This window comes from Pagrus pagrus (assembly GCF_965226575.1).
Source record: "Pagrus pagrus genome assembly, chromosome: 24".
Taxonomy (NCBI): Eukaryota; Metazoa; Chordata; class Actinopteri; order Spariformes; family Sparidae; genus Pagrus; species Pagrus pagrus.
This window is the reverse complement of record NC_140206.1, coordinates 16,145,142-16,267,037: the sequence shown is the minus strand read 5'-3', so window position 1 is coordinate 16,267,037 and position 121,896 is coordinate 16,145,142. Positions and strand designations below refer to the sequence as shown.

The window sequence follows — 121,896 nt, the reverse complement described above, 5'->3', positions numbered from 1 at the left end:
CCCCGGGTTGATGTCCTTTATGCGTGTTGACGATAAAGTAGGAGGGTAATGCAAAGGAGTGAGTCAGTGAGGGTAGCTGGTCAGAGGCCCATACACCGCAGAAAACATCCCCCAACACCCTTTGCAGAAGCTTCTCTAACTGATGATTATTCATTTCTTTCATCAGTAATAATCCACCAGCACTTGTCGTTTGGAATCAATTTCCAAAATAGAGTCGTAGCATGCGTAAACCACAAGAGTGACTGTGTTGGGCAAAGGTTGTCTGAATCTCATCTCGCCTTTTGGAGGGGCTTTCTGTCAAAATCAGACTCAGAAAAATTAACCCACGCATTTATAACAAGTAGACTAGATTACTGTAATGGTTTATTCACTGGACTCTCAAAATCAAGTATTCAGAGGTTACAACTAATTCAAAATGCAGCTGCACGTATTCTCACTGGTACCAAGAAATATCAACACATCACACCTGTTCTTAAATCTTTGCACTCGTTACCTGTTAGTACAAGAATTGATTTCAAAATACTACTCCTGGTTTACAAAGCACTACATGGCCTTGCACCTCAGTACATCACAGACATGCTCATCACCTACACCCCAACAAGAACACTTCGGTCAACAAGCAGTGGCAACTTACTCATTCCTCACACCAGATCCAAAGAAGGGGAGGCAGCTTTTGGTGTATATGCCCCACGAAAATGGAACACCCTGCCTGACACAGTTAGACATGCCACATCAGTAGCCATCTTTAAAAACAGATTAAAAACACATCTTTTCTCAGCAGCATTCTGTTGAACTGTGTGTGTGTATGTGTGTGTGTGCATGTGTCCATATGTGATTGTGTGAGTGGGTGCGCATGTGTTTTTCTAAGTGTGTATGTGCTGAAAATGACATATATGATTGTTTACTTGCACTAGCACTCATCTTGTTTTCTATTCGATTTCTTATTGATTTTTATAGAACTATGTATACCTGTTGTGAAGCACATTGAGTCTGCCTTGTGCATGAAATGCGCTTTATAAATAAAGCTGAATTGAATTGAATTGAATTAAAGCCCCGCTAGAAACCGTGGACAATGCATCGCTGTCCTCTCCCGGATTGAGATTAAACACAAACAGTGAATATCCCCATTCAAAATCATATCTGTCGATGCACAGAGGCAAATCTTTCAGATGCCTCCCTGTAGCGGTAAACATGTTGTAAAATTCTCTGACCGCAACCCCCTGATTAAATTGAGGCTGGAAAGCTTTAGAGGGGATTTGTTTTCCCCCCTGACAGAGAGTAATATATTCTGCATCAAAATGTTAAAGGGGGAGAGATCTCTTCTTCCTGTGAAGGCTTTGTGATGCACCATGCCCAAAACAATGTATTTAGGCATCGTTCCCAAAAACAGATTTTCTTGGGTGCAAACTCTGGAATTTTCAGGGATGTAGTACATTTTAATGCTGACGCGTGACAAAGGGTAGAACGTGTAGGCCGAAGTGTGTCGCAACTGCACAGCCGGTGAAACGGTGACTTTTTTGGTGAATAGAGAGGCACCCGTTATTTTCAGATGAAAAAGTGCCATCCCTAGCCCCCATGAGACAGAAGGCGAGTGGAGAAGGAGTCTCTCGCAAAAAAGTATGTTGGCGTGTATAGGTCCCAGTATGTGAACTTCTCTAGAGTCGGCCGTGTAACCAGCTCTTTTGTTCAACCCTCTGTTAGGTCCGTTCTGGGTTACTCTAGAGTCTATAAAGCCGGCCGTGTCTTTGTTAAATAACCCGGCGCTAAACTGACTTTTGAGGGGGGCTTCAGAATAGTTCAGCAGCGTTTCAATTATTGCCCTGTAGGGGTGAGTGGCGCTGGATTGAGAAATCAGTCTATCCCCAAGAACAATGTCGCATTGGCTAAACATGGTATTCTGATGTTAATTGATGAGACCCACGTTTGCGTCGACCGCAAGATCTGTTCCATCCTCCTTTTGACCCGCAGGTGAAGTAAGGTGTCGTTCAGATCCAAATACTTCACCTTCTCCCGGAATGAAAAATTCAATAGGACCCCCGTCGGTGATGGCGGACAAAGGCAGGACTTCTGTGTAGACTTTATCTTCGATAGACATCTGAGTCATAGGAGCTGAAAATAAATCCAGCTCGGCCATTGTGCATTCGGTCGATTTTTGATGTAAAAGAGCCATTTTTAAAAGATATCGTAGGAGAACGTTGAATCACGTTGCCCCGGGGGTCTCTTTCTGGGTTTTCTAGCCAGGACCATTATTCCACCCGATCCCTCTTGCGCCCCCTGGCCCATGAACCCGTTCTCTTTTCCAACTGCTTGTTTGAATACGTCGGTAGCAATACTTTTTGCCGCTGTTTTAAGATGAGGTCTGGCAATGGCAAAACCTTTTTTCACAAGAAGGGAAATAAAACGAAACAGCCTCGAGAACACGGAGCCTATCCCACACCCGTACATCACAGGTGAACCTGCGAACCCGGGGAGGGAACCCCCCACCTGGCTTTCATAATAACTCACTAAGCGTAGAGGGTCGTGCACGGCTCGACTCATTCTCGCTTCGGATTTAACCTTCTGACGGGTTTAAAGTGGAGCTTCACAATATTCTTACCGTAGGTAAAATCGATGTGTTCGTTCTGATCAGATTTAATCTCCACCCGGATGTTTTCAATGTGATTTTTTGATACAGGTAAATAGTAGGCGGGGTTAAAATACTTGGTGACAATGTCTTGCATTTCCTCCTCAGTTTGTCCGTCTTGGGGTTTCTTTCTCCATTCAAAAAATACCCCCTCGGCAGGAACATTAAACCACGTGTGAGGGAATGAAATCTCTGTTAAGGCCACCTCCCAAGCCCCTTCTAAATCTATATGCTGAGTCAAATCTACCTGGTAGTGGGAACTTTTGTTATTTTTAAAAACATTGAGGCTGACGTTGGATGGTAGGGTGATGTAAAAACCATCGCTGGAGAAATGATCCATGATGCTTGTTGGTTTTTTGTCCTCGAGACTAGAGGATCTATATTGCATCTTGTTGTTTTATACATCTTTTAGACATGCGGCATCGACCCAACTGTTGAATTTTTCGGGCCAGTTTTTTCAGCGCACTAGAACCTGTTTTTTACCCCGAACCGTACGTCATTTTAGAATTTCCTCCACATGATAGAGCTTGTCCGTGACCGCTTTTACTTTTTGCAGCTCGGGTTCGTAAAACGATCCCTCTATTTTCTCTCCATCAAAATCTTCCAGTCTGTACACTGGGGGAGAGCGGGGGAGACGTTGAGTAATCGTAAACACTTCGTCTGTAAAACTCTGTTCATATTTTTTATCAAACACTCCTCTCACTTTGGATATTCTCACCGTGTCTCCCGCCTTGAATTTGTATTTGTATTTGCTTGCGGTTGTTGCACCGTAGAGGTTCTGAAACACTTGGGGGGTATTTTCCAAAGTCACCTCCGCAGGCCTCATTTTAATACTGCTGTGATAACTATGGTTATAGCTTTTCACCAAGTCTTGTAAGACATCTAGGTAACGCATAGTGTTGTTGGCTGTAAAGTATCTCCACATTCTACCTTTCAAAGTGCGATTAAATCTTTCAACCACCGAGGCTTTGAGATCACTGGCTGTAGCAAAATGTATAATATTGTGTTTCTTCATCAATGCCTGAAAACTTTTGTTAAAAAATTCTTTCCCCACATCGGTTTGTAGTTTGAGAGGGGTCTGGCTTTCCTCCAACACTGATTTAAACGCTTTGACCACTTTGTCGGCGGTCTTTCTCTTCAAAACCCTCACATAGGCCTTCTTGGAAAGCACATCGATGAGCGTTAATAAATAATTTAAACCGTTGTTATATTCAACCAAGGCTTGCATGTCACAGAGATCGGCTTGAAACTGGTTTAAAGGCCGAGGTACAAAGACACTGTTTCTTTGAAAATGGATGCGGGCCGGTTTATGGAGTGTATAGGCATCCTGCTCCGTTAAAAATTCTTGAACATTTTCTCTCTTGACATATTTCACCGTTTCATCCTGTATGGCTCTATGGAGTCGCTCTACCCCACCGAAACTACCAGGGTGTGCGGGTGTATAGTATGCTTTTTCCATAGCTTTATTCATTGTGAAATGATGATGGAGGGTTACATGCTGCTGTTCTGACATGCCACTATTTCGACATTGACTTCTAATTGCCGGAATAGCGGCATTAACATTATTTTGCAGGCGTCCCACTATTCCGACATTTTTTTTTTCATTGTCGGAGTAGCGGCACTTTACTATTTTTCAAACATTCCACTTTTCCGACATTGATTGATTACGTTGTTGTCAGACGTGTCCTCCTGATTTTTTTTTATATAGCGCTCGTGGAGAGCTCTCCCTGGTGCTGATTGCCCGCGGCGGATGCATTTCCTACACGACAGTCGCGACCGGCTCTGGGTCAGCTGGGAAAGGCCCGAGGCGAAGGAGACTCACTGCTTATGTGTTTGCCTCTTTATTTTCTTTTTGCCACCGACTTTCCTGTTTGTGTACATTTTGTGGAGCAGTAGCCTAAATGTCTGCTGCTCTGATCATGTCGCTCTCACGCTCTCTCCCTCTGCCGCCGAGCAAAACTTACTTCCCTGCCTGCCACTTATTTCTGTAATTTTGATACACGTTTGTTTTTTACCAGTTTCCATCCCGTTTGTCACAATCCTAAGCAAATGTGTATTATAGCAGCAAAGAGAAATGCGCAATAGTAACCACAGTTATGCATTAGGCCCACTAATTCTCAAGTCCGATGCCACTCTGCCACTCTCATAAACGGAGGACTAAACTGTACACAAACAGGAAAGCTGGTGGCAAAAGAAAATAAAGAGGCAAACACATAAACCTTGAGTCAACGATCTTTTTTTTTTTTGTACCACAACATAGGGTTCACGTCATAACGTCTGTATTTCGACCATTAAAACCTCCATAAAGACCATAGTTCTGTTTGTTTATTATGTGAAGCCCCCCCCCCAAACAAATACGAAGCAAACAACAACAAACAAAAACGAATATTTCTGATTATGATTAATAAATAAAAATTGTCTACATTTGTCATTATGAAGTTGGCTACTGTGTGTGTGTGTGTGCGTGTGTGCGTGTGACTTGATTAGTTGTCAAGATTAAGAACATCACTCCCTCATCAAACCGGTGATAGGCATGCTGAAGCGAGAGACACGCTTGGCCTGGGTATGGCAACTATATATAAAAAAAAAAAAGGATGACGTGTCGGAACAGCGGTACTAAAAAGTGTCTGAAAACCGGCATGTCTAAATAGAGACATGTCTGAATACCGGCATGTCTACATAGAGGGATGTCGGAACAGCGGGATGTCGGAATAGCGGGCGGACCCCATGATGGAGAAATGACTTCAGATTTTGTTGGTACACATTTTTTATTCAAAGAAAACTGAAAAAACATTTTTAAAACATCAAAGCAGTTTAATATTTCTAAAAATATCTGAGAAAATATTTCTAAAAACACAAATGATACAAAGCAGTTTAGTATTTCTAAAAAAACAGTGTATCTAAGAAAATATTTCTAAAAAAAACACTTCTAATACATCATCATCAAGGTTTAATGTAAAACCAGGATACCGTAGGTGTATTTAATCATATCATGTAGCTTTTGTAGTTCAAGCAAAATATTTACGGGGATGTTGCGTTACATACGATACAATGTCATATCAACAAACAAAGCGTACAAAATGATTACGTGGTAAGGCGTTGGTTGAAAAGACTTTTGTTTAGACCATTCTGACAAAATTCCTTCAAAAGTTTCGGACATGGGTGAAAAACTTTGATACAGAACAAGAGAGACGGCCGCTTCCCAGGTAGGCTGAGAGCGGATTTGATGAAGAAGGTTTTTAGTCTTGTTGAGTCTCGCTCATCTCGTTTTAGAATTACCAACTCTATCACTTCTATCAACGGGTGAATAACAGCGTGGTTCTCGACAAAGCTTACAAGTTTTCTGCAATAATTACCCATCCTTTTTTCGGAGAGGGCAGGCCAACTTCAGCTTGGCACAAAGTCTTAATGTCGTTGCAAACCGTTCGCACGGTTTGTTGAAGCAGACAGTTAGGCACTGCACGTCTTGATTAACGGTGGTCTTAATAAAGACGTCTTCTCCTCGCACTGAGTGGTGGCTCTTAACTTCTGATTCAGCTAATTCAACTTTCTTGACGAGGATAACGAAAGAATAACGCTGGCCTGGCGCGTCCTCAGTTATTTCTCAATACAAGAATAATTAAATCAAATTCTGTTCCACTGAATAAAATAGTGATACTTAACAAAAACTTGTCAGAGCAGAACTTCCTTCTGTTAGCATCTAACAAAATAAAAGCACTTAAAGAAAATGCATCCGCACCTCAAATTAAAGATTGAGGAAAAATTTTGCGGAGATTTCTGCTTAGGAGCGTGTCGCAAAAAGGAGAGTAAAGTAAAGGGTTGAAAAATTTAGAAAAAAGAAAATGAGAGATCGCTGTCTCTCGGTTTTGTAGTCCTGAGTGGCAGGCGGACCCGAGGGGCGGGCTGACGACGTCCACGCTGTGGATGATATCCTAAGCCTACACTTTTGAAACTTAATTAATTTCAAACTATTAAGTTAACGTTTCGAGATCGCGCCTAGCCTTTCTCAGAACTTTACCATGGCAAAATAGATGGATTTTGTCAAACAATTAAATAATATGACCTGATTAAAATCATTAAACATTTAAAAGAAATCAACACTGGATCAAAACATAAGAACACACTTGAAGATAAAGTAGACCTGGTCACTTAACCACATTTCTTCTAGTGCTTAATGCTTGTGAATAGAAACATATTAGAGATTTTTACTTGTAATCAATAAAGACATATTAGATAAAAAGATCTCCGGAGAGTCTAATCCAATCGTACCAGAACTCACCACTAGATGGCACTGTGACTCCACCAAACACAAGATACAATTAAACATTAAATTTGATTTCAATCAAATTTCATCCCAGAGAAATGGGAGAAAGTTCAGCTTTATGAGTTTATCTTACTGAGTCACCAATTATAAGACTTAAGAAGGTGAGATTCCGATTTAATGGTTAATTAGAAATGGTCTAAAATCTGGAGGAATACAAAGACCATTTGTGTGGAATGTCCCATAGATAGTGGTGCCAGATGCATTGTAAATTAATAAAGATAGAGCAAGAGCTTAGAACAACAAGTCAGAAGGTTTCTGGTGTCCTTTCACTCTAAAAAGTGTTTTGGGGATTAAAAGTTAGAGAGACAGAGAGAGAGAGAGACATAATTTGCAATTGTAAGGACATATATATTAACGCATTGTATTAACACATCTTGACCACCAAACAGTTCCTGTCACTGCGGTTAAACTGGAGAGAGAAGGTGGCTCCATGTTCACTCAGCTTGACCTGTGTGGGAAGAATTTATCTGTTTGGAGGGGAAAGAAAGTTCAAAAATGGGAGTTTGAGTCCATAAATTGATCAGAGATGTTCTCAACTGAGGGCTTTATGGCAAGAGAAAACACTGTCCTTTCTGCCAGGAGATAAGGTGGCAGACAATAAGGCGCCTTGTTCCTGTGAAAGTCTTCTTGCATATGGAAAGAGTTAACAAGGATAAGCAGGCCTCAACACCAAAAGTCAGAGGCGATAGGCATGTGTTCCTACAGGGCCGTTCACACAGTGTTGACGAAAAACAATGGCACCAACCCGTCGGCTTCCTCGAGGGGTGACGTCCAGTGTGACCTTTGCCGCGATTTGTAAAAGAGTATGTCTCTCATTCGAATCAGCAGATAAGCGGCTATCACTTTCATTTTGATTCTACTGCACAGAAAGCTCTCGTCAATGATTCCAAGAACATTTCCATCTACCTCCTGTGCATGAAGCTTTTCTGTCCGCCTCTCCCACACCGATGGATCACAGCCACACGCTTACTTGAGACTTGGTCCATTTCTCAGGGTGTAAGGTAGAGGGTGGGGATGGAAAGGGTGTGCGTGGCGGAGATGACCGTGGCGTTATCATACAACATCCTTCATCCTCCTCCTCAACCTCCACAGCCTCCTCCATATTCTCATCCTCTTCCCGCTCATTCTCCTTCTCCTTCTCCTTCTCCTCCTCCTCCTCCTCCTCCTCCTTCTCCTTCTCCACCTCCATATTCTCCTTCTCCTCCTCCATATTCTCTTCCTCCTCCTCCTTCTCATCATCCTCCTCCATATTCTCCTTGTCCTCCCGCTCATTCTCCTTCTCCTCCTTCTCCTCCTCTTTCTCCACCTCCATATTCTCCTGGGCCTCCCGCTCATTCTTCTTCTCCTTCAACTCCTCCAGATCCTCGGCTCTCACAGTCTGAGTACCCCAGCTGATTTTCAACGCCCGTCTGGTGAGTCAATAGCATGACGAGTCTGCCTCTTCCGGCAAAGACGACAACTCAGGGGCGCTGAAACACCTCCTCACGGGTGGTAAAAGTTCGTCAAAAAGCGGTATAAGGGTGGTCTTTACGCGTCTTGTTGTCTTGTCTGCCATCTTGCTTATCGTGCCAAAAACAAAAGTTATTTTTTCCTGTGAAAATCCGGGCACTGATATAGTGATGGGTGAGTTTAGGGGGTGTGTGTTCTCAAAGACAGAGGCGGTGTGTGTCCTCAAAGGGGGAGTCGACGGATTGGTCCAACTGAAACAGGGGGTGTGTCCTCAAAGGGGATTGGATGAAGCTGTAGCAGGGGGAGTGTTCTCAGTGTCAGGCTGGGGTGTGTCCTCAAAGGACAGCCTTCTTTTCACCACAAGCATATTCTTCCAGTTTCGGCAGCTACGGAAGAGATTGTCAACTTTCTCCTTCATTTTCACCATATGCTCTCTCCACGCAGCTATGGGCAGGACCAGCACCGGTGTAAACACCCCACAATCGGAGTTGAAAGTCTCCAAGACAAAGACATCCGGGACGGTCCACCGGTTGGAGTAGTTAAAGTTTACTAGCCCGGAGATTTTAGAAGCACAGAGACTGGCACGGTAAAACCAATGACATGAAGCCGCAGACTTTGTCTCCCACGTAGCGCTGAAAAGAATTCTTCTATCCTTCAGCTCAGCCATGGTCGGGAAAATACCCAATCCTCCTGCGGACTTTACATGCTTACAGTCTGGAGAAGAATTGCACCACAGGAAATCAGGCACCACCATACTCAACACAGCCCAATCGACGGAGGATAAAGGTGTAGCATCATAGATGGGGTTTGACTCCCCACTCTCTTTCAGCTGGTATAACCAGAGTTCACCCATCTCATATTTGAAAAAGTACCCAAAGGATCCTTCCATACCATAATCTTCCAAGACCCATTTCTCAGCCAAGGACTCAGCCGGGGGCATCTGAGTGCGGCTCAGAAACACTACACTATTACGCGGAGCATCCATTCGAATATCCAAAGCCGATGAATCACCTCTATAGAGGGAAACAGGAGTTTCACTAATCAAGGACGGTTTGAAGGCTTTTTCCATCCTCAAACAGTCCTGATTTCTCCATCCAATGTGTCAGACCCAAGTTTCCCGCTCGAAAAATCAGGTTTTCCCCGGTTATTGAACTCAGACATGGTAACTACTACAAGTATATTCTACAAGTATTGTGATTCACTTCATCCTGCACTCCCGCTTTTTTTATTCCTACACAACCCCCCACAACATGACATCATCCCCCTTTTTCCCACACCCCCCAACCCTCCACCCTTTTCCCACGACACCCTCCCTCTCCCCCCACAGACACGCCCCCTCATCCATCAATCAAAAGAGAACAATAGCTGTCAAATTTGACATGAGGTGGGGTCTTACACTCTCTAATAAGCTACCTTTTCACCCTTTGCTTTGTCGGCACTCACCACACTGGAGAAGCACGTTTTTAACGTCGGATCCACCCTTTGCGCAGGGCACAAACCTTCTTGTGTCACCGGCAGAGACAGGCCATCTGGGAATGACATGGCTGTGCTGGAGGAGCGCACCGGCTTGGCGGCACTCCCGCTGGGAGACACGGTGGCAATCTCCGTCTCAGCCTCTCCTGAAAACTCTTGCATAATCACACTGTCAGATAGAGAAATATCATTATTTTTAAGGGATTGTGCACGAGTGACTGCACATGATGGAAACAGATCGGAATATGGGGGTGCCTCCGTGCGCTGAGGGAAATCCAATACTTACAGCGCCGGAGTCACATTACCGCCAGCTACATCATTTCCCATTAACAAAGCGATACCCCTTATTGGCAACACGGGACAAACTGCGACGGGAAAATATCCGGTAATTAGTTTTGATTGTATATGTATGCGATGCACAGGCTGAGGAGTGTATCCCATCTCGATGCCAAGCAACACAGCTCTGTAACACATGCGGAGCGCTCGGAAAACGGCAACGTTCCTGATAGAATCACTGACTGAGAGCCACCGGTGTCTCGCAAAATACGCACCGGGCGTTGATCGCCAGCTTCACCTGTTAGTGACCTTAGCCCGTCAAATGTGAACGGTTCGAAACAAGCATCAATTTCTTTATCGCCAGAATCAAGGTTAATGCGCTGCTCAGTTTTAATTAACCCCACACCTTTGGGCTGTGGAGCACTCGAAGGTGATTGCTGTTGCTATTTGTGTGGCAGGGTCAAACAATTGGCAATGACATGTCCGGGTTTGTGACAGTAAAAGCACTCTCTTTCCTCTCTCTTGGAGCTGGGTAACTTGGGAGACGTACTGGGTGAAGCTGGAGTATAACGAGGCTTTTCAACAGAGACTGATGGGAAAACAGCCTTGTGAGTCAGCACATACTCGTCGGCTAGCACAGCAGTAGGAGAGAGCGAATTTACTTTTTGCTCATTTAAGTATACCACAGTACGATCAGGCAAACATTTCTTAAACTCCTCCAACAGCACTAACTCTCGCAGAGAATTAAAGTCATTTGCTTTGCATGCAGTGCTCCACTTATCAAATAACATTCCCTTTTCCATGGCGAAATCGGCATAAGTTTGGTTGTGGGCTTTCTTATGATTCCTAAATTTCTGCCTGTAGGCTTCAGTGACCAATTCATATGCGCATAAGATTGCGGACTTAACAGCGTCATATTTTAGACTGTCCTCCAAGGGAAGAACAGCTACAGCTTCTTGGGCTTTCCGGTGAATTTTGCACTGTAAAAGCAGAGGCCAGACTTCAGGCGGCCACTGAAGAGCTGAAGCCAGGCGCTCAAATGCACCAAAATAGGAATCAACTTCAGTCTCCCGAAATGTCGGTACTAAAGCAATGTGCTTGCTAATGTCAAATGCATTATGTGGTAAAGGGGTGGGAGGAAAAGACGTACCCGCAGCATCAGCGGACGTACTCGGCGCACGATGAGCCTCCCGCTGTGACTCAAGCTCCAGCTGGTGCAGTCTTACGGCTTTGTCCGCTTCAATTTCCAAGTTTTTACTTGTATTTTCTTTTTTCATGAAAATCCAAGAAACAAGTGAAGAAACAACAGTGTTGTTTTTGAGTCTTTGAGTCGACCGTCACTGTGAAAACAACCAAAGTTAAAACTGAACTGGTGCCAACAAACCAAGTCGACCTGTTTGTTCAGATGAAGGTTTGTCAACTTGTTGTCAGTTGTGAAACGCAGGAAAGCGAGTTTTCAGTCTCGGCTCTGATGCAGCATGTAATCTGTAATGTAACTAAAGTTACAAAACAAGTGTAGTTGAGTAAAAAGTAAAATATTTGTCTCCAAAATGTAGTGAAGGCAAATATTGAATCAATAGTTAATGTCAATGCATTGATTCCCATCCTGCATCAGTCCAGAGCTGTAACCAAACCTTCACTGAGGAGTGACATCACAGACATATATTAGCTCCACATATCGTGGCTCAGGAGGTAGAGCGGTCGTCCACCGGTCAGAGGTTCGATTCCCGGCCCTTGCAGTCTACATGTTGAAGTATCCTTGAGCAAGAGCTCGGTTGTAGCTCGGCTGTTTAATCGTACTGAAACAGTAAAGTTATGAAGCTCAGCTCACAGAGCAGCAGGACCTCTAACTGACATCTGTGTAAGATTAACCCTGTTGTCTGACTTCAGCAGGGAGCCACGATGACAGAAGTGGGCCTTTTGAAAACTTTAGATGATTTAACAAAAAAAGAATTTAAGAAGTTTAAATGGTATCTGAAGCAGTCTGGCATCCTGGACCGCCACCAACCAATCAGTGCCTCTGACCTGATGGATGCAGAAACATGGGATACAGTGGACCTGATGGTGAAAGCCTATGAACCCCATGGAGCTCTGAAGATGACCATGAAGGTTTTAGAGATGATACCCAGGATGGACCTGCTGCAGAGTCTGTCAGGACCAGAAGGTCAGTCACACAGCAGGTTGACAACAATGACACAACACTTTTAAAGAACTTTCGCAGTCTTCACTGCTTCATGAATGTTGAATGGGGTTGAGGGTTGAGTTCAGGTTACAGCGGAGGACAGTCCATGAAGGTCAGGACTCGTTGGTCTTGGGTCTTCAGTAGTTGTGTTAAAGCTTTGAGGTGTGTTTGAGCTCATTGTTCTGCTGCAGTATCATGTCTAGACTAAAGGTTTGTACGGGGGCGGTGCTGGAACTCTAAAACACTTCACGGAAACTAGATCAGTTGTATCCAAAGCACAATCAGGCAGAGCCAAAGTGAGCACACCACCAGAAGATCGATACATCAGTACAATACAATACACCAGCCACACTGAAGAAGCACACCTCAAAGCTTTGACACAACTACTGAAGACCAGAGAAGACCAACGAGTCCTGACTTTGTTTCAGTGGACGTCAAAGATGTTGGAGGGCGTATAGAAAGACACCAGCTGGATGGTTGTACTGAGGCCCTCCAATATTGACTGTCACTCTGAAACATTGAAAAACAGTATAGATGAATGAAACCACTCTGAGACTGATAGGAATTTCTTCTGGGTTGGGCCCTTTTTTGGTTAGATTAAGTGGACTAGAAGTGATCATCCATATTAAACTATAACACATAATCTGTCTCTTTCTCTCTCAGGGTCAGTAAATGTCAAAGGTGCTGGAGGAGCTTCAGCGAACAGAGGAGCGTCCTTCTCTCAGACTGAAGGTGAAGCTGCTGTTATCTCTGGTTTGTATGGAAGCCCTGAAAGACCAAGTGTAGTTTTTAAGGTTGAAAAAATGTAGTTTTACTGTCTGTGAGGCCCAGAAATGTGTTTGATGTGTGCATCAAAGCAGAGGATTTAAAGGTCCCATATTATACTGTTTTCATCAATTTCACACAGCTGTCAGAGGTCCAACGACACTGTATTCGAAATGTATTGCCCCAAACCCATCTGTGGTCCTGAATTTCAGCTGTCTGAAAGTGGCTCAGGTGAGCTCTACTGAGAGCAGGCTGTTTCTGTGCCTGCAGCTTTAATGCTAATGAGCTCCGTCCTGCTACACGCCCCTCTCAGGGACAGGACGCGGCTGATGCTAGCGGTAGCATGCGCTAATGTTTACAGTGGTTGTGTCACTATGGCTCGCCGAGATGCTGTCGTACAACCACACCAGTTTGACCCAGAATCGGACCCAGAAGGAGAGGCTCAGAAAAATACAGACTCTGCGGCTGCAGCAGGACGTTTCAGAGTGGTTAGTGTGTCTGAGTATGTTACTTTGTTTGTTGTACGTGTTGTTACAGTTACTACCATGTAGCTAATGCTAGCTCCTGCTAACAGTAAAGGTAACTTGTAGCTCTGACTTCACCATACTCATAGCCAACTGTAAATACTATTAAAACGTGGCAACACTTGCCTGTGGCTTGGGTGCAGTTGATGGGTCCCGTATGGTTGGGACTGATCCTTTTACGAGGGTCAGTGTCGAGGCAAAGCCAGCTTTGTACTGACCCTCGTTACTGAATCAGTCCGATGTGAAGTGGTTAGCACACACAAACAAGCTTACACGAACCGTAGCCGGCACGTTGTCGTTAAAAATGAAACGCAACCACTGTCTCTTCTGTTCTTCTGTAGCTGGGACAGAATCTAGGCACTTACGTTGATTTTCACAACCAACAACAGAGCAATTTGCGTGTCTAGCTCACTGCTAACACTGCTATCTTACCGCTGGACATACCGGGCTTCACCTTGGGGATGAACGCCCCCTTCTCGTATATCTCCGGGGAGATGGGGAGTGTTTTCGTGCAGAGGAGGCCGGCCTATGAAAACCACTCCTGTCGATACGTAACGACAGGAGCTGAATCTGAACAGCCTGTAGGAGCCCCGTTTTTTACCAGCGGGTGGGCTGCAGAGACGATGTAGCACTCCTTTGCTTTCTTCATATTTTGAGTTGGTAGGCTGAGGGAGGACCAGTTTATATATGTAGACACCAGAGAAAACGTGTTGTTCATAATATGGGACCTTTAAATGTAAATCATTACATTCAGAAGTCTGAATATTTGGTCTTGGCTGCCACAGACGGGCACAGAAGTTATAGATGTCCTGCAGCAAACACCATCACTGCTGCAGTTACAGCAGCCAGGAAGTCATCAGCTCATGATGAATGGGTGAATGAAGTGATTACTGAAGCTGTGCTTCTCTGACCTCAGCTCTGAGCTCCAATCATCTGAGAGAGCTGAACCTGACCAATTATCAGACGCCTGCTGGAGTCCAATGGTCCAGAGAAGATCTGAGGAAGTGTGAGTGTGTTTTTACTTTGATTCAGCTTCACACTGTGACATCACTCAGTCACATCTGTGATGTCATCACCACACTGATGATACATTAATAACTGCAGCTGTGTTGTGTCTTTTTCTCTCCATCAGATTCCTGTGAGCTCACAGTCGACACAAACACAGTCAACAGACTCATCAAACTGTCTGACAACAACAGGAAGATGACACTTGTGAATGAGGATCAGTCATATCCTGATCATCCAGAGAGGTTTGAGTCCTGGTATCCTCAGCTGCTGTGTAGAACTGGTCTAACTGGTCGCTGTTACTGGGAGGTCGAGTGGAGAGGAAGAGTTTCTATATCAGTGAGTTACAGAAGAATCAGAAGGAGCGGAGACAGAGATGACTGTGTGTTTGGAGACAATGATCAGTCCTGGAGTCTGAGGTGCTTTAATGACGATGGTCGTTACTCTGTCTGTCACAATAACAGAGAAACAAACATCTCCTCCTCCTCCTCCTCCTCCTCCTCCTCTGGTAGAGTAGCAGTGTATGTGGATTGTCCTGCTGGCACTCTGTCCTTCTACAGAGTCTCCTCTGACTCACTGATCCACCTCCACACCTTCAGCACCACATTCACTGAACCTCTTTATCCTGGATTTGGGCTCTGGTTCTGGTACAGTTCTGGTTCCTCAGTGTGTCTGTGTGGTGTTTAGTCTGCAGAGTCTCCTCCTGTCACAGAAACATCGTCAGTGCTGAACAGTTGAGTCTGTACAGGATCACAGTCACATCAATCTTTCAGCTTCTTGCAATAAATTCATCAGTGAACTTTGTACAAAATGATTCAAACTGATTGTAAAGATTGATGGTTTCCTCGTCATCAATGATTCTGTTCTGCACATTAAAACTGAGACATCACTTCACTTTGTTCTGCACTTGTTGTATTTGACAGTCGTCAGCATAAAGCTGGTGACTCACGGAAGGACTTTAACAGGCAGCCGCTGTAAAGACTTTAAAACAGGCGTAACGTGCGTCTCCTTCTGGTCTGAGTCAGCAGTCGTGCAGCAGGATGTTGAATTAGCTGCTTTCATAATGTTTCTGTGTGAGTGTTACGGCCTCCGTTCATAAAAGTCCGAGCTGAGGCTCAGAAGGGGCTGGAGGATGCAACATGTGAAGGACACCAGACACAAGGTGCATAGTTAACTCACAGCTTTTATTACATCATTCAAATTATTCCCAAAAGAAACCACGGGAACAAACAAAAAGGGGCTGAAAGGAACAAAAGATGGGAAGACGCTGGACCAACCAGGCAGTGGGCCGTCGTTCCCCACGTCTCCCCCTGAACCACCTCGATGAAGACTGATCCTAAAACAAAGAAAAGGAAGAACTGAACCAGCAGAAACCTCCGGCCCAAACTAACACGGTAAACTAAAATAACACAACCCCAGCACCTAAACTATGGAGGCTGACAAACCAACCTGTTGGAGGAGGGGAGGAAACACTCTGCTCATGTGTGTGTGTCTCCTTAGCTAGCTACAGACTGCGGGGTTACACCCCACTTTTCCAAAACCCTGCTGTTCCGAAAATAGACTTCCCTTCATCGTAATGGCGTGGTTCCCATTTTTTCAAAAGACCCCGCTATTCCAAAAAGGCTATTGTGGTACCCCTGACCCTAACCATGTTGGGAAGTAATTGAGTGTTGAAAGTCAGATTCGGAACGGTGTGAAGCGGTGTTGGAGTGGGGTGTGTCGGGATGGAGGGGTTTCGCAATGGAGGTGTTTCGGAACATCAGGGTGTTCCCAGACTGTGGTGACAGGTCACCATTCCGAAGGTCTGCCATTCCGAACGTTCACTTTCATGTTTCAGAATGCCGAACCCGAACCTGAAACCCTAACCCTAACCCGATCGGAATGGTGGTCCGTCTGAATGGCGGACCTTCGGAATTGGGTCGCCCCCCACAGACTGCAGTTAATGTTAGCTAGCTACACACTGAATGTTGGCTAGCTACACACTGTAAGCTATGTGTAAAGTAGAGACACTGTTAGCTAGATGTAGAGTAGCATTTCTGTTAGCTAGGTGAAAAATGATTCAAACTGATTGAAAAGATTCTTCATTTACATTTTAAACTTCTTCCATTAAATTGTGGAAATTGCGTTGACTTGTACTTTCTGTCGTGTTGTTTTGAATTCTGGCTCTTGTTCCAATAAAATCCAGAAATATTAGTGAAATCTCAGAAACAGGAAACATTGACTCGTCTGTAGCTTTAATTGTAAAGAGTCATTGTGAACAAAGTTGTACATGGACAGTAAAATATGATCAGATGTACTCGACACTCCACCTGAAACACTCTGACTTGTTTCATGTGTTTCTAATGATGAAACAAAAAGTTTGATCATGTTGGTTAACACATGTAATTATGTCCTTAGTGACGTCATAAACTGTCAACATCTGTTCATTTCTGTGTGATTATTATATGAGAAGAAAACACATGTTAATGACAATCATTGTGTTTCTCTCAGTGTTTTGTGGCTGTTGAAGTCCGGCTGTATTTTGTGGATGTTTGTTGGATTTGAATCTGTAAATATGAATCATCACTGACGTCCATTTGTTTGAGACGGTTCATTGCATTATTAGTTGAATCACACTGGTGCTGAGTTCTGTATGTGTAATAATAATAATAATAAACTTTATTCATACAGCAGTTTTCACAGTTAAAAAGGGCTTTACGAGGTTGAAACGGGATTAAAACATGTCAATTGAGTTGAGGCCAATAACAGCAGACATGTATAAATAATACAATAAATAAAGAGCAGAGAAAACTCAGAAAGTACTGAGAAATGCTTCAAGCTGAGGCTTCACACAAATATATGAGTTTTACTGTAACACACTTTATTTATACAGCAGCTTTAAACACACAGTTTACAAACTGCTCTGACAATCAAGCAAAATCAAGAACGTTACAGAATAAACAGTTAAAGCAAACACAGTCAGTCACAAGCAAAAGGAATAAAAGATAAAACAGGAAACATCACAGAAAAAGAAAGAAAGAAAGAAAGAAAGAAAAAAGTGATGCAAATAAAGAGATAAATCAAATAAAGGAGAATAAGAAGACGACATCAGATCACAGGAAGTAAGAGCAGAGTAAAAGATTCAGAGCAGTAAAAAGAATAAAGATGATCAATAGATTAGAAACCAAGTCATTAAAGAAGCTCATCTATAAAAGTGGGTTTTAAAAGAACTTTCCTGGTTCTGACACTTTGTTCATGTGTGCTTGAATGAAAGATCTGAATCAATGGTGACACACAGATTTCTGCAGCAGACTTTATATCTGTTATCTTTCATTGTCCTTCAACAGTGTTGCAGGTTTAAAGCTGCTGAGGCCGGTCGACTGATTCCTGCAGTAAAATGTGTTTAAAGTGCAGTTTTCTGTCTCTTGTGTTTCACATCACCTAGTTTACATGTTTCACAATAAAGGCTCAGTCACTCTCTGACGTCACTCCAGAACCTGACAACTACACTGTTGCTGTTTGTTCAAACATCAGCACAGAAACATGTGAAGGAGTTTGAGTTGGACCCAGATGCAGAGTTCAGAGACAGAAGTTCGGTCCAACAAACTGCTTCATTCAGAACATTACTATGAAGCAGGGGGCCACATTTTTAACGGCTCTTCAGAACTTTTCATTCATCTTTTATCGAGTCTCTTTGAACTTGAACTCGACTGAGACGTTGGATCACAGTTGAGCTGGGCGACGGGACTCGGCCCAACTGGATGAGGCTGCCTGACCTGAGTCAACACAATTGGACACCAAATTTGGACTAAGGGTCAGTTTGAAGACAGGTGATGCAGTACAGAGGTGATTTACAGCAGCTCTGACCAGGACTATGACTCCGTGGACGAGAAGACACAGCAGACGGGGACAGGAGAGGACAGAGAGAGAGAGTCGGATATCAGCCGTGGGTGAAAACAGACCATGTTCACATCTCACTCTGTGAACATATGATTTATTTGGACCAAACCAGAACTGATTGTGTAGACAAACCAACACTGTTCTGGTGAGTTTGACTCAGTTTGTGTCCAGTTTGAATGACGCGTGTTTTACGACATGTTTAAACTTGAATTCAGACGGTGTGCGGTTGTATTTTTCTGTTTATTAAGGAAAACAGGTGTCAGAATGTTTCCTTTCTTGATGTTATGGGAGTTTAGTTTCAGCAGGCATAAATCTCCCAGCTGAAACTACGGGGGCTTTCCCCCCTTGAGCTACAAAGTGCTATTAGGAGACAGGATGGGCCGGGTCTAGCTGGTTAGCATGCTAACTTCAGTAGACACTGTTCATAATGTGAGTTGATTGTTTGAATGTTTTAAAGCAGAATTCTCTGCATGTTGTACAAATTGCTCCATTAAACTAGTGTTTAAAATAAAAGGCCAGATCAGAGTTGGTGAGAGGGAGGGAAAGGTCTTTCATTGAGTCACTTTGACAATCAACCAGGAGCTTTCCAATTCTGCATAAAATACTTAATACTGTTAATTTACCTGCAGACGTATAACGTCAGACTTCCATCTGTTATTACAGAAGAGGCTGCTCACATGAAATCACTGGAGAGGAGGCGTCAGGAGCAGAAAGCTGCTGCAAACAATCAGAGACAAAAAGCTCCCAAAAAGGTAATTGTTTGGACTGATTCTGTGATTTATGTGATTTATTCCTGCTGTAGGACTACTGGTGCTGTGTACAGGTACACACCTGACCTGCACTGATGTATTCTGATCAACAGTGCAGCTCGCCCTTCATGGTTTTCAACTTCAGTCTCAATGTCCCTGAACAGCCTTATGTGCAGAAAATGTCTCCACACTCAGCCCCTAAAAAGTGCCACTGTTCTGCTGTGGGTAATAAACATGAATAGTATTATAAATATAGTTATTGAAAAGAGCACACAGAGGGTCAGTTGGCTAACCTTACGCTGCTGACAAAGGAGAACTCTGAGCTGGCTGCAGACGCACTGAAACAGGAACTGCTGAGTGAATGTTGTCATGACGAGCAGGAATCATGTATAACGTGGTAATTAACATGTTTGTGTCAGACTACAGTAGGAAATATAAAGATTAATTATAAATGAAGATTGAATAACAGGATTTCTTTCACTTCCCAGTACTTTTCAGTTCATAGTGATTCCAGTTGTGTCTCACTGGTTAAACTGGTGTTCAGAGCAGCAGACTCACTTCCAGTCCGTCAGTCTGATGTGGTTTTTCTCTGGACTCTTTCACAAACTACTGAACTGATGACAAGAGCTGAACACTAATAAACCATCAATACCACATACAATTAAACTTTTTTAAAAATTCTGTAAAATGAAAATTATTTTGAAAATCTACTTCCTCCCTGGCTTGGCCTGCTTCCATTACAGGTGGAGCTCTGACTCGTTCCAGGAAACAGCTCACCTTTACTGTTGGCGTCGAGGGAGAGTCTTCTGACTGTAAGCTGACTTTGTTTGATAGTTTAACAATGAGTTTGTCTTTGGTCACGTCAGGGTTTGTTCCTGTTTGATGTTCAGGTCTCATTTCATGATGAAGTTTGACGAGAAGATAAATCTACATGTTGTTGGATTGTTGATGTACTGAAATCAAACAATAGTCAGTTTGTATGATTATTATTGTATCTATAGACATGGGACATAATGTTTCTTATTATCTGACTGCACTCATGATTTGTGATGGACTCAGAGCAAAGCAGAACGTCGTGTCATTTTTAAAATCACACGACGACTCCCTGTCCTACCTGTCCTGCTTCCATCACAGGTACAGCTCTGACTCGTTCCAGGAAACAGCTCACCTTTTTTCTGTCGAGGCGTCGAGTGAGAGTCTTTTTCAATTCTTTGGACTGTTTGGAGAAACTGTAAGTTGACTTCTTTTGACAGCTTAACAATGACTTTGTCTTTGGTCACTTCAGGGTTTGTTTCTTGCTGTATTCAGGATGTTTCTCTGAGAAACTGGATCAGCTTCATGAGCTGTGTGTCTCAGCCACTGCTGCAGCTCTGCTGCTGACAGTCTTGGTGAGCGGCTCATTCATGTCAAACTGAAATGTTCAGTGAAAAGTTACTCAGATATTAATGACAAATTCAATCGCTGTGTGTGAGTGAATGTAATGTGTGTGTGCTGGGCTGCTCTTCACTGCAGCTGCATGAAGCCATCTAGTGGACTGACAGTAGAAGTGCAGCATTCATGTGACACTGATATGAAGCAGCCAATCAGTGGAGGAGCAGCTGATGTTCTGACAGGAGACATGATGGAAAGGCTGATTTCAGTTGATGTGCAGATGAATGATTTGTGTTTCCTCTCCAGATGAAAGTGTGTGTGAGTTGAGCAGCATGAATCAGTGTGAGGACAGAGAGGAGGGAGGCCCTCCCTCTAAAACCCCTGTACCTGGACCTGGACCTGAACCTGGACCTGGACCTGGAGTTGGACCTGGGCCTGGGCCCAGCTGTATGTCCTTCAGGAGTGACGGGTCAATAGATCATTTCATTGATTTTAAAGAAGAAAAACCTCCTGTTGTAAAGAGGTGAGCTAATTAATATGTGACTGATTCGTGCTTTAACTGTGGAGAAAGATGTTTTTTGAAACCTGATGTTTATTTTCAGCTTCGTTCTTCTTCACTTAAATTTATATTGTCACTTTAGAAAGCGGCCCAATAGAACCAGTCTTCAACTCTTCATTTCACATTATTGAATTAGTTTGGTCCAATATTCTCTGAGGTTTATTCCACATGTTCTCCACTATTTTATGGACAGAAGCTTCTGTGTCTGAAGACTAGAGAGTCAATTTCCTTCATTGGTCATTTCCTCTCTGTCTAACAGGATCTATGGGAGAGCAGCATCATCTGGACCTGGACCTGAACATGGACCTGAGCCGAGCTGTGTGTCCTTCAAGAGTGACCAGTCAATAAGTCGTTTCATTGAGTTTAAAGGACAACAACCTCCTGCTGTAAAGAGGTAAGCTGTAAATAACATGAAAATATGACTGATTCATGTTTTATGTTGTTTATTCAGGGAAATTTGTTTAAACTTTTTTTTTTTTTCAGCATCGTTCTTCTTTACGTACATTTATATTGTCACATGTGAAGCTGCCCAGTAGAACCAGTCTTCAGCTGCTCTCCAGTACAACATTTTCTCCACACATGTTCTGACTGTTGTCTGATAAAGCGCTCTCACCACATATAAGAAATGTTATTCAGCACTTGTCAGAAGGGGCACCACCTCCAAATACAACTTAATTCAAGATATTTATTGAACCACTACGGGAAAACTGATGATGAATGAGGACCACTCAACATATATTCATATGTACGATAGCCTCTGGATCTACGGTATACCGAGAAGGAGGAGGAGGAACATATTTGTACTTTTCTGGAGAAACTATTTAGAGGTTTCAGAGGACACTGAGCTCAGGATTGAGCGAGCACACTGGGTTCAGGCAGCTAATGCTAAACCAGGGAATCACAGGCAACATCCAGGACTACTATGCTAACTCCGTGAGCTACAGAGTGAAAGAGGAAGTAAAGTAAACTGCAGGAATTAAAATTAAATAAACACCCATCCAAGTAAATATTTGGATATTTATCTGAACTATATGGTTCCAGATAATAACCCTTTTCCACTGGTCAAAAACCCACTTAAACCTGCTAAGATCAGCTTTTGTGTGCAATGGGAATGTGCACACTTTGCATTTACACCCGGTTCAATTGACTCTGCAGTAGACCCGGTTTTCATCACCTGGGTCAGCTTTGATCTAAACGTAAGACCCGGGTGAACACAATAAATTCCACCGCGTGAAGCCAGATGCCTAAATAAAGAAGGAATCTGTGATGCGGTTTATGAAGGACGTTTCATTACTGGACACAGTGTTGGAGGTGGAGCCACGTTCATTCCTATGAAAGCTGCTCAGTGGTGTTTTGAAGCCAAAAAAGCTCAACGTCCCGGCTGTGAAAACACCTGGATCACCAACCGAGCCGGCTAACTTCCAGTTAAGCACCAGGCTAACATGAAGGGAGAAAAAATAATTTACTCGTGTGGCTCTTCTAGACTTTCTAAATATTATTAAATCCCTAATAAATAAAAGTCAGGTTATTTGTGCTGAGTCATGCAAACGTGAGAATACAGGTGGACTGTGTTGGTGCTGATGCAGCTGACAGTTTATCCTGGTTTGGTCTATTTGATGAGAAGTGAGGATCCACAGACTGAAATCATTCAGCTTCATGTTTATTGAACTCTGGTGTGTTGATCCTTTTCTTGTTGATAGCTGCTAGTTTCTCCAGCAGCTTCTGTGTCTGAAAAAGAAAACATTCATTTCTGTCCCTTGTGGTCTTCTTCTCTGTCCAACAGGAGACCAGCCTCTGCTGAGCCTGAAGCTGAACCTGAGCCCAGCTGTGTTTCCTTCAACAGTGACCGGTCAAAGGGTTTTGTTACTGATTTTAAACGACAGCGTTTAGCTGACAAAAGGTAAGTTGTTGTGAGCATTAAAACATTTTGGACAGTCTGATCTAAAATGTTCATGTTTCCTCCTCATGTTGCTCACTGCAGATGGCAAGCAAAATTGAACCCTAGCAAATTGAACCCTTTTTTCAGATTAGCCTCACTGATAAGTGGTTTTCTTAAGGCTACACATTTGTTTAGTCCCAATCCCTTGAGTTCTCTTCACACACTAAAAAGGTTCAGTGTGTCTTTCACTATCAGTGAAGTCTTTCACTATTAAACCTAGCCGTGAGTTTTACTGTTGATTTTTTAACATTTGGTTTCACCAAACACCTCCCCAGAAATGTAACTACATGTCACAGAGACATGGACCAGAATGACTGATTGGTCCACTTGGTAGATTCCAGCTTGTTCTCCAGTACTTAGCAGTGGTGCTAATACTGGGGATTGTGACCTGTACTTTCCCCAGTAAACACACTGCACTCTTTGGCTGTTGCAGTCTGCAACTAGTGGAGTAAATGCTGCAACAAGAGCCAGCATCTTGTTATCGGAAGGTCGCTGGTTCGATTCCCCTGGTCTGCATGTCGAAGTATCCTTGGGCAAGATACTGAAACCCAAACTGCTCCTGATTTGCTGATCAGCACCTTGCATGGCAGCCACCACCATCAGTGTATGAATGTATGAATTACTGTAAGTCGCTTTGGACACAAGCGTCTGCTAAATACCCTAAGTATAAATAACGGCAGTCAACAAGACCTTGAGACTTTTCTTGTGGCAGGAAATCAATCCCAACCCAGAGGGAACAAAGAACCTTGCCCACATCTGGCCAACAACCGAAGCGTTCATCTGGCCCAAATACCACGTGGAATGATGGCACTTAGGCAGTCAGTTCCTGGCCAGCATAGCCAGATGTCAGGCAAGAGCAAACAAAATGAACCAGAACTGGCCCAAATCTGGGCCACAACTCATTCTATTCTGGTGGGCTGTTTCTGGCCCAGACTCGGAGCAGTTCTGGTTTATTTTGTTTGCTCTTGGCTGACATCTGGCCGTGCTTCTTGCTGTAACTGTTTTAACTGATTTTCATTTGTGTGGTGTTGTCCTTTTTAGTCTTTCTTTTGTTTTTTAAACTTGTTTGAAACTTGAGATCATTGTAAATGAGGGCAACCTCAGTGGTTCTTTCGAGTTTAAATAAGGGTCAATCAAAGCTATCAACCCAAAGCGTATTCGATGGTCTGGTCTGAGACTCATTCAACTAACTTTCTCCAGAACCTCTTAACAGTACAATGTGGTGCTTTAATGTCAGGGGAAACCATCTGATTTAATGATGTCATATGCCATAGAAGTGGACAGACATAATGTGGCTGATTCTTCATGATTCCTCCACAGAGTCGACCAGGAGAGCTCAGAGGTTCCCAGAGGTCCGTTTGCCCAGCAGCATCAAACACACCTGGACTCCATATTTATGGTCTGTACATGAACAACAACTACTTTTACATCCAGTCACAATAAACTCCATGCTGCACTTGACAGACCAGTGGTGAATCTGTCAAACATGGATCTGATGTTTGGCTCCATGATGTTAAATGTTCTCATTCACATAATATTCTGTTTCAGCTGCTGGAGGAGAACATTGTGACTTTTGTGAAGAACGAGCTGAAGAAGATCCAGAAGGTTCTGAGTTCAGATCGCTCAGAATGCTTAGAGAGTCAGAGGGAGGATGAGGAGGTGTTGGATGGTGAGGATGAAAAGCAGAGGAGGAGCAGCAGAGAGGCATTTCTGAAGATCACGCTTCACTACCTTAGGAGACTGAAGCAGGAGGAGCTGGCTGACTGTCTGCAGAGCAGTAAGAGGATTTCTCTGAAGATTTAACATGATCGATCAATGAGATGTTTACTGAAGTCTGATGATGATGATGATGATGATGATGATGATGGAAAATCTGTTTATATATGCAATCTTTAGAGGAAGGAAATTGTCTTATTGTCTTTATAAATGACTTAATGAACTTTTTTGTTGTGTGTTTATTCAGGAAGTCATTCTGGAGTTTGTCAGCGTAAACATAAATCTAACCTGAAGAAGAAGTTCCAGTGTGTGTTTGAAGGGATCGCTAAAGCAGGAAACCCAACCCTTCTGAATCAGATCTACACAGAGCTCTACATCACAGAGGGAGGGACCGCAGAGGTCAATGATGAACATGAGGTCAGACAGATTGAAGCAGCATCCAGGAAACCAGACAGACCAGAAACAACAGTCAGACAAGAAGACATCTTTAAAGCCTCACCTGGAAGAGATGAACCAATCAGAACAGTGATGACAAAGGGAGTGGCTGGTATCGGGAAAACAGTCTTAACACAGAAGGTCACTCTGGACTGGGCTGAAGACAAAGCCAACCAGGACATACAGTTCACATTTCCATTCACTTTCAGAGAGCTGAATGTGCTGAAAGAGAAAAAGTTCAGCTTGGTGGAACTTGTTCATCACTTCTTCACTGAAACCAAAGAAATCTGCAGCTTTGAAGAGTTCCAGGTTGTGTTCATCTTTGACGGTCTGGATGAGTGTCGACTTCCTCTGGAATTCCACAACACTGAGATCCTGACTGATGTTACAGAGTCCACCTCAGTGGATGTGCTGCTGACAAACCTCATCAGGGGAAATCTCCTTCCCTCTGCTCGCCTCTGGATAACGACACGACCTGCAGCAGCCAATCAGATTCCTCCTGGGTGTGTTGACATGGTGACAGAGGTCAGAGGGTTCACTGACCCACAGAAGGAGGAGTACTTCAAGAAGAGATTCAGAGATGAGGAGCAGGCCAGCAGAATCATCTCCCACACCAAGACTTCACGAAACCTCCACATCATGTGCCACATCCCAGTCTTCTGCTGGATCACTGCTACAGTTCTGGAGGATGTGTTGAAGACCAAAGAGAGAGGAGAGTTGCCCAAGACCCTGACTGAGATGTACATCCACTTCTTGGTGGTTCAGTGCAAAATGAAGAACACCAAGTATGATGGAGGAGCTGAGACGGATTCACACTGGACTCCAGAGAGCATGAAGATGATTGAGTCTTTGGGAAAACTGGCTTTGGAGCAGCTGCATAGTGGCAACCTGATCTTCTATGAATCAGACCTGACAGAGTGTGACATTGATATCAGAGAAGCTTCAGTGTACTCAGGAGTGTTCACACAGATCTTTAAAGAGGAGAGTGGACTGTACCAGGACAAGGTGTTCTGCTTCGTCCATCTGAGTGTTCAGGAGTTTCTGGCTGCTCTTCATGTCCATCTGACGTTCATCAACTATGGTGTCAATCTCATGTCCGAAGAACAGTCAATCTACCATGAATCAGCAGTGACACAGTACCTCCAGAGTGCTGTGGACAAGGCCTTAAAGAGTCCCAATGGACACCTGGACTTGTTCCTCCGCTTCCTCCTGGGTCTTTCACTTCATACCAATCGGACACTTCTACGAGGTCTGCTGACAGAGACGGGTAGAAGCTCAAAAAACAATCACTTGATCATTGAGTACATGAAGAAGAAGATCAGTGAGAATCTTTCTCCAGAGAGAAGCATCAATCTGTTCCACTGCCTGAATGAACTGAACGATCGTTCTCTAGTGAAGGAGATCCAGCAGTACCTGAGTTCAGGAAGTCTCTCCACAGATAAACTGTTTCCTGCTCAGTGGTCAGCTCTGGTCTTCATCTTACTGACATCAGAAGAAGATCTGGACGTGTTTGACCTGAAGAAATACTCTGCTTCAGAGGAGGCTCTTCTGAGGCTGCTTCCAGTGGTCAAAGCCTCCAAGAAAGTTCTGTAAGTGTGGAGAAGTTTCTTCAGAATGCGGTAAATGTGCTGTTATTGACCCAAATAGAAATAATTTTCTTGTTCTGCTCATTATTCTTTATCCAGACTAAGTGGCTGTAACCTCTCAGAGAGAAGCTGTGAAGCTCTGTCCTCAGTTCTCAGCTCCCAGTCCTCTAGTCTGAGAGAGCTGGACCTGAGTAACAACGACCTGCAGGATTCAGGAGTGAAGCAGCTGTCAGCTGGACTGAAGATTCCACACTGCAATCTGGAAAGTTTGAGGTCAGATCATGTTACTGTTTGTTGTGAAATCATTTATGTATCTCTGGTAGATTGTTTTGCTATCAAACTTTTCTTTCAATGTACCTTTCATTAATTCAGCTCCTGCACAACATGAACAATGAGGATGGAGAACCTCATTTATGTTTGACATCATATGACTTTGATACCTGGATGTCTGTTTATTCTTGATTCAATTTTCATTTATTGTCATGGTGACAACATACTTAGAACTGAACAGCACTGGAGCAAGAGATTATATATATCAGTCCTTCCCAGAGAGGATTTTATTTGGGTTGCCAAATATATTTGCAGACGTTCGTTCATAGTCTTTAATTTAAGATTTCTATCTGCAGTACACCTTTGAGCCACATGGGGGAGCTTGTTGGTGTCCACTGCTTGATTTGTATATCGGGAGGTCTCGAGCACAGAGACGGTCCTACTCTGGTGGGTCCATCCTGTGGACTGCTACAATGGTGGGGAGAAATTGACTTTAGGCCCAATGTTTTATTTGCAGCCACAAAAAGCAGCAGGTCAAGAAACCCTATGAAGTGACATGTTCCATCTGTCTGTCTATCAGTCCATCTCTGCTCCATTTCAGTGCTATGGACAGCATCACACTTAGACACACATCCTGATTGAGTTTATCATTTCACTGATTCACAGCAGAATGCCCACTTGCTTGTAGGACTTACAGTGATCATGTGCCAAAAATATTTAGACATATAGACATATTTAGATTTATCTCTTTGAAATGGCTGGTGTATTGAAGACAATATAAGTGGACGTGGATAAATAGTTTGGAATGTCATTTATGCACAGATCTGCTCTTTTCAAGTTTATTAGACCTATTGTGAATTGGGTCGCAATGTTACCATTTTTAAAAAGTGGGACCCCCTGGTGCTCCTGTAGCTCAGTTGGTAGAGCATGTGTCCCATGTACAGAGGCTTTGTCCTCACTGCAGCGGCCCAGGTTTCTGTGAGCTGTCCTATATAAATAATCCTCCTAATACAAAGCCATGAAAAGGCTGATAAATACTTTTTTCTTTTTCTTTTTAATGGGTCAATGCAAGAAAAGTTTTGGAAAACTTGATACTGCATCACCAAAACTCAACATTTACCCTGTAATCTGTCTTCTTTTTTTTCTCTCCAGACTGAGTGGCTGTCACCTCGCAGAGAGAAGTTGTGAAGATCTGTCCTCAGTTCTCAGCTCCCAGTCCTCTAGTCTGAGAGAACTGGACCTGAGTATCAACAACCTGCAGGATTCAGGAATGAAGCAGCTGTCTGTTGGACTGGAGAGTCCACAATGTGGACTGGAAACTCTCAGGTTAGATAGTTTATAGTTTGTCTCAAATTATTTCAGTTATTTCTTTTACGTCGCGGAGCCTCACATACTGTGGTCTGTTTCTGAGGTAGTTGGTGGTCCATGCAGCCAGGTGGCAGTTGACTCCAGCTCCTTCCAGCTCCTTCCAGCTTCCCCCTTCCATTCAATTTAGACAGTGTCTCTCATGTCAGAACTCTTATGTTTTGAAACAATGCCACTTATTATTCTTGTTCTGCTCATTATTCTTTATCCAGACTGAGTGGCTGTAACCTCTCAGAGAGAAGCTGTGAAGCTCTGTCCTCAGTTCTCAGCTCCCAGTCCTCTAGTCTGAGAGAGCTGGACCTGAGTAACAACAACCTGCAGGATTCAGGAGTGAAGCAGCTGTCTGTTGGACTGAAGAGTTCACAATGTGTCCTTGAAACTCTCAGGTCAGGATTCATTATTTTATTTCATTATTTCATGTAACTTTACCTCCTCACCACCCGCTGCAGGTCCTTCCTGTCCTGTGTTGTGAACCACACCGTTCAGCAGTAGGTCAGGAGGCTTTCTATTGCTGACCGATAGAAGTTGGTCAGCAGGTGGTGAGGGAGGTGAGCGTGCTATAGCTTCCTGTAGGTGTGAAAGTTACAAAGGTGGAATGGGGGGACAGCTTCATTCCACCTCTGATCCTCCAACAGAGGTAGTAACACAGCCAAAACACAGGTGAGACGACCTGTGTGGACAGGAGTGTGATGTTCTGATAAGTCTGACAACTTAACAGATCCTTCACTCATCAAAGTAACAATACAAAACTAATGACACCACTAATCTATTTGTACATAAAATGTGCGTCTGTCATCTATTCTGCACTTTGGTCCCAACTTACTAATCTCAACAACCATTGGATGAATTGCCATGAGGTTTGGTTCAGACATTCATGCTCCCCTCAGGATGAACTGCAATTACTTTGGTGATTCTCCATCATCAAGTCATCATTTTAATCTGTACAATATGTTGGTTCATGACCAAATATTTGCAAAACTGATGGCATTTCCATCAGCTTCAGTTAGACTCTGTGTTTAGTGCTGATTAGTAAATTAGTAAAAACTAAGATGATGAATATAATCAACGTTAGAGCCTTAAACACAGATGTGCACTGAATCATCAGGACCCCCAGCTGATCTGCGATGTGTGTTGTTTTGTGTGTCTGCAGGCTGTCAGGCTGTCTGATCACAGAGGAAGGCTGTACTTCTATGGCCTCAGCTCTGGACTCCAACCCCTCCCATCTGAGAGAGCTGGACCTGAGCTACAATCATCCAGGAGACTCAGGAGTGAAGCTGCTGTCTGCTCGACTGGAGGATCCAGGCTGGAGACTGGACACTCTCAGGTATGAAGAGTCCTGCTGCAGCCACAGACAGTCAGTGTGAGACTCTGTATCTCGATTGTAGATGGTTCAGTGTCGGGAGGTCTGCTTCGTTTACTCCACCTCCAGTTGTTCGGTTCAGTTCAGGAGAAAAGGCAGCATGGCACGAAGCCAAGAGTTACAAGTGAAGAGAGGAAGATGAGGAGAAGAAGAGATGAAGATCAGTGACCAGGAGAGTCTTGGCACAAACACTAAAGTTATACCTCTTTTTTCAGACTAGTTTAGTGCCTGATCAAAATGTGCCTGTTTGATTTGATGGCCTGTTTTGATTTGAAGCTCAAATTCAAAAGAATTCTGTGACACATAAACGAATTTAATCACTGAATGCCATAGAAACTCTTTCCCTGAACTGGAGAATCAGTGTTTCTGCCAAAGTGCTTGACTTTGAACTTAAAATGGTTCTGACATGGATCGTTATCGACACTGGAGTAACTCCATCCTAGATCATCACTGACAAGTGTATCTGTGCCTCAGTGTGAAACATTTACAGACTGTAACAACTGTCTATGGCATCAGTTTAAAGTGAACAGAAGATACAAAACAGTCCAATAACAACGTTAGATGACACAAGGTGGAACATTCCCGTCACATCACCATAACAGCGGCAGTGCATAGATTAATTTAAGATGGGTCAGTGGTGCCGTCTTGGCTCCTGTCATGAGGAAACTGCTGGGCTGTTTTGGGTAGTTCACATTATAACAGCCTGCATGGGCAGGAAAGTTTCAGTGTTTTGCACTGTCAGCAAAATCAAAAGACAAAAGAAAAGAAAACATTCAGTGATCAATCATCTGCTCCATTGATTAACATGATATGTGACCTGTGCAGAGCCTATGTAGGAGGGAGGCAGATATCATCTGAGAGTGTTAAAAAAGAGAGTCGTTTTTTTTAAACGGACATCTCCGGACACATGTTGATTTATTACTTGAAATTATATTTGTTTATTTGCACAGTAAAACAAAGCAGCAGAAACACAGCGAGAACAAAAAGCAGACTGTGCAGGTGAGATTCAGAAAAGCCCTGGAAGCTTCAAACAGGAATCTGACCTCAAAAGTTCTGACATCCAAATACAAAAGTCCTGTAATATACAAACATGAGCACAAGCTGACATTGGATCAGACAGCAAGCGTAAGGTAGCCCACAGGAAACAGCACCAACATCCAATAAAATAAAGATGAAGTCATGAATCCAAAAAGAGGTTTCTGTGTGTCCTCACATGTTGTCGTACTCTTTCACACACACCAACATCCTGTGGCTCTCTCAGTGTGTGAGGAGAGTGGCAGAGGTGAAGAGGTTCAGGAGAACAGGGAGAAGCAGGCCTGATGGACATATTGTGTTTCTGTGTATGAGAGTCATGTCATGTCCATGTTTGCATGCTGAAAGAGGATGTGCTGCTCTGACCCCCCTCCTCCTTTCAGGGTGGAGCCTGCTGGAGTCCGATGGTTGACACCAGGTTTGAGGAAGTGTGAGTGTGTTTTTACTTTGATTCAGCTTCACACTGTGACATCACTCAGTCACATCTGTGATGTCATCGCCACACTGATGATACATTAATAATTGCAGCTGTGTTGTGTCTTTTTCTCTCCATCAGATTCCTGTGAGCTCACAGTCGACACAAACACAGTCCAAAGAAACATCAAACTGTCTGACAACAACAGGAAGATGAGACATGTGAAGGAGGATCAGTCATATCCTGATCATCCAGAGAGGTTTGAGACCAGGTTTCCTCAGCTGCTGTGTAGAACTGGTCTGACTGGTCGCTGTTACTGGGAGGTCGAGTGGAGAGGAGGAGTTTCTATATCAGTGAGTTACAGAAGAATCAGAAGTAGAGGAGTCAGAGACTCTGTGTTTGGATGGAATGATCAGTCCTGGAGTCTGTGGTGCTTTAATGGTGGTCGTTACTCTGTCAGTCACAATGACAGAAGAACATTCATCTCCTCCTCCTCCTCCTCCTCCTCCTCCTCCTCTGATAGAGTAGCAGTGTATGTGGACTGTCCTGCTGGCACTCTGTCCTTCTACAGAGTCTCCTCTGACTCACTGATCCACCTACACACCTTCAACAGCACATTCACTGAACCTCTTTATCCTGGATTTGGGCTCTTGCGGTCCAGTTCTGATTCCTCAGTGTGTCTGTGTGGTGTTTAGTCTGCAGAGTCTCCTCCTGTCACAGAAACATTGTCAGTGCTGAACAGTTGAGTCTGTACAGGATCAGTCACATCAATCTTTCAGCTTATTACATCATTCAAATTATTCCCAAAAGAAACCCAGGAACAAACAAAAAGGGGCTGAAAGGAACAAAAGATGGGAAGACGCTGGACCAACCAGGCAGTGGGCCGTCGTTCCCCGCGTCTCCCCCTGAACCACCTCAATGAAGACTGATCCTAAAACACAGAAAAGGAAGAACTGAACCAGCGGTAACCTCCGGCCCAAACTAACACAGTAATCTTAAATAACAACAACCCCAGCACCTAAACTATGGAGGACTAAAAGTGCCATAATTAAATAAATAAATACACCATTAAATAATTAATTAAATGTGTCATTAATTCATTAAAATAACAATTCATTTGATGTAAAAAAACACAATTATTTCACTATGTAATTAATTATTTCATGGTCCTGTGTTGCAGTGCTTCATGAATTTATTTCATCCGTCAAACTCGCCCATCAAAGTCAGTGGGCGGGACTAACTGAATCTAGTCTAATCCTACATTGATGGAGGATCCCCATGAACTTTGTAGTGATCTGCTGAGAGATATGTTAGAGCTTGCAGAGTATGTGAAAGCAGGACCCTCTGACTCAGAGCATGTAGCATGTAGAGCAGAGGAACTTATTGAAGTTGTTGAGTTATTTCCGCACTTTCCGACCAAGATATTGACCGTACAGTGACTGCAAATGTAGAAGAAGTACTCCGGGCGCAACAGGCCCGACACACACAGGGACCAACACACACAGGGACCAACACACACAGGACCAACACACACAGGGCCCAACACACACAGGGACCAACACACACAGGGACCAACACACACAGGGACCAGGGCGTTTGGCTTTGACAGACCGAGTGCAGTTCTGGACCATCAAGTTGTTTGTGGATTACCAGCTTGTCAAATTGCAGCGATGTTCGAGTGTCAAAGAGGACCATCAGGAGACGCATGAAACAAAGCGCTTTAAGGTATTTACACTAAATTCATGTGTTTTCACTTTATGAACTGCTCTCATCCACTCAGAAAGGATGTTACGTTTAGTGTAACATTACTCCATGTTGATGTTTGTTGTTTGTGCACAAAGACTGACCTCTGTTCAGCTGTGAATGATGAGGAATTGGACCGTATTATATAAATATTATATATATAAGTGAAGTCCACAGAAGACATCCAAACACCGGCTACAAGCTAATGCGTGCTCATCTGAATGCAGGAGGCGTGCGTGTTCCCAGTGAGTATCATGATATGGGCATTATTTAAATGTATTTTAATGTATTTATTATTTAAATATGAACTATAAATTAGTGAGCCGAGCTAATGTTAAGATAATGTTCCTGTACGTTTCCATTTGCAATGCATCAGTCATTTTATTTGCAGTTTACTTGAAGCCAGCAGCCGTGCATCAAAATATCCGATCCTGAAGTTTGGTTAAGCAACTTGTTTATTCTCTTTCAGAAAATGAAGTGAACTCTGGTTATTGTTGAGGCTGTGCTGGTTCTGCAGTGTTGTAGTTTGACACACTTCACTATATTGTCTTTTATTATGACACCACTCTTTCCTCACAATAAGTGACTCTGCAGGTATTTTTGTTCCAGTACTGGTCAAGTAGATTGAACAGGTGTTTGTAATGAAGTTGCCAGTGAGTGTTTGGTTGTTTATTTTATTTTCCTCCCCTCAGTCTCTAGACTGCAAGAGTCTTTACGCAGAGTGGCAGTCTTCTGTTTCTGGCCCAAACTCTTTATGGCATATAGATGGCAGCCATAAGCTCATCAGCTCAGTGATATTAGCAGATAAACAATGATCTTTCTATAGATGTCATCAGAGTTGTTTTAGAATAAAGTTGGGCTTTTTTGTGTGTTCACAATCGCCTGACAGGTGGAGATGTGTTGTCCATGGTGGGATGGATGGACTCAGTCGTTTAGTGGTCTACCTGACTGTGGCTGCAATAATAGAGCTGGTACGGTCTTACAGAGCTTTATCACTGCTGAAGCGTAAGAGAGAAGAAGCGTCCACAATCAGCTGTAAATAAATGTTTGGCAACTACGCTCACACAACAAACAGACCAGTTGAATGTACTTCTTTAGCAGATTTCACACATAAATTAACACCTTGTCAATTTGATCCTAAACACAGAATAGAGAGGATGTGGAGAGATGTTGATGAACATGCCCTGGACCTCTTCTATCAGATCTTCACTTCACTGGAAGATCAGGGAACACTGACTCCAGACAATGAAGTCCATCTGTTGGCACTGCACCGATCTTCCTTCCACAAATCCAGCAAAGCCTCGACTCTTTCAGAGATGCTTGGAGCGTTCATGGTCTCAGAACTGAAAGGAGTCAGTCAGCACAGCAGCTCTGGAGAAGATACAGAGAGCGGGGCCCTATGGAGGATCCTACTGAGGTTAGAGAAAGATCGACTTTAACACATTGTTAAACTGTCTGTTTCCCCAAAGGAATTATGGGAGAAAACAATGTGCTGCTTTAAATGAAGCTTCAAAGTGTCCTGAGCTTTCAAAGATCAACCTCTGAGCTGTAGTTTCTGTGGTGCATACGATGCATAACTGTACGATTTTACCAAACTGAACAGGCAACATTAGTTTCTCATCGACTTGGTGACCAACAATAACAATCTTAAATACCTTGTGTAATGACATGTCAGACTAGTTTTAAGTACAAGATTGATCATGCTCGTGATCCACTCAGGTTTATGAAGACTATGGGATGGACTGGAACGGACCTCCCAGTCTTCATGGAGGCACTGTGTCAGTCCCCGAGTGTTGTGTTCCCTGATTAATTATTGCTACTTTATAACACTAGGTGGCAGTGTCGTAGAGCAGTGACAGTGAGACGTCGTAAGAGCGTAGAAGGAGAAGTTCTAAGATGGCGATTTGTAAACAACAGAGCAAACCTGTACTGTACCTGTGTTACCTGACCGTTAAGTAAAGAGTGTTCCAGTCTAAACTCCGGCCTTATTATTCGTGTGTGCCAACACTACATTTTTGGCGACGAGAAGGGATCCTAACGTACGTGTTTTTTTTGCTTTTTGCTGACTCAACATGGCTGGAAACGTACCTGCGCCTCCGATGTTTTTGCCGTGCCCGGGAGAGCCGTCGACACCCTTCAACATGTGGATGCGGATTTTCAATAATTACATGCTGGTAATAAATGCAACGGGAGATGCTTGGCCTGAAGCTCGCAGGAGAGCCACATTACTTCACTGTCTCGGAGCTGAGGGACAACGGTCATTTTACTCGTTACCAAACACAGGTGACACCTTTAACTCTGCTGTCGCTGCTCTAGAGAAACATTATACGCCCAAAGTAAATGTTGTTGTTGAACGACATGCCTTCAGACAGCGAAGATAAGCACCTCATGAGACTATTGCACAGTATGTGGCCGTGCTGCGTGATCTTGCTTCAAAATGCGGATTTGATGATAAAAAAGATGAGATGATCCGTGATCAGTTGATTGAACATGTGTCTAACCCAAACATAAGAGAGAGGCTCCTGCTCGAACCAGATCTGACACTGGACAAAGCCTTAACAATTGCATCACAAGTAGAATCAGCTGTTCAACAAGCCAAAGCAATTGCAGCAAATGACAGTGTTCCAGTGCAAGCTGTGCAGCCCCGTTCACAGTTCACTAAAAAGAAATACAAACAGCACACTCACCCAAATAAGCCATCCGATGCCACTACTACATCTCCCCGCAGCTTTTTCAGGTGTGGATCTGACAAACATCTGGCTAATTCTTCTCAGTGCCCTGCAGCCAAAGCAACTTGCAAATCTTGCCATAAAGTTGGACATTTTGCTCGTGTTTGTCGTTCATCCAAGACAAGTGATGTAGGTGAGATCCAGCTACCTAAACTGACTGTGTTATATTTAAACAACCCTTGTCATGCACCAGACACACTTAAGTGCAAAATCAATATCAGCACACCTGCTTCTCTTACTACAGAGCATGAACTGGTTGTTGACACAGGATCTGCAGTATCTATTTTGCCACACTACATCTATGCTCAGTACTTCAATGACACACCACTGCTTCCACCTGTTAGTCGACTGGTGACCTACACAAAGAGGAGAATTCCTGTGCTTGGCTGTCTACAAGTCAAAGTGAGTAGAGGAATTCTCACAGCTCCAGTCACATTCTACGTGGTGAAGAAGGGCACTTCTCTCTTAGGAAGAGATCTTATGAAAGCCTTAAACATCTGCATCGACGGTAACAGTGTCCTCCCTCCTGTGTCTACAACAAGCTCATCATCTACTCCCTGCATGTCTGCTGCTCCTGCCATCAGCTGTGTGACTGCTTCACCTGCTCCTGTGCTGACCACAAACCCTGCACCTGCTTCCGGCATCCCTGCCACTCCAGACATCGGCTGTGCACAAAATTTTGTGCATAAGGTAAAAATTGACCTTACTGTTAAACCAGTACGCCAGAAACTAAGACGCCTGCCTTTTGCTGTGAGAGCTTCTGTCTCAGCTGAACTGGACCGCTTGCGTGATTGAAAAAATTGATGCATCACCCTGGGTTTCGCCTATTGTGGTCACAGGACCGAAAACTGGTGGAATACGGATGTGCACAGATCTCCGTGAACCCAATAAGGCTGTGATTACAGACTGTTACCCCCTACCTCATGTGGATGAACTGTTTGCAAACTTACAAGGTGCAAAGATGTTTTCTACAATTGATCTGGCCAATGCATATTACCAGTTGCCTTTACATGAAGATAGTAGGGACCTCACAGCATTTATTACACATGATGGCCTGTTCAGATTCCGCAGAGTTCCTTACGGCCTTGCGTCTGCACCCTCAGCCTTCCAGAAAATGATGGCTGACATCCTCAACGGCCTCCCAGGTGTTCAAAATTATCTGGATGACCTCATCGTCTATGGCAACACCCTTGTTGAGCATGACCAGAACCTTAACACTGTCCTCCAAAAGCTGAAGGAGGCTGGACTGGTCCTCAATGAGAACAAGTGTCACTTCAGGAAGACCTCCCTACGCTTCCTAGGTCATACCATTACAGCAGATGGCATCCTTCCTGACCAAGAGCATATTAATGCCATCTTGAAAGCCCCTCCCCCATCTGATGCTGTTGCACTGAGATCATTTCTGGGCCTAGTATCCTGGTACTCAAAGTTTCTGCCTAATTTTGCAACAGTTGTGGCTCCTATGCGTTCCTGTGCCAGTGATAAAGAGAAATTCACATGGACCCCTGCAGCACAAAGCAGCTTTGAGGAAGTCAAGCATCTTCTCATGAACAGTCCTGCACTTGCTCTTTTCGACCCTTCTCTGCGGCCTGTGATTTCCACAGATGCAAGCAACTATGGACTTGGAGCTGTCTTTGCACAAGTACAGCCTGATGGCACAGAAAAGCCAGTGGCTTTTGCTTCACGCACACTGACTGAAACAGAGAGAAAATATTCGATTGTTGAAAAAGAAGCACTTGCCTGTGTGTGGGCTACGGAGAAATGGAGAACGTACCTGTGGGGGCGTCGTTTTACTCTCCGCACAGACCACCAGGCATTGACAACACTGCTCAGCACAAAAGGAATCGGTCGGGCTGGCATGCGGGTTGCCCGTTGGTCTGCAAGACTGCTCTGTTTTGACTATGATATTGTCTATTGACCTGGCTCCCAGAACTACACGGCTGACTGCCTCTCACGTCTTCCCTTGCCTGTGCCTTCCGACTCTATTCCAGATGCAGAACCTGAGATGGTGGCACAGATTTCTGCTACCCTGAGCTCCCTTCCAGTGGCTGACTTTGACTCTGCCTGCTCTGCTTGTCCTGAACTGTCAGCCCTGCGCTCACAAATTGAGAGTGGTTGGCCTCCCTCTGTTAAATCAGTAAGTGGTGTACTGGCCCCATACTACACAATCAGAGATGAGCTCTCAGTCAAGGATAACTACATCCTCAGAGGCTCAAGACTCATCGCACCACTCTCCTTACGACACACACTCATCACGCTTGCACATGAGAGTCATCAAGGGATAGTCCGCACAAAACAACGCCTGCGCAACCTCTACTGGTGGCCAAAAATGGACTCACAAGTACAGTCTTGCATCGCTTCATGTATACTCTGCCAGGCTAATGATAAGACAGCCTCTACTCGCCCTGCCCCTTTGCAACCAGTTCCCCTGCCTGATGGACCATGGAAGAAACTTGGCGTTGATATTGTTGGCCCCTTTGACACAGCAGTTTCTGCCTGCAGGTATGCCATCACATTGACAGACTATTATTCTAAGTGGCCTGAGCTGGCCTTTTCATTTGCTGCCACTACTGCAGATGTTATTCACTTCCTGACATCTGTCTTTTGTCGTCATGGTAACCCAGAGAGCATAGTCACAGATAATGGGCCACAGTTCACTTCTGCAGCTTTTGCCTCATTCCTGCACACCCAAGGTATCTCCCACAGTAGAACATCAGTCTACTATCCGGCTGCTAACGGAGCAATCGAGAGATTCCATCGTGCTCTGAGAAGCTGCATTCAAACCGCCATTCAACAGTCACAACCATGGAACGAGACCGTTATGAACTGGCTCCAGGTGTATCGTGCAACGCCACATGCTGCAACTTCCACCTCACCATATGAACTCCTTTATGGCGAAGATGCGCACCAAATTAGATGTTCTTCCCCTGCCGTCTGCCATGTCTATGCTGGATGTTTCAGCTCGTCATGCAGTTCAGAAACATCAGAACAAAATGCAGCGTTACACTGATGCTAAACGTGGCGCACGCATGCCTTCTTTCCGAGAAGGAGACAGAGTGAGGATAAGGAAGCCTCATCACGTCCCTAAAGCTCATCCCAGATTCACATCCCCTGCAACTGTGAGGAAGAGAATAGGTCAAAACTCTTTCTTACTGAGTGATGGGAAGACTTGGAATGCCTCACATCTTGCCCACACTCCTCCATTGGCTGGACAAGACTGTGACACATCTGGACTGCTACACACAGGTGTTAGTCAGTCCCCCTCCCACAAACAGCCACGTGTTAAACACAAGCCCAAGTGGCATGAGGACTATGTCACGTCATAGATTGACCAAAGAAAGCTGAGATGATTGTAGTAACTTGATTATTACAGCTAAGACAGTTACAAGTATTACTGTTATGCACTAGATACTAATGAAGTTGAAGTTAAGAGTAATTCCTTTATTGACAATAATGTGCACTGTTACATGTTTAATGTGCCTTATGTAAAGCTACCTTATTCATGACATCCTATGCTAATGGTACACAAGAGTAATTGGTTATTTGTGTTTAGTTCATGGCAGAGCTACAGCCTTATTGCAGAAGGATTTACTTATTACGTTTTGTTTTTCATACTGACATTCACTTTAAATTGAGAGTGTATTCTTTTTCACAGAGACGAGATGTTGTGTTCCCTGATTAATTATTGCTACTTTATAACACTAGGTGGCAGTGTCGTAGAGCAGTGACAGTGAGACGTCGTAAGAGCGTAGAAGGAGAAGTTCTAAGATGGCGATTTGTAAACAACAGAGCAAACCTGTACTGTACCTGTACCTGTGTTACCTGACCGTTAAGTAAAGAGTGTTCCAGTCTAAACTCCGGCCTTATTATTCGTGTGTGCCAACACTACACCGAGGTTCAGTTGGCCCGTGAGCTCTCAGATGAAGAGGTTGCCATGTTGCCAGCTCCAGGAGTTTCTGTAACTGATGCACTTAGATTATATGTAGACTAAAAAGTTTGCTTTCCTTAAAAAATAAAAGAAGCTGTTTTACTCTGAAGCTCTACAATAATCACTGTTATGATCTGGTAAATGGAGTTTCTGCACAGCTCAACTACTTCCTGAACTTAAACACACTCCTTTTCTTCCCGTCTCATTATCGGCCACAGGATGAAAAACATGAATGCTGTTCTGTTCACACTGAAAGCTGAAGATGCACAACTGTTTGGTTTCAGTCAATGGAAAACATATGTTGAATAAAACAATTGTAAACTACTGCACAGTATGTTAAATGTGTTCAAAGACACTGGACTTGTGTCAGCTGACCTCACCTACTGAACAGTGCATTCAATGACATCTGTCTGAAAAACACTGAAGCAAGTCCAGATCCAGTCTGTGCACTATTCATGGCAGAGACAAGCGCTTTCTGGAAGTCCATTTAGGTTTTGAAATGAGCTGGCAGCGTCAGTGTTTCAGAGCATGTGGAGGACGTAGGAAGTTTTCCACCAGACATCTCCACGTTCAGGTCAGGAGGAAGCCTCTCCCAGCCAACCCAGAGTGTCAGCAGCTGGGCCAGTGTACCTGATGAAGCTAAAAGTCAGAACATGGATTCAAGACAACATTTAGTTCAACTTCAGTTGATCATATCTATCCATGAGACATGGAAGCATTTGTAAAGAGAGCAATACATGAGCCAAATAAGGTGTTTATACCTGTTTCAGTGAACATCCTTAGAAAGCCAGTGATGCGGCACGTGGACTCTACGTCAAAGTCTTCATCATCACTGTCCTCAACTGGCCATGTGATGTTTTCTAGGAGCATCTTAAAGACACATCAATGTAATTATTCTGGTGAAGGAATATGCAGTTCACATTGCTGGTAAATGGAAAAATAACCAGCTCAGTCATTGAAAATACATTAAATTCATTAAATAAAGTCACAAATATACTAAATGACTGACTTACCTGGGTTGTGAACTGCATTTCAGCCATTTTGGGGAAAAGAAGTGGGACAACATGTGGCCTAGATGTCAGCAGGGGCCTCACCATCACATCCTTCAGTCCATTTCTCAACTGTTTAATTTGGGGCATGGTCCAATGACCCAAGAGACAGACCCGACCCATATTACAGACCAAATCCTGTTCATAAAAGCACAATGAAGTGCTTTATAAAACCCATTCAAACTCTAGTACAGAATATATCAACCCTTAATAAGACATTTACACATTGTAGAATAATGTATGCTGCTATTTAGATGTGTCTTTTCCTGGGACGTCCCTTCATTTGACAACATCCACATTCTGCCTAGATTACAAGTTAAAGGAGAGCTAGTTGTCCTGTCTGCAGGCCCAGTCTGCCTGTGATTGAGAATATGTGGTGCTTCATGCACACTTGTCATAACTGTTCTGCTTAAGACGTAATTGATGGATGAATGGGGAAACTCCACTTTCTAAACTTCAGCAGCTGGAAGTTAACAGTGGTGAACTGTATCAGCTTTTTAAAGTATATTATCAAAAGGCACATTCACTAAAGCAGATGTGTGTTGTTGAGCTGCTCTCAGTGTACTGTAGATTCTTTAGTAAAGATTACATTTTGTTTTTATAATAATTCTTCCTACTGTGTCAACATTTGTGAAATTGGGGTTTTGTTAAATCTGCCACTGTTCTGTCAACACTTGCAGGAGTGAGAAATATTGTAGTATTTAAACTGTATATGCATTAAACGCTGGTTCTGAAGAACTTTTACACGACTATGGGCAAAGACTAAATATTATTTTTAATGTTTTCCATGTTTTCCATCTCTGTCAGTGTCGACATAACAAGCCAGGGTTCACAACATTTTCTATCATTTCATCACTTACAGCGATGAATTCTGTCACTTAACCAGCAGGAACTCCCTGCGTGGAGCAGAAGTTTGTTATGTGGCCATCTCCAATTTGTTTTGGTGACTGCCGGGAGATCCCAAGACATGCAAAGATCTGAAACTGTGTCCTTCTGTTCTGGTGTAAGTTCTTCATGTTCAAGCTCAAATCAGGACCATAAAATTTATTACATTTGCCCAAACAATCATTTAGCAAGGCAAAGGTTTTTTTATGTTACAGAGCAGTTTTATGATGCTCCTGATGTGCAGGTCAGGACAGTCATCTGTAACAACAGTTGGCGTTTCAGGGTCCCATTGAACAGCACATAAATTACAGCAGGACTTCATCCTGTGACACGGGGGCCGTCGTGCAGAAAGCTGTGGGCCGACATCCTTCCTGCAACCCGGAAGAGGTCGCTTTCAATAAGCAGCTGTGATGCTGCTGGATCAAGATGGTCAGCTTCACCCTCAAACAGCAGTGTTGGGCCCATTCCTCCTGTAAAGTACCAAGAGAGCAGCGGATAAAGTCACAACAATTAACCACTGAAATACGTTTAAAGATGACATCATATTAACCTTCAACATGGTCAAAGACTCACCAACATCTAGACTGTATCCAACCTGGAGTTTGTAGCGCATCACTCCCTCTCCGATTGCAACGTCACCTGAAATACGATATTGATAATAACAGTGGAAAAAAGGGTGCCTGACTAATGCAGGTAACTGGATCAGGTAACATTTAACAAGCAAGGGGAAAATAGTCAATATTCTAGAAGAGCATCCTTAATATTGACTATTCCAGATAACAGCAGGATATTGTGCATTTCATTTGTGCTCATCAGTTATATAATTGTTTGGATCCCATTCTCCCATTTAACAACTCCATATAAGATACTTGAGTGGTCTAAACTTCACTGATACATTCATATTACACACTTTATATTACTGACCAACAAGGGCACAATGAAGTGGACATGCCCATTCTTGCTGCTGTTTGTAGAAGAAGAGAAGATCCCGTTCCCTGTCCTCCTCAGAGTCCCTGACATCCATCTTCATCCTCAGTGGTTTCCCAGATGCAGATTGTCTTTGAAACCTTTGGCAGCTTGAGCTGGTTCTTTAAGAAGCGTCCATTCTAGACAACAACAGCAATAATAAAGTCATCTGCTCCAGAGAGACGTGTTGTGAGCTGGCATGTTACCTGCAGATCTCCTCTCAGTCTACAGAAGAGGAGGAAAGTTACGTCCATGTCACTGACAGACATGAGACCCAACATCTCCACAATCTGTTACAAAGCTGAGTCGACATAAAAACAGCCAAACAGCCTTCTGAACAAGAAGGAAATATTTCTCACAGTTAGAATATATAACCCAGCTGCATGTTATTGTGTGTCATTATATTATCTCATCTCTCTAATTATATCTGGCAGGTGTTATTGTTCTATTGGCTGAGTTTATGTGACACACGATCTTACAGCAGCCCTCTTGTGAATACACAAACATTGTCTGTTTCTTTGTGATCCAGCTCCTGGTTGTCAGTCACTGCAGGTACTCCTGCACTCTCAGCTGATGTTGCAGGCCTCACTGTAACACCGTCACTAACTGGGCTGTCTCTATCATTTCCTTCACTTCGGCCTCCCTCTTGTTCTTTCTGATTCCTGCATGGGTGAAATGATGGTCATACTCCTTTATTTGTGTGCACAACACTCTATTAGAGAGATTTTCCCAGAGAAACATGAATATGCTACCCTTGCATTTCTTTAGGAAGTTCATACCCATTGCAGCTCAATCTGTGCAGCTTAATCTCTGAACAGGGAACTTCCTTCTGACAAGTGATGCAGGGGATGACTGGACCAGAGGCGTGATGTGAGCAATCTAAGGGCCGATCCTGCTCAAGTGGACGTATGTAGACTGTAGCCTGTACAATCATTGTCGATGGATCTTTCAGATAGGTGAGGGTGTATCCAGGGCTGGGACACGGAAGCAATGCAAGATTTCCACTCCGAGTAGATCCTACAATGTTTAGAAATTCAAAGCCTCCCCCTTCTTGGAGCTTCAGAAACACTTCCATCAGTTTATTTGTTATAACCACGGGATCGTTTTCGTTTTCCTGGCTAACATTAAATTACTTAGCTTACCTTGGACAGGTGTACGTGATGGAGCGGCAGGTATCTGCTGTGACTGAGCTGCCGGAGCCAGAGGAGTTCTGCTCAGAGCTTCCTCAATCAAATTCGCTGCTTCTCTCAGCAGCTCCAGGCAAGTTTTTGACATTTTGTCCTGCACCTCGCACGCTGTATCAACACTGGGGCCAGCAGGGGGCCGAGCCTTCCACCTGACTTTTAGCGGTTGCCAATAAAGTTTTGTTTGATTGCATCAATCCATTATCTGGAATCAATTTGCCTTGACTTGATGTGCAGGGTTACCAATCAGGTGTTAGGATCCGCCCACCGACTTTGATGGGCGAGTTTGACAGATAAAATAAATTCATGAAGCACTGCAACACAGGACCATGAAGTCATTAATTAAATAGTGAAATAATTATGTTTTTTTACATACAATTAATTGGTATTTTAATGAATTAATGACACATTTAATTAATTGTTTAATGGTGTATTTATTTATTTAATTATGGCACTTTTAGTCCTCCATACTAAACATGCATGGAGGCTGAGAAACCAACCTGTTTGAGGAGAGGAGGAAACACTCCTCACAGGTGTGCTGCTGCTCATGTGTGTGTGTCTCCTTAGCTAGCTACAGACTGCAGTTAATGTTAGCTAGCTACACACCGTAAGGTATAAAGTAGAGACATTGTTAGCTAGGTGTAGAGTAGCATTTCTGTTAGCTAGGTGTAGAGTAGCATTTCTGTTAGCTAGGTGTAGCATGGCTCCTGTGCTACCTGCTCAGCCCAGTTACTTAGTGCAGAAACAGGCGATGAGGGTTCACCCTGTTATAAGTCAGAGCAGCATCAGAGTGATGGTGAAGCTGTTATCTGAAGGTAAAGCAGTGACATGATGTTGCTTTAAGGCCTGTACTGCTTTCACACAAAAACGTCAGCTGGGAAACTGCCTGGTCTTTGAGCCAAGATGGCTGCCTGTGTGAGCAGGCAGAGAGAAGCTGTGGTTTGTCCTGGTGCTTTGAATGATGACACTGTGATAAGAAGGTGAGTTCAGTCTGATCTGAGGTCTGATGTGTTTCACAACAGTCAGGACTTGTATTGATGTGGAGGGGAAGGCAGCACGGGGTTGAGCACTAGGACCCAGCAGGCATCAGGGCGTGTAAACAGAGTGTGAGAGCTCACCTGGGCTCCTCCTCCTGTGATGAAGCACACCTGAGAGACCGTCAGCAGCTGAGGACTGACTGTGTTTGCTCTCACCTGCTGCTTTCAGTCCTGTAAAGGTAAGATATGATTAAACTTTACAATAACATTCAGCTAACAAGCTAACATTCAGCTAACGAGCTAACATTCAGCTAACAAGCTACCATTCAGCTAACGAGCTAACATTCTGACCAGAGTGAAGAAACAACAGTGTTGACGTCCTGTCAAAGACGTCTCTGTCTCTGTCCGTCCTGTCTCCTAACAGCACTCTGTAGCTCAGAGGTGACAGTCTGACAGCCTGTAGTTTCAGCTGGAGATGTAAAAGCAGCCAGTTCACTACTGAGTCTAATAAGTCACCAAGATAAACTCACTAAATGTCAAGAAAGGAAATATTCTGACACCTATTTTCCTTCTGAACACAAAAATCCAACCGTCCACCGTCTGAACTCAAGTTTCTCTCTGTGACTGAACTGAGACGAGTTTAATCGCCTCGTTAACTCATCGTCAAACACACTTCATTCAAACTGGACCTGAACTGAACCACAGTCACAAACACTAACATGTAACTCTACTGTGTGTTAGCTGATGAACACTGTTTCCATATAAAACACTGTGACTTTATAGGACTGCATGTAAAAAAACAGATGAGCTGACATTTTGTTAATGTGGTTTAAAGGGTCAAGTGAAGGTAAATCTGCACTCTGACACACAGATGTTGGACTAATTAAAGTTTAATTTAGATAGATAGATAACTTTATTAATCCCTGAGGGGAAATTAGATTACCATAGCAGCTGGTACATTCAAGTACAAATACAATCAAAATACAAGGGCAAATACAGAAACAATGAGAAACAATAAAGTACTATATACAATAAAATACTTAAGTAGTTATAAAATAAAATAAAATGCTGAGGTATCAAGGAGTAAAGTGTAACATAAGGTGATTAATTTAACTGACAGCAGCCGTTCAAATGTGAAGGAATTTATTAACCTTTTTACATGAAACATTCAAATGAACTGTCTGACTCATTTCTTCTGTTTTCTCTTCAGAGGAGCTGAGCAGCACTGACGCCATTTTGAATGTTTGTTTCCTCGACCGTCACTGTGAAGACAACTGAAGTCAGAGGTGAAGTCGTGCCAACAAACCAAGGTAACGAGGTTTGTCTTGTCTCGTCTCTTGATCTGATACATTCTCCTGCCTGATGATGCATTCAGGTGCTCTTTAAAAACCTGCAAAACAAGTCGTTATCACTGTACAATCTAATCTGACGTGTTTCACATGTTTCAGCATCTGATGAACAACAGAGTTCATACAGGCACTGATGTATTCAGGCTGATGACACGTGATGGTGATCAGACAATCAGAGGCCTTGAATGACGAACATGTTGAAAACAGAGACAGGATACAACCAATCAAATCACTGCTAAAGTGAGAAGAAACACTGTCAGACCAAATGTAAAGACTCAAATATACAAATATTATTACAAAGTACAATAATTAATTCTTGTATATTTCTAATAGATTTAAATAAGTTAAACACCAGCTCTTAATGAACATCATGAACATCTTGATCTACAGAGCCTAAAAAAGTTTTCACCCTCGTAGATGTTTCACACTTTTACTGCTTTTATAAATGGAGTCATGATCAAAAGACAAAACAAAACCTCTTTACTGTCAAAGTGAAAACAGATTTCTACACAGTAATGTCAATGAATTAAACATATATAATGTAAATAAGTGATTGTATAAGAATTCAGCCCTTCAAGTCTTTGGCTCGATCACAGCACTGAGTCTGTGTGGAGTCTCAATCAAGCTTCAACATCTGGACGCTGCAATTTACTCCTTCTTCTTTGTAAAACTGCTCCAGCTCTGTCAGGTTGAGGGGATCAGGTGTGAACAGTACTTTTCAAGTCCAGCCACATGTTCTCTATTGGACTGAGGTCTGGGCTTTGACTGGGCCACTCCAGAACATTCACCTTGTTGTCTTTAAACCATTTCTGTGTAGCTTTCTCTGTTTGCTTAGGGTCATTGTCTTTCTGGACAATAAATCTTCTCCCAAGTCGTAGTTCTCTTGCAGACTGAATCAGGTTGTCCTCCAGGATTTGGGTTAATCAGTTGAACCCTCTACCTTTACAAGCCTTCAGGACCTGCTGCTGAGAAGCATCTCCACAGTCTGATGCTGCCACCACCATGCTTCACAGTGGAGATGGTGTGTTTGTGGTGATGTGCAGTGTTTGGTGATCCTTCTTCCAGTGGACTGTTAAATTTGGTCAGTCACAAGGGGGTGAATACTTACGCAATCACTTATTTTACATTATAAATTTAAAATAATTGACATAACTTTTTCGCAATAAGTGTGGACTCATTACAGACAACACAATCACTAAAATGATGACATTTAGCTCAAAAACTCACAACTAACAAAGTATTTGCAGTACAGCTGTAGGATGTTACAAAGTCCATCAACTTAATACAAGTTTTTACTTGTTTTGTCTTTTCAAAAGAAACTACTGAAGAAACAACAGTGTTGTTGTTGAGTCTTTGAGTCAACCGTCACTGTGAAAACATCAAGTTAAAACTGAACTGGTGCCAACAAACCAAGTCGACCTGTTTGTTCAGATGAAGGTTTGTTAACTTGTCGTCAGTTTGTCAGTGAAAACCAGTTTTCAGTCTCGGCTCTGATGCAGCATGTAATCTGTAATGGAACTAAAGTCATCAAACAGATGTAGTTGAGTAAAAAGTAAAATATTTGCCTCCAAAATGTGGAAGAATAAAGTTGCAGTGCAGAACAGACGGATCAGGAGCTGCAGTGTCTGGCTTAGCAGGATAGACTGACGAGAGAGAATCCGCAGGCTGGAACATGAACTAATGTTTACTGCTCAGTGTCATGGTGCTTTCTCCTCTTCTGGTGACCAGAAGGATCCTGATGAGATGAGAGGACGAAGCACAACCTGCCTTCAAAGCTTTAAACAATTACACCTGCATTCACACAAGGGGAAGACGTGTTGCATCATTTCTGGGGCCCAACGCAACTTAAATAGGCAGAATGCAGCGTCGTTATAGGATCATTGAGGAAGATGTTTTTCAGCACAGAACTGACTCGTGTCGTCCTCCGTGGAACATTGGACGCTTTATTTATTAACATCTAAGAACTTTTGTTTTATTCACTTTCAGTTGTGTTGATCTTTAAGTTGTGTTTTCATGTTTTCATCTTTCTTGTACAGTGTTTGGTGTCATGAGACAACAGCTTCATTTCAATTTCATTTTAACAACTGGTGGAACAGAAGCTGATGGAACATGGGACAGATGTTCAGCCGTTCACATCTGGGGACAGAAGGACGTGTAAGCAGAGCACCACTTCAGAGTTACATTAAGTCCAGCCCACGGAGCAGCAGCAGCAGCTCTGACTGGCCAGACTCTACTGCTGTGTCGGCCAATCAGAACTCCTGTTGCTGCTCTGATATACTTCTTTTCCTTCAGGTTGATAATGCTGCCTGACCTAACCAGTGAGCCACGATGACAAAAGTGAACCTTTTAAAAACTCTAAAGCATTTAACAGAAGAGCAATTTAAGGAGTTCAAATGGTATCTGGAGCAGCCTGGACTCCTGGACGGCTACAGATCCATCACAGCTGCCGACCTGGAGAAGGCAACAAGATGGCAAACAGTGGACCTGATGGTGAACAACTGTGAACTTCATGGAGCTCTGAAGGTGACCAAGCAGGTTTTACAGGAGATACCCAGGATTGACCTGCTGCAGAACCTGTCAGAAACCAGCTCAGGATCAGAAGGTCAGTCAGTTTTATATTTTTTGTACTTTCAGAGAAAAGACAGCCGGTGGAAACTGGTGACACAATACTTGTGCAGGAGCAGACTCTCAGTAGGGAAGCTCATTGAATTCACCAGAGAATAAAATTAAAGGCCACAACTTGTTTTTTATGAGAAAAGGTTGAAGTTATCAATCATTGTTCTTCATTAAGAGGACAGAGACATGATGGAGCTCCCTGATTTATTCTCTTTATGTTACTCTTTGGTTGAAGACTCTTCTGTCACTGACTAATGTGGATGGTTTTATAATTAGTGTGGTATTTTATGAATTCCTTAAATAACCAGTGAGATGTTGTGATGTTAATGTGTTTGTTCAGGAGCAGTTAAACCAGTACGAGATGCTTCATGGACACAAAATCAAGCAAGAATACATCACTGTGATCATCTAGAACATTAATAATTAGTGAACTTCAGGACTCCCAGCATGTGAGCTGGAGATGCTGTTTGACTGCAGTAACAACAGGACTGCTTTCCTGCAGGGACGTCAGGAGTCTTTCCTTCTTTAAATATCTTACATTTTGTTTATTTAACATGACATAATGTAGATTTTTCAAACAAATCTATGTTCAACAACCAAAGACATGTCCACCTTCAGTTGCTAGAAGGCCATCTCACAGTCTAGTGACAACTCTATTAGATGATCATGTGTTTTCTGGCCAGATTCGCTCACAGCATGCAGAACAAATAGAAGAGACACAAACTATGGCTGCAGATTGCTCGCTGGCTGTGAAGCTCTGCTCCTGGGTGCAGCGCTCGCTGTCTGAACAGACCAAACATGGGAACTATATTAGATCATTAGCAGAGTGATGCTTACAAATTACTGACCGACTGTGAGGAGTATTTGTACGTCAGTGAACTGAACTCTATGTTAAAGTGCAGTAGATGTTTATGATTTGTCACATTTCAGTGATTAATCAATAGGACTTGAAATGTTTCCGTGCTACAGATGTGCTCACTTGTATTTATAGTTGATCTTAGTCTTTAAAAAACAAATATGAAGTCAAACTGAAACAATATCACACAATGTCTCTTTACCTCTCAGTGTCAGTGGATGTGAAAGGTGCTGGAGGAGCTTCAGAGAGCAGAGGAGCGTCCTCCTCTCAGACTGAAGGTAAAGCTGCTGTTTTCTCTGGTTTGTATGGAAGCCCTGAAAGACCAAGTGTAGTTTGACTCAGTTATAACTGAGTGAAAGCAAAGATAGAAAAACTTCACCAACCAACTCCAGGATTTGGTCTGTGACATTTTTTCCGAGGATTTTGAATAAAGGTTTAGCTTTGACATTGGTCTATAACTGTGTGAAAGGGCTGGTCAAGACTTTTCTTTAAAGGTGTCTGAACACTGGCCTTTTTCTGAATAGCCGGTTGTTGAACCAGCACTGAGAGAGTAGTTAATAGTAGAGAACACAGTGGGACGAGAAACAGGAAGGGCAGATTTTATTAATTTTGTAGGATCTGTGTCACCGGACTAGAGGAGACAATCATATGAGCTACAGCAGAGGCTTTAAAGTGAGAGGTGGATCTTCTCAGGGAGGCTCTGAACAGTTGAGGAGAGGCTCAGTGAATGGAGGTGAAAAATATGACAGTAGTTATTGTCTTAGTTATCAAAAGGACTTCACAAAGAATATGATAAATCTGTGTGATCTGGTTAAAGAGAGTTCAGAGTTACAGTCGTTTGGGGGAATTTTCTCACTTTGCTGTCTACTTAGTGATGTTTGAATTCATGTCAGACAACATAAATAAAAACAGGATATTTTTGCTCAATTGTTGAATGTGTCTTGAATTGAATCACATGATGATGACATAGACATCCAGGAATTAAGCCAAACTAAGGAGGGGTGTCCAGACTTTGTGTGAGGGGAGGCCCACAGACTGAGACTTTAAAAACCTCTGAGCTACAGTTATTTAAAGGATCTGCAGGCCGAACACATTCAATACAATAAACTGTAGTGTCTCCTTTAAGTGAATGAACAAATAATGTAAGAAGAGTAAAGATGTTCAGAGTTCCAACATATCTCAACATCAACCCAACTCTTTGTTTACCCGCTCTGTGATCCCAAACATACAAGTCAAGTTATAAGGACTGATGACATCCTAGATTTTTTACAGTTTAGCTGTGGATTAACCAAATGTACAAACTGAAAGTGGCCAAAAAAAATTATTTTGGAGTAGTACAACTTGGATCCAGGTAGAGAGGGAGAGATTGTGGATGAGCAGCAGACTTGAAAAGGTGAGGAGAAGTAGCAGTGCTGGAGTCAGGACAGGCAGGATTAAAATAAGACAGACAGCAAAGCTGACACTTTATTTTTTCTGACACATATCCAAAGGACACAGCTAGCTTAATGGTAGTGTGCAACTGCACTTCATGCATGTGTAGAATCAGAGGCAGCAGCCTTCTCAGCTGTCAGAAGTTTGTTCAGATAAAGTCAGTATAAATTCAAAACTGTCTCATCCCGACAGACGAACTGCCAACCCTGATGATCTTTGTTGTGTTTTATTCAGGAAGTCATTCTGGAGTTTGTCAGTGTAAACTTAAATCTAACCTGAAGAAGAAGTTCCAGTGTGTGTTTGAGGGGATCGCTAAAGCAGGAAACTCGACCCTTCTGAATCAGATCTACACAGAGCTCTACATCACAGAGGGAGGGACTGCAGGGGTCAATGATGAACATGAGGTCAGACAGATTGAAACAGCATCCATGAAACCAGGCAGACCAGAAACAACAGTCAGACAAGAAGACATCTTTAAAGCCTCACCTGGAAGAGATAAACCAATCAGAAGAGTGATGACAAAGGGAGTGGCTGGCATCGGGAAAACAGTCTTAACACAGAAGTTCAGTCTGGACTGGGCTGAAGACAAAGCCAACCAGGACATACAGTTCACATTTCCATTCACTTTCAGAGAGCTGAATGTGCTGAAAGAGAAAAAGTTCAGCTTGGTGGAACTTGTTCATCACTTCTTCACTGAAACCAAAGAAATCTGCAGGTTTGAAGAGTTCCAAGTTGTGTTCATCTTTGACGGTCTGGATGAGTGTCGACCTCCTCTGGACTTCCACAACACTGAGATCCTGACTGATGTTACAGAGTCCACCTCAGTGGATGTGCTGCTGACAAACCTCATCAGGGGGAAACTGCTTCCCTCTGCTCGCCTCTGGATAACCACACGACCTGCAGCAGCCAATCAGATCCCTCCTGAGTGTGTTGACATGGTGACAGAGGTCAGAGGGTTCACTGACCCACAGAAGGAGGAGTACTTCAGGAAGAGATTCAGAGATGAGGAGCAGGCCAGCAGAATCATCTCCCACATCAAGACATCACGAAGCCTCCACATCATGTGCCACATCCCAGTCTTCTGCTGGATCACTGCTACAGTTCTGGAGGATGTGTTGAAGACCAGAGAGGGAGGAGAGCTGCCCAAGACCCTGACTGAGATGTACATCCACTTCCTGGTGGTTCAGGCCAAACGGAAGAATGTCAAGTATGATGGAGGAGCTGAGACAGATCCACACTGGACTCCAGAGAGCAGGAAGATGATTGAGTCTCTGGGAAAACTGGCTTTTGATCAGCTGCAGAAAGGAAACCTGATCTTCTATGAATCAGACCTGACAGAGTGTGACATCGATATCAGAGCAGCCTCAGTGTACTCAGGAGTGTTCACACAGATCTTTAAAGAGGAGAGTGGACTGTACCAGGACAAGGTGTTCTGCTTCGTTCATCTGAGTGTTCAGGAGTTTCTGGCTGCTCTTCATGTCCATCTGACGTTCATCAACTCTGGAGTCAATCTGCTGGCAACAGAACAAACAACATCTCAGATATCTAACAGAAGAAAAGAGATCTACCTGTGGAGTGCTGTGGACCAGGCCTTACAGAGTCCAAATGGACACCTGGACTTGTTCCTCCGCTTCCTCCTGGGTCTTTCATTGCAGACCAATCAGAATCTCCTGCGAGGTCTGCAGACACAGACAGGAAGTAGCTCACAGACTGATCATGAAACAGTTGGTTACATCAAGAAGAAGTTCGAAGAGACTCTGGCTGCAGAGAGAAGCATCAATCTGTTCCACTGTCTGAATGAACTGAATGATCGTTCTCTAGTGGAGCAGATCCAACAGTACCTGACATCAGGACGTCTCTCCACAGATGAACTGTCTCCTGCTCAGTGGTCAGCTCTGGTCTTCATCTTACTGTCATCAGAAGAAGATCTAGACGTGTTTGACCTGAAGAAATACTGTGCTTCAGAGGAGGCTCTTCTGAGGCTGCTGCCAGTGGTCAAAGCCTCCAACAAAGCTCTGTAAGTGTGGAGAAATTTCTTCAGAATGCAGTAAATGTGCTGTTATTGACCTAAATAGAAATAATTTCCTTGTTCTGCTCATTATTCTTTATCCAGACTGAGTGGCTGTAACCTCTCAGAGAGAAGCTGTGAAGCTCTGTCCTCAGTTCTCAGCTCCCAGTCCTCTAGTCTGAGAGAGCTGGACCTGAGTAACAACGACCTGCAGGATTCAGGAGTGAAGAAGCTGTCAGCTGGACTGGAGAGTTCACACTGCAATCTGGAAAGTTTGAGGTCAGATCATGTTACTGTTTATTGTGAAATCATTTATATATTTTTGGTAGATTGTTTTGGAATCAAAATTGTTGTCTTTCAATGTACCTTGCATTAATTCAGCTCCTGCACAACAAGAACAATGAGGATGGAGAAACTCATTTATGTTTGATATCATATGACTTTGATAACTGGATATCTGCTCATTCTCAATTTAATCTTCATTTATTGCCACGTTGACAACATGCTTAGAACTGAACAACAATGGAGCAAGAGATTATATATACCAGTCATTCTTAAAGAGGATTTTATTTGGGTTGCCAAATATATTTGCAGACTTTTGTTCATTGTCTTTAATTTAAGATCTCTATCTGCAGTACACCTTTGAGCCACATGGGTGATTGAGTTAATCATTTCAGTGATTCACAGCAGAACGCCAACTTCCTTGTAGGACTTACAGTGATCATATGCCAAAAATATTTAGACACTAAGAAGCATTGAACCACATTCCAGCATAGTTTATGTGACATACACAAAACTCACAGCTTCAGGAGACACTGAGTGACCTGACCGCTCTGTCTCTCTTAGAAAACTGCATTTATTTGATCTCATTTATAATGTATTTGTCACATATATGTTTTTAGTAAAAACGGTAGTTATTTAATAAAGTATCTCTCTGAAATGGCTGGTGTATTGAAGACAATATAAGTGGACGTGGATAAATAGTTTGGAATGTTAATTTATGCACAGATCTGCTCTTTTCAAGTTTATTAGGCCTATTGTGAATTGGGTCGCAATGTTATCATTTTTAAAAAGTGGGACCCCCTGGAGTGCTCCTGCAGCTCAGTTGGTAGAGCATGCGTCCCATGTACAGAGTCTTTGTCCTCACTGCAGCGGCCCAGGTTTCAAGTTCGACCTCTGGTCCTTTTGCTGCTTGTAATCCCCTTCTCTCATCCCCATTTCCTGTCATGTCTGTGAGCTGTCCTATATAAATAATCCTCCTAATATAAAGACATGACATTTTTTTTAATGGGTCCCCAGAAGAAAAGTTTGACACTGCATCCCCTTAACTCAACATTTACCATGTTATCCATCTTCTTTTGTTTCTCTCCAGACTGAGTGGCTGTAACCTCTCAGAGAGAAGCTGTGAAGCTCTGTCCTCAGTTCTCAGCTCCCAGTCCTCTAGTCTGAGAGAGCTGGACCTGAGTGTATATATATATATATATATGTGTGTGTGTATATATGTGTGTGTGTGTGTGTATATATATATATATATATATATATATATATATATATATATATATATATATATATATATATGTATAATATATATGTATATGCATATGTATATACATATATATTTATGTATATAAAATGTGGGTCTGTCATTTTATTCTACATTTTAGTCCCGACTTGCATATCTCAACAACCATTGGATGGATTGTCATGAGGTTTGGTTCAGACATTCATGCTCCCCTCAGGATGAACTGTAATTACTTTGGTGATCCTCCATCATCAGGTCATCATTTTAATCTGTACAATATGTTGGTTCATGACCAACTATATCTCTTCCCAGAGGGGAGGGGGGAGAACAGGTAATGTCCGGGGTGAGTGGGGTCCTTAACAATACAGCTGGCCTTCTTTTGGAGTCGGCCAGTGTAAATGTCTCTGAGAGGGGGTAGTGTCGTCCTGATGACACGCTCCGCTGTCCTCACCACCCGCTGCAGGTCCTTCCTGTCCTGTGTTGTGTAGCTGGAGAACCACACTGTGCAGCAGTAGGTCAGGATGCTTTCTATCGCTGACCGATAGAAGTTGCAGGTGGTGAGGGAGGTGAGCGTGCTTCAGCTTCCTGTAGGTGTGAAAGTTACAAAGGTGGAATGGGGGGACAGTTTCATTCTACCTCTGATCCTCCAACAGAGGTAGTAACACAGCCAAAACACAGGCGAGACGACCTGCGTGGACAGGAGTGTGATGTTCTGATAGTGTTCACAGTCTGACAACTTAACAGATCCTTCACTCATCAAAATAACGATACAAAACTAATGACACCACTAATATTGTGGGTCTGTCAGTCTATTCTGCACTTTAGTCCCGATTTACTAATTTCAACAACCATTGGATGGATTGCCATGAGGTTTTTGACATTCATGCTCCCCTCAGGATGAACTGTAATTATTTTGGTGATCCTCCATCATCAGGTCATCATTTTAATCTGTACAATATGTTGGTTCATGACCAAGTATTTGAAAAACTAATGGCATTTCCATCATCTTCAGTTATACTCTGTGCTCAGTGCTGATTAGTAAATTAGTGGAAACTAAGATGATGAATATAATAAACGTTAAACCCTTAAACACAGATGTGCACTGAATCATCAGGACCCTCAGCTGATCTGTGATGTGTGTTGTTTTGTGTGTCTGCAGGCTGTCAGGCTGTCTGATCACAGATGAAGGCTGTACTTCTCTGGCCTCAGCTCTGGACTCCAACCCCTCCCATCTGAGAGAGCTGGACCTGAGCTACAATCATCCAGGAGACTCAGGAGTGAAGCTGCTGTCTGCTCGACTTGAGGATCCAGGCTGGAGACTGGACACTCTCAGGTATGAAGAGTCCTGCTGCAGCCACAGACAGTCAGTGTGAGACTCTGTATCTCGACTGTAGATGGTTCAGTGTTGGGAGGTCTGCTTCGTTTACTCCACCTCCAGTTGTTCAGTTCAGTTCAGGAGAAAAGGCAGCATGGCTTGAATTAAATATTAATTTCTCTTGTGTGGCAGCAAACAACACACATGGTTTCAGTTACTAACTGAGTCTATCCACACACTTTATGGCCGACTACAGTAATAACAGCGTGCACTTTACTGTGACTGCAGCAACATGCTCGTAGCTCTGTCACATACCGGACAGACTCACTCCTACCAACACAACACAGAGTAGTGTTTGTTGTCACTAATTATAGGGCTGCAACTAACAACTATTTTCCTAACCCATTAATCACATAAAAAGACAAAAGCTGATTTATTTTACATTTCCAGCATTTTATTAAAAAATAAAACATTGCTGTCACATTTTCCTCTTTAGTCTTGTTCAGTTCACTTTCAAACAACTTCAGACTGTAAAAGCAACATAAATGTATTAGAGGTGTGGAAATGTCTCCATTATAAGATGCATCACGATGCAGAGACAGAGCAGAATCCAGAGGCTGCAGTTCATGTTGATTGTTGATTGTTCGGGCCTCAGCTGGACAATAAAGTTACGTTGTGACGTTGCTCCCATGTTTTGAACTGTGGGAGGACTACTGACTAACGTTACTGATGTAGGAGGGATGTTGGAGGGAGGCAGAGATCATCTGAGACGGATTAAAAGAGTGTTTTTTAAACGGACATCTCAGGACACATGTCAGATTTTATGAACTTGCTGTGAAGCAGGAACTGGACGAGACTTCCTCACAGCAATCATTAATCACGTTGGCCATTTTCACCTGAAGCTAACGTCTGCAGCCATAAATAATAACTGTTACAGCAGCCCAGCTGATCAGCCGAGATCTAAGGAGGTGCTGTCAACTCTGCTGAGAGAGGTGTGAGCAGCAGAGTCAGTAAATGTTTCATCTTAAAGCCGCCATGTGAAAACTATATTATTGTAGACACACGTGAAAGACGCTGCGGATGGAGACATGTTTTGTTTGATTACTGAAAAGATGCAGCTTTTATTTTGTAACCTGCTGTAGTCTGATTATTGGAAGGACTTTCAGAATAAAAGGGGAATTTAAATGATGAAAAGTAGCCGTGTGCAGTGATATAGATCATCGAGGATGACGAACACTGAGATGCATCGAGAATCGTCGACAGCTGAATCGTAATCGAATCGTGAGGCCGGTGAAGATTCACACCTCTAAAATGTTTGTTACATTAAGAATGCAAAAGTAAAATATAGTTTGTTTTCTAAAGTGCACATAGCACTCCTTCATCCTCCACCATTGATAGTGGCCTCGTGTGTTAGCAGCATACTGAGGATAGCATCAGTCAGAACAGCTGCTGGCTGTGGTGTCATGTTGGCGTCCTTCCTCACAACGTAGTCACCCATGTTGACTTGTTTCTTTGTGAAGTGAGAGACACAATATTATATAATATCAGTATGCATAGTATCACAATTCACATGAAGCTCAGTGAACTCAGTACATGCCTTGTTGTTTGAGGTAATATGTGCTGATGTAAAGGGCAAATACAGATCAGGCCTGTACAATAAAACACAACAACAACAGAGCAGCACTTCCTCACAACATGTGCAAAGTATCAACACATGTTCAACATGTAATAGATTACAAAGGGTTTGTTGAGCCAGTAGATGAAGAAACATGAACAGTCCTACTAGGGGAGAACCCAAAGAGCTGTGATCCAGCAGCAGTCTATGTTCTGCTGCCACAAACTGAGGGACAGTGAGTGACAGTCAGCTGAGAGTTGTTCATGTTATATGTGATGACACTTATTATTTAGTGTTGTGCTGTTATTGTCAGCTTTGGTTATAGTTCTATCTCTGTTGTGTTTTGATCTACTGTACTCGTCTTTACACCAGAATGTTCCTCTCCTTTATCTTCTCAATGTTTGTGCGCTTGCTTTGGCCACATGTTTGTGTTACATGGTGCCAATAAAGACATTTTTGAATTTAGAAAATGAAATTAAACAATAAATGGACATTGTGAATGCAGCCTGAGCGATGCATTGAGAATAAAAAAGGACATGTAATACCAGGGTTCCCGCGGGTCCTTAAAAAGTCTTAAAATGTCTTAAATTAAAATCTGGGTAATTAAGGTCTTAAATTGTCTTAAATTTACCGTAAATTTGCTGTAGGTATTAAATTTCCAGACGGTGCGTTTAATGCCGATAGGAAGGCACAGTGGCCCACCGTAAAACATCTAATAGTGTGTATTTGTTTGATTAACTTGGTACAAAGACCATGTAGTAAATGAGACTCCGCGATTAACTCCGCTGTTTTACAGTACGTCAGCGACAGACACTGACGTCGGGCTGCGTGTCGCCATTACGCGGTTGTCGAGGTGAGCGGTTTAACATGCAAAGATGGGGAAGTGCAAATTTAACAACAAATGGATGGAAGAGGATGTATTTAGGAGGTGGTTGGCGCCGGCTGAAAACAACAATGAGGCAATGTGCAAGTTCTGCAAAAAGATTTTTTCATTAGGGACCATGGGGCTTTCAGTGTAAGTAACGTTACGATTGCGTTTGAAATCGCATACTATTATTCTATTCAGGTCACAGTCTATGTTCACTTAGACAATCTATCAGGGAACAACACATTAGCTCAGAGTTTTGGGGGTGTAACTGTTGGTAGTTGTAGTTGATTTTGTCTAAATATGCCGATTCATGATTTTATGGGTTGCTGTTGTTCGGACGGTTGGGCAAATCTAGCTAACAGCTGTTAACGTCGGCTGTCACTTGTTGCCATAGCAACAGTAAACATTCACGTAAGGGCTAATGAGCTGTAAATAGAGATGCAGAATCAAGCTATGTTGTAGATTAGATATGTTGTATTTTAGCACAGAATACATGATTTTGACAGTTAGTAAACCTATAGAAAATAATTAGTCTAATTTGCAAAATTTACGATTAAATTTATAGGCCACACACACACACACACACACACAGAATGATTTTGTATCTGTATGTATGTATGTATGTATGTATATATAAGCAAGGAATCATTAAAATAACAAATAATAACAAAAGAATAATTGCAATTATCAAAATTAAGTTTGAACAAAATCGGGGGAAAAAATGAAAATGCCAACTGTGAGCTTTGATTGTGTTTACAATAAAATAAATTGAGTATTTTCTACCAAAGAAATTGTTATGACATTTTTGGGTCTAAAATTATATTTGTTGAGGTCTTAAAAAGGTCTTAAAAAGCATTTAATTTGACTTTTAAAATGGTGCAAGAACCCTGAATATATATTTGAACAGAACAGATATGCTCAAGTTTCTATTGTGCAGAAATAAAGACTTGACTTCAGTATGTGTCTTAACCGCTGCTTTTTAAATTGAAACCTGTAATGTAGCCGGGCCCTAATCTTGTGTTCGCGGGAACAACAGGTTTACTAATGGATGAAGTTCATCAGCTCCAAAAGTTCATCCTGTCCAAACTTTTGTCAGTCAGCTGTCCAACAAACAAACACTGCTGCTCATTAAAACACTGAACAATAAGTGACTAAAGGGACAGACACTACGGATCAGTGTAGACCGGTTCTGGGTTTGAAAGGTTTACTAAGTTACCGTGCTGAGTCTCCTTCACCTGTAGTGGCTCCGACGTGCTTTCTCTTTAGGTGCTCAGTGATGTGGTGCTACCTGCCATGTGAGAGCAGCTCTGCACATCTTGTAGCTGTTTTCTTTGAACACTTTAATATAAAGTGCTGCCACACTTTTGATGACTTGGCTCGTACACTTCTCTTCTCTTCTGTAACGTTTGTAGTTCCCGTTCCCTCCGTGGCCTCCTGTATTTTCCTGTATTGCAAATGCTAACGGAGCCCATTCAGAAAGGAGACAGCGCGACTCAGAGTAGCTTCCTGTTTCATCACCTGAGCTACGCCAGGCACGCCATTGGCTGGCTTACTGCTCCCCACCGTAGGAGACCAGAACTGCTGCACTGAATGTGTTTTCCTGACGTATCTTCGGCTCTACCGTCTTTGACTATGAAGTGAAACAGCTCGCTCCGTGCCACAGCGCCTGCATCGTAACGTCAACCAACTAATCCACCGTGAAACTGGTCGGCAGCTGTTTTTATAATGGATTTAATGGGTTAGTTGTCGTGGCCCTAAAAACTTCTAACATTGAATTCAAAGTCAACACTGCACTTCTGTGAGTCCTCAGCAACAAACCTGCCAAGTATAAAGTAGACTGGATGAACGGTTCTGGAGACATGTGGACCACAGACAGACAGACAGACAGACAGATTGCTGGCTTCATAGTCAGATGTTCCTCTGTCACATCTGGACACATCATGTTTACCACAGCAGATTTCAAACTAAAGCTACGTTCACACTGCAGGTCTTAATGCACAATTCCGATTTATGGCTCAAATCCGATTTTTTGTTTGGCTGTTCACATTACCTCTTTAAATGCGGCCTGTCTACGGATTGCTGTGTGAACAGCTCACGCTCCTGAAGTGACCCGCATGCGCAGTTGATCATTGATGACATCACGCCACAGCGGTGTTTACGGAAGCGAACATGGCAACGGCAACCGGTAACGTGGGACTGTATGGCTTAATGCTAAAAACAGTGTGGCGGCAGTCGGCATATTTGTGAGCGGGTGATATCACGAAGGAGGAAGAGGAGAAAGAAAATTCATATTTTAATGATGGCTCTATGCAGAGCATAGACTAGAGCATAGACGGAGCATTCACTGCTGTCCTCCATGTTTGTTTTGATTATGTTCGTGGCTCCCGCCCGCTTTTCAATCAACTTTATTTGTCATTCATTTACAAAACAGTGCAGCGCGGGTCAGAATGACGTCAAAGTCGCATTAAATGCGACCTGGCTGTTCAGATTGCGGTCGCATTCAAAAAAATCCGATACGTATCCGATTCAGTACCACATTTAAATGTGGCCTGAATCTGATTAGAAAATGTCAGATTCAATGCGACTTGTGCTGTTCACACTGTCAAAAGCAAATCAGATATGGGTCACATATGAGCGAAAAAATCAGATTCAGGTCACTTGTAACTGCGGTGTGAACGTAGCACAAGAGACATTTTCTGTCATTTGTTCTGCTTTTAATGGCATCAAACATGACATGAAGTTCTCCTCACAGTAACTATTACTGCTGTAATATCCATCAGATATCAATCCAGCACCAAACTATAGTAACATGAACATGTCAGCACATGAAATTATGCTGTTTCTACCACAAACCGCTTCAGTGACACTTGTGAGCTTCTGGAGGGAAACAGTCTGGTAGTCTCTGTCACTTGGTTTTGTGGCAGAGGTCGGGAACCAACGTCCAACGTTTTCTGATGATTTATTACGTATAAATTGTATTTGTTTATTTGCACAGTAAAACAAAGCAGCAGAAACACAGCGAGAACAAAAAGCAGACTGTGCAGGTGAGATTCAGAAAAGCCCTGAAAGCTTCAAACAGGAATCTGACCTCAAAAGTTCTGACATCCAAATCCAAAAGTCCTGTAATATACAAACATGAGCACAAGCTGACATTGGATCAGACTGCAAGCGTAAGGTAGCCCACAGGAAACAGCACCAACATCCAATAAAATAAAGATGAAGTCATGAATCCAAAAAGAGGTTTGTGTGTGTCCTCACATGTTGTCGTCCTCTTTCACACACACCAACATCCTGTGGCTCTCTCAGTGTGTGAGGAGAGTGGCAGAGGTGAAGAGGTTCAGGAGAACAGGGAGAAGCAGGCCTGATGGACATATTGTGTTTCTGTGTATGAGAGTCATGTCATGTCCATGTCTGCATGCTGAAAGAGGATGTGCTGCTCTGACCCCCCTCCTCCTTTCAGGGTGGAGCCTGCTGGAGTCCGATGGTTGACACCAGGTCTGAGGAAGTGTGAGTGTGTTTTTACTTTGATTCAGCTTCACACTGTGACATCACTCAGTCACATCTGTGATGTCATCATCACACTGATGATACATTAATAACTGCAGCTGTGTTGTGTCTTTTTCTCTCCATCAGATTCCTGTGAGCTCACAGTCGACACAAACACAGTCAGCAAAAGGATCAAACTGTCTGACAACAACAGGAAGATGACATTTGTGTTAGAGGATCAGTCATATCCTGATCATCCAGAGAGGTTTGACTCCTTGTGGACTCAGCTGCTGTGTAGAACTGGCCTGACTGGTCGCTGTTACTGGGAGGTCGAGTGGAGAGGAGATGTTTCTATATCAGTGAGTTACAGAAGAATCAGAAGGAGAGGAGACAGAAAAGACTGTTGGTTTGGATTGAATGATCAGTCCTGGAGACTGAGGTGTGATGATGGTCGTTACTCTGTCAGACACAATAACAGAGAAACAGACATCTCCTCCTCCTCCTCCTCCTCCTCTGGTAGAGTAGCAGTGTATGTGGACTGTCCTGCTGGCACTCTGTCCTTCTACATAGTCTCCTCTGACTCACTGATCCACCTCCACACCTTCAGCACCACATTCACTGAACCTCTTTATCCTGGATTTGGGCTCTGGTACTCCAGTCCTGGTTCCTCAGTGTGTCTGTGTGGTGTTTAGTCTGCAGAGTCTCCTCCTGTCACAGAAACATTGTCAGTGCTGAACAGTTGAGTCTGTACAGGATCACAGTCACATCATCTTTCAGCTTCTTGTAATAAATTCATCAGTGAACTTTGTACAAAATGATTCAAACTGATTGTAAAGATTGATGGTTTCCTCGTCATCAATGATTCTGTTCTGCACATTAAAACTGAGACATCACTTCACTTTGTTCTGCACTTGTTGTATTTGACAGTCGTCAGCATGAAGCTGGTGACTCACAGAAGGACTTTACAGTTTTTTCGATTGCGTAAGCACGATTTTGAAAACAGGAAGCAGAACACCTCAGACCCTTTGCAAAATGAAACACTCTTGTCAAAACTATACACTAATTTATAAAAAACATATTTTGTCACCATATGACACACAAACGCTTCATATTACTTAATTCTGTCTGAACCAGTTACACACTGCTGTTGCTAACCTTAAACACTTTTAGCAATTCTACCTCTTAGTGATTAGAGTACTGTATATGAAGTACACAGAGAGAGTGCAAATATACAATAAGTTCACCAAACACTTGACTAGACCAATGCTGCAGACTGAGGAAAATATCATTTATTTCTCTCCATACAACCAAATCAGTCAACATGGAGAATCACAACAAAACATGTCTGCAGTAGTGTGCATAACACTGTTATCCCAGCAAACAACAATAAACATAAAATACTGGATCCAGTACAGGTTAAAAATTACAGAAATAATAAACAAAATAAAAAAATCTGATAAAGAAAACAGAAAATACAGTACAGAAAATACTAGACATTATCTCTACGCCTAGCTGGATCTAGCCAGAGAATTTCATCCACATCACAGGCGATATCCTCATTGGCAAGACAACGTTGGAAGAACCACCCTTGAATGTCTAATCCACCCTTGCACAGCTACGGCGTCGACTTGGTCACAGGCGTCATCCATGGCCTGATGAGGGGTACCTGAGCCTGGGCCCGGAGATCGTAAACCTTCCACCGCCATGCAGAGAAAAACTCTTCGACTGGGTTAAGAAAAGGAGAGTATGGTGGAAGGTATAGGACTGTGAACTGTGGATTGTGTTGAAACCAGTTCTGGACCAGAGCAGCACGGTGGAATGACACATTGTCCCAGATGACAATGTATTTAGCTGGTGCATTTGGTTACCTGCTGTGACTATGTTATGCAATCGGTCTAAAAATGTGAGTATGTGAGGTGTGTTGTAAGGGCCAATTTTGGCATGACGTAGGAGGACCCCATCCTGCGTAAAGGGTGATGTTACCCCCACATTGCCCTGGGACATTGATTATAGCCCTGTGGCCAATGATGTTTCTGCCTCTCCGTCTTGCTTTGGTGAGGTTGAACCCTGCCTCTTCTATGGAGATACCCTCTCTGAATTCTGCTCAAAAGGATACAGTTGTTTCATTTGGACCTGATTTCTTTTCAGGATGCGTGCCAGTGTTGACAGAGAGACCTGATGGACATTATTGAAAATGGCATGGTCACCAATAATGTTGGCTTGAATTTCTCTGAGCCTGGTGGCATTATTGGCCAAACCCATATTTATTTTCTCTCTCTTGTTGTTGTGTGAATATCTGCCCCCTTCCTCCTCGCCGTTCTCCAGCCTCAATCCTATGTAGAAAATAACACATGTAACCTACTGTAAAATGTCACAGGAAGGGGGATCCAAAGTGCTGATATGGTGCATACAATAAGCAGCTGATTACTGTAACTGTAGACAGATTTTTTTTTTAACCTATTTCCTTGTCGAAACATCCTTATAACAGATGCCACTGTATATCTCCTAACATTTGGCTGAACTCTTAGTCCAGCCTCCCTTTTCTTCTTCTTCTTCTTCTTCTTCTTCTTCTTCTTTTTCTTTTTCTTCTTCTTCTTCTTCTTCTTCTTCTTCTTCCATTTTGGTTAAAGGCAGGTGAACTTACCTGCTGCATTTTTATAGTGCTTGAACCTGATTGGTGTGTCTCCAATTAAGTAATCATGTGTTTGCGCACCTGATGGCTGTAATTTGACAGTCAGTGCTTTGGAATTGCAGGGAAGCGACATCATGATATACTTCTGTGTCTAATGTATACAAGTGTGTTTAGTGTTTTGCAAAAAGTGTGAGGCTGACATTGTGCTTATAGTGGTGCACATCTGGGCCATGTTTTGCTTCTGGAGTTTAAGGTTTTGATAATTTTGTAACACTTGATTTTAGTGTTTGCACGATCGGAAAAAACTGTAACAGCACCAGTAGCACTTGTATGCATTAAGCAACATAGTAGGCCATAACACAAAAAGCCACAGCCTCAACCTGCAGACTGGACCTACTGTCATGTGAAAGTCAACAGGAGGAGCTGCTGGATTTAAAGGTGACACATGGTGGCAGCATGAGCCAAGACTTTACTGACACTTGTGTGCCACCTAGTGTACGTGGGTCAAACTTTCATCCTGTATTATTGCTTTCAGTATGGGCTCATATCAATGGTTTTCATAGCTGATTTGGAGCTATTTTGTTTCCATCACATGTCTTCTTCCAGACTAGTGGGAAGTGACAGTCCAAAACACACATGTATGATTGTTTCAGTTCAGATTTTTGTTCAGGACATTCACAGAAGTTGACCTGATGTAAGTGATCAATGGATAAGTTTCATGGTGATATGTATTAGTTCATTTTCATCCTATCTTCTATCTAAAGATGTATGAAATTTTACAATACATCTTTAAATGCAGTTTTGTCAGACTCTGAGGCAGATATCTCCACTTTCCATATTCACATTTCTGTTTCAAAAATGTATGCAAAGAAGTGCACGTTTCATTGTATAATCCATCATTTGCACATTTAAAATTCAATTTAAGAAAACTCAATTGACTTAGTGTAAATAATCAACTGGGGAAGTTTCATAGTGATATCTAGTTTAATTCTTGACTGTATTCACCTGTAGTGTCTCCCCTTAAGAAAAAACAATCATGAAGTGCTGCAGTGCCACTAAAGGCATGTTCTGTATCACATGTCAACTCAATGTACGTGTGAGCTATATTTACTGTATAAATTACATGATTTAATGACATATTAATTCACATCATGAACTATTAAACTGAAAACACTGAACTGATCTCTGTATAATTCAAGATATTCAACTGTAACTGCATGTGAGAGGATACAACACTCAACTAAATGGAGCACTAAGGTTTTTTCCTATGAGCCTGAAAATGACACCTACTGTGAACCCTGTAAGTAAACCAGAGCAGACGACCAGGAACACAACACCACTCAACAGCTCAGTCCTCAGCTGTTCTTATTTTAAACACATATCACAGATGTCATAGATGTCATAGCAGGAAAAGCACCAGTGGAGCTAGCAGCATTAACAATGGCTCCACTCAGCTATAACTGTGATTCCGTGCATTGATCATGTTAGCTGTGCTTGTCAGGTTAAATGTTCTGTTCAGCTTTAGGTTCACGTGTTGTCTCGGTCAAGCGTCTCCCCTCCTGCAATCACTCTGCACCCCACCAGGGGGACCCATTCCCTCAGTTTGGAACCACTTTTTTAAACCAAATAATATGGTTTACTATTAATTTCAATGCAAATGAATATACACAAATGTTTACAGTATGTGATCATCTTTATTGATTTATGAAGTGTAATAAAGTGTCTTCAAACAGAGTATCCCCCACCAGCCATCATCACCCTGCCATCCTATGTATCACAATCCCTGCATCTAAATTACAGTACATTAGCATACAGAAATAATGAATTCATGATGAGTATATAAATTGAAGTTTTATAAATGTTTATTGAACAGGAAAAAAGGAATAAGATGTCCAGGCGTATTCAGGAATGCGTCATCATCTGACTCGTCCTCTGCAGGTCTAAAACAAAAGCAAGGTTCAGACAGTAAAAGTGAGCAGAGAGTACGGATGAAAGGAAATCTGCTTCTATGAAGGAGTGATTCGCTATAATCAGAAAATTATTATTATTTTCTACTCACAGATCCTCCTGTATCTCCACACTCAGCGTGTTGGCCAAAAGCGAGATGAGGTGCGAGGCCGCTGCTGCTGCTCCAGCGCCTTCAGCAGCTTATCTTGACTCTCCATGATTCTGTTCAGTTTTTCTTCCAAATCTTTCGAGATAACTGAGGTAGAGTAAAAGAAAATGGCATTCATTTAGACATAGGAAGAGATGACAATACTGTCAAAGTAAAACTGAAGTAGCGTCGTTTCAGATCAGAAAACATGTTTGAAACTTTGTAATGTAAATGAACGACCAGCAGAGGTGAGGTGTGTGGACTCACCTCCTCCAGGGGGGCAATCAGTGGGTTCTGTTGGAACAATATTGAACACAACGTGTCATATGTCAGGGGTTCTTGTATGTGAATAAGATTGAATCATAAAAATATGCCAGACTGAATGAGTCAGAGCCAGCCAGGTCTGGAGGAGAGGGCCGGGTGCAGAGCCAGATCCTCTGGAGGAATAAACACCCAGAGTCACATCAGACTTTTAGGATTGAAAAAACAAGTTACGTGAGTGTTTGATCTGGATTCAAACACACACACACACACACACCCTCGGTGTGTGCTGCTGCTTGCTAGCTCTCAGCTAATGTACAGTTAAGTCATTTGGCTGTTTGTGACACTTCAACGCAGAAGGGCAGCTGGCGGTCAACACACCATTAAACGACCACCATTGCTGATGAAAATCTGTCTGATGGGACTCGGGCACAAAGTAATGTTTACATTTCATTCATGTTGCGTTTAGTCTCATTGGTCGAAATCCTTCCTCACTCTTTGACTCTCACTCAGTAGTTATAGCACAGTAGTCTCGTATAACCAGACCTATCTCCACAGCACTGTCAGAGCTAAGCACACCGTTACCTTGAATTCAATTTGTGGATTTCTCTTGTTTGAACATTGCTGGAAACATTCGGGATAATGTAAGTGCACAACTAAACAAAATATATAACAGGGGTCTGGCCGTTATGAGACATTTTGAGAAATGTTCCATATTATATCTTCAGGGGAGAAAGGGGAGAAACACATATTGTGCACCTCTTAAACATTATAGTGTACTTGATTGCAGTTACAGTTGCATATTTCACCTAAAATGAATTGAGTAAAACTTTATGTACAATAAAATGTGACTAAAAACATCTGGATTATTCAGATTCAAATCAAAGATGAACAAAAACTGATCCGGTGATATATATGTCATTGTTATGTTTACAGTTTCTTCTGCTGCACACGAGGGGCAAGATATCAATCTATGTTAACATAGCTTTAATATTAATCAACACTGGCATGGATTATTATGCTGAGCTGTATAAAGTCCAGATCAGTCGAGCCTTTACTATCAGAGTCATTCCAAACAGCATCAATGAATGAGGTTTACCTGCAATAGCATCTTCCAGATTGAACCCCTTAGAGGCATCTGAAAACACAGAATATGAAAGAAAAATGAAAAAAGTAGAGGTGTGTGTGTGTGTGTGTGTGTGTGTGTGTGTGTGTGTGTGTGTGTGTGTGTTAAAAATGAGCCTTGAATGAAGGGTAATCAAATGGGGGGACCTTGCTTTGCTACGTACAGTACATGTATTGTAATTCACCTAGCTGAGGTTTTATATTAACTTAAACTGAACTTTGTAACAGTGAGAACAATAGTGATTTTAACTCATCTTAGTCTAACTGGTATCACACAGTGAGCCCTGACCCAATCTTAAAGCTATCCAGGATGAACGTTCATGAAAATTCTTCCAAATGTCAATGTCTCCTGAAGCTACTTACCTTTGCCGCGAAAATTATCCAAAAAGCCTGTTTGAGAAATAGAAAAATATTTCAAAACAATGTCAACACCCAGCTTAAGATCCACTCCCTCTCCCAGTTACAACACACAATGCATCCCATGATGTTGTGAAACTCAAGAGTTGAGTTTTCACCTCTAAGCTGGAGGAAACAGGGATCTGTGGCTGCTTATGGGAAATCACAAACAGCCATAAAATGTTGTCCAGCCGATAGTCAAATTGCCTCAATATTAGCTGTGAAACCCTTTTAACATACAGCTGATTCGTAACGATTCGATGTAAAGATGCATCCAACAACCCTTCACACTCACCACGCTTAAGTCGATCAACAGCTTCTTCATGAATGGGATCTGTGAGTACAGAAACATCATCAACAGGCACATCAACGGGCGGAAAGACAGAGAGAAAAGAGCCTGAAACCACTTCAGCTTCCTGACAGTGGTGGTGGTGGTGGTGGACTATTGTAGGGTTGGTATTACAGTACTGTGTAACACTGCCTGGATGTTCAGTATTGTATACTTATCTTTAATAACTTGTACCTTCCACAACATTCTCATCCACTGAGCAGCATATATAACAGATCAGACATAACTGTTACACTGGACGAACATATAAAACAGCCAGATGGATTTTCCACAAATTTGCAAAAGCTGGTTTTATGAACGCATTATTACTGATGTGTCATTAGCTGAGAGAAAGTTATAAAAGGCTCTGGTCACTTAACACCTGCATCTGTCGTAAAGTTTACCATGAAGCTACGATCCAGGCTCCAGAGCCAGAGGAGACCTAAACGTGTGGCAGTATAGGTATATACATAATACAAGAAGGAAAAATTAAAAGGCTAGTATGCTAAGGTATGAAGGACTGAAAGGCTTTTGAAAAAAAAAAAAAAGGCTCAATAAATGGTTATTATGCCATTAAATACACTTAAAAAAATAATAAAAAAATATATAGGCATAAGTACATTTCAAAATAAATTAAAGTTTCTGTTTTAATTTGTTTTTGTATGTTTTTACCTCTTTATTGATTCCTCTATTTATTTCATTTTTTTACCATTTTATTTGTTAACGTATTCATTTTCAAATTAATTAATTTATTTACGTATGCATTTGTGTATTTATTTAAGCATTTCTTTGCAAAAGGAAAAGAATACAGGAATAAACACATAAATAATAAACTTAAAAATGGAGGAAAGAAAAAAATAAAATAAAAACATTTCATTACAACTAAAATATCAATTTATGTCACATCTTCGAAATCATAAATCAATTCATGCCTACATTTACTTATTGACTTAATCATTGGCGCATTTCATAGCATTTAAGTGTATTTATTGAGTCATTTCTTTATTTATTTATCTTTGATTGTGGCAGTTTCAGTCCTCCAAACTAAGAAACCTTTAATGAACGTATGCTTTATCATATAATCACAAACTGACTGACATACAAAGAAGCTGGGGCTGGATCCAGTGTGGTACTAGAGCCAGTTCAGACTCTGGTTGTAATCTGTAAAGTGTAATTGGCCACTGATGTCTCAACATTTAATGAAGTAATAAAAATAAAACACCTCTGCCTTAAAGAACGACACAAGTATTCACAGCCTCAACCAATGGTCTATAAAGCCCATGTTTAGTGTATTTTGGTGTCCCCATCTCAAACTGTGTCTCTCTGTGAACATGAAGCCAGACATTACTGGTATCTACAAATCGATTGTTGGGTGTGTTGGCACTGTTGAAAGAAGCTGTTGTGATGAGTCACATCACAGGTTTAAATGTTGGGCGGCAGCAGGAATGGTGCAATGCTGAGGCGTTAACGCAGACGCCTGATGTGGTCAGCTGTCAGTTTCACAACAGTGCCCGTTTCTCAAGCGGGACATGTTGGTGTTGTTAGGACTTGCGTATCTTCGGTCGGCTCCGGCAGACACCAGCCTCATCAGGACACCGGTTAGATAGATTCTCAAGTTACTCTCAAGCTGAAAATATAGTCCCTCCCTTCACTTTACACCAAAGCTGCTGCTCAGACAGTCAACAGTACTGACGTTCAAGATATTTAAATGTATAAAATGACTCTCTGCACATAACCTACAACTATCGTCCTGTTTTCTTATAAGTGCTGGTTCACATGACAGGCTTAGTGTCAGGTTGACTGAGGCCTGAGAGGACTGAGGGGTTTCCATATCAACACCCAAATAATATTTCACTTTCATTACAACTGACTTCTATCTAAGTCTTTAGACAGCAATATCAGTGTCACTCACCATGGTCATCTGCTGCATCAGATCCTGCAAGAGGAAGACAAGGAACACCATTAAACATCAGGTCGTCGTTAGCTGCAACAGCTGAACGTCATGAACGATATAAACTGTGTTCTGTGCTGTGTGAGCTGTTTTTAAAGGTTAACATATTAGGAAGGAACCAGTGGGCTCGTAGCTGAGAGCCAGAGATAAAAATTGTTGATAGATGGTCTGACATATTGTTGGTTTTGGTCTTTTCATGGAGTTGTTGACAATAAAGAAATACACAATTATAAAAACCTCCAGCATTATACTTTAAAATTGGAATTCCAATTTCCAATGTCTCTGCTCCAATCATTCCAATCTGATTGGATCTCATCTCCTCTTGTTCCTATCTAATCTTCTTCTCATGTGGAATGATTAAAAGCTCCTCAACAACACCGAACAGATCACCTTGAGACTGAACTTTTACACCAATAAGCGCAAGGAGCTCTGAGAGTGCTGGACATTTATACGCCTACGATTCACTGACAGCTGGGCAGCTCATCCCGTAGACAACCTGTCTGCTGTGAGGAGGACCTGAGATACACCTGAAAGCTCAGAACTGCTACTAAACAGACTTTAAAGGGAAGATTTTTTGCCAAAGGTCAAAAATTACTTTAAAACTTAAAACTTGAACCCCATGTGTCAAGTCCCTTCCACCTGTTCTGATGTGAGAAATGGATCCCCATGTCAGGGCAACACGTTTTCTATGTTAACTAACAAGAAGTCATATAAAGCCTCTAAGTCTGCCAGGCATCACCTTAAAAAAGGTACATTGCTACAATAACCATGCAATGATCATAACAGTTAGCTTTCGATGATAAAGTCTGTTGTCCACCAGCATTCTTACCTTTCACTGTCACTGTTCCAGTGACCAGAAGAAGGAACGCGACGGTCAAACCAAGCTTCATGTTGACTCTCCTCACAGTGAGACCAGCTTGTGCTGTGTTGCAGAACTTAAGAAGCAGCTGTCCCGTGAATCTGCAGTCCTGACTCCTACCTTTTAAAGACCAGACCGGGTGTGGCAGTCTGAGAGAGCCACATTACAAAAGGTGTATTGCGAAAAATGTTATTAAGGAACCTGACAAGAACAGATTAGTGAAGAACAAACAGAAAACACAGAGAAGACCACAGGACGATTAGTGGCGTGACTGACTGGTATCAGTCTGTGATCACTTGTTGTGTACCACCTGTCTGTGTTACACAACACTCAACAACTGTGCAATTACTTTGTTTGCATTCATTATCATCTATTGTTAAGTACTGATCCCTCCACTGCTTTATTTTTACATTCATATTTATTTATTTAACCTGTTAAGAACCAGCCTCTACTTTGTGTCTCTGCTCAATAATTAACAGAGTGTATCTCTGCAACTACAAGGTCTATTTGAATAATCAAGGTATCATAACAAATGGAACACTTGAAATATTTGTTCAGATGTGTAAGTATAAGTATATATGTCACTGGGTCAGAGTAAATTAAGTTGGCACACAGCATAAATGAAAGATACAGTAACCAGACTCTTGCCAAACCTGGTTTGAATGATGCCCCAGGATCAGCCCAGGTACACTGGTCCAGATGTGGCTGCATCGGGCTGCAAACACCCCAACAAAGCTGACAGAACAGCCTTATTATATTGGCCCAACTCTGGAGGCTGTCTTTGCCTTTATGTATGGTAGATGACAACCTGTAGATTGTAAAGAATGGCTGATAGTCTGCCAGTGCTGCCCCAGGATCTGCCTATGACTCTGACCTTTAGTGCCAGGAATGGGAAAGATTCAATTCGTACAACAAAACCACATATATTAAAATATTAAAATGATATACATATGCTCTGCTTGTCATGATTTGCTTTTGAAATGTAGACTGAACACAAATGATTCATTTCATTCAACAGGAAAAATTATATTTAAACAATTACCAAATTGAATTAATGACCTGTTCTGGGTTTAGAAAGAAAGAAAGAAAGAAAGAAAGAAAGAAAGAAAGAAAGAAAGACAGAGTGCAGTGAGTGTTGGGCATGTAGAACACACCTGTGGTGCACACAGTGTCTCTCTGCACTGACAGCCTCTCCAGCTCATCAGCAGGACTCTCCCGCTGTATCAGCAGCCTCACCGACACACGGACGGGCGGAGGACCACTCCAGCTGAGATGCAGTCCTTCATCTCTCCTGTGTCCAAGGTGATCCTGGTGGCTCTCTTCATCTTCGCCATCCTGCTCATCCTCTACGTGATCCTGTGGTACATCTGCCGGGACGTGGACTGTGACCACAGCATCTGATGGACATGGACCCAGTGACGGAGGACCAGGAGAGCCCAGAGACGGCAGGGTGACCCCTGATCAGCGCCCACCTTCAGGTGACCCTCTCTGTGTTATTGAAGTGCAGTCAGGTGCTTACAGCTGTGTGTGCTCTGCTTCAGCTGGATTCATTCAACATGATGTATGGATCATATGGATATTCAGCGCAAGCCAGATGTCATTTAATTAGTGTCAAATTTAAATAAATGAAATATTTAACATATGTAACAAATAAATACATAAATAAATAAACTTACGAATGGATATATGAATGATAAATGTTTTTGATTTTGGTTTTTTTAGTCCTCCATACATGGTGTAATTTCTATTATTTGGTACTTTATACTTCAGCTCCATTATTTTTCTGAGGCCAATATTGTACTCATAAATTTTACTGTACTATATTTATCTGTGATGTTTAGTTACTGGTTACTTTTCAGATCGTATAGTGTGTAGAGCACTACAGAGCATCTATTTTAATGCTTGTGGAACAAAAAAATACTGATTCATTAATTAAAAAATGTTGAACATAAAATACATCAGCATCCAAATTAACTTCCAAATATGGCCTGATTCTGATTTTTTTGGCAGTCTGTTAAAGGCTTCAGTAGTTCCTCGTCTAAAAGCAGGAGCTTTATCCACTGCTCTTGCTTTTGGCATTTTTCCTCCTGAATGGAACACAGTTTCTGGGTGATAGGTCTGATTTTAGGGCTCAGGTGGTGTGGAGATGTGTTTTTGTTAATATGCTAATTTATACAGCAAGGTCCCCTTAAAAAGTCTGAAACATGTGCAAATTAATTCTCAACCTGTGACACAATACCTTGTAGTCAAATTCAGTGGCACCCTGGTGGACACACAGCAGTTTAGGGGCATGTGAAATCAAGCAGAAACAGCATGAAGACATTTCTGCTGGGTCCTACAGATTCTTCACCCGATGATCAGACTCACTTCATGTTTCCCTTTATTCACTCAACCTGGTATCGGGTTCAGATCAGCAAATGTATTTTGTTTTGTTTCGACCTAACCGATCATAAGCAAGTGACTTGTTTCACCACTGTCACCACTTTTTAATCAACACTGAAGCTGCAGGAGCAGTCTCTGGAGGAGTTAACCTGATGCCCAGCGGGAGAAATAATAATGAGCATGTGCAGCAGGACACAAAGTGCTGAAGGACACCAGGTAGTGACAGCACTGTGTTGGCTTATGTAGCTCTGCATGGCAGACACACACCAACACCACACTATTTCAGTCACACAAAAGCATGTTTAATAATGTAGGCCTACTTATTTGTAGACTATTAAAAAAAATAAAAAAATAAATAAAGATGAATAAATACATAAATGACTCAATGAATAATTTCTTATGCGGTTAACTGCACCAAAAATATAATTAGACATGTAGGCATTCATTTTTAAAAATGTAACATAAATTGATATTTTAATTTTGAATTGCTTCCGTATTTATTTACTATAACATTCAATTTTCCATTTAATGTATTAATTCATCCATTCTTAAGTTTATTTATTTATGAATTTATTTCTTAATTTCTTTTCCCTTTCTATTTTGCACGATAATACATAAATATGTAAATAATTGTGTAAATTAATTGTGACATTTTATCAATTTATAATACCCATATTTATTTTTATTTCAAGAATTATTTATTCAAGTGTCTTTTTTATATATTGTGGTGGTACTGGCAGTAAAATGTGTACAGGCCAGCCCAACCTACATAAAAATATAAACAAAAAACATGTAAATCTAGAGGGAATGCCCAGTGTCCACTACTTGGACAATAAACCAATACAAATGCCTGGGGGATAATGAAACTGAAATGTGCTCCTACAAGCCCCAGTGAAATAAATTGGCAAAACTGAAGGTGTTTAGGGGGGGTTGGGTTTCAAGGGGTTCAAGAATGAACACAGTTTCCTCACTAGAATGACGTGGAGCAGCCAAGAAAACATGATAGGGCCTGAATAGAGCAGAGTTTCTGGCTGCAATCTAAGTGGATGAAGCTCTGAGTGAGGCAGAAACAGATTCAGAATGAGAGTATGAGTCACCTGGGTGCCATTCCCTACCTCTTTAAAGCCTTCACAAAAGGGGCGTTGTCACACCCTGATTGGCTGGGAGGGGAACGCCCCAAGCTGCTTCCACTCCTCAGTCAGGAGTCAGTCTCCACCCTGCACACAGGTGATCTGAATCCCCGGCAATTAGTCCAGAGGGATTTTAAAAATCAGCCCAAAACAAAGTAAGATAGCAAGTCTTAAACAATGGGACTGCTACATTATTACACTATATTTTTCAATATTTGTCAATACATGCTTCACCTCATCACTGAACCTTACGAAATTAGGATTAGTCTCTAATACTTTGTCAGTAAGGTGTTCTTTAGGGTGACTTATTAGTTCACGCTTCTTGATGTTAGCCAGGAGCTGTCTCACTGTTTGAACAAACACTTGCAGCCATCCATGTTGACATCATCTGTTACTTTCAGAAAATGTCTCACAGCTCATTCACCGCTCACCATCTGCTGTGTGGATGCCAGCGGCAAGTTAGGAGAGAGCTCACCTGGCCATGTCTGCTGTCTGCTGATTGTTAAATGTCTCAGCTCTCTGCGGTCTGTGTGAATGATTCTCACACTTTTTTCTAACTATATAAAGCTGTGTATTTTTCACAGACGCATTGTCATAGATGGCATGCAGAATGTCTTTATCATTTGCCCTGCCTGTCATGGTTTTGGTTTTTGGTAGGTTATTTTTTAAATTATTTTGTAGTTATGTCCTCCTGTGTCCTGTTGTCACTTTCTACTTCCTGCTTACCTGTGTTCGTAGGATTCTGTTTCCTTGCTGAGCTCCATTCCTAGGTTGGTTACAGACTTTATAGACATCTCTGCTTCACACAGCATGCTAACTATCAGCCCATGTTACAGCCTGAGGTTCCCAGCCCTCAGTTCAGGCCTCAAATTCAGGTTCCTTCAAGCCTCATGTCCAGCTACTCAGCCCCACCGCCCAACGCCTTGGAGATCCTGCTGCCCAGCACACCCGGGCCTCAACTGCCCAGCACCCCAGAGTCTTTGCTGCCCAGTGCCCCTGCTGACGCCACTCCAGTTCCGGCGTCAGGGGTTCTGATTGACACCTCTGCAGCTCCTAAGTCACCTGAAGCCCCTCCTGGTCCTGGGTTGGCCGACACCCTCTTGGTCCAGAGCCTCTTCCTGAGTCAACCCACGCACCTCCTGCTCCTAAGTCGGCTGACGTCTCGTCTGCTCCTGGGTCTGTCAATGCCTCTCCAGCCTCTGGTTCCCCATCTTCAGCCTGGCAGACACCTGCCCCTTGTACCTTGTACACCTATCGTATATAGCCAGCAACAGAGAGGCTATTGTGTCATTCTCCTCGACTCAGTTGACTGGAGGCTATTTATCTGAGATCTCAAAAACTTCTTTGACAGGCAAATTATATCAATTTAGTCATGCAGTCATGTGGAGTTTTCACATGTTTTTAGGAGTGTGTCCCTCCTCTGTCAAACCATGTACTGTACACTGAGCCAGTGCCGGCCCTGACCAATTTGGTGCCCTAGGCAAGATTTTAGCTGCCTGATGCTGTGTCACTGGGGCTGGTGGTGAAATATTTTAAAAGTGCATCTGAAGAGAGAAGAGAAGTATGTGTGACCACTGGATGTTACATTGCAATGCAGTTCAGTCTAACCAGAGTGCAAAAAGCAGTAAAGTGCAGTGAAATTTATATATATATATATATATATATATATATATATATATACCTGGTACAGTGCAATGAGCCAGCCAGGAACCCAGAAAAAAGGCCTCTCCAGTGTTTAACACGCTTTGCTATGAAGTTATGTTGCTGTGGGCTTATATGATATTTTGAAATGATAGTAGTAATAGCACTGGTAAAAAATATATACTTTTGACAGAATCTTTTCTGATAATACTCTGTCAGCAGCCGCTTTTGTCTCTCTTTTCCACCCTTGTATTATCAAAGTCTGTTTGTCTTTCTGTATGTGAACAATATAACATCCATTCATTTAACATCCAAACTGAAATACTCCAATATCACATTTGCCAATGATGCTTCAACCACTGATGAATGTGTGTGTCTGCATCATTGTTTCCAAAAGTCTCTTCACCCTGGAATGAGTTGTCCTAAAGTCCTGTTTGTTTTAAGAAATACCAGTTAATGTGTGGACAGGGACTCAGGCTCGGCACATTTGATGCTAATCTGCCTGTTGGATATCATGTGAGCAAAATTGTCCCAAGGTTGGTTTTCGAGGACCTTTAACGGAGTGTCCAGCATGGTAATGGTTCATCTTCTGGAGAGCAGATATGCAAGAACATTTCCTGACAGTCTGTCATGATCCGTAGGCCTCATTCAGACAGAATCAGGCGTTGCGGCGAAAACGACGGTCCTCTTTTCCATTTGAGCGATGGCAGTGTGTTTGGGCTGCTTTGGTAGGCCCATTTTAGAGACACACAACCCAACGTCACATTGTGTTCGCCATCACAAACTCAACAAGAGTGTCTACGTATGATGCCAGCAGCATTGCTAGCCATGTTAGCAGTGGGCTGTAATGTAATGTTTTGTTTGTAGTCACTCAGTTTGGCCCTGCCTCACATGCTGATTATTTAATGGAAGTGAATGTGTTTTTCATCTCTTGATGCGGACATCACTGTAGGTCCAGCATGCTTGATTAGGGAATCCTATGGTGAAGGACTGACCTGCAGATTGGAGGCATTGGCCATTAGCGTTGCTAAATAGACAATAATAAACACGAGGGTGCACAACAAACAGTTCTTTGTATAACATTATGGTTCACTTGTATTCACTCATTAGGTCCTGTGCAGTTTAAAACACACAGCCATGATATGCCACGTTTCTAGCTTATTTATTGCAGCTAAATGTGGACACACAAGCACTTGTAGGGCAGGAACGCTAGCAGCAGATACAACATAGCTGCCTCTTTGTTGTCTAATGGTGGTTAGCAAACTGATTTGAGTTGCATTGCCGCCAAGTTCACATTTAAACTTCACACATAAAGGTCGATAACTGATGCTGCACACCCCCTGTGGCTAATTGCATCAACACCTGGTTCTCTCTGAATGAAGCCATAGAGTTTGATGTTGATGAGTGGAAATTTTGTCTTCCCTGGGCCATCATAATCTCTTGTAGACAACCCTGTGAGTATCAGTGTCATTAGTTTCTGGCCTGAAGCCTATCATTGGTTTACATGGTACCAAATGTAAAGTATTCCCCGAAAGAAGAAAATGAACCAATGTGTTGCAGAACTGTACCACATCCCCACATGCATGAATGTGCATGTGTTATAGCATGTAACCAATCAATAGTTAACGCTGATTAATCAGGTAAAGAACAGGAGCCTATTATATCTCAATGGAAAAATGTTCACGACGTCATTCTGTACTTTCCATATCTGCAGAGCCGCAAGGTCCGTGTAATCTAATTTTGTAATCTGCCCATTTCTGTGGTGGTTTGTACAGATGTCCATATGTGATTTCCAGACATTTGGGGGAACAAGAGGAAGTTTATGTTCTTAGAATCTAACACAAGAGGGCTGTTTATATTTAAGGACTGATTTTTTTTTTTGTATTTTCTGACTGATTATTCCAGAGAGTCTGAAAAAAAATGTGATGAGATAAAATGTATTTAGAATTTAGTAGGATTTAAATGAAACACAGAGAAAACATAATAAGCCTGTAAACTAAAATTTTCAAGAAAAAAAAAAAATAATCATTTTCATATGGTGGCTGGTTACTTTTTCTGAGTGAGGTGGCACTTGTTTGGATGTCAGTATTCCAGCAGTAGCTTAAGACCTCCATCAGTGTCATAAAGGATCACAAATAAAAAAGAAGAGAAATCGACTCAAAGCCCCAAAATACTAGGGGTGAACATTGTGGATTTCTTTCAGCCCATACGATATATGATAATTACATGCTGATCATTGCTGATAATTCAACTATTAATTTCACAATTTAGTAAATTTAAAACAATGTAAAATAAAAGTGATATTCTATAACTCTAATAAGATTTTTTGTGTTTACAGTAGAAACATTAATTAAATCTCTAGCAGTAAAAAGCTAATGTTAGGGTACACCATGGTCACATGACATTAACGTCACCACCACTAAGCGTCTTACTACACAATTACTATACAGGTTTTCTATAAACTGATCAATGTACCAGTTGTAAAGTCAGAGTTAGGTTTTTAACTAAAGTAGTCCTTGTAAAGACGGACTAGTTAGTAGATGAGTCTCCGTGTTCGCTGTGATGAGGTTTAATGTCCCCGACAACCTCTATAGTCTCATTCAGACACTTGGTAGCAACCTCTTATTAATCTAATCTAATCTTATTTCACACATTTAACTGAAAACCAATAAAAAAACCTCACAGACTTTGATACGAGGGAACAGAGTGCAAAAATGCTGACTGATTTCTGGGTTTTAGGACTCATTACTACACCACTCTATTGGCTGATTGCAAACAAACTTGGATAACAGCCACCTGTATCGGCGTATGTAGATGCTTGTTAAGTCAATATTTCCAAAGAAAATGTATTTTCTGAGTCGGACCACATCTAGCTAACTTACAATTGTTAAACATTTATATGACTACTGTTTTTTGTAGTCATGTAGTGTTTTTTGTAGTCATGTAGTAATCCCTTTTGAAATGTTCAACTAATGACTCATGATGGCTCTATTAGAAACTTTTATACAGTAGGCCTATTATGGTATGACATAAGGTGGTTTTGTATAGAACAAAATGTTATACAATATGTAATCTACATTGTGCAAATTAAAGGGTGTAATAAATAAGTTTTATACAGATTCAGCCAAAGAAGTTCCCTCATCAGCAGGTCTTCATCAATTATTAGGTTATACACACGACACAATACCGTTATAAAATGGCAGTAGGGTAAAAAAACAAACAAACAAACAAACAAACAAAAAAAACCCCTTAAAATTATGTTTCTTGTTTTAACAGTTAATGTCCAACACCTTCAGGCATGTTGTGACGCAATTTTCCTGGGGGCGGAACCACGGACACTATTAATGCCATGCAGGCTCAGAGCCGGACGAATTTCCGTGAAGCACCGTTGGACTCGGAAGCTGTTGGTCGGAAGAAGGACTGAGGGATGTGGCTGCTGTCAGTGTTGGTGCCTCTTCTCAGGCTCTATCTGTGCGGAATCAAAGTTCTTCTCTATCAGACGTTCAACAGATCGTTCACACTGCCAGGTCTGGTCTGTTTGTACTGTATTTACTACATGTCTGTCACGAGCTGATAGTCTGTGTTCTTTAAAGCTAACTTTAGCCCCTGTTCACAATAGGTGCTGTTTGCATGCCGAACTCCTTTAAAATGTGAGCTTTTTCAAAAATATGATGCTATTTATCGACAAATGAAGCTCGATTATTGAACCTGAGTTACAAGCTTTTAATAACAGTGTCTTCCGGTCAGTTCGGCGTACATATTATACATCCAGTAAGTACAGTTCACAGTGCGAGAAGTGATTCTCTCTACATAGCTTAGCATAATCCTCCATCATAATAATGACAGGTGACCTGGTGAACCCGGTCTGAAAGATGTGGCTTCATGTTGCCAGGATCACATGTATGTAGAACTGACTAGAAGACTAACTACTGACAGATAAAGCTAAATAATGTTTTTTATTCAAATATGCTTAAAGTACAGTTGTGAATTTCAGTAGAACTAGCAGTGACCTTTATGCTACTTAATGTCACCACTTGACATCATGTGATTCTAAAACCCAAAGTTTGATCTTCTGCTATTCAAAGAGCTGTTACCCCTGTCCTCACCTGTATAATGTGAATGTGGAGGTGAAAACTAGGTAGCTTCCAGGGAAAAGGCTTGACACATAATATCCACTGAGCCTGGGACAGACTCAAGTCTGGGGGCCGAAGCCAATACAGATAATAGGTAGTAAAAAATGCTGATATCGATATATCGGTTGGCTGATATTAATGGTTGATATTGGCTCACCGCTGATAGGCCTGTATCGGACTGGAGTAATTTATAATTATGAAATTCCCAGCAAAGTTTATTGTATCAGTGACCTGATGTCATTTTAAACAATAGTCTATTGTTAAACTGTAAAATATCCAGCCTCTCCTATATATCTTTGTAATCTTAATAATCGGAGGGTTCAATGCAAAAAATGTGTGTATACATTGGATGATATATTTTTCACTCCCTAATATCAGTATCCGTCAGGCTCTAATGAGGATATATTGATATATTCACATGATATGGTTAATGTATGCAAAATCACACAAACTAAGTGTTGAGAAAGGTTACATGAGACCAGATTTGTTATAGGTGACAAACAAAACTGTTAATAACTAATTTTGTTCATTTCTAATGAAAGTTTGCTCAGAATGAATCATTAATTAATGGACATTTGTAGAATGATAATATCAGATTGTGTCATCTCAATGTCATTTTGCTGAAATGTGATTCATACTGTAATAATTGTCAATAACAAGACATTTTCTCTGCTTCTTAAGCAGGGGTGAAATTATTTGACCCTTTTCATATGATCTAAAATATGACACATTAATGATTTCTTTGCAAGACTGTAAATGCTCTATAAGAATGTGTCTAACTATCATTCTATCAAGCGACTGATCAATAGATCGATTGAGCGATCGATAGATAAGATTAATAAAAAACCTAGTAGATGAATCTATACATTTATAATAAACAATAACCTCTTTGCTCTGCTCTTACTTCACAAACTGGAGTGATAGTATTTTGAATACTCATTCATCATTTAAAACCATTAAACAAAATAACAATTTCGGTTAAAGCATGTGACCTTAGAGTGAGTAAGAACTCCACTACACTTAAACAAAGAGGTGATTGTGTCTCCAGTCAAGCCAGAGGTTTAGACTCATAATCTCACAAAGAATGCAGTTATTTGGTAAAGCAGAGTGGAGCAGATACAGTGTAGGTCAGGAATTTCCTAATTTCATGTTGTTTATACGGAGTTTCCCACACCATGACAAAAAGATGAGGCCTGACTGAAAAATTCCAGTTTCCAGTCTTTTTTTAGGAAATCAATGTGTTATGGTCAAATTACACACACTTAGGCGTTTAAGCCAGGTATTCAGACCACTTAGCCATATTTGGAATGAAGGTTTTAGAGCTGCAACTAATTATTAATAATCTGTTGTTTATTTTCTTCATTGATCAGTTTATTTTTTGGCCCATAAAATGTCAGAAAATTGGGAAAAATATTGATCAGAGGTTCCCAAAGCCCAAGATGACAACCTCAAATGTCTTGTTATGTCAAAGATATTCAGTGCACTGTCATAGAGGAGGTAAGAAACCAGAAAATAATCACATCCTAGAAAACCAGAGAATTTTGATGTTTTCTCTTCAAAAACGATTCAAGCCAATTAATTGATTATCAAAATAGATGGCAGTCATTGAAATAGTTGACAACTAATAGATTAATCGATTAGTCACTGTAGCTCTGGAAGATGTCTGTCATATTCCTCCTCTACTATCTAAGCCCTGAGTGCAAAAGTGAGTAGCTCTTCCCTTATTCAGATGAGCTGAGATTGAAGGTGCTCTTACATGTATGATTTCACAGAACTTGAACTAGAACTAGAAGCCTGTCACCGTTATGCTGCATACTAGAGCCTGACTGATGTAGTTGTCTGCCTATCAAAGATGCATCTTATATATAGTATTAGTATGTATTTATTTTAATAGAACATAATGCTGAAAAGATGCCTGGTGTAATTAATAATAATCAAATTCCCAGTGAAGTTTACTGTTTCAGTGCACTAATGTCCTTTTGGACAATAAAGTTTATTGTTTTACTGTTAAATATCCTGCCTCCAATGCATAACTTCATCAGGTCATTGTAACTCTATTATGAATTTCCATTCTATGGAGGTTTTATATTTGTAAAACCTTCGTCGAGCTAAGAACAGCACTTTTAAAATCATTGACATCATCACAATGTTAGGTCTTCTGGCTGAGCGGTAACTTGCTTTTGGAGACAGCGTGAGAACACTACTGTGCATATTCAGTGGCCTGCATGACAAGGAAGTAAACCTGGAAGTTAGAAAACTTTTCACTGGACTGAACTAGTGCAGTGCTCATTGAAATCATGCTGTTAAGCACAGATGATCTGGTAATGTGAGGGGTTAACAGATCCAGTCTAAAGCCTCCTAAATAAATCTCATCTCATAAATCTATGAGCTGTATTCACATGTCTGGTTTTATGAAGTATTAAATGCGAGTGCATTCTTTAAAAATACACTTCACTTTTACATCCAAAGTGGTTTAGATAATTAGTTAAACTGTGGCACTATAATTACATGTTACATTACAGCCAAGTGTTGTTTGACAGACCACACTTGACCACACCTAGCTTGTGATGCTGGGTTTGGTCAGAGGTTTGAGAGACCTGTACCTTTCAACCTGTAGAGGCTAGAGCAGCAATATTTTCCTCCTTCGAAAATCTCATAAAAAATAATCTACTTGGCCAAGGGAACATTGTTGGCTATCCATATATCCTGTCGATAACTTTTCAGTCAAATGTGGAAGAGGGTATGGGAAATCTCATTAAATGCCCATTTGATTCAAACAGGGTTTTTTGAGATCAGATCAGCAGCATATGTTAAAGTAATCTGATTTCCTGCCTCAACCTGGTTTCAGTCTTGTGTTCATGTAAACATAGTTGAACGATCACGATCCTATATTAGTTTAGCCTCACAAATAGCAAAAATGTTTTAATCTTCATCCTCAAATTTATATTTCACTATTCTTGTTAGGTACTCAATAAGTGAAGGCATCCAAGTGGATTTCTTACTGAAGGAACCAATGGAGGGTAAAGGTTCAGGACCTTCATGCTCCGGCCTCAATCTGGTCGCACACCCACGGGCAAAAAGCAAAGTTTGGAAATACTTTGGCTTTGACACAGATGCAGATGGCTGCATATTGCACTGGAAACGGATATACTGTCGCGTATGCATGAGTCAGATTGCTTACTCTGGAAACACCTCTAATCTGTCTTACCACCTTGAAAAGAACCACCCTGTAGAGTTCAGTGAGTTTGTGAAGAGCAACACAGATCAGATGCGCGAGGCATTTGCAACAGCATTCTCCAGGATAAAGAATGAGCCTTCAGGTCTACATGTTCAGCAACAATCCCAGGACACAAACATAAGGCAGAGCTTAGACTATGAAAACAGACGACACAATGATCTGACTGCTGCCATCATCAACTTCATCTGCGAGGGTTTGTACCCTGTATCTGTAGTTGAAGAGCCGACTTTCAAGACATTAATGAGCACCGTTGATCCTGGGTACTGTCCACCGAGCAAAAGCGACCTGATAGTGAAAATGCTGCCTCAGATGTATTGCCGTACCCGGGACATGGTCTTTAGTGAGCTTGCTGGGGTTGTGAACTGTGGTGTTACTACCGACCTTTGGCAAAGCCAAACCCAGAATAGAACATATATATCACTCTCTATGCATTCAGTTAATTACAACAGTACAACTGGCTTCTCTATGACCAACAAGTGCCTTAAAACTTTTGAAGTACAAGAGGACAACACAGCAGAGAACATCACCAGAGCGATGTATGAAACTTTTGTTGAGTGGGGCATTACTCATAAAGTCAGTGGTGCCACCACAAATGGTTCAGTGGACATTGTCAAAGCATGCTCTCTCCTAGATCTATCTGTGGAAATGCCTTGCCTTGGACACACCATCAACCGTGCAATGGATGAAGCCTTCCAGCTGCCGCGAGTCGACGGCTTTTTGGGATGTTGCCGCAAAATTGTTGACCATTTCAGGGAACCTGCAATGTATCTGCTGAGGGAAAAACAGAAGCAGCATGGCCTTGCCCAGTGTGCACTCATCACAGACAGGGGTAGGTCTTGGTTGGCCACATTGGCAATGTTGCAAAGACTGAGGGAGCAACAGATTGCTGTAACTGAAACACTGAGAGAGAGTTCCAGCAACCATCAGTTCACCTTTGATGGTCCTGACTGGGCCTTGTTGGAGGGCTTGGCTGAAGTGCTCCAGCCTTTTAAAGTTGTCGCTAACATGATAACTTCTTGCAGGTACCCAACCATTAGCATGGTTAGGCCTGTGCTTCACATGCTGTTGAACAACACCCTCAAGGTCAAGGAAGGGGACCTCAAAGAGATCAGCATGACCAAAGAGGTAATCTCGAAGGTCCTATCAAGCACCTATTCACACAATTCACAACTATCACAAGAAATTTCCACATTCCTCAACATTGCTACCTTCCTGGATCCTCGGTACAAGAAGTTGCCCTTCCTGTCCACTCAGGAACGCTCCAAAGTTGAGAACAACATAATCGAGGAGGCAAAAGCAATCCTTGAGAAGCAGATTGCAGAGCGACCATGCCTAGATGATTTCTCCTTGGTATCTGACGAGCCACCTAGCAAAAAGCAGACACCTCTAAGAGAATCCTCAGCGAGCTGTGTATCCCAGGATAACCCTTTGGCTGCTATATTTTGCCAGTCTGATGCAGACCAGAGCCAGGAGGAGCTTCACGCACAAGTGTTAGAGGAGTTGAGCAACTACAAATCACAGCGAGTCCTAGGCCTGAATGAAGACCCTTTACTGTGGTGGTCGAGTCATGCACCCTTGTTCCCAACCCTCCCCAAGGTGCTCCAGAAGTATTGGTGTGTTCCCGCCATGAGTGTACCTTGTCATAGGCTGTTCAGCTCCTCTGGGACTGTTCTCTGTGGAAAAAGGAATCGCCTAGCTCCAGTTTTAGTAGATCAGCAGGTCTTCTTGTATGAGAACTCACGAAGCTACTATGAGCCTGAACCCTGTGAGGATGATCTGGACAATGTTTGGGAAGGAAACTGTCTGGGTCAGCCACTTGAATGACTGTGTGCTTAAATATCCAAAAAGTCAAAAAAATTGGATGACTTTACTCCCTGCCTACTGTCTGGCCTACATGCCAGACCTGCTGACGCATAGAAAAATGTAATCAAGTGGTATCAGTTGTATGAAAATGTCTGGATCATACTATAATAATCTTTCTTTGACTTTTGGCCTTTAGTTAGTATGAAAAGGTTTTGGCCTATATTGCCTCACTGACTTATTTAAAATGCTTTTTTGCGTTTTTTCCTCAGAGTGAGGTTATCAATCTCATGTCTGTACATTGCCGTACGGATCTTAAGCCAGGAGACATTTAGCCGAGCTAGTACAAAGAATGGAAGCAGGAAAAACTTTTTGCCTGTCCAACGTTCAAAAAACATACATACCCTTACCTTCAAAGCCAACTAGTTAACTTCCATTTGTTTAATATATAAACACAAATGAAACCAATTATTGAACTATTTTTGCTCGGCTCCAACACGTCACTCTACATAAAACCGTGCATTGCTGTTTTTAGCAATGCTAGCAGTGCAGCCCTATCTCCAAACTGCATACTTAGAATAGTAATTTAAAAAGTATTTTATTTGAAAACCATTGATTTTTCCACAGATATTCATGTTCACCAATTGAACGCCAGTTCTGATTTTTTTTCTAGTGGGCTGAAAGCTTTAGACATTTATGGTGCCAAGAAGATGAATCCTAATGACATCATTGATCATCTGACTTTGCATCTAGTTCGATCATCAAGTCAAAGTTTAATTTTTCTTTTTCCTTTGTAGGGTTGTCCGATGTCTATCAGTTGGCATATTTGCTTGCATATTGACATATGACATTCACAGAGAGCATCATAACATCCCCATGCCGGTTTTAAAAGGACCTTTACCCAGGCACCACATGGCCGGACCTTAGCTTTGTTCAGCCTCAGAAGCTTGAAAACAAAAAAGTGAGTTAGCCAGTTACTGTCAGCCATGGTTGATGGCCTTGTCTATCAGACCAACCGTAATGCTTTGGCTTTGGTGTTTTGTTCTATAAAGAAATTGTTAGTTTGCAAACACACTAAATTAGATAATAACTATTATTGAATATATTTTGAGGGATGTTAGTCATCATGAGCATGTTAGCACGTTGATGCTCGCAATTTATGAAATCACTGCAGTGAAAGTAAAGCCTAACATAGCTGCTAGCATGGCTGTAAGCTATCTGTCTGGTGACATTCCTGGACATAATACAAACTGAGATAATTAGTGAGCTCTAAAGGTGGGGTTAGTGTTTTTCTGGTTTGAGCAGAGCTAGGCTAGCTGTTTTTCCTTGCTGCCAGTCTTAATGCTGAGCTAGGCCAACTACAACCCGACATGTACTTAAAGCACAAAATTAGAATAAGTCAAAAATCTTCTCAATCTTATCAGTCACGGAAAGAAAGAACTTCAAGTTTGAAGAGATGTATTAAAGCCTGTAAGTAAACTATACAAATAACTTATTCATTTATTTAAATAAGAGAAATCCTTTTATTGCTATGGTGTACATCATATTTTTACTTCAGCAGTCGTTAAAATCTGTACAGAAAATGTAGTTCATTGAAATAAACGTAACAGCAGAGATAGCCATAATATCTTCATATTGGATCCAACAAATGTGTAAACTAAAGGCAGTGTTGTGATTAGAACAGTTATAATGTGTGTTGTCTCTATCTATGCCTCCTATAAACATCTACTCAGTATGTTGTAAGCTCTGTTGTGTCTGTTTCACCTATTCCGTTGCACTTTCAATTTTTCTTTTCAATGCTCCGTGAATCAACATTTTTGATTTTGTTTGGGATGTGCTATATATGTAAATACCTATCGTATATGGATATCACAGCATAACAATTAACGATCTCTAAAAATGTCATGCTCTGCCTAACACTGGCACATATGAACTGTCATGTAAAAGAGCATCATGAAAGTAAAAAATATGTTTTCAACATTTGCTGAGTCAAATATTTCCATTTTTATAGCAACACCGATGCACTTTTATAATTGTTCATCTTCCACAGGGTCAACAGTTTCAAATGTATTAGATGATTCTTGCCTTTTTCAAGATTAAGCCTTCCTGCCCTAACATAGTCCATAGGCATTTAGACTGCCCTGGACCCGTTGGATATCCATTCTGTTGCTGTAAAAGCTATGTGACAGAATCTTATCTGACACATGAACTGCTGCAAAGAAAGCAAAGTCAAAGTCAGGAGGTGGATCAGTGGCTGAATCCCAATGTCTAGACTTCACTGCTGTTGTAGATTTGTGCTGTTTGTAGGAAGTCTAAGTGCTGATGTCTGTCCAACCCACAATTCATCCAGCCCCCGCAAGGGCCCTCGAGCAGACTTTTTGCAGACCTTCAGCATGTGCTTGGGGTGCAGACTTCACCAAGCTTCCCTGATTTAATTACTCTTGGGTCCTGGGATTCATGTGGAAGCAGCTTTGACACGCAGATCAAGTATAACCCCTCATGGTAACGGTATTCCTCAATGGCAGTGCCCCCCCCAATGCCAGACACCACAGGACACCCTGAAAGTTCCTGTGTCCATGCCTCAATGGGTCACAGCCATCTGACACATGGTGAGGCTTCCATGGATCGGACTTGTACCGCTAACTTGGACATCAGGTCGATACTGTGACATTATTGTCTCAATCCTCTGGCCATTCCTGAGCATTTTTTTTTTTGGTGTGGAAGGGCACATTGTCCTGCTGATGGGATCCACTGCCTTTGGGGAGTGCCTTTGCCATGAGGGGGTGTGTGAAGTGGCATCCTCGTGAGTTCCGGGAGCCACAGTATTCCAACAAGACATTGAATTGTATTGAGATGATCATCGTTATTCACTTCACCTGTCGTGGTTTTAATGTTGTGGTGACTGGTTTAAATAGCCTTGTCACATATCCTCGCAGAATTGACATGATGACAGTAAACGTGTCACAGTATGTACAAATTAAGTCCACAAATGTTCAGCCCGCAAAGTCCAGAGGATGGACATTTGGATTCAGCCAATGAGACTAAGTGAACTGGCTGTAATGTCACTACATTTAACCCTACATGTTGCAGAAAAGAACACATTTATGTGGTTCCAAATCAAGTGGAAATGGATTGCATATTGTTCTCATGTGGTCCCCTCTCTCCTCCTACACAGTCTTGCCAAAGCAAAATGGAAGGGTTGCCATTGTGACTGGGGGTACCAGAGGAATGGGTTTTGAGACAGCGAGACACCTGGCAAGCCTGGGCATGCATGTTGTCATAGGTAGGCTACTGTCCAATCATATGCCTGAAGCCAGATTATATACTGCATACCCTGCTTCTCCCTCCAAATTAATACATCTGTCTGTGGTCAAGCTTTAAAGGAGCGATTTGTAAGATATGGTCAGGATTTTAGTTTAAAATATTCAGAAAAATTATCTATCATTATCAACAGAGTGTGAAGAAACAACAGTGTTGATGTCGTATCAAACACATCTATGTACTGTGTTGCAGAAATGTCTACTGAAGTTAGAATGCTAACCAGCTAGCCCTGGCCCGTCCTTTCTCCTATTACCACTTTGTACCTCAAGAGTCTGATAGCCCCATCGCTTCAGCTGGGAGATGTAAAAGTGGCGAGTTCTCTACTTAGTCTACTTAGTTAACCAAATAGACTCAAAAAATGTCAAGAAAGGAAATATGTTTACACTGTCATAAACCATCAAATAATAGAGTTACTAGCTGCATGGTGTATTGAGCTACTTGCTAACGGCAGGTTAGCGGTTCTGGAGCTATCTCATATTCTGGCCATTTCTTACAAATTACACCTTTTATTAAACAATTTTCTCTCATCCTAATTGTTCACTGACAATAAATGAAGCAAATACTGTTAACAGGAGACACTTGTGTTGCTCCATAATTTTGTAAAATCCTGTTTTAATTTGAAGACTCACATAAGGGGCCCGAGATAGATTTGTAACCATCTGTGCTGTCCTGTTGTCACAACTATGTTGTGGGGGCTTTATGAGATTTTATCCTCCAGATGCTCCTGATTGGTGTCTTATGTAAGCTAATGCCTGAGCTTCACATTGGCTTTCAAAGTTGTGGTTTATTTCCAAAGATCGGACTCATGGTTGAGCTGGTGCACATTTTGTGGAGTGGCTAAAAGACCCACAAGTGTGAAAGATCTGTCACTTTGCACCTCAGCCCCAATCTGACCAAATTCTACTGAACTGAACAAGGTGATGATCTTAGATTCCAATCAAACAGCATGTTTGTGTTCTGTAGTCAACACGATTAAAATAATAAAACTCAGATTGATTATGTTTTATAACGGGAAATAAGTTTGAAGGGATACATGAATGATTAGTACTGCTGTAAACAGAGATGTAGCCAGTCTTGTTGAGTTGCTGTAGGCAGTAGGATTATGTTAAAATGGATATCTGCTGGAACATCTGCCCACCAAGCCTCTCTGATCTCCATCATCTCCAGCTGGGAACGAGAAAGAAGAAGGCAAAGCAGCTGTCCGGATGATTGAAGAAGAAGAAGGCAGCAAGGGGAAAGGTAATCATCTGTCTGTCTCCATTGCTTTGTCTTTGGTCATATCTGTCATTTTAGCATTTTTTTCAGCAGGTATAAAGTAGTCGGGTATAAAATGTGAAATGACACAACAGTGGTTCTGTAAGGTGAGTAACTGTCAGTATAAATCTACTGGGGTAAAAAGTAAGAAAATATGTTTAATATTTATATATCAGTGTTCATGTTCCAAATGACTACTTCCATTAATGAACTTTAGGCTCAAATACAATTTGGAGTACCATAAAATATAAATACATACAAGTACCCTAAAATTGTACATGTAGTTGCAGTTGTTGGATACATGGTAACACTTTATCATTAATAAATGGCAATTTATGTATAGTTATTACACTGTTAACAAACAATGAAATATTGTGTAGTTCATCTATAAACATTATTTGGATGGTCATTATAAAGTTGCAACTGATGTTAATAAACCTTTACACCTGTTTGTTAACAGTGAAATAACTATTAACTTAAGTTTTATCAACTATAAATTTACCATTTATTAATGATGTTTTTAATTTACAAAATGCAAAAAAAAAAACCTGATAACAGCACTAGAATGAACATGTCTTTCCAGAAGAATGTTGTGTGCGTCATTATAAATGAATATGAGAAACAACTCCAGGACATGACTGTAGACACAGAGGTTCATGTGTGTGAGTTAATGTGGCTGAACTTTAAATTTGGTTGTCCTAAAAAGATCTCAAATGAGCTTTGTGCTTTTGTTCTTCCCCTGAGGACTTCCTGAACAGTCAGTCTGTGTCAGTAGAGATCTAACCTATTTCGTCTCATTTCGAAAACCAATTGTAAAATGCGGAGTTTGTCCAGAACCGCACGATCTGAACCTGAGGGCCAACGTCGGCTCAGCGCTGATGAAAGCAGCTTTTAATGGGACTGATGAAGGCAGCCAGCTGTTCATAACCTGACTGATGTAGAGAGAAGTGTCCTATAAATTGGAACATCTTCCAGTCGAGTGAATTTCCTCCTAAACACAGGAGAGAGTGCTGCCTGGACAGGCCAGTGTAATGACAGCCATCATTATCATGCCATCTCCACACAGAGAGCTCTTTGTTTCAGTGCGACTGGGTGACAAACAGCACTAATTAGTCAAGTGATTTAGTGGATTCTAAGTAGGCTTTCTCATGTCCGTCTTCACACGGACATTCTGCAGCACGTCACTTCAAACCCTACTTCTACCCTCTCTTGTCAGGCATCTCAATTAGTGTGATGCACAATATTCTCCAATGGAGGAGTTTAATTGATTTAATAGGTGCTGGAGAGGTTAGGTCAGTAAAGTTACTCATGAATTACATGCCTGCAGTTGCTAGGAAATAAGCATGTACCAGGACTTAGAGAGAACACATTCTAGTGTCAAAGCTGTTCAGAGCTTTAATCCCACATTCAATGCAGATTTACTATGCCAGTTTAACCCTTAATGTTCCCTTGAAGTCGAAATCAATAAGTGTTTAAGTGTTTTTGTTCACATTTTGCTACATATCTCACCATTGGCCATAGGTATTCTTCATGGTATTTCTAAAATTTACTGAAAAACAAGTAGAGAGAAAAAGTATCTGCCTAAAACCCATCTTTATAACTTGTACAAAACACAACTTTATTCACTTATTTGGGTGAAAGTGGACCATATCTCATGGAGCAAATCATTCTGGTTTTCCTCTAGCTGCTCTGCCTTAACACTCGCTAAAGTAACTGCTAACTACTGGTAACCACTGGTAACCACCAGCCTCCCAGTGAACACCTCGGACTAGGGCCAGATGCACTAGGGCGATTGACCCTATCCACACAGTGGCCATTTTGTTAGTGAATCTGACAAATCGTTATAATTTCATCACTTACCAGTTGAGCAGCAACTGACAAGTTATTGTACAATGAAAACCTGAAAGGAAATTGGCCCATATTTTGATGTAAAACAACATGCAGTATATGATAACCCATTAGCTACCATTCAACCAACTCCTAACTAACATTTCTGTTTCTCACATCCAGTGAGTTTCACTTCCAGGCTTAAAGAAATCTGTCCAAGATACGTGTTGAAATTTCAGAACTAGTTCATCCTTCTCCTATCATATCCTGTAATATAAACAGTAATGTTATCTAGGATGTGAGGAAAATGGAGTACAAAGGTCATTCGTGGAGTTTCCTGATACCAGCTGCTTTACTGATTAAGTAACTGCTAATCGCTGCTAAATGTAACATCTATTTGGTAATTAGCTCAGTTAGCCGTGCAGCTAAGTTAGCAGTCCTATTGGCCTTCTTAGCCCCGGGGTGCCAGGAGCCAAACCAGGCAAAGAAAACCACCTCAGTACTGTATTCCCCGTCTTCAGACTGCCTTTCTCTCATGCTGTTGTTCCAGCCCGGTCCAGTCGCGTTCACCTAGAGCTATACAATATCCACAACAAGTCTCTGCTGTTCTTACAGGAAACATAGCAAATAGCACTCCACTAGGCATTCAATGGGAACTTTAAGGGGCAATATGTAATCATTTTAGTTGAAAACATTTGAAAATTAACTAACTTAAACTAAAATGATCATAGGATGGTGGAGAAATAGCAGCTTGGACGTTATGACCTCAATGTATTGCGTTACATAAATATCTACTTAAGTTAGTATGCTAACCAGCTAGCCCCGACCCATCCAAAGCTCCTAAGCTAACAAAGTTGAGCAGCTAACGACAGCTAATAAATAGCTAGCCCTTATTTATTTTAAATATTAATTTGAAAGGTGGCTAATTCTTACATATCGCACCTTTAATTCCCCTCAGCTCTTCAGAGACTCTGAACTTCTTTGATTTTACAGGTTAGAGACTACCTGGTGAAACCATAGCAAAGCATTTAGAAGCTAAATAACCAGATTTTTTATGGATCGCTCCCATTTTCCTCAGAGTAGCATCAACACAATGAGTTTATTCATTCATGGAGACATGACAGAAACCTCTTAAGTGTGTAGTGTGATGCTTAAAGCAAAAAGGTAATATTTGGAACTTCACGCACAATATTTGGTTCTGTATCATTTTCTGCATGAGGCGCAGGCTTCTTGTTTGAATAAGAATACCTGATTAGTATTTGTACTGCTTTATAATGTTTTATCTCTTTACAGGCTTTCTGTCAGGCTCTCTGAAATCTGTGTTTTTTTCTGTTGACAGCTGAGTTTGTCTATGTGGACCTGACCTCGATGAAATCAGTGCGACAGTTTGTAAAGACGTTCAAGAACAAAGGCCTCCCCCTCCATGTTCTGGTTAACAACGGTAGGCTGCTGTGATTGTCTCTGTAAAGGCGTGAAAAGTCATACTGGCATTACATTTTGAAAGTCTAGGTGTTTGTCAAACAGTTTTTAGGTCGAGTGATTGGACGTGCATCGTAGACTAAAAGAATACTTGTGTCTTCTGTCATCCCCTCATACAGCTGGCACCATGCTGGTTCCTGAGACACAGACAGAGGACGGCTTCGAGTTCCACTTTGCGCTCAACTACCTCGGCCACTTCCTGCTGACCAACCTGCTGCTGGACCTGCTGAAGAGGTCAGGAAGACACGGCTGCTGCTCCAGGATCGTCAACATGTCCTCTGCTACACACTACGCAGGAGTGGTGGACCTGGATGATTTAAACAGGAGGTACGAGGAATAATTACAATCCTAAAACTCTCGATGTCACAAACACTTAACACTCTATTTAAACCAGCTGCAGGGATTTAACGATCTGAAGAAGCTTTTCATACAGTATACAGCAGCTACTGATAACTGATACAGTGAGAATCACTCATATTGATTTTACTGATAACTACTTTACTGACATTCCCACTTTAACCACATTAAACATAAATGTTTTTTACGCTGATTTGAATGCCTCTACTGGCTGCAGGTTGTAATCAGGAGACTCATTTATTTACATTTGCAGACACGACCCTCTTTCGTTTTTTAAACCTGATTTAAAAAATGACAATGAATGTACCTTTGCCAAATAACTAATGTAAAACTAAAGACAGTCCCATCAGTCTCCACTGTACGTCGTTTTGTCATGCTAATTAGCAAATGCTAGCGTCCTTATGTGCTAAACTAAGATGGTGAAAATCGTAAACATTATACCTGTTGAACATCATGCTAATTAGCAAATGTTAGCATCCTAATGTGCATGTTAGCATTGTCATTGTGAGCATGTTAGCATGCTCATGTTAGCATTTAGCTCAAAACACCACTTATGTCTAAGTACAACCTCACAGAGCTGCTAGCAATGCTGTATAGCCTGGTTCTAGTTTAATCATAAAATCCCTTCCAGGCGAGGGAACCAGGAGTGGGAAAATGCTAACTGATTTCTGGGTTTTAGGACCTCTATATTTATGGAGGTGCAAGTTTGAATGAAGAACTAATTCTTTACCTGGCTTTCATTCCTGACAGAGAGAAGAACGGTTTGAAACAACATTTGGCCTTCATATTGAAATGAATACGTAAATAAAATTTAAAAGAAGCACACAGTAATTGGAGAGTTAACTAAATAACTGAAATATGAAAACTCAAAATAATTCAAACATTGAAAGACTTCAACTCATGACAAGTATTTCTAAAAATCTTGGCTTTGGCGTGCCATTAGCTAACATCCTAAATCAGCATGAAACAAGATATAACGCTACATTCTGGTGTTTGTGGATAATAGATTTATTTCTTAATCATCCTAGTGTGCTATAAAAGATTAAATTCTTTTATCTCCCAATTTTTTTTACATGGTTTTTACACCGCATTAGCTAAGTGCAGACATCCATCCTCTGAAGTCATACTGTTGTCTAATGCAGCTGAATATGGTTCATTTATGGTTTTTCACAACAATATTCCCTCTCAGACAGCACAAAGAAGAATAAAGAGGAGTCCTTCCTCCAGGGCGTCACAGCGGTGCAGCTCAACTGCACTCCGAGATCTGATCGATAGCACTGTCTCATCATCAAGAGACCATGAGTGAATGTTGTCTCTGTTGAGTGTGTGGAACATTTTGAAGGGAAGTTATGGAGTGTTTAAAATTCAAGATATATTGTCTACACTCACTCTCAGCCTTCAAACCAACAACGTCAACCCACAGCTCTGAGCTATAATCAACCTTCATGGCTCAGTCTGAAGTTGATGTCACATTGAGAATTTGTGCATGTTTTAATGACGGCGTGACTTCAAGGTTAATAAGCACACTGTCATCCCCTTCCCCGCCCTGTCTCCAGGAAATGCTACAGTTCCCATGGTGCCTACTCCCAAAGCAAACTGGCTCTGGTCCTCTTCACCTACTACCTGCAGGAGCAGCTGATGGCCGGCGGTTTCCCAGTGACCGTCAATGCCGTGGACCCCGGCATGGTGGACACGGCGCTGTACGACAACCTGTGGACCCTTGCACAGGCAATGAAGAAACCTGTGGCCAAGATACTGTTCAGGGTACATTTTTAATGGCATGACTTGTCTTGTGTTATATATCTTAGGGCTCGGTGGTGATTTTTTTTCAAGCATGGAGATGATTAAACGTTTTAATTGCCCCTGCAAAATGCAAGAATACAAAAGACTAATAGCTGCTTTCAGTAATTTGTATTCAGTATTTTGTCACTGCAGAAAATATCATGACACATTTAGGCAGCACATCGAAAAGCTGTTATTATAAAGGAAACCCTTCAGAGGAAACACACTTACACTTTTAGCTTCTGAAGTAAGTATTTTGTAGACGGCTCTGATGGAGCTCAGGATTCATCAGGAGGTCGCCTGCAGTACTTCAAACAATTTCACTGTATGAACCTGTACTGTGTGTGTGTGACCTTATGATGTTTATTAGAACATACAGCTTTAACATTACTGTAAATCTCCAGTGTCGGGAGATTTAAATAATCCATAAATGTCAGCTGCTGTGCCTCGTGCATAAATGTGCACATTGCCTCGAAAAATTGAGAAACTTATCGTTTCTGCTGCCGGGGCATCGATGCAGCTAATATCATTAATTTTGTTTTACCTCAAGCTGTTGACGGTTCTTTTCTTCTCTCAGACTCCAGCGGAGGGAGCGTCCATATCTGTCTACGCAGCAGCTGCCTCTGAGATGGAGGGGGTGGGGGGCTGTTACCTGTACAATGGCGAGAAGAGGGAGTCCTCCGACCTCTCCTACGACTCTGAGCTACAAGCGAAGCTGTGGAAGAAGAGCTGTGAGCTGGCGGGCCTTCCGTAGGCCTGACTGTGACCCTCACACAGGACAGATCCACATCAACCAGCGTCACCTGTGAGATGGTACCTGCAGCTTACTGATCATATAGAACCACTGCCACACTTTATATTGTGCCAACACAAGATATCTGGATTATTATACGCACATGGACATGCTTCACTTTCTGCAAAGTTAATTCCTGTTATCTGCATGTTTTAGTTCTCAACGGCTGATCAGCTATAGAGAGTCAAATACAGAGCTCTCCATGTGCCAAATGCACTTGTTGTGTTTACAGGACAAGTTTTTCTGGTCGAGCAGCTTTTGTTGCGTAACAGTGACAGACAATCTGTTCACCAGAGCAGCCTGAATGCCTTATCGGTGCCTATTCAAGCCTACAGACGGAGGCTGTATTGATTTATTTTAAGTATTTTTTTTAATATTCTGGCATAGTCTCAATTTATGTTTCCACATGTGTGATATAATGTGATGTGTCAGTATGTAGATAGTGCAAAGATTTGAATTGAGATTTCATTTAAAGAAGAACAAAACATTTCATGGAGCTTCACACGCCACAAAATGTACTTCAGTCTGAATGATAATTCATTATAACATTGATATTATAAATCAGCATTTAAAGTGAATATGAAGTACAAATAATTTTAGAAATGAGAGAGCCCCCACATACCAATGGCTCTGGTTTTAGTTTGGTTGCTCAAAGCAAAGGTGTTTACAGCCATTTCTTTCTTGACTTCTCTTTGTGATGTTTCAGGATAAGGCTGGCAAAAATCTAGATTTTTCTTGTTGTTAATTCTTTGAAAATGGCAAAACTAACAACGATCAATCCCACATACACTGTGCCGCTGCCGAAGCACTTACTGGAGAACCAGATCTTTATTAATCCATGCTGAAAATGGTCCAGATGCAGTAACTCCTCCTCATTTTTGAGTAAAGTTAGCTTAAACCTACCAGACGATTTAGGAAACAAGCCTGAGCCATTAGGTTTAGGGGGTTAGTGAAAATGAAACTACAGTATATACTGTATGTGTGAGCTGTTTTGAAAGATGAACACGTTCAGTAGGAATCACTGTGCTCGGGGCTGACAGCCACAGGGATAGTGAAGTCATGAAGACACTTTGGTGGTCTGGGTCTGCACATGGATATTGTTTAATGCCAGCTTTATACTTTAACATTTTCTGTTGATTAATTTCAAATATGTAAAGAAATGTTTTTTAAATTGTTCCTCGTATCATCTAATGAATTTTGGATATTCATTTTCCAAACAAATCAAAAATGTATTTTAGTATTGTGCTTCAGTGGTTGCTTGAATCTGTGAAATACAGTAAATAATAACAGTATTCTTTATGTGATATGCCATGAAGATTGTAGAAGACTTCCCAAAGTCATCATCCAGACTGTTGTCCTTCACCTCCTCCGCTCTGTCCTTGTTATCCTCTTACTTCATGCATTACAGTCGGACACTGTTTCCATTAAAGGTCTGATTTATTGATTATATAACGCACACAAATATTTACAATGATCACTGTGAATGATGATTTTATCAGTGTGTATGTTAATTCATAGTGTTTATGAATAGTATGTTTACATGTATCATATCAACAGATGTCCCACTTGGGGCAAGAATATGTTGATCACTAATAAAAATAATTGCATCCAAGTTTCTGAGTTGCCTGCGTTTTATATATGTTTTATTATTTTTTTAGCTTAGACAGGCATTCATTAACTGAAATACTGAATACACAACAATAACTAAAAATGATATTAGTAGATTCTGAGTAATACATCTGATTTGTGAATGATCAAGCAGTAAACTGTGGTGATTTCTGCAACATAAATGACACCACATGTAGGAGAGGCAAGATTCTTTATATGGCTCCATTCAAACACGGGGATTCAAAGTGCTTTACAGACATAATGCATTGAAATAGGACTTGGGAGATAGGACTATGGGAGAATTATTCATATTTTTGATCTGCAATGCAATACACATATTTTGCAATGTATGCGACAGGAGAAATATGACAAAACATAATATGTGTATTTACACTGGGGATGCTGGAGACATGTCCCCACTACTGTTTGAAATGTCTGATTTAAAAGCAGAATGTCCTTAGAATAGCTGGAACCAAATAAATGTTACTTACAAATTTAGATATTGCCAGAATTTTAGTTTAAAACAAAAATTATAACAAACATTACAAGTGTGAAGAAACAACAGTGTTGATGTTCTGTTAAAGACATCTATGTTTCGTGCTGCAGAGATGTCTACTGAAGTTGGCATGCTAACCAGCTAGCCCCGGCCCGTCCTGTCTCATAATACCATTTTATACCTCAAGAGGTGATCGTCTGATAGCCCCCTGGCAGATACAGTATATGCCAGCTGTTAGTGTAATGAATGAACAAAATAAATGTCAATAAATGAAATACTCTTCTTCCCTGACTAAACAGAAAAATACAGCTTCACACCACAAGTTTCTCTCTTTTATTGAACTAAGACAAGCTGATAATAAAAAGAAAACCTGTCATTCAAACTGGACATAAACTAAATGAAACTCACCTACACAGTCTTTGTGTCAATCACCTCTGGTTTGGTCCAAATAAGAGGTTTCTGCCTGTTAAAAGGCAGTTTTTTCTCACCACTGTCACCAAGTGCTTGCTCATGGGGTCCCTGTAAATGAATGAATTAAAGAGTATGGTCTAGACCTGCTCCACATGGAAAGTGTTGAGATAACTGATGTTGTGAATCAGCCCTATACAAATAAAGATTGGCTGATTGACTGATGCTGCCCCCTGTGTTTTGGAGCTACCTGCGAATTCAGGCCATATTCTACAAATTACACCTTAAAGGTACAATCAGTATTTTTTCATTTCTGTAATTTTCTACTCTGACCTCATACAATCCCCCATTGCATTGCCTAAATTCACATATGTTTAGCCCTTATGTCTACACCACTTTGAACACAAGAGGACACCCTTGTTTTAAAAAATTAACTACTCTGCGTTCATGAGATGAGAATAATTATGGCCTTGTGGGCTTTCATAATTGTCCCGCAAGAATGTACATTTCCAGAAACAATCCACTGGTTGCTAAGGATCATCTACAGGCTTTCGTTGGGAACTATATCTGGCAGAGGAGACAGGATGGTGAAAGCTGTCCTCTCCCTTCTTTCTGTAAAACAAAGCAGCTTTCAGTTGACCGCAGCCTGACTGTCAAATCGTTAACCAACATGGCTGGCTTGTGAAACAACATGATCCAGAGAAATGACCCTGTCAAATGTACAATTTTCTTTAATAACTGACTGGATATTTCAAGGCACCTTGAAATATCCAATCAGTTAAGAAAGAAAATAGGATTTTTGGTAACTTTACTCCAATTATGCAACAGTCTGTTGAACTTTACACTGGTGACACAAGTCATCATCAGTGTGCAGTCTTTCTCAGTTCACTCAACCCAAACATGGTGTTTTTGACCATTTGAAGGTAGGCTCACTGGGAATGGATATCCCTGTGGAAAGCGTTCATTGAACACAATCTGTCATTTTGTGCAGCAGATTCAGAAGATCCTCCTCTGGTGAGATATAATGACATGCAGAGGAGCGAAGATGAGCCTCAATGATCCCTCTGCTGTAGTGCCATCTACTGGGTGAACTCACAACACACAGAGAGAGAACCACATCACATCTTTGGTAAAGAAACTTGACTGATTTTATATCATGATCAGACTCTATATGACCAAAAGTATCACTTCTGTCAAACCCAGCTCCAGTTAGGTTTGGAAGAGTTTGACTGGAGTGCACAGAGTCCTGACCTGACAGCATGTTTAGGTGGGTGGTTCTGTGTCAGAGCGACGTCCACACAAATGCCAGAAGAACAAGATTACAAATGTTACTCAATTCATCTGTGAGTAATTGTAATGTTGTGGCTGATGTGTGGCAGGAAGAGCCGGTTGTCCACAAACTTTTGGCCACTTAGGGGTAGTCAGATTACTGTGGTGAAAACTGAAACCATTCATTTTTTTGAGTGGGAAAGTTCAGTTTTGACTTCAGGAACAATAGTTCGTCAAACTATTTATTTATTTCATATCTACTTTAAAAGTAGAAGTTAGATTACAAGTCAACTTTTTGTAGGTGACATAAAAAATAGAGCAACATACACACAACACACTGTTACAGTTAAATATAGATAATTTCCTGTTTCCCTGGGACAGTCAGGAGGAAGATTGGAGAGTCTCTTTATTTTATTTTATTTATTTATTTTTCACATATATGCATATTTAGCTTAATCTATTTATTATTGTTACACTTTCTCTTTCCCCCTTTTCCTGCTTCTGAACACAAACACAAACACAAACTGCGATTCAACATACAATGCACTATACCAGTGTGTTTTACTTGATTGTTTTTTTTTATCTAGTCAGTCTTCCTGCCTCCATTGCCAACAGTATCTTTTTTGTTTTAGTGTCGCTCTGAGCATGTCTCTCACTCGTCTTGTGTTGCATAAATAAAAACATAGATTAGAACTTGAAATATCAGGCTATCACCTTGAATTCATGCGTTTGCCTTCTGTCTTTTTCCTTCCTGTATCGATTTAGGGATCCACGTTGAACTTAAAGTATCTCGGACATAAATAATCAAAATATATCAAAAATAATCATTTTGAGCATGACAATGTGGGAAAAAAATAAATGTAATTCAACTTTAAATGTCCTCCACATAGAGCTCATTAAGGTTTCTGCAAACCCTTGAAGTTGTGAAAATACTCTCGAAATGATACGTGAGGCTGAATAAAAGAGTAGAATAGTTTATTGTATCAGTAAAGATCAACAAAAGGCACACATACTGAGGGTAGACACACACCAGCGTCAGTGTCTCTCTCCAGCCTCATACCATCATGTGATCATATAGCAAAATATACCATTACATCCATTTTCTATCTGCAGGACTCAAAGGGTAGAAGTCATTCAACCTTGGACAGGCTGAAAACTGATGCAGTAGATTAGCAGACTAAACTCTGCAGCTCAAGATACAACATAAAGCAAAAGCAGCCTTTAGAAAAAATAGATTCATATATAATTAGACACCCTTTCTACACATTGAAGCAAATCAACCATACAAAAATGCAGAAAACTATCTCAATAGTACAATAACTGGTGAGCTGCTTGTAAGAAAGTCCATGCTTATTATTAGCTTCATAGTGGCAATGTTACACGATCAAAAATAGGAGTAGTACTTTTATCATAAAACAGTTTAGGAAAAAACTTACAAGTCCATATAATGCCAAAATATTAGCTTTGAAAACAAGAAAAATACACAAAATACATGTCAATATACATGTTTATAGGTGGACCATAACGTCTGGAAAATAACACGAGTCCCTTTCAAGCAGTAAAAGGCTTATCCAAAAAAACAATTAGAAGTAAATTAGTAAAGGAGTGCCATGGCTTTGAGATACTTTTTGGTTGAAATACTGATCCCAGAGTTCACATACGCGAGGACTACAGTGATGGCCATGCTACTAAATTATATCTGCGCTTTGACGCATTTCAACGCTAAGAGGTTGGAGGGGGGTGGGGGGGGGCAGAACTGGTCTTAAGCCATCGTTACGAACAAAAGCAAAATTACAACTAGAATAGTTTTGCACAAACGACTGCATTTTTGTTCTAATTAACACTCTCAGAGATTCTTGAATTTTCAGCTTCAAACCGAAAAATCAAGCCAAAGACTTTTGTCAGAAGAGACATTTAGGTTTGATTAAAAAAAGCTCTGATAAATTATTCTCGCAGGTATACATGTTGGAGGAGTGCAGTCTAGTACGGGTAGCTGTCTGGGAAAGCCAGCCCCTGGATGCACTGCTCCCCTCCCTCAGCAAGGTATGGACCCTCCTCCTCGAAGCTGGGCACAGGGAAGCTGTCCTCCTCGCTGGGAGGTAGGATGGCGTCCGGGTCGGCCTTCAGGCTCAGCCTCTGGCTGTCTGGGAAAGCCATGGAGAAGAGCGCCTCAGGGTTGCATACGAATTTGTAGACATACCTCTCCCCGGCCACCTGTAGAACAAGGGGAGAGAGGGAAAGATCTTGAGTATGTCCTTATTAAGGATCAAGTTAGGATAATAGGGCTACACAATAGTGACAATGCAAGATGTGCAATGTCAAGTAAGGCAAATTAACTTGAACTCTTTCACATTTTAGACGTGTTCTTTGTGTTTTCATGGCATTTAACAGGGTGTCGTGGGGACTAGGAATAAGGTGGATATATCGCAGTAAACTGAAATATGGCCTGTAGGGTTATATTCTTAACTGACAGTAATGTGACAATGAATATCAGGTGATGTTGTGGGGTAACTAGTGTAACAAGTAATGTAACTATTTACTCTTGACATTACTTTTTTCAATCCCGACACTGGTCTGAGGAATCTCCTACCCTGCATATGAGTCAACCAAAGATAAGGTCCTGTCCCAAAGGTTGAGATTCTCTAGCCCCACCATCAGGCCAAATGTCATTATTACAACTAACCAGTCAATGATCCTGTAGAATGTGAAGTGTGAGATTATTACCCTCACTTACTATAGACAGTGTATTATTTCCTTGGTGGACTCTTGTGTGATTTTTGTGACGTGCAGAAAAAGTTAAGAAGTTGACACGTCCATAATAGCAGATGATACAATTCCAAATGTAAAAAGGAAAACACACACTTCAAAACATGTGTAACTAAATGTAAAGAGTAGGGTGGAGAAGTGAAATATGACCTGCCTTTACCTTCTGCATGATGCCCTTCTCATAGTAGTATCTCAGTGAGCGGCTCAGCTTGTCATAGTTCATGGCTGGTCGATTCTTCTGGATCCCCCAGAGTCGAGCCACCTGGACACAAGGCAGGAGATAAAAAACATCAGTAAAACAACTGGATGATGCTCAGGTTTGTCTTTGTTACATTAACCAGATAATGATTTCCACCTCTGATACAATACTGAACAATCCATAAAGCCTGCAGCTAAAATCTTCTTGCTAACTGGATTAACGTATTTTTTATCTGTTCATTAAAACATAGGCGAGGATTTTCTATTCAGCATTCACTAGTTCGTATTTTTATTTTTTACATGAAGCCTTCTAAAATGGAGCTGTGTTGTTGGCCGATGACTGACCTCTTCAGGGTCGATGAGTTTAAACTCCATGTTCCGTCCCGTCCAGACGATCAGGTGTGCGTTGGCCGGGTTGTCCAACAGTGTGAGCAGGAACTGCCAGAGCTGCAGGGAGCCCCGGCGCTGGTACGGCAAACCCTCCTGCTTCACTTTACCTGCATACACAGTCAAACAGGACACAATGAGTATGGCTCAATCCCATTTCAAATGTTTATCCCTAACCCCTCATTTTCAAGTGCCCCTTTGCCCCTTAACTGAGAGTTAAACCTCGCTCTTTGAAATCGGCCAACCGCCTTCAAAAACCTCATACGTCATCTGTTATCATCTTCTTAAACAGAAGGGACGGACATTTCCAATATGGCATCTTCAGCTGTGGTGATTTCTTTTACGTAAATGCGATTATGGTATAACCAGGCACTATCTCAATGCCATTTGCCATTTATCTATAGAGACAGAAAACATGGATGCTCACAATTTGTTTACTACTTCACGCTATCAAGACTTTGCTGATGGACTTCAGTTACATTTTGGCCCTCATACATCGTCAAAATGCAGGACCATCATGCATAACTCTACCGAGATATCAGGAAGCTTGTTTGAGAGATATGACCATAATACATTGAAATGGCAGAGTTCTCAGTATCTTCATTTTGAAGGGTGCCTCTGAAAAATCTCAGTTTGGAGGGCCATGTAGCCCTAAAACTTCTCCCTACCCTAGCTAATTGGCTATGAGAAGCAAGTCATTTTTAGTTCAAATTCACACTGGCCAATGTCAGAGTCTTACCTTCCAGTCTTTCTGGCACAACACAAGTGTCATCATAATACAAATGTGGCTCATGACCAAACCCTGTGGGGCAAAAAAAAAATATATATATATATATAAATGTATAATACATATAAGTCCAGATTTTCTTTTGGCTGAGAAACAGACTCAGACACCATGGCAAAAGCTTATTTCATAGCAAACAGAAACAAACTCAAACTCACCAACATTGTTCTTCTGGTACAAAACTGAAGACTTTCCAAATGATGACGACTGGCAGGTTTGAACATCTAGACAACACAAGACAAGTCATCATAAGAAAGTTGAAAGCCAACTGGAAGTCTTTGAAGTCACTGAATGCCCACCACTAAATGTATATAGGTCATTCCATGCCAACTCACCTAGGGCCTCCCAGTTCCTGTCATGGATCGTCTTGAAAATAATTATTTTGAAACTTCATGAGACCTGGCAAAATCCTATAGCTGTACTCCAAATAAATAGAAAAAGTTCTGGATTTTGGATGAGTTGGCATGGAACGACCCATATGCCATTGAATCATTTTCCAAAATGTAGCAGATAACCAACACACCTGAGTCGAAGCCAAAGTCTCTTGGCTCTTGTTTGATTGGGACATGGTTGAAGGCAGTTTGGGGCGGGGCCACAGCTGGACCGGGTGGTCCTGGTTCTGGGTATCGCGGATCCACCAGATCCTGTTTGAAACCTCGGGGGCCGTGGGGAACCAGGGGCTCTGAAAGGTGGCGCTGGTACGGTGGTCGTCCATCACAGCTCAAGGGTTGGTACGGTCTGTTCACCGTTTTCTCCTGATGGGGGAAAGACACACAGGGCTCCGACAGCTGCCGCTGAAACCTGACATGTGGAAGAACACAAGTTGAGGGTTTCAAGTGACTTGGTCTCAGTTAAAACATATAACAAAAAGGTTTGAGTCAGAACTCACCTTGGTTCTGAGCTGAAAGGTGCACTGGGGCAGCTGATGGAGGGACGTGGCAGAGCAAAGTGCTGGCTTTGGTTGGCCTGTGGGAGGTTGTGGTGATGGGAGGGGCTCAGGGCAGGAATGTGGCTTGGGGTGCAGTTATTGGTCAGCTGAGGGGCAGGAGGTTGCAACTGCCTCTTCACGGGTTGAGGTCCAGTAGGATGGGTGGAGCCACACGGTACTGGTGTGGAGGCTGGATTCAGAGCTTTAAGCCCAGCTGGCTTGGTGTCACAGGCACTGAGGAGAGGAAACAAGAAGGAAATGTCAGGTTTCTGTATTAACTGCCTCACCCATAATTTTACTGTGACTGATATATATGAGTTAAATCAAGCACTTGTCTAAAAACACAGACTTTTGTACCTGTAACTATAAAGGCACATGTCAGCTTGGAGCTTCCTGCAGGGAGACAGCTCTTTAGATGGACTGGACTCTCGCTTCACTTTGCTGATAGGCAGTCCATGAAGCATCACTGCAAACACACAGACAGACACACAAATAATCATCATTCTGCTCTAAAGATGTGTTCCCTGACATTAGATTTTAGGTGTACAGAAGACTTCTTTCCAACACTTTTTTCTAATCTGAAGCTAATTTAAAGTGTATGTTTAGAATTTGTTTGAGAGTGGTAACGTCATCTGTAAATGGCTTGTATGAGGATTTCCAATGAGGTTTTAGATTGCATCATATAACCAAAACAGCACTGGATAAGCTGGTCCTCCTAATTGCAACTGACAAGGGACTTGTCTCTGTGCTAGTCTTGTTACGTCTTAGTGCTGCATTTGACACCTTTAGGGAATATCATTAGAAAATACTCCATTCATCTTCATCGTTATACAGATGATACACCATTATACTTATCCAATAAGCCGGATGACCCTAATCAGTCAGCCAAACTTCAGGCATGTCTTAAGGACGTAAAAACCTGGATGACCAGCAATGTTGCTGGCAACTCTGCTAATGAACTCATTATCTAATGATATTGCTACTCTGGGTAGCAATACTCTGGTGTCCAGAACCATGATAAGGAATCTGGGAGTTATCCTTGATCAGAATTTTCCTTTAACTCCCACATAAAATCACCTATGAAACATTGCAAAAATCAGGAACATACTGTCTCAAAAAGATGCAGAGGGATTTGCCCATGCTTTTGTTACTTCAAGGCTGGATTATTGCACTTCCATTTTATGCCCCAGTAAGACTCTAAAGACTCTTCAGCTGATCCAGAATGCTGCTGCGCATGTACTGACAAGAACTAATATTAGAGATCATATTTCTCCCTTATTAGCCTCTCAGCCCTGGCTTCCTGTAAAATCAAGAATATAATTTAAAATCCTCCGCCTCACATACAAAGCCCTTAATGACCAGGCACTGCCTCTTAAAGAGCTCATACTACCCAATTACCCCACTAGAACACTGCGATCCGAGGATGCAGGGTTAATTGTGGTTCCTAAAGTCTCAAAAGTAGAATGGGAGGTAGAGCCTTTAGCCATCAAGCTCCTCTCCTTTAGAACCACCTCCCAGTGTCGGTTCGGGAGGCAGACACCCTCTCTTCATTTAAGAGTAGGCTTAAAACTTGCTTCCCGACACTCAACATAGAAAATGTCTATTCTGTATGAGGAGTGATACTTATACCCCTTTCAGACAAAAAACCCCACTAACACCTGCTAACATCTGGCACTTGTCTTTATTGTGAATGAGTACGATCAGTATGAAATGACTTTGCAGTAGTCACGGGTCTTTATCGGCTCCAGCTCCAACAGGCTGTAATGGCAATACATGACCGAGTGGACATGCCCCCCTGTCAGGAGCAACACGGAGGCTCCGTTGTCTGAACCAGAGCAGCAAAGTTTTCAATGCTGCGCACTTACTAGAGGCAGGCTCCTTCCATTTTTACCCTTCACAATAAGAGTCATGGATAAATGCTTATCATTGGGAACTTCACTGTTAGAAAGCCTGTCCAGGCCCCCGGCAGATGACTGCAGTACTGCTCTTTGATGACTGTTCAGAGGGACAGCTGACTCCTTCCTTCCTTATTACTGTCCTGTTTGTGCGTTCGTGAGGATTATGTGAATACTGTACATAATGAGCCTGTTAAGGCTCATTGTAGACCGGATGTATGATGTGGTTAAACTTTATAGCTTTATCAGTTTAGATTGTAGAGTTGTAACTCGCTCTAATGTGCGAGCCTTTCCTTCCGTAGTTATCCAACAGTTCACTCGTATATTGTATAACTTGGGTAATCATTTATAACTCCTCTAATATGTTATCATTTCAGTTCAACAGCCTGTGATCTGCTGAGTGTCTGCATGTTCAAGTTCACTGTTGAATCTCCATTTCTGTATACTCTGTGTATAGACTTAATTTCCTTGTGCATTACTGCCTTATGTATGTTCTAGTTGCAGCTAAGGCTATTATTGTGCATTGGAAGATTATGGCTAGTCAAGTTAGTAGTTTATTAACCATTGTTGGTTAATACAATATTTGTGATTATCATTATATTACAGCCTATCCCTATATTGCAACCTATATTGATGGTCCTAATTGTATTCTCCTTTTTTTTTCTCATAGACCACAAACACAAGCTCAAACCTACACACAGACTCAACATAAATACAGTCTACACCCAGTGTGCAGCAATTAAGAAATAAAGCCTCTTGAACATACAAGTGTGTGTGTATGCTGTCAATTATTATTGAAAATCAGAATCGGCAGGTCAGACTATAAAAAGTTTTTAGAAATCGGAATCAGCAAAGGAAATTGCGATTGGTGCATCTCTAGCCCTGACACACCACAAAGACTGCTCAGGAATGGAACCTGACAAAGAGCTCGAGGCCTACAAAGTTCCCAGATCCGAAGCAGGTCAAGCATCCGTGGGATGTACACGAACATCTGATCCATGGAGGCCCCATCTCACAACCCACAGGAGTCAAAGGATCTGCCACCAGATGCCACAGGACACCACCAGAGGTCCTGTGTCCATGCATCGATGGGTCAGAGCCAATACTGATCCATTGCAGCGCCTCCATTCATCAGACTTATTCCAGCATATTCCAATGATGCTTGATTGGATTGGGATCTGGGAAATCAGGAGGCCAGGTCAACACCTTGAGTTCTTTGCCGTGTTCTTCGGACCATTCCTGAACAGTTTATGCAGTGTGGCGGGGCGCATCGTCCTGCTGGGGGTGGCACTGCCATCAGGAAGTGCCATTGCCATGAGGGGGTGTGCTTAATCTGCATCAATGTTATTCGATTCACCTCTTAGTCCTTTCAATGTTTTAGCTGATCAATGTGTAAAAAAAGCTGATTTTTGAGTACTGACGCTTTGGTTTTCCCAACTCGGCAAGTACTGACGCTTTGAGATGGCTTCTGACCCAACCTATGATCCCAAAGCGTATATATAGCAGCAGGACGGTGTATATGGAATTAAGTCAAAAATAAACTACACTGTGTTCATCACAACGAAGGCTGTGAAAATACCTGGATCGCCAACCGAGCCTGCTATCTTCTGGTTTAGCGCCCTGGCTAATTTGAACGGGGATAAAATAATTTAATCGTGCAGCTCTTCTAGACTTTCTGAATGTTATTGGACTGAATGGCTCAAATTGTTATAGTGAAACGGTGGGGGTTTGATACGCTCAAAATACGCTTCTTTCACAATGGGTCCATTGTTGGTTTTTCTTCCGTTACAACTGTTTCCTGCGAAATCCTGACGTAGGATATACTGTATCAGGCTTTGGCAACACAATAATTGTTATTAGGGGGAATTCATTGTTGGTGTTGGCCTTTTTTTATGCGATTTATTTATATACTGTTAAACATTCATTATGAGATCAAGGCATAAATAAAGAATGTATATTATCCCCTGAGTGCACTCTATAAATATTAGAGAAGAAACAGATACTTACAGCTGTTTGACTGGAAATCTGGGACAAACTGCTCATCATCAGGAACCTGAGCTGTTACAGGGGAAAAGATGGAAGGATATTAAAAGACTCTTCCCATCAAATTTTCACCCTTGGATATCCTGAGACAGTAAATCAGTGAATGTTAAATTCCCTGTGGAAAGGCATGACCACACTGAAGAGTATACAGTGTGTTTTTTTATAACATGCGGTTTCCTGATCTCACCTTCTGCGATCCATATCTCCTGGAGCTGGCTCAGATCTTGAAAGAGCTCTGCAAGACAGTTATGAAATCAGATTTAATGAAATTAGACAGTTATGAAATTCAATTTAAATAGGCGTACTGAGATCCAATATGTATTAACATTGCTTTCCAAAGTGAAATAATGTGACACTTTAACAGAATTACCAGGTTAACGTTCAGACTCTAATTTATGTTTTCTTCTATCTGGCAATCTCCTGCTCACTTTTTATCAAGCAAATTGTAGCATTTGCTGTGGACATTATCAATGTTTCATACAAATACAAAATTCAGAAAATAAGTAGAATGGACCCTCTTTACAGGAAACATTTTGACTGTCAAAGCAGGAAAAGCACAGGTGGAATGTATAACATTAATGATAGTTGTGTTAGGTGAGCTGTTTTCATGTCTATGGTATTGTGCATGCTCACTCACTGGCATGTCTTGTTAGAACACTTAATAGAATGGAGCCATTGTTAATGTTAGTTGTCACACCTGTGCTTTTCCTCCTTTTACAAGTCAAAATGTCTGTTGTGAAAAGAGCTATCATGGATCAGGTCCAACAGTCAACAGTCCATTTTATTTGTATTTATACAGCCCAATATCAAAAGCTGTCTGCCTCAAAGATACCATGATGAGCTTACCTTCTGTGTCCTGAGCCAGCTCTGTGTCCATGAACTTCCTCTTCCTCTCACTGAGACATCTCTCTGCTTCTCCTATGTGACATTTCTACAAGTTCAACAATAAACCAGTTTAGTGAACAATAAATTGTGAAACCAAAATGTAATCAATCCTTGGTCGCCCTCTTACACAGGTCGCTTAATGTATGAAATTGTTGTTGAATTGTTTCAAACTCACACTCTCAGGGACCCCGAAAGGGACCTGCTGATCATAAAAGCCATCCATGTTGCAGGAGTCTTCACCCTGGAGTAAAGACGGGTGGGACGACAGATTAGGAAAACCTTTCTCCTTAACTCCATGACCCCACAGCAGGGATGGTGACACGAGTATGAGATATAGTTATACAGTGTTCTCAGCAGATTGGCTGACATCCAGCAAATGATAGAATTCTCATTACAGCCATAAAAGACTTGAGACTAGACTCTGACTTTCACCTCTTTGCCCTGCAGTAGTGATGACAGTGGCCATATAAGCTCTGTTGTCAATGACAGCCTAATGCAACCTCCTTCAAGTTAAATCTGACGTGCATGCGAGCTGCAGGTGGAACAAGTCTTCCAGGATCTTTAAATAGGGGATGCTATAATGCTAGTTTGCTAGATGCTAATTTTAAGGAGAAAAAAGTACTGAGGAGGCACTGTCAACTTTGCCGTCCAACTCAGAGAGAGGTGTGTGCTGCAGAGTCAATAAATGCCTCGTCTTAAAGCTGCCATGTGAAAACAATATTATTGTAGATTACAAGACACGTGTAAGGCACTGCAGATGGATAAATGTTGTTTCTGAATGAAAGGGGAGTTTACATGATGAAAAAGAAGCCATGTGCAGTTATATAGATCATTGAGGATGCCATACACAGAGAGAATCATTTTGCATTCGAATCGACAGCTGAATCTTAATCGAATCAATAGTGAGGCCAGTGAAGATTCACACCTCTACTAATAATTAATGCACTTAAAGTAAATCTGTGTTGTAGTGTCACAAAAATTGAGAAACAGGTGTTGGTATAGTTGGACATTTTGGTATACAACAACAACAACAACAACAATAATAATAATAATAATAATAAAAACAATAATAACATGATACATTATATAACAATAATATCTATAGTCAAATTATAGATATGATTTTTGTTTCATTTTTGATTTACTGAAAGGAGCATGCTATGCTATGTTTTGAATATTTTGTATACTCTACATTACATCAACCCTATAGAGTGCTGCAGGACTGAGTCCTTAAACCCAGAAATAAGTTTGTATTTTGGCATTAGATTAGATAGATGTACATGTTCATGGTAAACTGCGTGTATATTATAGTGTAATAAGACATTAACATTAAAGTCATGCAATCGCACTGTAGTTAATTTATAGCCTAGCCTTAGCTTTTCACTTCTGGCGAATGCATTTACGCTTCAAAACTATGAGAGTGTGTTTTCATATTTTTTTGTTTTTCATCTTAAAGCAGCTACATTCATGTTGATTCTAGTGCCCCCTGTGGACAAAGGCGGTATGAGCACCACTGCCTGTTGTGGTAAAGATGTTGATCTGACAACAGAGGACAGATTTTTTAATACAAATCTTTCTTTTTTAAACACAGCTGTTTACTGGATGCATAGCAATGAGGTAATGTATGTATTCGTGGCTATGTAAAATTAATAACTGTAATGACAATTGTTGTTTGTTTTAGTGTTGTACCCTACAGAGGGACTACAGAGCAGCTTCTTCTCTGAGGCTGCGAGACTCCTCAATACATCCTCAGCACACCGCCATAAAAAATACATTACTTTTTTATTCGACTTGGTGACAAGATTTAATAATAATAATAGCCCAACGACATAGCCAATCTTCTCGTTGATGGTCTTTTTTCCCCTTTTTTTTTTGCAAATGTAGTTCAGATGGAGACATCAGGATTAAACTGAGACTCCTTCATAACCAGTTTGAAATGTAAAAGTTAGTTATGTTAAAAACCTTCTGAGATGATACTAACATGGGTTAAAATGTTGGTAACACTGGTTAAGTCCTTTAAATTCATCTACTACATCTACCAATTCCTGCTAAGTCAATCAAACTAAATTCACTGCAGTAGGAGGACAGGGACAAACTGATGGTCTTATGTTAAATAACATTAAGAAGGTCTCTCATGACAATAACATAGGAAAGTCAAATTCAGGTTTGCCTTTCTTGAAGTCAGTAGGCTTCCGTAGGTAAACAACACCTCCACTACAACTGCTCTTGTAACTGATATCTGATTGATATCTGGTGAGTTTACTGACAACACCAACACAGATTAAATCATACATCCTGCCTGGTTCCTTCCCCGTGGTGTTTTCAACCAATAAAGCAGAACACGTCAATAAAAACGACTGGGTAGTGGAGCTCGGCCTGACGCACAGGAGGCACAGCACGTCTGCAGGGCTCTGCTTGTTTTTCTCAATGAAGTGTAACTTGATCCCGGCGGGTGGGGGCAGCTCACCGTTGACACATTAGCCAACAGAGCACCCAGAACAGATTTACGACGCTAACAGGCCCTACGGGCAGCTGCTGCAGACGGAAACGCGGCTCTGCACAGCGGACAGATGCGGGGACATTGGACGAAACGTTCCCTTTGATTTTCAGAAAATGGCGTTCGCCTCTCGGTCCGTAACCGCTCTCCTCAGTGCCCGCAGCGAACCGCGACGATGCGGTTTATGTAACAAAGCACAGGAAAAGCCAGCCCACGCATGTCCGCTACTTTATAACATGATAGAATATTAATGGAGGACTCACCTAACAGGTGAAGTTTCTTGGCAGTGTGTAAAAATGAGCTCGACGGAGATGTCTTCCCCTACATCGCCTGCACCTCCTCGACTCAAACCCGACTGTGGATTTTTCTCAATGAACAGCTTTGATCACAGGAGCTGTGTCGAGCCCCCTGCCGCCGCGCCCATTGGCTGGAACGCAACGTCAGTCAAAGGGCGAGCCAATCGTCTTCGAGACTGGTCCGTCGTCCGTGCCTTGTGTTTTTAATGAATGGCTGTGTTTCATTCATGGATCCACAGAGCTCTTAAAAGGCCAGAGCCGCCATTCCAGTTAATGATTAAGTCAATAGGTGGATAAATAAATAAATAAATAAATACATACATCCAAATTAACAAAATGTATGACTCAATGAAATAATCATAAAAATATAAATAACACATTTTAAAGGTTCAGGTAATATATTATTACCTATTATATTTACTTCATTCTATTCTCTTATTTTCTTCAATAATACACCATAAAATAATATAATAGTACATATATTTATGAATTATGCCATTTATTCATTAAAACCACTGTTACATTTACATCATAGATTTCCAAATATGTACTTGTAGTATGATTTGGCTTAGTAACATAATAATGAGCACTATGACGTCATTGAATTAAGAGAATGCTTCTAATGCAAAATACATTTTTCATTCCTTAACCTCCTTAGATTGTGCTATTATCATTTAACAACTACACTGAGTGTAGTTATGTAGTATGTCCACAACTACTGCTATTATTTTATAATATTTCTTCTTCTTATCTAAAGTCATAATTAATAAGACCTTTTAGTTAATTAATCAATTAGCCAAACATTAGACAATTAATCAACAGTTATTTTTATAATGGATTAATATTTAGGTCATTTATCAAGCAAAAAGCAACTTTCTGTAACTTTTGGTTGAGATATAATATGTTAGTTTTTTATTTTTCTAGACATGGCCATCTTCGAGAGGTTATTTCTTTTATTTTTTCCCCACAAGTAATTCTTCATCATATGGTCATCTAATGTCATATTTTGTCTTTATCAGCTTCTTCATAGCCTAGAAGGACAGGCTCTTGAAGACACTCTAACCAACTTTTGTATCATAGTTATACTGTTGTACTATTTCTATTGTGAACATGCACATTTTGATTGCTATATGAATCACTTTTTCCTATTGTGATGTTTTTAAAAAATGGTGTAATGTTTTTTTTTCAGCCCATAGTACCATGTAGTCAGCCTACATACGACTACTGTCTGATTCAGGAATGTTTTTAATCAGCAATGTGATGTTATTTGCCCAGGTGTGTTTGATAGGATTTTGAATGATAGCTATCTGCAATGTGACCTGATTGGTCCACATGGGTCTACAAACCTTTTTTAAGATGGTCTCCCCCTTTGTTTTGTAAGATAACCTGACGAGTACCGAAATGTCATTATTAAAAATTCTTGCAAGTGTGCGGGAGTTTTTTTTCTTCCTGATTTTGTCTTTCTGCCTTTTTAAAATGTGATATGTTCTCTTTTGTTATGACGGGGAGACCACAAGTAGTGCTGTAACTCTGCTACCAAACACCATCTGACATCACCATGTGGTGTTTTTCCTAATTAACGTCATAATTAGAGTTTCAGAACCATCTTTGCAACAGACTAATCACGTTTTTGTGATGTCATACCTTTGTGACTTGTGTTGGTGTTGTCCCTGGATGGACTGTGTTTCCAACCTAAGAAAAAGTGATGTCCACATCTGGAATAAGCTGTAATGGCTGAATGATGTATGTATAGGACTCACAGTCAACAGACTGGGTTATTTTTTCTTTTTTTGAAATATATTGTTATACTTCTAAGTGCTGTATCGTAGGCAAATTGACTTGTTTCCGTTTCTTGAAGATGTTTCACCTCTCATCCAAGAGGCTTCTTCAGTTAAGATGCCTCTTGGATGAGAATATCCCCTTTCACAATATTAAATGTGTGTTTGAAAGGATAACTAACTCCCACGTGTTTTTTTCCATTCTTTTTCCAGAGTTAGAATTCCAAAGCTATGACTTTACAAGCATATGATTGGTCACTTGCAATGATGGTCCTGGACAAACATTAATAGTGATGTTCTAGGAACAACACCAGCACAGCCATATCAGATGACCAATGAGAGACCTTCATTCAGGCCACAAGCTGAAAGCGTCAGTCTGTTAAAGTTGTTCCATATGCTACAAGTGTCGTTGGAGCTTTTTGACCGTTTTTTGTTGCGGTGTAGAAACACTGTACCACCTCTCCTGAGACACGACCGCAGTTCAGTGACTGTAATGCGTTTGATAGATTTAACGGAGGATCACACATGACTGCTTCAGAGTCCATTCATCTCACTGGGTGGCAGAGCAGTTTGTCCACTTTTAATTCCACTTTGATCTCTTTCCACTTCATTACCAGTTACTGCACTGAGATCACAGAGTGTCACGTGATCTATTCCTTTATAGGCCAGAAGGGAAGTTTTCATACAGTACCTCTTTGATACAGTATTTCAAGTGACAGGCCACACAGCCACATACACTTGGCCCACATTAATTGATGAATTACAGTTCAGAGGTGGTCCAGAACTGGTAGCCAGAGCATGGGTGACCATGACATAAGCCTGGGTTCTGGGCCAGAATAGGGCCGGCTATAGTTGGCTGAACGGAGGCCCACGTCATGGGCATCCATGTTCTGGCCCACAATTCATTGCTGTATGGGGGCCAAGTGTATGTGGCTACGTGGCCCGTCACTGGGCCGGACCAACTTTGCTATTGTATCTCTATGCTGTCTTGAAAATTGCCTGAAAGTGCATGGTGCAACACTGACTAAATAAAGAGTTGATTTCCATTTCACTCACCCTTATGTTCTTCTTTGTCTTGACACACAGAAACCTGCCCACGATACAAGCTAAATAATATTGCTAACAAATGCTAAACAAAATTTAAAACTTTTTCATCAAATCTATTCAGAAACTGGTTAGTTTACGAAAAATGTGACAATGTTTCCAGAGCAACAGCGATGTATTTAAAAAGTTTAAGTCCAAACTGGAATCAAAGACAAACAACCTCATAGATGGAGCATTTGTCTAATAAGGTGCGAGGAAAGGTTAATGTAGATTTTCACAATACAAAGAAGCATCTTTGAGTTGGTTAATTAAAAGACAACCAATTAAATAAAACACTTATTTCTTGTCTTAAACAATAATTTAAAACATTGAGACAAGACATTGGTAATCATTGCTTCTCAAAGTGTAAATCCCGCCTTACAGTATATGAGTTCTGACTGACTGACTTGTTCAGGCGGATGTTTTTTTTGTTTGTGTTTTTTTTTTACAGTGCGCACTGATTGTTTGTGTTCTACTTAGAAACTGCTCGATCAGCGTTGGGGGATGCCAGAGCAGTTTTGTGCGTGATAAAAGTTCCAGTTCACACATGAGCTGAGCTCAGCAGCTCTGTTACTTATTTGCAGCCTCTCCTGTTTGCTCGGCAATCACGTGCCGACTACTGTGTTCCTAATGCAACAATGGTTTTTATTATTCTGTTCTGGCAGGTCGACAAGCAGTGATATCAAACACATCCGGTGTCAGGAAATGAACAGTGCAGTCTTATCGTTTCTTATCAGATGTGTCTGCAGATGGTGTTTATGATATTTTTTTAATTGTAGGTCTGTTATCTTGTTCTTGTTTTTAAATCACAGTGCGAACTATGATGTATCATCATTTCCTTTGGCTTTTTTTGGTAACAATTATGTATTGCAAGGTTTTACACGGCAATATTGGAAAGTTACAATGCATGGTGTGAACAAGTGATAAGGCAGAAGAAGAAAGGGAAAACCAAATGCATAAAGAGGGGTAAAAATGGATATATGATATATTTTAGGGATAAATGATACAGATACATACTACGCATTTAATTAAGCTACAAAGCTACTGTAGGATTAATCAAATCAAATCAAATCAAATTTTATTTGTATAGCCCAAATTCACAAATCACAGTTTGCCTCAGAGGGCTTTACAATCTGTACAGAGAGGACACCCTCTGTCCTTCGACCCTCGATTCGAGTGACGAAAAACTTGCCCCCAAAAAAAGCCCTTTTAACAGGGATGATATATGTTAATTTAACAGACACAAACACATTACTTTTACTCAAAGTTATAATATTGACAATTAATACTAAGCCATATTTATTTATTAAAAAAGGTTTGCATTGCATAATGACAATAAAGATTGTATGACAGCTCTTGTGACCTGCCTGCCCTGTGTAACACTGCTTTAGGCCCACTAGGTGGCTCTTAAGCCTACATCTTGCATCATTTGTATCCTGACAGTTAAATGACTCTTGTACTCATGGAAATATATATATTTTTAATTAATATTAATTCAATTTTCATGACTTTTTCTCAAATGTTTTCTTGTCTTTTCATACTTTCTGACTGTTTGACACAATTATGACTACCAGCTGTATGCAGCACAGACACTTGCCCTCCCTGGTGTGTTTTAAGTTATCAGTTATACTGTGAATCAGGAGAACCTTTGTGTGAAACACCTCTCTGGCTGATGAGTCATTGATATTCAAGTTATTAATAAAGTCAGTAATAAATGGGTGTCACTTTCCAGTGGTGGACTGACTCAAATACTGTACCTAAGAACAGATGAGATGTGTATTGAGTATGCTACATTATAATTAGAGAGAAACATGCTTGATATCCCACTACATTTATTTGACAGCAGTAGTTACTACTTTTTTATTTATTTATTAATATATTTAAATGAATAACACTCATATGGACTATTTTTCTGATTGAGTTATTTTACCTTTGTTATCCTAAGTACATACTGATGTACTTTTAAAGTACTTGTATTGTTCTATTACAATTTAATCCTTCCTCCAGCACTGTCAATTGATACGCCATCAAGTCTGCAGGTCTGAATGCTAAGTAATATATAATGAGGGTCAATGGTTTCACCCTTTCTGGTAACAGCAACAGTTACCTGGTCATCTGTATTTGAAAATCTCAATTTTTAAATACAGATGAAAGTGTGGGCTTGCAGCCCCCTGATGGGCTGCGAAGGTACTGCGGGTGGGCTGGTAGAACTAATTTCCAATAAATAAAGAAAAGCTTTTATATTTTGTAACTCAAATATTTAAATATCTGCATCAGAAAGTCAAAAGTAATGAAACAGATAGAATCAGAGAGTTAAATTTCATATCACTTAAATCGTCTGACCCATTTTTATCTGGTGTTGTGTTAAAGTCTGTTTCCCAGTTGAGATGTGTGCCTTGGAAACTTCTAACAGGAGGCAACATTATTCTGACTGGGGAGCAGACTTCAACACAACATTGGAAATGATCTGTTGTCACCTCAATGACAGGGAAATGTAACTGCATGTTTGCAGGTTTATAAATTGTTACCTGTATGTGGATTGATTATTAATTTGCACTGCAATGCCTTATGTCAGTGTTTACCTAGAACTGTTCTGTTTATGAAAATTAAAGAATTTTAGGGATATACTTCATCTTTGTGGTGTGCCCCCAGAAGATTTTCAAATTTCTGACTGGGGCCCTCTTGGTCGCCTTTCCAGTGGACACAATGTGGGGTCAGGTACCCTCTAAGACGCACTTTCAATGGACAAAGTCCCCTCTCTTCTGTATAAACCATCACAACTTTCTGCACCCTGGTGCCACCACCATCAAACATCCTGAGTCTGCCATGGCCTGGCAACCTGGAGGTTGCTCTTATTCATGGCTAACTGATGAGTAAAGCATTAGTAAAGGGTTTGTTAATAATCTAAATAAGCCATTAATTACCTAATGGTGTAAATAATATACAATTTATAAAGACAGCCTTTTTAGGAAGTACATAAAGATTGACACTATGTTAAGCAGGTCATATGAGTGTTGCTGATGCTTACATTGTATTTTGTTACTGTTGTGTTTGTGTCTGCACCAGCTGCACAGTGGATTTTGTTGGACTGCTCTGCTATATTTTTTTCTGCAGTCTCTGGCACAGGCTGCCATCTAAAGAACAATGGCTGCTGCTGACGTACCATGGGCCCTTGTTGGTGAAACCTGTGGAACCATTGGTGGGCTTCTGTAGCCTTTTTTGTTACCAGTTAGCTGGCGGATGTGGGCACCCACAGCTCAGCTAACAGAACTATCAGCATCCAGCTCACAGCCAGGCACATGATCATGTCCATCTCGACCTTTTGTCTAACACCACAATCAGGCCAAACTCTCTCTCTGACCAGCAGCTTGGACCAAAACAATTTTTGGTACACTGACACTAACACTATATAATAAACATCAATAATAAACAGTACATTACAGTGAACTCAACGTTAGTTAATAGGTATTTCACTGTTAACAAATAATGAAATGCTTTGTTAACCATTTGAGCCATTGTATAGGTTTTGAAACATAATTTTAAACTTTATAATGGCCATCTAAGTAAACTATACATTACACACACAAAATATTATAAACATCAGTTGCAACTTTACAATACACAATTTCTTAACAAATCGTTTGTGAAGCAATTCATTGTTAAACAGTGAAATAAATATTAACTAAGGCTCAATCAACTATAAATTTAACATTTATTAAGGGTGGTTATTATAAAGCGTTACGAAGTCTTCTAAAATGTGCTTAATTTCCATCAAATATGCAGTGTTCATGGCCCCTGGAGGATGGATTGTATATGGATCATGTTTTTGGTGAGTTCCTGACCTAATTTCTATTTGTAAAGAAGAAATACAAAATTTAATGGATATAATGTCATGAAATATAATGTTTCCCAGAGGATAAATCTTTATTTAAAATTAGTTTTTTGCCTTGACAGTAAATGAAAACACTCAAATTCTGTTGCAGTTTGTGTGCTTTTATTTTCAGGTGAGTGAAGTTCAGGGTAGTGAGCGGAGGAAGGGCATAAACAGGAAGCGATATGGTTTAATATGCAATCTAGAAGTCCACAACGCGTCTGAGGGAACCTACAGATGGTTGAAGGGCCCCCCAGTCTGAGTGCCGTCTGTACTCGCCCTTCTCCAGCAGGTACTGGCGTCCCCTGTAGTTCGGATGCTCGTGGAAGACCCAGATGCCTTCTTGAACTTGAGCTGAGTGAACTTCACGGTAGCGCCAGCGGTCCAGCAGGTTGGGCATGTCATCACTGAACTCCATCATCTGGCCGCTGAAGTCTGGATTCTCGTAGATGCGGATTCTATGCCTGCTGGGATGCTTGAACGTTGAACAACCAAAATATGAGATGTTAATTAGTGAATTAATTAACCTGCAAGTGGTACTGGTCGGCAGGTGTTTTAACCTTTGGATGGAGCCAGACTAGCTGTTTCCCACGTCTCCAGTCATCATGCTAAATTAAGCTAACTAGGCCTATCTCTGGCATCATATTTATTGAACTTCCCATAGATCACCAGTTTATCTGGGAAAATCGATAATAGATTGGCTCCCTATAAGCCTCTCTTCACTCTGCTATTTACTCTGCCACTGGGATGCATTTTTCCCAGAAAAATGAAGGTCGAATTATGGCTCAAAAAGATCCGGTGGTAACGGTGGAAACTCTACAATACAAGAGAAAAAGAACCCTAATAGAAGAGGCGTCAAAGAAGGGGAAGAGGGTGAATGAAAGAAGCCAAGGTAAAGCACTACAATGTTGTGTCAGAGTTACCCTGTTGATATGTCCTTCGACTTACAACCTGTAATTGAGATGGTTCTCTGCTCAATCAGTTAGTAACAAATACTGCCAACTTATGAATAGAACTGAGTGGTTTACTCTTTTCATAGTACTGAGGTAGGAGTTGCTCAGTTAAATAGGGATTCTTATGGTTGTTTTTTTACTCTGGACAGTAGCCAGAATGCTAGCGGCAGCCATGTTGCTTATGCTAAATTTGTGACAGCTGCGCCAACAGTAGTACCACAGGGAAATGCTGAGGGTCAACAGTCAACCTTTGGGAAATGGGCTATAAATATCTGGATCCTCACATGAAATCTAAATTGCACAAGTACTTTACCAGCATCTAGTATTCCTGTTGTGTTACTGACACAGCCCACATGAAGAGAAGTTTGCTGCATATTAAAATGAAACAAAAAAATAAAAAATATGAACCACCACTCAAACTTTCAGTAACATCACTTCATTTCTAAATAGCTGCTTCAGTTGTTTTCAGCTCACAGTTTGTATGCCACTATCATTGCTGAGCTATTTGCTGGCCTAGGGGAGCTCAACAGACAGCATACAGTAGGGGCTAGCTGCAGAGGATAAGAAGTTTAACTCAGACAGGTAACACAACAAGGTTTACGTTATCTCCTCAAGCCTCCCCACCTCTTCTTACACAAGTGATCCAATGAACAAGTGTAAGCTGTGATAGTGCAACAGATACTCTGTCCCTCATCAGCTTTATAACCATAAAAACATTCTTTGAACTGCCCAGCTAAAACTATGAGTAGGTGAATTTAAACCCATAGTGAAAAGCTATTTTAAACTATACAGATCATTTTCTGTACTAAATTCTATAACACAAGCTCAGATTTTGCATCTTCTTGAATATCAACCAGCTGATCCAAATCCACTGAGTAACCAAGTTGTAGAGACTAAATCATGGATGTTTTGGCTGAAATGTGTAATAAAACACCTCATTAGTGTGTAATGTTAGTACAGTTACATCTCTATTATTACCTTTCAAGACAGCTGGTTTCTCTACATCACCTGATTTGCAAATACATCTCGCCAGGCTTCAAGATACGCCCTTGCATATCTTGAAGGATGGCACTGAAGAATGGCACTGAAGGCTTTTCTTGATAGAAAAGATCTTTCGCTCTTCTCTTTGCTGGTTTCCAAACA

At 41.4% G+C, this 121,896-nt stretch overlaps 6 protein-coding genes across 10 annotated transcripts in view; 3 read left to right on the top strand and 3 right to left on the bottom strand.

The window, feature by feature from the left end:
- Window positions 1–12,047: 12,047 nt before the first annotated feature.
- Window positions 12,048–62,538, top strand: LOC311252974 (uncharacterized protein; the record flags this gene model as incomplete). Its single annotated transcript, XM_084346637.1, has 13 exons — window positions 12,048–12,309; window positions 12,991–13,059; window positions 14,533–14,620; window positions 21,439–21,573; window positions 22,963–23,079; window positions 24,439–24,517; window positions 24,667–24,895; window positions 51,245–53,027; window positions 53,124–53,297; window positions 54,391–54,478; window positions 55,707–55,873; window positions 61,799–61,845; window positions 61,972–62,538. 13 exons carry the CDS (start codon window positions 12,048–12,050, stop codon window positions 62,514–62,516), a joined length of 3,783 nt encoding a protein of 1,260 aa, XP_084202763.1. The 3' UTR covers window positions 62,517–62,538.
- LOC311252939 (uncharacterized protein) lies at window positions 24,934–38,054 on the top strand (the record flags this gene model as incomplete). The annotated part of the gene is made up of 12 exons (XM_084346603.1): window positions 24,934–24,950; window positions 25,086–26,858; window positions 26,955–27,128; window positions 28,278–28,451; window positions 28,703–28,876; window positions 29,641–29,814; window positions 31,266–31,312; window positions 31,439–31,952; window positions 34,188–34,457; window positions 36,832–37,070; window positions 37,761–37,883; window positions 37,978–38,054. The coding sequence occupies 12 exons, from the start codon at window positions 24,934–24,936 to the stop codon at window positions 38,052–38,054; spliced, it is 3,756 nt and encodes a 1,251-aa protein (XP_084202729.1).
- A 3,651-nt stretch (window positions 62,539–66,189) lies between the features above and the next one.
- On the bottom strand, window positions 66,190–75,911 carry LOC311253104 (uncharacterized protein). Of its 3 annotated transcripts, XM_084346839.1 has the most exons (11): window positions 75,710–75,911; window positions 72,626–72,959; window positions 72,125–72,279; window positions 71,442–71,591; window positions 70,574–70,597; window positions 68,629–68,667; window positions 68,301–68,327; window positions 67,912–67,950; window positions 66,819–66,845; window positions 66,516–66,659; window positions 66,190–66,396 (listed from the first exon to the last, which is right to left on the bottom strand). In XM_084346839.1, the coding sequence occupies exons 3-10, from the start codon at window positions 72,180–72,182 to the stop codon at window positions 66,538–66,540; spliced, it is 486 nt and encodes a 161-aa protein (XP_084202965.1). In that variant the 5' UTR covers window positions 72,183–72,279; window positions 72,626–72,959; window positions 75,710–75,911; the 3' UTR covers window positions 66,190–66,396; window positions 66,516–66,537. The 3 variants fall into 3 exon arrangements, with proteins under 3 accessions (XP_084202965.1, XP_084202966.1, XP_084202964.1); XM_084346840.1 differs by having other exon boundaries at window positions 66,190–66,659; window positions 71,442–71,620; XM_084346838.1 differs by having other exon boundaries at window positions 66,190–66,659.
- A 4,112-nt stretch (window positions 75,912–80,023) lies between these two features.
- dhrsx (dehydrogenase/reductase (SDR family) X-linked) lies at window positions 80,024–98,220 on the top strand. Of its 2 annotated transcripts, XM_084347419.1 has the most exons (7): window positions 80,024–80,151; window positions 88,971–89,078; window positions 90,284–90,355; window positions 93,537–93,638; window positions 93,796–94,003; window positions 95,590–95,797; window positions 96,393–98,220. In XM_084347419.1, exons 1-7 carry the CDS (start codon window positions 80,052–80,054, stop codon window positions 96,567–96,569), a joined length of 975 nt encoding a protein of 324 aa, XP_084203545.1. In that variant the 5' UTR covers window positions 80,024–80,051; the 3' UTR covers window positions 96,570–98,220. The 2 variants fall into 2 exon arrangements, with proteins under 2 accessions (XP_084203545.1, XP_084203544.1); XM_084347418.1 differs by lacking the exons at window positions 88,971–89,078; window positions 90,284–90,355; window positions 93,537–93,638; ... (1 more) ...; window positions 95,590–95,797; window positions 96,393–98,220 and adding an exon at window positions 83,722–87,769.
- A 3,127-nt stretch (window positions 98,221–101,347) lies between these two features.
- LOC311253042 (ETS translocation variant 5-like) lies at window positions 101,348–113,133 on the bottom strand. 2 transcript variants are annotated; one of them, XM_084346761.1, is made up of 13 exons: window positions 113,036–113,133; window positions 110,451–110,516; window positions 110,237–110,321; window positions 109,578–109,625; window positions 109,355–109,405; window positions 105,810–105,918; window positions 105,414–105,686; window positions 105,048–105,325; window positions 104,683–104,748; window positions 104,480–104,542; window positions 103,699–103,850; window positions 103,310–103,417; window positions 101,348–102,603 (listed from the first exon to the last, which is right to left on the bottom strand). In XM_084346761.1, exons 2-13 carry the CDS (start codon window positions 110,496–110,498, stop codon window positions 102,370–102,372), a joined length of 1,515 nt encoding a protein of 504 aa, XP_084202887.1. In that variant the 5' UTR covers window positions 110,499–110,516; window positions 113,036–113,133; the 3' UTR covers window positions 101,348–102,369. The 2 variants fall into 2 exon arrangements, with proteins under 2 accessions (XP_084202887.1, XP_084202888.1); XM_084346762.1 differs by having other exon boundaries at window positions 103,316–103,417.
- A 6,869-nt stretch (window positions 113,134–120,002) lies between these two features.
- The window catches only part of LOC311252973 (gamma-crystallin S-1-like), a gene marked incomplete at both ends in the record, with an annotated part of 3,025 nt that continues 1,131 nt past the window's right edge, over window positions 120,003–121,896 (bottom strand). Inside the window, one exon of the mRNA XM_084346636.1 lies at window positions 120,003–120,275. Within this exon, the coding sequence (XP_084202762.1) occupies window positions 120,003–120,275 (273 nt within the window). The remainder of the gene's footprint in view (window positions 120,276–121,896) is intronic.

What these genes read in the sequence shown, in the direction of transcription:
- LOC311253104 (XM_084346838.1), bottom strand. Translation starts at nt 72,182, where the DNA reads ATGCAGCCACATCTGGACCAGTGTACCTGGGCTGATCCTGGGGCATCA. An exon ending in TGGAACAGTGACAGTGAAAG is followed by an intron (nt 70,598 to 71,441) that starts GTAAGAATGCTG and finishes TTCCTCTTGCAG; the next exon opens with GATCTGATGCAGCAGATGAC. An exon ending in TGATGCAGCAGATGACCATG is followed by an intron (nt 68,668 to 70,573) that starts GTGAGTGACACT and finishes CTGTACTCACAG; the next exon opens with ATCCCATTCATGAAGAAGCT.
- dhrsx (XM_084347418.1), top strand. Translation starts at nt 83,771, where the DNA reads ATGGAGGGTAAAGGTTCAGGACCTTCATGCTCCGGCCTCAATCTGGTC.
- LOC311253042 (XM_084346761.1), bottom strand. Translation starts at nt 110,498, where the DNA reads ATGGATGGCTTTTATGATCAGCAGGTCCCTTTCGGGGTCCCTGAGAGT. An exon ending in GGAGATATGGATCGCAGAAG is followed by an intron (nt 109,406 to 109,577) that starts GTGAGATCAGGA and finishes CCCCTGTAACAG; the next exon opens with CTCAGGTTCCTGATGATGAG. An exon ending in ATGTGCCTTTATAGTTACAG is followed by an intron (nt 105,687 to 105,809) that starts GTACAAAAGTCT and finishes TCCTCTCCTCAG; the next exon opens with TGCCTGTGACACCAAGCCAG.